Source organism: Odocoileus virginianus, unplaced genomic scaffold (assembly GCF_023699985.2).
Source record: "Odocoileus virginianus isolate 20LAN1187 ecotype Illinois unplaced genomic scaffold, Ovbor_1.2 Unplaced_Scaffold_14, whole genome shotgun sequence".
Lineage (NCBI taxonomy): Eukaryota > Metazoa > Chordata > Mammalia > Artiodactyla > Cervidae > Odocoileus > Odocoileus virginianus.
Window position 1 is genome coordinate 327,615 of NW_027224276.1, and position 144,179 is coordinate 471,793.

Sequence of the window (144,179 nt, forward strand, 5' to 3'; positions counted from 1 at the left end):
TAAAGGCAAACTATCATTCAAATATAAAGGTAAAATAATGCTACATTTTCAGATATGCCAAGATCACAAAATTTACCTTCTTAGGAAGTTACTTGAGAATGTCTTCCAAGAGAATATGTGATGTATCAGGCAGGATTGTTGAGTGCAAGTGACAGAAGCTGCCTCTAGTTAACTTAAGCAGAAGAGGGACTTATTGCTAGGTCATTTTTCTAGCTCACGGAAGTCTGGAGAATCAGGCAGGAGAAGCCATAGCTAAGGCCACACTGTGGGGACAACTGGATCCAAATGCTATGGGCACTGCAAGCCCCACTGCTCTGACCCCTGGACATCATCCTATCATCACATGCCACTGAAGACAAACTCTAATCATCTGTCTGCTCTCATTTATTTGTGGTCAACTTTAGGATTGTGTTAATCATGTTCTTCAGTCCATGGCATATTATTTTCTTCTTTTTTTTTTTTTCATGGCATATTATTTTCATCAGTCCATTCAAGGCCCCTCTTTTTCTTGATTTCATTGTAATATGATTTTTCCCTGTCAGTTCCCACCCCTGCCCCAACTCTCCTGCCCACCTCAGTGACTCTAGTATATGTCATGTATACACACTTCCAACTCATCTTCCATAGATCTACTTATATATATGCACATCCATGATATTATAGTGTTTTACATTTACACAAATGGTAAATTTGTGCTATAAACCTCATTCTCTTTTTTATCTTTTCCATTCAACACTAGGTTTTAGAGACCTATGTGGCTACATGTAAATTCAACTATTTTCTTTTCATTGTTTTATTTATTCCATCCTGTGAATACATCAGTTTGCTTATCCAGTCCCGTGGTGATGGTTACCTGGATTGCTTCCAATTCTTCACTATAATAAACAATGCTGGTTTCCTCAATAGCTCGGTGGTAGAGTCCTTCTGCAATGCAGGAGACGCAACAGACGCAGTTCGATCCCTGGGTTGGTAAGATCCTCTGGAGAAGGAAATGACAACCCACTCTAGTATTTTTGCCTGGGAAATCCCATGCACAGAGGAGCCTGGCAGACTACAGTCCATGGGTTGCAAGGAGTTGGATGTGACTGAGCGACTAAGCAAGCAAGCAAGCATAAACAATGCTGCAACAAACCACCTCAACTATACTTCCCTAATGACCTGTGTTAAGTATTCTCTGGAATGTATACCCAGGAGTGCAATTGCTGGGTTGTAGGGTATACATATACTCTACAGGAGGTACTGCCAAACTACTCTCTGGAATACCTGTACCACTTTATACTCCACACAGTTTTCTTTTCCTCTCATCATCAGGGCTTTGATGATATCTGACTTTCTCCATGTTGCCATTCTTGTAGTGATTTCTCAATGTTATTTTAATTTTCATTTCTCTATTTGCAGAGTTGAAAATCTCTTAATGTATTCAAGTTTCTCCTTGTGTTAATTCAAGTTTTTCCTTCTGTTAATTACTCTTCCTTTTCCCATTTTCCTCTTGGATTTACTATCTTCTTTTTCTAGTTATTAATCTTTTGTCAGTTTTACATACTACAAACATATTCTCCTAATATGTCATCCACTTGTTAATCTTATATATTCCTGTCTCCTTTGTGTTGTTCACACTGGATTCAAAGCTATGAATAGAGTATTTGGTCCTTGCCGCCTGGTGGGCAGGGAGAGGAAGTCTAAACACCTTTGGTTTCCATAGAGGAAGTGGGGGCCTGCCTCTCATTGAGACTCGCACGAAGAGGAATCCCTCCAAACAGGATGAAGATTTAAATACTAGGCAGCCAATAGAGTTCACTCCTTTGGTTATCCAACATACACCTTTCATTCCAGATTTACTCTAAAAATATGTTTTCACAATATACTGCCTCATATAACCAAAAAATGCACATTCCTTCTCTAAAGGGAGACAGCAACAATATAAGTTATAATGCTTTCATGTGCAAGCAATATAAAACCCAACTCAAACTGGCTTAAATAATAAATGCAATTTATTGGCTCACTTAACTGACAAGTCCACAGACAGGGAAGACTTCAGGCCCGGTATGATCAGGAATATGGATCCATTTCTCTGTAATTCTCTTGGCTCTGCCTTCTCCATTTGTCAGCGCCATTCTCAGGTAAGCCTTCCACATGCTCAAAAGATGGCTAACAGCAGCAATCAGACTACATACTTCTTTGTTCATATCCAAGGGAAGACAGCTATGTCTTCCCTCAAAATCTGAACAAAAGCTTCAGTGACTGGATCATCTCTGAACCAATCATCACTGTGGTAATGTGGGAGATTACTCAGATTGGTTTATACCATAAAGTTCTATACCTAGAGCTGGCAATGGGGTCAATTCCACTCAAATTGCACAGCTGTTAATACAATGGGCTAGGAGAGGAATGGATGGTGGAGAACAACTACAAAGGCCACTACAAAGGAGTAAACTAACAAAGAGGAAGATATAAGGTCCAGGAAAGATTGGGTCCAACCCAGAAGAGTAATGAAGGGACGTCCCAGGATGACAGTTGTGCTGCAGGCCTACAGAGCAACCAGTCCAAATTGGAGCAGGAAGACGGAGGGCTCCAGGAGGAAGGTATCTGGGGGAAAAAGGGGATTCAAATGATTTTATACTTTCCTTAAGAATTTGGAACAACTTAAGAAGGAGATAAAGTCAGACAACGCAAGGAAAAAAGAAAGGCAATTAGAAACCCCAGGGAAAAACAAAAACTGTATAAGAAAAGAAATGTAATCCTAGGACACTGGAGCATTAGGAACAACATTTACATAATCATAACAACATAAACACTTTATTGACTTTAAACTTTTAGAATGACCTGTTAGCAAAGTATGGATGATTTAATTTTTGTTATTGAACAGAATGTAAATATTATTAATCTTGTTAATATAAAAGTATAAACGAGAGAAGTTGAGAGATTGAAAGAGGGAGTATAAATCTATTATTTAAAGGTACAAAGGTAAGAAATAGAGGACATATAATTAATGACATGTCTATATATTAGGGGTATGGTAGGAGGGCAGTTGGTGGTATTAATAGCAGGAAGTAACAGATAATGTCTAAAAGTGGTAAGTTGATAAATAGAAAAAAATTGTATATTATTGAAAGATATGAAGATTATCAGAAAAGTAAAAAATAAACAGTTATAAGTAGACTAGTAGATTTCTAGGACAAGATGGCAGACTTACCACATGTTTATCTCCACTCCCACCTGAAACCTTGCTAAAATAATAGTAAAGGAGTAAAAAAAAAAAAGTATAAAAACACAATGATGAAGAGAATGTCCGTCAGGAGCAGGTCCATCAGCGAAAGAGATTCCAAATGTCTGGAAGATAGGAAGAAAATGGGGGATTGATGACTGATGAAGCATGGTGGAGGAAGCCACAGCCTGGAGTATGCATGGAGGTGATGCCACTGAGGAGGAGCTGATCTTTCTGTGCAGTAGCCTGGAGTGTCTTGGGTCTTAACAATGCCAGGTATGATATAGAGTACGAGTGAGATGTTGGTCTGAAAACAGGGTGATAAATTGGGAAGCTGTAATATTGAACTGTTAACCCACCCCTCTGTGTACAATTCACAGTAGCCAGGTGTCTACCCATTAGGCAAAACCAGACATTTCTTATCTAGGGCAATTGAACAAGCTCAGAGAAAGATCTTTGTGTTTTGGCACAGCATAGTAGTCAGCTATTTTCCAATCATTCTAAAGGTAAGCCACCAGTCACCTAGCCCTGTACCCCATACAGAGCTTTGAATCCAATTTTATTGCTGTGTTCTTAAATATGAGCAAACCACTATACATTACCAGGGATCTGAGAAAAGATTACAAATTGAAAGAGACCAAAATAAGCAAATGGGGGAAAAAACAAATCCCAAAGGAAATAAACATTTCAAAGAATACAATGAAATATAAAAACACCTCTAATTACTCCAAGAGAGATTCAAGATAATAGTACATCCATTAAACAAGTACAGGATGCTATAAGAAAAGATAACATGAATGGATATTTGGAAATTTTAAAATGTGATTGGCAGAGAAATGTAGGACTTTCCTGGTGGTCCAGTGGTTAAGAATCTGCCTGCCGATGCAGGGGACACAGGTTCCATCCCTGGTCCAGGAAGATCCCACATGCTGCGTGGCAACCAAGCCTATGTGCCAAAATTGCCAAGCCTGTGCTCTAGAGCCGATGAACCACAACTGCTGAACCCACGTGCCTAGAGAAGCCTGTGTATCGCAACTAGAGAGCAGCCCCCATTTACAACAACTAGAGGAAGCCCATGTGGGACAACAAAGACCCAGTGTAAAAAGGAAGAAGGGGAGAAAGAACAGACTTTTGGACTCTGTGGGAGAAGGCGAGGGTGGGATGTTTCAAGAGAACAGCATCGAAACATGTATATTATCTAGGGTGAAACAGATCACCAGCCGCAGGTTGGATGCATGAGACAAGTGCTTGGGCCTGGTGCACTGGGAAGACCCAGAGGGATCGGGTAGAGAGGGAGGTGGGAGGGGGGATCGGGATGGGGAATACATGTAAATCCATGGCTGATTCATGTCAATGTATGACAAAAACCACTACAATACTGTAAAGTAATTAGCCTCCAACTAAAAAAAAATAAATGAAAAAAAAAAGAAGAAAGGAAGTTAAGAAGAAGGGAAGAAAAGAAATACAAGAGAAGAGTTGGAAAATAAAGTTAAATCTTCTTCCAGAAAGTAAACAAAGGGAGACAGAAAACTAGGAAGGGGAAGGACAGAGGAAAGAAGTGTGACAGCAGTAGGGAGAACAGATAAAAATACAAAAGATAAATTCAGAAGGTCTAACATTCCACTTTAATGAGTTCCAGGAGAGAACAACAAAAACAGAAAAGAGGAATGTATCAAAGAATTTGATCAAAGAATATAAGAGAATTTCCCAGAATTAAAGAATTTCAAAATGAAGAGGCCCAACCAATGACCAATGCAATGAATGACAAATCCCAAAACTTAAACACATAATTAGGAAATTTTAAAATACCACAAATACAGTTTTCAAAAAGTTACTATTTAAAGAGTGAATGGAGTAGAAGTACTTTTCCCTATTCCTCTCCCCAAGTACAGCTAAAATCCTGGGACATTACATATAAACATAAGACTGAGAGGTGGAGAGAAAGCAAACCTGCTGAGGACCTCAGTAGCAGAGGAGTAATGCGGTGGTGATTTCTCTTGGTTTCCTTTTTACCTCACATATCCTAGACTTGGTGCTGGATAAGATGGTAATTAGATAATAACCATTTTACTCCAGCCAAACACCACAGGAAAAACTATAGTCCCACCAGCAAAGGCCAAGTGGGGAGCCTAGACTTCTACCTTTGCTGGCTATAAAGAGTAACTTTTCCCCTCCTCACTGGAGTAGTGTTTGGGAAGGCTGAGTGGGGAGCCAAACTCCCACCCTCATCTAAGAGTAATGAGGAAACCCTCCCTCTGGGGTATGAACAGACACTGAGTGGGGATACTGGACTTCCATGCCCATCTGATAGTAACAAGTCAGTGTCTCCTCTTTCACTGCTGGAAGTGTCTGAGGAGGCAAGGTAAAACAAGATATTTAAGTAATCCTCATATTTAAACAATACCCAAAATCCCCAGGTTTCAACAGAAAATCACTCATCATACCAAGAACCAAGAAAATCTCAATTTGAATGAGAAAAGACACTCAACAGACTCAACACCATGACAGAGATGTTAAAAATCATCTGACAAGGGGTTTTTTGTTTTTTTTTCTGACAAGGGTTTTTAAGGAGCCCCATCATAAAAATGCCTTAATGGACAATAAGGAATATGCTTAAAACAAGTGAAAAAATACAAATTGTCAGTAAAGAAATAGAAGATACAAAGAAGAATCAAATGGAAATTTTAGAACTGAAAAATACAATAACCCAAACAAAATGGATGGATGGCAAAAAAGGATGGGACAGAGGAGAGAATCAGCTAAAAGGAATATAGAACAGAAATTACCCATCTGGAAAAAGAGAGAAAATAGACTAGGAAAAACGTGAACAGAGCCTCAGGGACCTGTGACACTATAAGAAAAACTCTAACATTCACGTCTTTGAGGTCCCAGAAAGACAGAAGAAATGAGTTAATTCACATAAGAGCAATGAAACTTCAAAGTTCTGTGGGAAAATGGTGTTGAATCTCAAACTTTAGGGGACATCCCTGGTGATCCAGTGGTTAAGACTCTGCTTTCACTGCAGGGGGCATGGGTTCAATCCCTGGTCAGGGAGGTAATATCCTGCGAATGCCTCAAGGTACAGCCACAAAATCACAATCAATCAATCAAGCAAACAAAAAAAGCCCCAAAGAAATGAAACTTTGTATCCAAGCATAAGAATGGAATACAGTATCCAGGAAGTCTATCTCCTATACAACCTTTCTTAGAAGTTACTTGAGGATGTATACTATCAAAACAATGGAAAAAAACAGACACAACGAAAACCCTGGGAACCACCAGTAAATAGTCATATAGCTAAGGAAAACTGTGAAGTAAAGTTCCAAAATGATAGTCATGCATCAAGTCTGGAGAACAACTAGTCCAGATTTGAGAAAGGGATGCAGGGCTCCAAGAAGGTGGTCTTTTTTGTTTGAGGGGCAGTAGACTTGGTGTACCTAATGTAATAGAGATTTTTTGAAAAGAAAAAATGGAATATGCGAAAAAGTAAAATAGTGAAAGAGAAACAGAATTAGAAACTTCCAAAAAAACAAAAAACTGCTACAAGGAAAAATCATAAAAGTACATCGACTGGCTCTGCATGAACAATATTTACAGTCATGTTAATATTAACTGTTTATTGCTTTTAAACTTTTAGGATCAAACTATAAACACACACAGAAAAAGCCTTAATCATGATTACAGAAAAGAATTCCATGTTACCAACTTTGATATACAAAAGACTAGATGATAGAAGTTGAGAGGTTGAACAGTGGGGAAGAAGGCAAATAGGAAAGGTATTCTCATCTAACAAAGTTCTGGTTCAGAAAAGTGGTCTCTCGCTCATGGAACAAGGAATCAGTGCTGCTTATATTCAGAAAAGTTATCTAATAGAGAAACAAAATCATATTAAAAACAGGAAGGACAAGAGTTGAACTTGGTGTAAATTATCCAAATTCTCATCTGTCATAGCAGGACATAAGACACATCATATGGCATATTATTTAGAAGTGGGGATAACAATCAGAAGAAATAACTAAAAGTGGATGCTAACAAGATGGTAGATGTCCAACTCTTTGTGACCCCATGGACTATACAGTCCATGGAATTCTCCAGGCCAGAATACTGGAGTGGGTAGCCATTCCCTTCTCCAGGGGATCTTCCCAACCCAGGGATCAAACCCAGGTCTCCCACATTGCAGGTGGATTCTTTACCAGCTGAGCCACAAGGGAAGCCCAAGAATACTGGAGTGGGTAGCCTATCCCTTCTCCAGGGGATCTTCCTGACCCAGGAATCGAACTGGGATCTCCTGTATTGCAGGCAGATTCTTTACCAACTGAGCTATCATGCAGGGAAGCCCCTCAGAAAAGTTATCTAACAGAGAAACTAAATCATATTAGAAGCAGGAAGGACAAGAGTTGAACTTGGTGTAAATTATCTAAATCCTCATCTGTCATAGCAGGACATGAAAGACACATCATATGGATTATTATTTAGATATGGAAATAACAATCAGAAGAAATAAAAATGGATGCTAATAACAAGATGGCAGAGTAGGGATGGGGGCATGTGGGTCAGTACACTTTTTCGGTACTGATTTATTGATTTGTTTTCTGAACAATGTGTATGCATTACTTCTATTTTAAAATGAACATGTATTTAAAATTTTTAAAAAACAGAAAAAGGACATTCCTACCCACCACTTACTCCCTCTCCCCAAATCCCCTTGTTCTTGGCAGACCTAATGGCAACAGAATATAAAAATCTTTGAGAAACCTTGCAGTCTCCCTTCCTACCTCTCCCTTAAATGTAGTTTTACTGCAGTCAAACTGGAATATTTGTTAACCCAGACTTGCCATACTTGCTTGGAAAAAATATTACTCCTTATCTACATTAGTTGGAATCTTCCCTATTGTTCAAGGCTTAGTTCAAATTCCACCTCCTCCAAAGTCTTCCTTAGTCCACTGGCAGAACTTCCTCCCTTCTCAGTAACTCCCAAGTATTCATTCATGCCTCTAATTATGACACATGCATGTTCTTTAGTCAAATGTTATTTATGTCATTTCATGCCCCTAACCATCCTTCATACCAGCTATTAGAGTCATCTTCCTAAAATACCAATCTGTCACTTCCCTGCTTTAAACCCTTCTTCGGTTTCCTATTGCCCATAGAATAAAAGTTAAGTTTGATTGCCTGGCTTCCACTTCTTCCACTGCTCCCCTCAAAATCCATGTGCTTTCACACTATATCTTTCTTAGGCAGTTCTTCTGTTGGCAATATTCTTTCCTCCGTTTCTACATGGTAAACAGAAATTCTTTCCTTCAAGACTTCAAGTGCCCCCTTCTCTATTAAGGCTTTCCTGAAAACTCCCTCCATCCCACCCCACCCCAGGAAGAACCACCTAATGGTCATATTCTCTACTCTGCCTCATCTACACTTTTCAGTTCTTTTGTCACAGTTGGTGCACTTATCTGCTTAATTACCTGAGCCCCCAGGTAAACTGAATTCCTGGAGTTCAGGGAATATATCTTATCTCCAGAATCAAGCACAGGGCTTGACATGCTGCAGCTCAATATATGCTTGCTGAATGAATGGATGGCAAGGTGATGACCAAGTGAATACTGGAAAGAACAAATGAGCAAATGCTTATACTATTGCATGAATGATAATAAGTGAATGAATGAGTTACCCAGGAAGTAATGAATAAATGAATGACTGGATGAGAAAAAGAAGCCAATCAGTAAGTGAATGAAAAGTTCCTTGTGCCAGTGAGGGTGTGAGAGAATGAATTTCCACCTGTGCCTTGGTTCAAACCTACCTGTAAGATCTTCTGCCCTATTCTCCACCCATCTAAAGTGCACACCAGTGTTAACCTTTTTTAGATTATAAGGAACAGACACACTCAGCTTAGTGATGGAGATTTATTGAAGCATTCACAGGGAAATAAGGAAGACAAAAACAGCTACACAGGCAGCCTCACAGAACAGAAACTTGAAAATGGTTCATGATCCAAAGCAGCGCTAGAGCCTGGCTTATCTTTTCACCCCCTCAGCTGCAGGCATCTGTTGCTCCCTTCTCTAGTGCTTCTCAAAATGGTGACTCAACTTCTTTCTGGCAGTGTTTATACTCCTCCTACTGATACTGACTACCTTCTCTCTGCTCCCCTCCATGCCAGCCTGTGGCCTTCGGGGCACAGCTTCTGGGCCTCCTGGCTCCTGCAGTTTCCTGGCTTCTGGGGCTTCAGTTCCAATTAATCGGGGGCTTCTCTGTGCTGTAACTTCTGCTTGCCTGGTCTATCCTGCTGCCTCTGATTTTTGCTGCCTCACTGCCACACGGTTGCAGCTACCTTGAGGCTCTTGCAGTTTCCATTGCTTCTGCTGCCTCATGGATCTCGTCTGTTCAAGCTTTCTGTTGCTTCGTGGATCTCAGATTCAGGGTTTTGTCTCATTTCTGTTCCTCTAGGCTACTGCTACATTGTGGCTCCTATTGCTTCATGGCTTCTGTGTCCTTTTGGCCCATAGTCTTGTTGCTTCATGGCTTCTGCTACCTGTGGCCCCACATTCTCACATGCTTCATGGTTTTTGCAGCTTTCTCCTTGTTTTTGCTATTCAGTTTCTGACATCCCTCATCCACCACCACGTCTGCCTTGCTAAATTCTAATTGTTCACTTCTTCTGAATGCCTCACATTCGACCTCCCTGAAAAAGGATCTGGTTGTTTCATACATTTGTCATCTCATACAGGCCATGGCTAGGAGGTGGAGTTCTTACATCAGTCCACCTAATAGGCCATTGTCCAGCTTAGAGATTGGCTGTCCATGAGTAAGATACTATCCCAACTTTGTCATCTTTGGCCAGGATTGTGAGGTCACATGGTACAGAGCATGGCAACTCATGCTTAAGAAACCCCTTAAAAGGGACTGTGGGCATGGAAGGTCTGCTGAGGGCTTCCAAAAGGGAGCAGTGTAACTGGCAAGCTTCTTGTTCGCTTGTCCAGTACCAGTGACCTTCAAAGGCCAACCTTCTCCTTGGCCTTTTCTGCCTGATCTGATCTGCAATGGGAGAAATCAAGGCTCTAGGGGCAATGTGGAAAGGGAACTTACGTTCCAGTTCTGGCTCCTACATTTCCTAGTAGTGGGGCCTTAGGCAAGTTTCTTCCCCACTGAGAGCCTCAGGAGGGGACTGGACGAAGTCTGTAGGTTCCCTTACAGGTCTGGTGTTTGAGTATCTCCCTTTAGGTTACTGTATAAGGGATCTAAGTCTTGTCTGGGGAAGCCCTCAAAAACATCTGAGGTAGGAAAGAGGGAGTCAGAGTTCCACCTTGGAAGGGCACAGGAGGTGCTTAGCCAAGATTTATTGAACTCAATGAATGAATCAATGGCTGGGGAGGAGGGGGAGACCACACAGCACACATAGAATGTTTACTTAACTTGAGGAATTTCAATTGCTGAGGAAGCTGGAAGGAGTTCTGATTCAAATGAATAATGAAGGAGAATGACTGGGACAGAGTAGGAATCTTGGCTATTAACGAGTATTCATTCTATCCTCCCAGTCACACTTCACATCCAATAATCAGTCACCAAGATGAAGCACATCTCTTCCTTTAATGGCTCACACCTTATCATCTCCAATCTAGTCCCACTGTCCTTGCCCTAGTATTTTCAATAGTTCCCTAACTAATCTGTCTCCATTTTCTCCTTCACACATGTATTCATTCATTCAAAAACTATTTTTTGGATGCCTTTTTGGGGTCAGGCACTGTGCTTTTTGCTGGGGGTATACTAGTAGCAAGATAGCCACACACCCACCCCTGTGGGGCTTATAGCTTATTTGGAGAGAGAAAACAGGCAAATATAAAACAGTGTGAGAATTGAACTAAGGGAGCATATAGCTTGAGCATCTAACCTAATCTGCTTCCACACTGGCTAGCCAGAAAGGGGTTTGTTTCTTATCTAGTCTCCTCTGCTGTCTCCAACCCACAGTTCCCAAACCTGGCTGCACCCTAGACACCCTCACATTTATAAGCTCTCCAGATCCTGAGGCCCCCACCCAGTTATGGAAACTGAATTTTTAGGTGGGGGGGTGTCATCCAGGATGCACCCTGTGTTTCTGGTATACAGCCAGTTAGGGAACCAAAGTGTTCTGAGGTAAATCTGTTCTATAGCCAGGTTCTTACGACTCATTTCAAATCTGGTTCCTGACTACCTCTCCAGCTTCACTTCCTGCTACTTCCCCAGCCCAGGAAACCTTATGGCTCAGTATTTCTGAACTGGTGGGCTGTTACTTGACCGCAGGTCTTGTGCATACTGTTCCCACTATCTGGAAATCTCTTTCAACTCCTCAGCTGGCTAATTCCTACCAGTCCTTTGAGACTCAGCTCAGGTTTCACCTCCTAGACTAGAGGATGTCTTCCCTGAACCTCTACCTAAGCTAGATGCCCTTCCTTTATCCATGCTCCTGTCACAGTGCTAATCACATTGGTTTATAAATTGCCTCCCTAACTAGACACTGAGCTCCTCAAGGACAGGATAAAGATTTGATTCATGTTTGTGTCCCCAGACTAAGGCTACTAGGTCCAGAACATAAGGGAGTCAACCTAGTGTCCTTCAACTAGCCCTAGGGATTTCACTCAGGTCCAGCTGGCTCTTGGAAACACACCACAGTGTCCGCTCTCTCCTGGGCACAGCCTGCACTGAGTATGTGTTGTCTTGTGATGATAGGAGGCAGTGTGACACAAGAGAAAGCACTGGGCAAACAGAGAAGATCCTAGTTGAAGTCTAGGCTCTGTAACAGAACCACTGGGATCTCAAGACAAGTCATCTCACCTCTCTGAGCCTCAGGATTTAAATCCTTTGTAGCATTTGTGTTCCTATGTGCCAGGGCCTTAGCCTGAGGCAATTCATGTAATGCTTTCTACCTCGTGAGGTAGGGATTAGTTACCCAGATTATCATCCACACCTACTGAATTAGATTTCCAGGCGTGGGACCAGAGCAAGGAGCTCCACATCCTTTGGACATGGGAGTGCAGCAAGGAACTGCTGCTTTTCATTATAAGCCCTTCTGTATTATTTTATTTTCTAACTGGTGTATATATTGCTTTGATTCTTAAAAAGGAAAAAGAGGGAGTTCATTGGTGGCCTAGTGGTTAGGATTCTGGGCTTTCACTACCACAGCCCAGGTTCAATCCCTGGTTGGGGAACTGAGATCCTGCAAGCCACACAGTGCAGACAGAAAAAAAAAAAAAACAGGAAAAGAAAAAGCTTCACAGGTGATTCCAGTGAATAGCCAAGGTTGATAACCACCCTCACAATGGAGAAAACACAAGACTGAATTGGAGGGCCTGGGTTCAAACCTTCACTGCTACCTGGCAGCCGGGTTACTTCACCTTCCTGGGCCTCAGTCTCCTCATCTGTAAAGTGGGAAGAATAGCAATTACTACCTTTAAAAGCCTGTGATGACCTAGATGTCAGCCAAATAGCTACAGATATATTTCATCTTCCTTACATGGCTGCAAGGTAGGTGTACATTATCTCCTTTCCTTCGTGAGGAAACCGAGGCTCAGGGAGGTGAACTAACGGGCTCAAGTTTCTGCAGCTAGGATTTGAATCAGGGTGACTCCCAAATTGTGCTTTTCCACATACACCAGCATTTCCCAAATTATGGCACACACACCACAGGTGGTATGCGATTTCTTTGGTTGAGCACAGATAAATTTGTTTTGATAGTTGTCCCTTTTAATATGAATTAGAAAATTACATACTTAGCACATCAAACCCATTGTTTCACGGTTATCGCTACTTAGGATGAAACTAAAGTAGATAACAATATTAGACCTAAGACAATCTCAAGAAAAATACTGGGTAAATAGTACAGGAGGGCAATTTGGAAGTATCTATTAAAAACAAAAGCATAAATAGCCTACGACTCTGCAATTTAGTTTCTAGTAATCTACCCTAGGTAAGTTTTCACACACACACACACACACACACACACACGCTCCTGCTTAGCATCCTATAAAAGCAAAAACAGAAAACAGTCTATCACATGAGAAATGGGTAAATAAAATGTGGTAGAGTCACATAATGGCAATCTACCTAACAATTACAAAGGATGAACTGCTTCTACATTTAGCAACATGCATAGATCTCAAAAATATAGCTAAGCAAAGAAAGAAAACTGCAGAATGAGTCAATACATCATCTGCATTAAACACAATATAGTCAATTAATTCACATGTAAAAGTCTTAAAATTAAGATGGATGTACAACAGACATTACAGCAATTAAGAATGGGATGGGGGAATGGTAGTTGAATGACTACCATTATTTGCAACAATCTAATTTCTTAAAAAGAAAATTCATTCATTACTTGGGTAATTACAATTGATTAAACTTTTAAAAAACAAAAATGTAGTATACAGATCAGGACAAGGTGATGATGGTCTGACGATGTGAAGAAGCAAAGACTGATCTCATGGCAGCACACTGAGCTACCTCTGCAACTAACACAGTCATTTCCCAAAAGGAACATCACATGCATTCAGCCAGGATATGGCCCAGGCTACCTCTCCCCTACCTCCTCACAACCCAGGTTGAGATCTAGGCACTCAGTTATATGTGATTTAAGCTATAGGGTTCCTTAGGCCCTCCACTTACCAGGTAAACCCCATCAATGCCCTGGAACTTTTCCAATAACCAGAGCATTCAGCATCTCCCAAATCTGGAGGCTCCTTCTGTCCTTAACAATTGGGATCAGAAGCCCTCAGGCGTTAGGCATGTGAAGACTTGTATTCTGAGGTGTTGGCACCTACTGGGCTCTAAGCAAGGATAAGGCCTCCAGTGAGGAGTTTGACATCATTAAATCCTGTGAGGTAGGTAAATACTGTTAGCCCCATTTTATAAATGAGGAAACTGAGGCACAGAAAGGTCAAATGACTTGCCCAGCGTCAAACTAGAAAGTAATAAAAAATGGGACTAGAACTGTCCCCAGAGCCCAGGCTCTGCTCCTAGTACCCAACCAAATCCTACCAACTTAAGGTCCAGCTGAAAAGTGACCTCCGGAAAGCCTGGAGGTGATCGTCCTCTTTCAAATTCAAAGCACCTTTACCTGATTCAGCTAACCACGGGAACTCATGAATTAGCATCCTCCTAGTAGGAGAGTAGAGATCATGTCTGACTCAGTTCTGTATTCCTAGCATAGAGTCTGACAAAAAGGTTTTCAGTATGTGTCTGACGAACACACAAAATGAACAAAAACATGAATGAGGGCGGTTTCATGTAACTGCCTGAATCCTATGAGGTCCGGAATACTTCTGCCCAGCTCCGGGGTGCTGTCATACTAAGCTCTCTTGGAATCAAATTCATCCTAGGCTCCTTCTAAAATGGGTCTCTAATATCTATATTATTTTGCAAGCACACCCACATGCGCACATGTGGACACATATACACACGCATACATACCCACACACAAGCAAAATGCAAGGGGGCCCAAAGGACCCATGATTATGGATGATGGAAGAAGGTCTGGAAGGGAGGAAAGGGGGATGGACAGATGGCCCTGTTCAGCTCAGTTCAGCTCAGCTCAGCTCAGCACCTCCTTCCAGAGGCCAGGATGCTCCCTGAAGCTCAGGAATTTCTGCTCCAGAACTAACATCACCTCTGTTCCTCTTCGTGCTTGATAGCAGTGCCTAAATCCCATGATAATACCAAACAGGGACAGGAAGTAGGGGAAGGTTGGGCACCAGATATCCAGAGATTGGGAGAGGGGCAGCTTAAGGATCCAGACAGGGTAGGAAGGCAGAACTACTGCTACTGCTCATTGGGGTTGGGGTTGGCATCTGGGTACTTGGTGAGGTCGAAGGTCAGGACTTTGCTGATCACACAGTCCCCTTGCTGAAGGAGGAGGGAGAAAAAGAAAAATAAAATTGTAAGGAGAGAATTAAGAGGGTTCTAGTGCCCTAGGACTGGGGAGCTTCAGACCCTCCTCCCTACATACCTGCCCAAAGCCCAGGCTCTGGTTCTCTGGGTGTGAGAAGATTTGCTCAGTCCCATGTTCTTTCTCTACCTGCCTATTTCTGCACTTTTGTCATTTTCTCTCTCTGGGTGCCTCTGCCTTGCCTTTCTATCTGTCCCCAAATTCAACGGCCCTGCCCAGCTGGGCTGGTAAGCCTCTAGGACAGGGCTCCAACAAGGCTGTTCATGAACTGAGTCCCTATGCTCCCCCACCCCCCGTGCCCCTCCACTGCAGCCTTCCCTTCCTGCCCTGGGGTGTCAGGCAGGATGTAGGGGCTGGCTCCTGAGCCAGGCCCGCCCTACCTCAGGGTAGACTCCAATGAGGCTCTCAGCCTTGGTGTAGAACTCCTCCTTGAGAGAAATGACGATGGCCTGGAAGTTGCAAGTCGACTGCTCCTTGATGTAATTTGCCACCTGTGGGAGGGGCCGCCAAGCATTTAGTAGGGCTGAAGCCCTAACACTCCCTGGCTTATATCAGAACCAGAGGCAGGTGGGGTAGGGTAGGGGGTGGAGGGTTGGGGGAAGAGAGGCTGAGAGGAGGCTACTGACTAGTACAGTGTGGATGACCCTCGGCCCAGCCTCCCGGGCACAGAGAACAGGCGGCAGGAACGGCTAGGGCACACTCAGGAGTTGTTCCCTGAAACCCAGCCCCGACTTGGGGGCCTCTTTCCCGGGCCCCACTTTCCTTGTACCCACCTTGCCAATGTTGGTGTTATCCAGGGCAGCATCGATCTCATCCAGGACGAAGAAAGGGGCTGGCTTGTAGCTGGGAGGGAACCAGTAGGTAAGCTGATACTGATGGGAGCAGAGGCAGGGCATGACAGCCCTAGGGCCCATCACACAGGCCGGCACCCCCTTCCGTTTCTTCAGAGACTAAAAACCCCAGGTCTGAATGTTGCCTGAGTCCCTAAAGGCCAGTGCACCAACGGAACTCTTCTTTGCATCCATCTCTGTGCTCCAGGATCCCGCAGAACCAAAAGACATGGTCCTCCCTGGAGTGTCCAGGTTGGTTGAGGAGATAAAGCTGTCCTAGGCTCTGGTCACACTGACCAAGCTACCTGGAGGTCGACCCTCACCTACCCACTCACACCATGTCTCCCTGTCTCTGCACATGTTGTACCCTCTGCCTCGGAATGCCTACTGGTCTGCCTGGCTAACTTCTACTTATCCTTTGCATTTCCTGCTCAAGTGTCACCTGCCCTTGAAAGCCTTTCTTGGTCACCCATACCCTCCCAGATTGGGTTGGTGGCTCTCCTCTGTGCACCCAACAGCACACATGCTCACCCAGTTACAACATTTAGCTCACTGTCTATTTACACATCTGGCTTCCACTAGACCATGAGCTCCTCAAGGATAGAAACCATGTCTGACTCATCTGTGTCCCTAATCCCCCAACAAGGTCTGGTAAAGAGCAGCCATCAAGAAATGCTCACTGACTGACACTGTACAATCAAGCACAAAGTTGTAGGGGGGAGTCAGATTCAAGTATTATTGGCATTTAGGAAGGGGATATCAGGGTATGCCACAGTGGTTGAAGCAGGCTTCCTAGAAGAACAGAAGGAGGAGAATGCAATGTGAAGGGGTGGTAGGTGATGGCCAAGCTAGATTTGCATGAAAGGGCTTATGAGCCAGCAACCATGTGAGCAAAAGCTTGGAGGTGGGACTGAATACATGCAGGGGAGGGCATGGTGAATGGATGAGGGTGGATTGGGAAGATAAGTCCGGGAAACCAAGGACAGATATGCTGCAGCAGGTAGGGAAACAGATGCAATCCAGAGTCCACCAGATCATCTTCACTTCTGCAGATCTATGCATATCCTTGGACCCCAGAGCCTCCGGTGGCCTCAGCACAGTCTCCACCAACTGCCCTGCAGGGGGCACAGCCTTACCTGTGGATGGCAAAGAGCAAGGCCAGAGCTGCAACTGTTTTCTCCCCCCCTGACAAGTTGTCCATGGGTCGGAAGCGTTTGCCAGGAGCCACACAGTTGTAGTTTATGCCATCCAAGTAGGGCTCCTCAGGGTTCTCAGGGCCCAGGAACGCCTGGGGGAAAGGAGATGGGTCAGGTCGAGATTGGGATGAGAACAGGAAGCCTAGAGGGAAGGTCAAATGAGGATGGGTAGGGGTCAGTTGGGCAAGGGGCTCCAGCCTACCTGAGCACTGCTGTTACGGGACAGGGCCTTGTAGATCTCATCAATGTTGGTGGCCACCGATTCAAAACAGGCATTGAAGCGGTCAAAGCGTTCCTTCTTGATCTGTTCAAATGCCTGCTTGGCCTTCTTGGCTCGCTTTCGGGCCGCCTCAAATTCTACCACAAGGGTAAGACAGGTGACCCCTCAGTACCCAGGCTCTGCCAAGGCTGAGATCCACGCTCTGGCAAAAACAAGTGACTATACACAGAGCAGGGACATCCCACAGGGAGAGGAATGCCTGGGGAGGGGCCCAGGAAGATAACTCCACAATCACCTGTGTCCAGTGGGCTGATCACATGCTGTGTGACCTTAAGCAGGTCATTCATTCTCTAAACCTCAGCAGTTCTCTACTCGAAAACAGATGTGATAATCCCTACTACTTAGGGTTCTTAGGAGTTTTGAGTAAGAAAGCATGTAAAAACAGGAGCTGTTGTTATGTACAACAGGCCCCTGCCATACCTCCAGACTCCTGCCTTCATCTTAGGCCTGAGTAAAAGAAGAAACTTACCGTCTGAGGTCTCTTGGAACTTGTCTCGGACACTTTCCAGCTTTTCCATGGCCTTCATGTTGGGGGCAGCAATACGCTGGAGCACACTCTGCTGCTCATTCAGCTTCTGCTGCAGCGTGTTCATCTCCTGCTTGATCTCCTCCTCAGCCTGGGCATCCTGCAAAGCCCAGGCCCAGCAGCATTAAGAAGGGCCAGGCCCCACAGAGATACCTGATCCAGCGGGGGCCTGCTCCCATGCAGAAGGTCCATGCAGGTTCTTTTTCCCAACCCTGCTCCTCTCATCAGATCCTGAGCAAAGTAACCATTTCCCACTGTCCCTAGAAAGTACAGGCTCATGTCACTTTTCACATCTCTAGCCCTTCCCCTTTGGACTGCAAGGAGATCAAACCAGTCAATCCTAAAGAAAATCAACCCTGAATATTCACTGGAAAGACTGATGCTGAAGCTGAAGCTCCAATACTTTGGCCACCTGATGTGAAGAGCTGACTCACTGGAAAAAATCCTGATGCTGGGAAAGAGAGAAGGCAGGAGGAGAAGGGGATGACAGAGGACAAGATGGCATCACCAACTCAATGGACATGAGTTTGAACAAGCTCCAGGAGATGGTGAAGGACAAGGAAGCCTGGCGTGCTGCAATCCATAGGGTCGCAAAAGAGTCGGACACAACTGAGCATCTGAACAACAATAAAGCTCTTCCCCCAGGCCCTGTCAGCCTCTCCATCTCTCAGCTGATGGTGCCCCTCTCTGGCTCTCAGCCAAGGTCATGAGCAAGCACCATCTCAGGGTGACCTACAGGCTCCTACACAGGCTGGTCTGGACTCCATTTATAGCTCTACAATGAATAAGACAACGACATTTTCTGCTCAAATCACTACACCTGAGCAAATTCCACTTGAACTTGGTTTTAAGTCTTATGGATACTGCAATGCATATCTGGGCTTGTGCATTTCTGTCACTTTTAGTCAATAAATATTACTAAATGCTTTCCAACACCAGGCACTGGCCCCTCATATCCCATGAGACTGGGCTCCTGTACTTGTGTGTGTGTGTGTGTGTGTGTGTGTGTGTGTGTGTGTGCGCGCGCGCGCGCGCACGCACGTGCGCACATGCACTAGACAGAGGCAAGGCTGGAGGCACATGAAGCCCAATGATAAAAGTGTCTTTTATGCCTTCTAAGAAATTTGGGCTTTATCCCAAGGTAGGTGAGGTACCACTGAATAACTTCAAGCACAGGAAGGATATATACATACACACACACATACATACATATATACATATTTTAAGAAAAGCCTTTTTGAACACCCCTGTCTCTATATATTGTTATGGAGTGATTCATGGATTCAGTAGAAATAAAATATGAAAGGTACACAACAGAATGCTATCTTTTATCTAAGAGAGAGAATGTGAATATATTTGCATAAAAGTATGTTTGTATTTTAAAAATACAACAACAAAATGATAATCCAAAAACTGAAATGGTCACACATAGAGGGAGGTGAAGTTAGACAAGAAAAGAAGCTAAACTTCTCTTCACATACTTTGTATTATACTTCTGGTTTTAGAATAAAATGAAGAATTTACATAATTATAAAACAAAATTAAGCTGAATCAAAATGTGAAAGCCACTGGGTTAAAAAAGAAATGTTAGGGGAACAAGATATTCACAAGATGCCAAAAAGTCACCCTAAAGATTCCTTATTACTTACGATGGGAAAAGCGTATGCTTAGTATTGAGGGATCTGGCAATAGATACCTTAACTCAGGCTCAAACTTAGCATCATGCATAGTAGGACACTGACATGTGCCTCTGGAGAGATGCAATATAAAGTACACATCAGGGAATTTCCTGGTAGTCTGGTGATTAGGACTCAGCACTTTCACTGGCGTGGCCCAGGTTCAACCCCTGGTCAGGGAACTAAGATGCCGCAAATCACTCAGCACAGCCAGGGGCGGGGATGGGGCTGGAGGATGGTATGCAGTGAAATGTTCTTGCCAAAAAATTACTTAACCCAAACCTATCAAGCCTCCAAAATAGTTCAAACTTCCAATTTATAGGAAATACAAGGTTAGGAGGAACAAATTAAGCAGTCATGAAAAGGAACTAACATATTCATAATGTATACATAACATATCTTGTTCTTCAAGACAACATACAAACTGTTCAAAAGATCAATGTCATGAAAAAGAGTAGGGAGACTGCTCTGCATTAAAATAACTAAATAAATAAAAGAAACTAAAGAGAATAATCAAAAGCAATGCATGGGACTGACTGGAATATAGCTTAAAAAACTACTACAAAAGACACTAACAACTAGGGAAATTTTAATATGGGTGGAATATTAGATATAAAATTATTATTAATTTTCTTAGGTATAAAATTGAACTGTGGTTGTAGAGAAGAATCCCTTGTTCCATCATGCTGAAGAATTTAGAGTTGAAGCCTACAACTTCCCTCAAAAGGTTTAGCAAAACCAAAAAGTGTGCAGTGCAGAGGAAGGGAGGGAATGAAGAGAGATGAGAGAGAAAGCAAACTGGGAAAATGTTCATTAATCAATCTAAGGTGAAAAGGCATATGGGTGTTCAACCGTACTATTCTTTCAATTTTCTGTAGGTTTGACAAGATTCCAAATTAAATTTGGGGAAAAAAAGCAGAATGCTAAAAAGCAAAATCCTTTAAAAATTGAAAACTAAACAAAATAAATCTGACTATATACTAAGCTGGTTAAAATGCTCAGAAGATCCTTTCAAATCACTTTAAAACACAGGAACACAAAAAAAGCAAAAAACAGAAACACTGGAACACAACTGTCCATGCTCAGTAAGCCTTTAGCTTAAGGACCAAAAGAACATCAAGGAAATCTTAAACAGCACTCAGTAATTGAACTGTTACTAATAATATCTTGGTGTGATTTTCTATATATAGGATACACTAAAGTAAGTATACTAGATTTTTAGCAAGAATAATTGGATACTCAAACATAAAATCAATATTAAACTGTAAAAACTACAATTTCAATTGGAAGTGTCAATATGAACTCATGATAGATTTTTCCTTCAAAATAAAAAGTGTATTTTGTAGCCCAGTCTACTGAAAAGTTCTAGAAACACTGAGCAACCCAGCAGACATGAACATTCCAGTGTCCAGATGGTAGTCGCGAAATAATAGCATTCCTCACAAAAAGTCACTGTGTTTATTTAACTTATATACGGAGTACATCATGAGAAGCGATGGGCTGGATGAAGCACAAGCTGCAATCAAGACTGCCAGGAGAAATATCAATAACCTCAGATATGCAGATGACACCACCCTTATGGCAGAAAATGAAGAAGAACTGAAGAGCCTCTTGATGAAAGTGAAAGAAGAGAGTGAAAAAGTTGGCTTAAAGCTCAACATTCAGAAAACAAAGATCATGGCATCCGGTCCCATCACTTCATGGCAAATAGATGGAGAAACAGTGGCAGACTTAATTTTCTTGGGCTCCAAAATCACTGCAGATGGTGACTGCAGCCATGAAATTAAAAGACGCTTGCTCCTTGGAAGGAAAGTTATGACCAACTTAGACAGTGTATTAAAAAGCAGAGACATTACTTTGCCAACAAAGGTCCGTCTAGTCAAGGCTATGGTTTTTCCAGTAGTCATGTATGGATGTGAGAGTTGGACTATAAAGAAAGCTGAGCACCGAAGAATTGATGCTTTTGAACTATGATGTTGGAGAAGACTCTTGAGAGTCCCTTGGACTACAAGGAGATCCAACCAGTCCATCCTAAAGGAAATCAGTCCTGAATATTCATTGGAAGGACTGATGTTGAAGCTGAAACTCCAATACTTTGGCCACCTGATGTGAAGAACTGACTCATTGGAAAAGACCCTGATGCTGGGAAAGATGGAAAGCCGGAGGAAAAGGAGACGATAGAGGATGAGATGGTTGGATGGCATCACTAACTCAATGGACATGAGTTTGAGTAAACTCCAGGAGTTGGAGATGGACAGGGAGGCCTGGCGTGCTGCAATCCATGGGGTCGCAAACAGTTGGACACGACTGAGCGGCTGAACTGACAAAAAGAAGTCAGAGCTTCTCAGAGAAATGTCTAATTCCATATCTGGGGTGGAAAATGTAAAGGATGAGCCTGGATGGACACACCAGAAATCAAGGAAGATATCAAAGAGTACAAGAGTTGTGTCAAAATTATTCAGAAGCCAATTTGAATGAGTCCCCATGGGCCAAAAATGCCAACAACTTCATGCAACAAGAAGGATAATAATCCTAAGAGTGCAACACATCAAATGTTTAAATCTAAAAGTTCATAACAACATGAAAACAACTCAGTGGCCATATCTTGAGAATGCCAAAGAACCAACTCATTATAAACTGATAAAGAGAAAGAATCCAGCACATATATCCTGCCTTTCCTATACAAAATACCCCAGGGTAACCAAAAAATTGATGAGAGAAAATCTCTTTACAGTGTTCTAGCTAATAAAGAAATGATAGAATAAGATGACCATTTTGCAACTCTTGACAAATTATAAAATGGGTCTAGGCAATAATCATCATGGCTGCAAACTACACAAAAAGAGCCACTGACCAGATGTTATAAACCTCTTGATGGAAGTAACGACCTCATTTGAAGCAGTCTTGACCAAATAAACCCCAAAACTTGAATCTAATCAAACCTCTAGATTTGAGCTGACCAATATACTGGCTATAAGCCACACATCACTACTGAGCATGAAAAATGCAGCTAGTGTGACTGAGGAACTAAAATTTTTATTTTACTAAATGTTAGATAATTTAAATTTAAAAACTGATAATTCAGTTACTACGAAACTTCTAAGTATATTTGGAACAACTTGGGTATGTGGTTCTCCATTTTCAATTGTAAATTTTAGGATATCTAAATACAGATCAAGTATTTTTGAAGAAAACTTAGCATCCAAATGGAGATATGCTAGAAGTGTAAAACAGATAATGAATTTTGAAAACTCAGTACAGAGAGATGGTCAAATACCTCATCAATAAATTTTATAATGTTTACCACTGAAATATTAATTCTTCTGGATATACTGGGTTAAACAAAATATAGTATTAAAATTACTTTCACTTTTTAAAAGTTACACATGTGAGTCTGTAGTTAACAGCACTTATCATCAACCCACTTACAGGAACTATAGGGTCTAGCAGAACTCATTTTTTTTGCTTTGTTCTGGGGCAATATTTTAAAAACCACAGGACATAATCAACAGTATAGAACGTAGAAAATCCTTCAGGAGAAATAAACAAATTTCTTCAACAACAATAAACATTGTAGAGAAAAATAAAAATAGACAGGAGGAACTTTTGGATTAAGTGAGACATCAACCAATCACTAAATCAATTATCTGTTTCTTTCATTTTATTTGACTCTCAATTAAAACAAGCAAAGAGTGTGTGTGTATGTGTATAACAATCCGGGAAATGTGAATACTGATCATAATATTAAGGAATTGTATAATAATATATAACTCCAATGTTAAGTTACTGGGTTTTTAGTATGATAATTCTAAATATTTTAAATAATTTTCTCTTATAGAGATACATTCTGAAATATTTACAATACAAACGAAAAGACACAGTGTCCAGAATTTACTTTTAAATGTCCTGGGGGTGGGGAGGGCGGAGAGGATGGCGTGTGTGGGGGTGCACATGCAACAAGTTTGGCCATGAGTTGATAACTGCTGACACTGGTGATGGCCATGAGGCAGCACTGTACTATTTTACTTATGCATATGAAGTTTTCCGTAATAAAAATCTAAAAATAAGAACAGCAAAAATCAACGTGAAGTGGCTCCCAATGGCCAAGAATGGGATAATATGAGTATCAAAAAGAAAAATGACTCCAAATAGACTGAAAAATACCAAAATATGTTTAAACACTTAAGTTCATAAAAAATATAAATTAGAAACCTTACTGGTCACCTTTAAAGGTTATAAGGGCAACCAACTCTAAAAGCTGAGAAATAAAGGCAAAGAATTAAGTATTTATCCTACCTTCTCTGTACTAACTGTATTTCAAAAGAACTAAACAGTTGATGTGAGAAAGTTCTTTTTAGAAATCCAATTAATAAACATAGGAGGAATGAAAAAAATCAGAAAATTACCATTTTGCAGCCCTTAATAGATATAGGCAATGATCATTTGTTAATGACTGCTAAAACCTGCTGTGAAAGGCTGATAGGGAACTTGATAAAATCCCCTTATAAAATTGATGGGGCTAACAACACCTTAACCTGGTGATCATGATTGTTTTTCTTTTTTTAACTTTACATTATGTAAAACTTGAAACATTCACAAAAATGCAGATAATGATAAAATGAACCCCCACGTACCTATTATCAGCTTCAATAATTATCAACTCATGGCCAATACGCTGCCATCTACACCTAATTCCTTTCTATATTCAATTATTTTCAAGCAAATCTCAGACATTTCATCCATAAATAATTTCAGTATGTATTTATAAAATAGGGATTCTGAATCTCAGCACTAATATTTTGGGCCAGATGATCTGTTGTTGTGGGTAGTGTCCCTTGTGTACTGTAGGATGTTTAGCAGCATCCCTGGTGTCTATCCACTAGATACTGGCAGTAACCTCTGCCCTAGTTGTGACAAGTGGGTGTGAAAAAGAGTATCTCCAGACATTACCAAATCTACCCCTCCCATTGAGAACCACTGTTATAAAACTAAGAACGTTTTTACCACAATACCATTATCGCCTAGAAATATTAACAGCAATTCCTGAACATCCATCATAAACTATCTACAGTGTTCAAATCATCCTGATCATGCTATGTAAAAAAATTTTTTACAGGTTTTTCAAAGCAGGTTCCAAATAAGGTGCCCACATTACACTTGGTTGTATGTCTCTTAATTCTCACTTAATCTAGAAATTCCCCTGCCTCTCTTTTCTTTGCAATGGATTCAAGGGGGGGCTACAAATTTTAACTGGTTGATTTATCTCATAAGTCTATAAAAGTTCTCCCTTTCTGTTTATTTCTTTCTTCCCATTTATTTATGGAAGAGATCAGGCCTTTTGTCCTTTTGAGTTTCCCACAGTCTGGATTTAGTTAACTGTATCCCTGTACTTTATTTAACATGTTCCTCTGGCATCAGTGTTTCATATAATTAATTGGTGGATATAAAAGCTTAATATTTCATAGGTAATGTGTATTCATCAAATCTTATCACTACAGAGACAGAACTGATATTCAGTGTCTACTGATGTGATGCAAAAGGAAGTTTACAAGTACACAGCACCACCTATGATATATTCTTGCCAAAAATAAAAAATAAACCTGAATCCAATCAAACCATAGATTTACCAATCAGTTTATAGGGAACACAGGGATGGAAGAACATGTTACATAACACCATGGGACATAATCAGTCAAATTCACAGCACAGAAAATTGTACAAGACCAATGACCCACTTGGTTTTTTTGGGCTCCAAAATCACTGCAGATGGTGATTGCAGTCATGAAATTAAAAGACGCTTACTCCTTAGAAGTAAAGTTATGATCAACCTAGATAGCATATTAAAAAGCAGAGACATTACTTTGTCAACAAAGGTCTGTCTAGTCAAGGCTATGGTTTTTCCAGTGGTCATGTATGGATGTGAGAGTTGGACTATAAAGAAAGCTGAGCACTGAAGAATTGATGCTTTTGAACTATGGTGTTGGAGAAGACTCTTGAGAGTCCCTTGGACTGCAAGGAGATCCAACCAGTCCATCCTAAAGATCAGTCCTGAATATTCATTGGAAGGACTGATGTTGAAGCTGAAACTCTAATACTTTGACCACTTGATGCAAAGAGCTGACTCATTTGAAAAGACCCTGATGCTAGGAAAGATTGAGGGCAGGAGGAGAAGGGGATGACAGATGAGATAGTTGGATGGCATCACCAACTCAATGGACGTGGGTTTGGGTAGACTCTGGCAGTTGGTGGACAGGGAGGCCTGACGTGCTGCGGTTCATGGGATCACAAAGAGTCGGACAAGACTGAGAGACTGAACTGAACTGAATGACCCAGTTTCTATCATAAAGAGGAAGAAAAAAATAAAAAGGGACAAGAAAATGTTATAGACCATAAGAGACCAATTTTAACACATGGACCTCACTTGAATCCTGATTTAAAAACACTAACATTTTTAAAAAGTATATTTATGGGACATTCATGGAAATCTAAACATTTATTGACTATTAGGTGACATTGCAGAGTCAGTGTTAATTTTTTGGTATGATATTGTGGCTACATTTTAAAAAAAAGAATCCTGCCAGAGATATATACTGAGGTAATTATGAATGATACCTAGAATTTGATTTTAAATGTGCCAATAAGGAAGGGTATAAAAAACAGGATTAACCATATACTGCTAATTATTGAAGCTGAATGATTGGTACCTGGGGTTCATTATATCATTCTATTTCGGTATCTGTTTGAAAGTTTCCATAATAAAAAGTTTTTTTTTTTTTTAAATATCAAGTCCCCCTGGCTATAATGATAGCTTGGAAAGCATCAGAAACTATTCAGGGGGCTCCTGTAGTAGTCCATGTGAGAGGTGAAAGCAGCCTGCACTAGATTACAGTACAAACAGAGAAAAGTAGAATTCAGTAGACATTTGGAAGGTAGAATCGACAGGGCTTGCTAATTCATTATACATGCAAACTGAGAGAGAGAGTCAAGGACACTGAAGAGGCAGATTTGGGGAGGAAGGCTGGGGTTTGAGGTACCTGTGGGACCTAACATAGAGATAGCAGCTGAAGTCCTGGGAGAGGAGATATGAAGGATGAGAACCCCACATAAGGAAAGGATGCCTGGGACAGAGCCCTGAGGAACCTCCAGAGTTTATCTGTTCACTGTACAGGAGCTTGTTCTCCATGTATCTAGGCTGAGTTGTGTACACAGGTGGAAGGGGAAGACTGGTAACAGGCAGGGATGGGAGCAGCTGGGAGTGGGGGGTAGAAGATGTGCCTGTGTCTGTGTGTGCATATGAGGGGAGAACCTAAATCACAACTCCACCCCCCTTGCCAGTTTGCCCTTCTTTCCAGGCATGGTCTGTCTCCATAGGGCCCCCAGATGGGCTGACCCTTTCTCTGGACAGCTGGGAGGATGTCCCCACCCCCAAGGCTGAACCTCACCTTCAGATCCTCACACAGGTCACCGTAGTCAATCTCGATGAGAGCCTCTCGAGCATAGATATTGGAAGTCCGTTGGGAGCCACTCACTGAATCCTCCCCTTGGGAGCTACCCTGCAATAGTGAGAGGGAGAGTCAAATGCAGCTGACTGGCCATAAAAGTACTCCTCTACCGTGAGCTGGAGAGGGGGGCTTCTTGGCAGCCTCTGAGAAGCACCTTGATAGAAAGCACTTGTGGTAGAAGGAAAAGCAGCTTTGATGGCAGAAAGACCTGAGTTCAAAATTGGACTCTGCCACTGACTAATGGTGTGAACTTGGGCAAGACATGCTGTTGCTTAAATCCTCATTTAAACACACAAACCCTCATCTGTAACATGGGACCATGACTGCCTGGCAAGGCTGTGCTTAGGATTAGAAGTATGTATATCATGTGCTACCATGATGCCTGGCACACTGTCAGTGTTCAGAAGATTTTGCTGAATTAAATGGAAATACTATTTGGGAAGAAAGGAGGGAGAAAGACATGTGGGACTGAGATACATGTTCAGGTCAAAGACAAGATATCTGCAGACCTCTTCTCAGTTAACAGTCCTGTCCCCTTGCTATCAAGCCTCACTTCCAGTGGATAAAATGCCTTGGCTATTCTATTGGCTCGTGTCTTTCCCTTTCCCATAACTATGCTTCATCACCTTTGCATTGCTGCTGTCCCCTACCTAACCTTCTCCTGACCAACCTCTCTCACTGCTAAGTTACCATCCCTTAGGGCCCTCAACTTCCATCTTCTTTTGCTCTTGGGATGAGATGGTTAGATAGCATCACCAACTCAATAGACATGAATTTGAGCAAACTCTGGGAGATAGTGAAGGACAGGGAAGCCTGGCATGCTGCAGTCCATGGGGTCGCAAAGAGTCGGACATGACTGAATGACTGAACAACAACCAATATCCATAATCTGCTGAACTATCTTAGCTCAGGTCCCTGAGGTTAATGAATGATTTCCTCTTCTACTGGCTTACCTCCTTCTCCACTTACTGACAGATACCCTACCCCCAACAACTGCAAGGCTATTACCTTTCACCTCACCTGTCTTCACAGCCTCACCCTGCCTCAACTCCTCTGCATCCCTCCTTTTGTCACTCACCACCCTCACCCACCATCCTTCTCTCTCTCACCTGCCCTCCCTGGCCACCTTCATCCCCCATCCCTGGTTATGTTGTTCACAGCCCACACCCACCACCAGCCATGATACTCACCTCTTCCTGACTAATATCATCCATGGTGCCCTTAGACAGTGGCAACTTGATGTCCTGCATCTTGCAGGCCTGTAGCAAGTTGTGGCGGTCACTGCGCTTCTGTTCAAGCTTGGTCTCAATGGCTGTCACCTCCTTCTGTAAATGGGTCATTTCCCTAAGAAGATTCAGGGAGATAGGTGAGATCCAAATCCAGCAAGCTGCCCATACTATGTACTTTCGCCAAGCCCAGATCTGAACCCACTCACTTGTTGGCGCCCCCCAGTTTCTTACGAATCTCCTCCATCTCATGGTTCTTGTCATTCACCTCTGACTTCTTGGCCAGGTGCTGGTTCTTCAGGTCTTGTAGCTGCGCCATGGTCTCATCTATGATCTTCATATGTCTCTGCTCCTCCTGAGCCCAGCAGGGGGAACACAAGAAGTGAAGGCTTTCCCTCCATTCCCACTGGAATGGAATGGAATCTTCTCCCTCTGTGCCCACCCTTTCTACCAGGTAGTTTCTTGGAATCTATCTTCAATAAGCTCTGCTTTTACAAACCCCCATCACTCCTCTGGCTTTTTACCTTTTTCCAAATTATTTTGTTGATCTTCCCCCAACCCCAATATACAAACTGTCTGCTGTAGAAATGTTCAAAGTATAAAAAAGTATGAAATAGGAGGAAAAAAAGAAATTACTTGAATCCCACCAGGCAGAGGTAACCAATTAACATTTAGCCTATCACCTCCCAATATTACTTATGGATAAGTCTATATAGTTGAGACTAAATTATAATTAAAAGTCTGTATTCTGACTTAATGTTATTTAAGCATCTTTTTCACATCAACATTACTGTCACGAGCAACAACATCAATATTTTTAAAAAGCATAATACTGTATGTTTTCCATAAGTATACTTATAAGAGGACTTCCCTTGTGACTCAGCTGGTAAAGAATCTGCCTGCATTGCAGGAGACCTGGGTTCAATCCCTGGGTTGGGAAGGTTGCTGGAGAAGGGAAACCCACTCCAGTATTCTGGCCTGGAGAATTCCATGGACTGTATAGTCCATGGAGTCGCAAAGAGTCGGACATGACTGAGCGACTTTCACTTTCACTTTTCACACATATAAGAATGTAATTAATGCCTATAAAGTCTGGGAGAATACACTCTATATGGGACTGGCCCTAGGAAGAGTAAAAGGACTGGGATTGAGAGTGGTCAGTCAATGGGGATTATAATCTTAGTTATTATGTTCTGATTTTTTTTTTTAAGGAGAACGTTTTCATTTTGATCTGAAAGTCACAGAAGGGGATATATCTGTAACGCATAAGAAATAATATGCATACAGAGTGCAAATGCTAATACGGCAAATAATGATTGATGAATCTTGGTGACAGGTAGATGGGAGTTCTTAGTACTATTTTTGCAACTTCCTGCTAAATTTAAAATGATTTCAAAATAAAAAGTCAAAAAGAAATAAATGATTCTGAATCATCTACATGTCTACCTACTCCTGCCCCAGGATTTTACTACCCAATCTCTATTTGCATTGAAGATTGCAGTGACACCAAAGAAGACTACTTCAATCATCAGGGTTTAATGGAGAAAAACAAAAAACAAAACCATACAACCAATAACAAAGGCAGACATAAAAATCAAATGATATACTTAAGCCAAGTGAGAATCAAATCACCTCAGGTAGGGATGTTCCAAGTAACAAAAGCTTCACAGCAGTTTAGGGAATTCCCTGATGGTCCAATGGTTGACTCTACACCCCCAGGGCAGGGGGCCTGGGTTCGATTCCTGGTCAGGGAACTAGATCCCAAGTGCCACAACTAAAGATCCTGCATGCCCTAACTAAGACCTGTTGCAGCCAAAGAAATTTAAAAAAAATGTTCCACAGGAATTTAAAGAGAAGGGGTGTGGGTAAATGAGTCATCAAAGAACTGGTGGAACAGGCATGCTTGACTCAAAGAAACTGAGCCATGGCAGTCAGCACAGGCACACTGTGAAAAGGAATTCAGTATCAGCAAAACACCATCACCTGTTGCACTGAGTTAATGTGGTTAATTATAAAATTAATTTGGAAGTTTGTCCTGGCTTTTTGGTTAAGTGGTATGTTTGTTTTTAAGGATATTTTAAGCCAAAATAAATCTTTAAAAGAGGTCAGTATATTACTCAAATATGAAACTATTAAACTACACAAATACTTACATGAATGTAGCATAATTTGCTTCAATCCTAATTCCCAGGAGACACGGGACAGTTTCCTATATGGAACTATAAATATTTGTCACTAATTATCAACCTGTGTGCACAAAGCTATGCCAGCACTTTGGATCTCCTCAGGTATTAGTTAGGAGAAATGTATTCTGAAGACTCTCAATGGATGCTGCCACATGGCCTAAGAATGCTGGTCTTGTGCAACATGCTAGTATCCTTTTAAAAGAAAAAAAATCTTGGGTGATGTGATAAGAAACAAATTACACGTAATTATTGTTTTAATTTGCATTCCTTTGAGTTCTACTAAGGCTCAATTATGGATATGTGTTTATGGGTTATTTGAATTTCTCCTTGAACTGTTGATGCCACTCATTTTTCTCTCTATTTAGGTCTTGGTGTTTTTCTTATTTAGAGGACTTTATAAATTATGGATATTATCTCTTCTAATTTTTTCTCCTAGTTTTTAGTTTTTCATGTTCTCCTTTCTTACCTTCTTGAGCTTTTCGATCTCATTTTCATCTTTTTTCACTGTCTGCTCCCACATGTGTACTTTATCCTGGTCCTCCTTCAGTTGGTTCTTTTCAAAATCCAACTGGATACCCAAACGAGTCTTCTGATTCTCAAACTCCAAACTGTGGGGAGAAAGGAGAACTAGGCCTAGGGCACAGGGACTCAGTTACTGCTGAATATAAGTCACCACTGAGCTCATCCACAGATCCATATAAAACCGTCCCCTCAAGTTACAGAACTAAGTTCCCTGGCCTAGCTTTATAGGTATGGCACAAGGCAGAGGAGATTGGGCCAAACTCCATTAATCTTCTTTTAAACACTGGAGCCCTTCCCCGACAAGTTCCTAGAAGCAGATATAAAAAGGTCCACTTGAATCCACTAGCTATGTTAATTCCTATTTATTAAGCTTCTGTGTAGTTTACATACATTACCTCTAATCCTCTAACAAATAGCTCTACAAGGCATTATTATCCTCAATTTACAAAAAAAAAAAGAAACTTTCGCCAAGAGGTAAAAGACTTTGCCCAAGGCCATACAGCTAGCAAATGTGAAATCAGATCCCAGTCTAAACACCAAAACCTGGGATTCTTCTCCTATGGCATCCTTACAATATAATGTGGTAGGATAAGAGGACTGGTATCCCAACTCTGCCATTTACTGGTAGTGAATCTCAGACAAGTTAATTTTATCTCTTTACCTGTTTTCTCAACTGAAAAATGGAAATAACAATAGTACTTACCTCAGTCATTGGGAATTAATACATATAAAGTCTTTAGAACCTTGTCTGGTACAGTAAGTACTCAATAAATTATTAGTTATCATCACCATCTCTAGGTTGACTGACTGTATTCAGTTCATGGGGTTTGACTCTTTCCAACTCCCCAAACCCCTGCACATACCTCTGCCCCAAGATTCCAGAACTTCTATGGGGGCAGAGATTGGATAGTTTAAAAAAAAAAATGGAGAAAACAGATCCCTGGTAGTTCCCTCCTCACTAACTCTTTAGAAATTATAAAAGTATGCAACTAGCATACACAGATATTAGCAGGACAGGCAGGGCTAACTTCCAACTGCCCCTCCACCCAATATGGTGTGACAGATGTTGCCAGATGTCATGCTAGCAGCTTAAACCTATTAGTCACTATAATCCAAATAGAATGTAATTAACTCTATAATTTTGAGCTATGCAATTTTAAGTTCAATCTCTTAAGAATGACTCATAAAGCCTTCTGTGATCTGGCCCCTGCTGACCTTTCCAACACCCCCACCTTCCTCCTGACGCCATTTTTCTGCTCCAGACATTTAATACTTAGTTTACAGAAAAAGGCATGCTCTCTCACACCTCTGAGCATGCTGTTCTCACTGCTTGGAACTCCCTTCTGTGTACTGCCTGGCTGGCTAAATCACTCTACAGGTCTCCAGTTCATCACTCCTTGTTCTGTAAAACCTTTCCTGAGGATTGCGAACAGGTTCTTTGTTTCTATTATACTTTGTTGGGTTCCTCCCTTTTGGGTGCAGTTGAGTTAATCATACCCCAGAGTTCATATAACTTTTATGATCACTGTCTGTACAAGACCTTTCTCTTGTCTCCTTGGGTTCAATCAGATTTCTACTCCTATTATGTTCCCTACAAATACATACACCGAATGTATTTACAAATACATTTAAAAATACAAAATACATGTATTTACAAATACAAATGTATTTACAAATACAAATACAAAGCAAATACATTATATACAGATAGGTAGACATATACATATGTATATAACCTTAAAATGCATACTTGTAATATGTCACTTTTAAATTTACACAAAAGTACAGTGTCATAAATTTATCCTTGTTACTGCCTGTAAATCTAGTTGCTGTCTGAACAGAGTATTCCATAGTCTGTACAGTCATCACATTTAACTTGTATTTCCCTGCAGTGACAGCTGTCTACATTGCTATGAACGTCACACTATCACAAAGTACGCCAAGATGAACAACTCTGAATTTGTCTCTTTTTGAGACCCGGTGGCCAAAACTCTCTCTGGGATACAGACCCAAGGAGTGGCTTTGCTAAGTCAAAGGGCTCATGTAGACTTGTTTTCACCAAATGCTGCTAGGTTGTTTTAATTTGCATTTATTTGATTAGGAATCAGACTGAACATCAACTCACAGTTATTAGCCATTCGAGCTTCTCTTTCCATGAAATGCTATATATGACTATATCCTGTCCGTTCTTCTACTGCGTCTCTAGGTTTGTTTTTTTTCTTCCTGTTGATCTACAGTTCCTTGAACATTTTCCTCTGTACTTTCTATCTACCTAAAAGTACAGCATCATTCTGAAATTGCTAATCTACTTGTTTGTCTCCTCCACTACCCCAAAACTCCCTCAGGACAGGGACAGTCTCTGATTCAATTCTATATCCCTTGAGCCTGGCTTGGGGGTAGGAGACCAATGAACTGTTACAATATGGGTGATGGGCTGATTAAGCCCAGGATTCAAGGGGTGACCTCCTTCAGAGAGACTGTCGTGTTCATCTATCTTACCCTCATCTTCCCACTGTTTCCAATACCTAGCACAGGACAACTTGGCACAAGGTTGGTTGAACAAATGAATAATTAAACTGGGAAAGAAGAGAACTTGCTTTGTTCTTACTATTCTTCCAACCTAGAACTTTGGCCCTCCTCACACTCATCACCTATGAGGATAATGACAATAATAAAAGTATCTATTGGGAGTTCCCTGGGTGGTTCTAGTGGTTAGGCTTTCACTGCTGTGGCCTATTATCTGCTGCTCTTAGTAGGTGCTAAGTATCATGCTAAATACTTTATAAGGATTAAGCCCAACCTCTGAGTCATCTGACAATCTATGAGATAGGTATCATTATTATCCCATCTGACACATAAGGAAACTAGGGCTTAGAGAGGTAAAGGAACCTTGAAGCTAGGATTTTAATCCAGGTAAACCATGTTTAAAGCTGGCACTCTTAACCCCCATACTGTGACACATGCTTCCCTGATGTCCCTGTTCTTTAAAGGTGACTACAATAAATGTCCATCATTCTAAAAGCTGCTCCTTACCTTATGATGGCATTTGACTCCCCAGATGTCAGGCTAGGGGCTCAAGGATACCTCAATCTCCCCCTTCTACCCAGACTTCCACCTACCGCTTCTTGGCGATTTCATTCTGCCGCTTCACCTTCTCTTCCTCAAACTCCCGGATATTGCGCACACCAATCTCCCGACAAAACTCTTCAAATACCTCATCCTCTACCTAAGGAGAGAAGCAAGGGAGAGAAAAGGCCCTTTGGGTCAGAGTACTGCTTCCAATCCTAGTCCTGCCCGTACTGGGCAGGTCCATCCTCTACCAACCTGGTTCATCTTCTCCTTTAAGTCTTTCATTTCCCTCTCTCGGCTCTGGATGATCCTTTTGATATCATTGATTCGAGGCCCAAAGTTGGCTAGCTCACTCTCCAGCTTGGACTTTTCCTGTAAGAAACGGAGTTGAGAGGACAAAAGAGACCAGGATCCTTAGAGAAAAAAAGAGCCACCCTGTATGTACCAGTCCCATGGACAAAAAGGGCTAACTCTCCACACACAGAACCTGAGTTAGCACTGCTCCACTCAAGGCTGCATCATCTTTCACTTGAACCATCATATGGCTTCCTTCCCTGGCCTCCAGTCCGCCAGCTTCAATCCAAAAGACTGGGCACACAATAAACATCGTTATTTACAGGTCTACACTTCCCTCATCTATAACCCTTGGGGCCAGGTGTGTCCTGGAATTTAGACTTTTTGATTTTAGAAAAATGACATATATACTACATATTACATAACACCTCCAGAGTGGTCTGGAGAAGGACCTATAATCAAACACATTAATATAGCTAGAAAAGTACCTCCACTCACAGGGACTGAACTATCTGTAGCTCACTTTCAAAACTCAGAAGAAACTCAAATATTTGTTGAATGAATTAGGTTAATAGCACCTAACATTTACTGAACATTCACTTGGTACAAGCAATCAGTCTAAATACTTCACATGTATTAACTCATTCAATCTGTGCAAGGACCCTATAATTCTACAGATAATTTACAGATTAAGATGAAAAAATAGATACTGAGGTTTCTTTGTTTTTGTTTGGTATTTGTTTCATTCTGTTTTTTGAGTATCTGTAATACATGCATTCGAAAAAGACATTTCTGGAATATATTTTTCAAAAAACTCTTACAAACCAATATAAAAATGAGCAAAAGATTTGAACATTGAGAGGTTTAGTAACTTGCCTAATATCATAGAGCCAAGTCCTAAACCCCTGACTGTCTAACTCTATGCCTTCTATTCCTGATTTCCAGGAACAGACTGGGAGGAGAGACGGAAGAGGGACAACTTCCCCACCCCTAGAAAAGCCTAGACCAGGAATATGAGGATGGCCATTGGTGAACAGGGCTGAAGGTCAGGCCCCACCTGCAGATTAAGGGCCAGATGCCGTGTCTTGGTCTGTTCTAGGTCACTCTGTGAGTACTTGAGCCGCATCTGCAGTCCGTGGGCCTGAGACTGCACCTGACGTAGTTCTGCCTCTTTTCGCTTTGCCTTCATCTGCTCCTGAAGTGGACAAGAGGGAAAGGCTAAGTGGTAAGAAGGTGGCCGGCTGGCCTGGGCTTAGGACCCCCATTCCTAGGGACAGCCCTGCCTGTGGTTTACCTTCAGCTCTTCTGTCAACCGCTCCTTCTTCTCTTTCAACTTGTCTACTGCTTTCTCATCCCAGCGTCGGGCCTTGGCCTTCAGGTCACTGGCCCCGCCAGAGATCACCCCTGACTTCTGGAACAGGGTCCCATCCAGTGCCACTGTCTAAATACAGCAGGGAAAAGACAGGAGGGGGGAGAAGCTGAACAAAGGAATCGCCAATACTAAGCCTATCCAGTTACAATGTGGCAAAGGAATCCATACCTTGTGGCGCTGGTGGCCTCCAAAGGCTATGCGGCGGGCATCCTCCACATTGTCACAGACAAGGGCATTGCCACAAGCATACTGCAGGGCCTTTTTGATGTGAGGTGGCTCATAGCGAATCACATCAATCACCAGCTTTGCCCCCTTCAGCTCCCGGAGTTTCTCATCTGTAGGTTTTACCTGTGAGAAAAAGCTTAGTTAAGTGGCTGAACATGGAGGGCTAGGAGGAGCAGCCCTCTCACAATGCCTTGGCCCCATCACCACCAGCCTCACCTCCAGGTAATCAAGAGGTAAGAAAGTCTCAGGCTCCCCACGCTGCTCCTTGATATACTGAATGCAGTCCCGGCCTGTCTTCTCTGAGTCTACAATAATGGCATCCATGTTCTTGCCCAAAACCTTGGTTACTGCAATCTGATACTTCTTTTGTGTGGGCTGGCAGAGGTCAATGAGGCGGCCGTACTAAGGAAAGTCAGAAGAATGAAGCATGAAGTTTTTGAGAGCTGACTCAGGAACCCTAATTCCCAACTTAGAAGAGGGATGGCAGGTCAGAATCTCTATCAGGAGCACAGCCCCCAAACTATGGAAAAAAGGCCTACTCTGGCCACAAAGCAACAACTTCAGGCAGTCATGTCTGAATCCAGAATCATCTTTCTAAACCTCACTTTTACCATTTCACAGACCACTGCCACCACAGGCATTATGCAACTTAATTGGGTTCCACAAATAAAGTGCACAATAAATGCAATGCACTTGAATCATCCCACATTACATTTATTGTGCACTTTATTTCTATTATTATTACATCAGCTCCACCTCAGATCATCAGGCATTAGATCCCAGAGGCTGGGGACCCTTGAACTACAGAAATGATCAAGAAATATTTGTAGAACCCAATTAAGTTGAACCCAGGGATGGAATTACAGCAACAGAGGGATAATATTCAGGGAATCTGGGAACTCAGGATTTCGTTCAAGAGGCCAAGAGATCTGATAAAACCTAGTAAATGAGCCGACTGTTGTATGTCTAAGGAGCTCACACTGAAGCCTGCACAGAGCTATTGATACATCCTGGGAACTAATTCCTGCCCTGCAGCCTGTTCCCTTTCCCAAAGGCCTCTTCACTTTTTCCACCTCCCATAAAGGAGTGGACACAAGCAAGACAGAACTTTCAGAAAGATACAACTGGTGTGACGAAAAGAACACAAGGTTAAGAGTCAGAACAAGTTGGGTTTGAATTGCAGTTCTTATACATGTAAGCTATGCTGTTTTGAGCAAGTCATTTAACCTCTCTGACCTTCAGTTCTCCCCAGTTGTAAAAATGGGATTAGCAATCCTGTCCTCATGGGGCTGCTGGGAAAATTATCTGACAGTGAGTATGAAAGAAAGTGGTCAGGAAATGAGTTCCCTTTCCACTCTTACCACAGAACCAGGGTACAGGCGCTTGATGCTTTCCATAATTTCGGCCTTTCGCTGTTGGCGGCTGCTCTCCTGGCGGTCGATGCGGGCATCCCCCAGCTGCTCCATTACCTGGTTCAGCTCCTTATTAATCTCATCAATACGTCTCTTGGCCATCTCCACCTCCTCTGTCAGCTCCCCCTCTAGTTTCTTCTGTTCCTCTAGAGACTGCCTACAAAGTAAGGAAATACCAGGGTTATCCTGGCTGGCCAGAAAATATTCCTGGCCGAGAGGGACTATGAGGGTCCTTCCTGGGGAGGGGCAGGACAGGTAGGGTTCACAAGAACAGGCCTGGAGGTAAGAGGGAATGTTACAAAGCCACATACTTGCTGGTTGTGATGTATTCCTCTAGTTTCTCAATCCGTTTCTGATTCTCTTCAATCTCCCGCAGCTTTTGCTTGATCTTGGCCTGGGAGTGAAACAAAGACACTACATCACCATAGGCTGAGCAAGTTAAGGCCAAGACCATGGAGCCCTGGCTCATCCCCCATATGCCTACTCATCCTAAGAGCCTAACAATCACAGACAATCTGTCACTAGTATAAGAGGCCTATTAAAAATCAGATATACAGTGTTCAGTGTGCCTCTGCTAACTGACGGGGCCAGCATGGGCCCTATGAGACCCTCTCACAGGTGTTCTACCCAGCCTGGAACATCTTCCTCACCAATCAGGGAGGCTCAAACCAAGACAAAGTAAAGCTTTCTGGGCCTTTCTGCACTTCTGCTTTCTCATCTATAAAATGCAGGTAACCTTCACTTCATAGAATACACATTAAGTGCTTAACATGTATTAGCCACTAATTCTATGTGTGTGTGCACTCAATTGCTCAGTCATGTCCTACTCTTTGTGGCCCCATGGACTATAGCCTGCCAGGCTCCTCTGTCCATGGAATTTTCCAGGCAAGAATACTGGAGTGTGTTGCCATTTCCTACTCCAGAGGATCTTTCCAACCCAGGGATTGAACCCTTATATTCTGAACTGGCAGGTGGATTCTTTACTACTAGTACTACCTGGGAAGCCCCTAGCTATTAAATACTAATAAAATAGCTATTAATGCCTAATACCTTCTTTTAAACATTTAAAACTGCTTAGCACAATGCCTGGAACACTGTAGGCTCTTGGAATATTACAATAACTTTCCATCATTCCTATTATTTTACTATTATTGTTATTAGGAAGACAGTAAGTGAAGTATACTTGAAAGTGTGGGCTTCCAGGACTTACCTGGTGGTCCAGTGGCTAGGACTCTATCCTTCTACTGCAGGGGGCGCAGATTCAACCCCTGGTCAGAGAACTAAGATTCCACATGCCACAAGGTGCAGCCAAAAAAAACCAAAAAAGTGTGGGCTACACTGCCCAGTTCCATATCCCAGTTCCGCCAGTTAATAACCTTAGGCAGGGACCTCCCTGGTAATCCCGTGGTTGAGAATTCACCTGCCAATGCAGGGGAGAGAGGTTCAATCCCTGGTCCAGGAAGATCCCACATGCTGCAGAGCAACTAAGCCCATGTTCCACAACTATTGAGCCAGCATTCTGGAGCCCAGGAGAGCCACAACTATTGAAGCCCATGGGCCCTAGAGCCCATGTGCTGCAAAAAGAGAAGCCATTGCAATGAGAAGCCTGAGCACTGCAACTAGAGAAAGGCTGCAAGCAGCAGCTAAGAACCAGGACAGCCAAAAACAAAACAGACAAATAAATAAATCTTTTAAAAGATGACTGCATATATGTAAAAAACAGTGCCTAGCACACAGTAAGAGTTTGCCTTTTGTTGTTTAGTCGCTGTGTCCAACTCTTTTGAGATCCCATAGACTGTAGCCCGCCAGGCTCCTCTGTCCATGGAATTTCCCAGGCAAGAATACTAGAATGGGTTGCCATTTCCTTCTCCAGGGGATCTTCCTGACCCAGGGATCAAACCTGTGTCTCCTGCATTGGCAGGCAGATTCTTTACCACTGAGGCACCAGGGAAGCCCCATGCTAGATGTTAACTATGATCATTACTGTCAAGACTATCATTACTTCCATTTCTCTGGACCATCACCCCTAATCTTGTAAGGCATGCCCACCTCTGTCTCTACTTTCTTCCGTTCTTCCAGATCCAGCCGGTCCTGGTCGGCCTTCTGGTCTCGATTGAACTTCTCCAGCTCCTGGGCCAGGGTAGCTGCTCTCTTGCTGGCTTCTTCTTTCAACCGGTGATATTTCTTCACCTGTGTCAGGGACAGGGATGACCAAATCAGTCTTGACAGCCTAGCAATCTATTTGCCCATCCCTCCACCCCTCAGAGCTTACCTGATTCTCCTCCAAGGTCAAATCTCTGCCCTGACTCTGACTTTCCTCTTCCATCCGTTCCTCAAATTCCTGCCGAGCTTTCTCCACTGACAGCATCTCCTTTTCCAGCTCATCCATGTCACCTTTACGCTTCTTATAATGCTTCTGAGCATTCTGTAGTGACTTTTTGGCTGCTTCCAGCTTCTTGATTTTGTGGGAAGTATTTTCCTTGGCCTTGATGTACTGAGGCCGCTTCTGGTTCAGCTCTGAGTCCTTCTCCCTTTCACCAGAGGGGAGGGGGAACCAATTAGCTCAGTGGGAGAAGGGAGGGTTCCAAGGCTTTTTAATCCAAAGGGGGATTAGGCACTTCCCTTCCAAGCCTCAAGGAAGTGCCTAAAAGAACAGGGCCAATGCCCCACAGATCCTGTGATGGCTGCAGCCTGGCATTCCAGCCACTCTAGAAGGTAAAGCTACCACCCCTGCCTCAACCCTAGCCAGGCCAGACCTCTTGGTAACAACTCCCAAGAGTACCCTGTGTTCACGTAACTGTTCCCCATCTGATCTAACCTTTTCAAATTTCTGTTCTTTGACCTTCAAGCTCCACTTTTCCTCTTCTAGGAAGGGACTATCAGTCACGAGTGGCTTCCCATCACTTCTTCTTGGCAAAGCCACCACCCTTTTCAAGTTCTCCTCTTCTGAGTACCTATCTACATGGAGTCTGAGTACTTAAATACTCTATTTGTCTAACATGCAAGTCAAGAAATATGCCTAATTCTAGCCAAAGCCAAGTCAAGGGGAAGATGCTTTCCACAAGTCGCAGGCTCAGTCCCGCCACTTACTTGATCTCCTTCTCAATCTGCTGTTGTTCCCGCATCATTTTGCCCAGCTCCTTCTTCTTCTCCTTCAGCTCATCCTCTACCTTGTCCATCCGCTTCTTGTCCTTCTCTATCTCCTTGTTCTTAGAGGCCAGTTCTTTGTTGAGCTTCTCAATTTCCACTTCATTATGATAAAGTTTGAAAAGCTGCAACTGTACCTGAGCTCGCACCACCTCATCCTTCAGGCGCTGGTAGCGGTCAGCCTATGCAAATAGGGGTGTGGAGGCAGGGGTGCATCAGTGAGGCACTGGCTTCATCCTGGCCTCTCAGATCCCAGAGGCAACCTGGCCACCTACCTCTTCTTTTTCTTGTTTGGCCTCCTTGCGTTCAGCTGCAATGTTTTTTTTGCGATGGTAATTAAACTGTGTGTCCTCTTCAGCTTTTACCATTTCCTTTTTTCGCTTGTCATATTCCTGGGCCAGCTCCCCAGAGCGACTGATCTCTTCAAAAAGAGCTGTCCTCTCTTTGGGGTTCTTCATGGCAATAGATTCCACAGCACCCTAGTAAAGGTCAAAACACTCTCCCACTTAGATCCTACTCAGTTCAGTTCCCCTACCCACTCCATCATTCAGAAAATGTTCACTTATCCCTTCCCCACACTGGGTGCCACATTTCACCACTGAGCTTTGAGGACATCCCCTGTCTTTTAAGGTACATGGGGAACAGAAGAAATAGAAGCAGAGACAACACCATGTATTATGTGCAGTGACAGCAGGAGCACATAAAAAGAACTAAATGAAGCTTGAGGGTAGATGACCAGTAGGAGTATCTATGTGGGAAGGTTTCCCAAAGGTGACAACTGTGTCTGGAAGATGGGGAAAAAACTAAACAAAAAAGTAAGAGAGACGAGGTTATTCCACATAGAGGAAAATTAGCATTGCAACGTCTGCAGGCCAAAGAAAGCAGGCAAATTTGGGGAACTGTAAAAAGTTTAATGAGGCTGGAGTGCAGGGCTAGAAGAATATTGGCAGATGAGGGTAGTGAGGTGAGCAAGAGCCAAAGCAGGGCTGTTTCATGAATGACAGGAGTTGGATTTCATGCTAAGGCAACAGTTCTCAAATTTTAGTGTGCATCATAATAACCTGGAGCTCTTGGAAAACCACAAACTGCTGGGCCTCACCCCACAGTCTCTGCCCCTATCGGTCTGGGGTAGGGCCTGAGAATGTGCAATTCTAACATGTCCCCAGTTGATGCCAATCTGGCGACTACAATTTGAGAACTGCCATCAAACGGCAATGAGAAATCACTGAAATGTTTTAAGAGGAAGGAATATTTGTGCTCTCATAAGATGAATCTTAGGGGATGAACAGGAGGGGGTCAGACTGGAGTCAGGAAGCCCAGTGAGGAAGCTGCTACATTAGTTCAGAGAGAGGTGGTGAAGCCAGAGATGGAGCAAGTCCAGTGGGGATAGGAAAAAAAGTAGATAGCCAACAACTGTTAAAAGTGCCCACCTAAAGAGAAGCCACCACAATGAGAAGCCTGCACACCAGACAGGCACACACACACAGCAGGTCCAGCTTGCCCAACAAGGAAAAGCCCAAACAGCAACAATCATCCAACACAGTCAAAAAAAAAAAAGAAAAGGCCACCTGGAAGACGAGGAAGTTACGAGCTTTGATAAGAATGCCCAACTTCTCTAATTCCTCACTGTACTCATGTAGCTGGACCACTTTGTTGTTGATCTTGTACTCAGAGGAACCTCCTACAAGACAATGCATCAGTTAGCCAAGGGTCAGGCCTCCCTCGTACCCAACAAACTAGTCTAGCCACCCCAAGGAGAACCTTCTGGGCAGCCTCACCCACCTACAATGACACGGGCAAATGTGCGGTCCTCAGCACCCTCTTCAGAGTAAACCATGCTGACAAAGGCTCGGTTGGCTGCTGGTTTGCCCACAGGAGCTCCGTGGATCAGGTCCCTTAGGGTCTTTACCCGCAGGTTGCTGGTTTTCTCACCCAACACAAAGCTGATGGCATCCATGAGATTTGACTTACCTAAAGGAGGACATGACAAAGTAGAGGAGGGGAAATAAGGGGAGGGGAAAAGGAATAAAAGAAACACTGAGAACAGAATTGTCCTCTCTTAGACTGTCAGGAGAACAAAATACTGTTTTGCCCCTGTAAAGACTGGGCCTGACCAAAGCCCTGGCTCAAAGGTTTAGAAAAATAGCTCCTTTGAAGCTATTACTTACAATAGCCAAAAACTAGAGCCCCATTTAAGGAAATAATATATTCACAAAATAGATCATTCTACAAAATTTTTTTTGGCCTTACTGCAAGGCATGTAGGATCTTGGTTCCCCAACCAGGAATTGAACCCACATTCCCTGCATTGAAGTGCAGGGTCCTAACCACTGGACTGCCAGGGAAGTCCTCTACAACCTTTGATGACATGGGAAGATGCCCACAAACAGGAGAAACAAGCATGATAAAAAAACTCAACATAGTTTGATCTCAACCAAGTTTAAAAACAAACAAACAAACAAACAAACAAACAAACAAACAAAAAACCACAGGGGATGAGGGAAGGAGGAAAATGCAGAGCTGTTGTTTGACAAGTATAGTCCTTTGCAAGATGAAAAAGTTCAGAAGACTGGTTGCACAAAAATGAATATATTTAATACTAGTGAATTGCACACTCAGAAACGGTGAAGATGAAATTTTACGTTATGTGTATTTTAACATTTTTAAAAAGGCATGTCTTTATAGTGATACATGAAGTACACAGCATCACTATGAAATGTTTCCAAAAATATTCAACCTCAATCTAAACAGCCCTTTAGACCTACGCCCCCCAGTTTATAAGAAATAGATCATCTAGAGAAACATGGTACATGACAGCATGAGGAAACCTTAAGGCAAACACAGAATGTGGAATGTTCTACAAGACAACTCTTTTTAAAAAGTCAATGTCTTCTGGGGAGGACCATTCCAGAACATAAGGGATTACTCAGCCTCCCTGGTGGCAGAGTTAGTAAAGAATCTGTCTGCAATGCAGGAGACCCGGGTTTGATCCCTGGGTTGGGAAGATCCCCTGGAAAAGGGAATGGCAATCTACTCCAGTATTCTTGCCTGAAAAGTCCATGGACAGAGGAGCCTGGCGGACTACAGTCCATGGGGTCGCAAAGAGTCAGACAGGACTGAGCAACTAACATTTAGCTGACTTTCCTTTCCCTCACCTGGAAAATCTTAAAAAGATGACTCAATGGGTAAGCACATAGTTCTCTGTGGGAGTGGCAGCAGCACAGGTGTATCAGGCACAGGTTGTGATCCTGGCTCTGAGAATTAAGTGTGCAGGTGATCACAACCTGTTGTGCCTCAGTATTCTCATCTATAAAACAAAGATGACGGTACCTCCCTCCTAGGGTCACTGTGAGAATTTAAATGTAAAATGTCCCAAAAAGTAAAGTACTTGTCACATAGTGGGGGCTCAATAAATGGCAATCCTATCCTATCCAAACCAGGTCTGGACTCTTAGCTTGGTTTCCCTCATCACAGCAGGACTAGCAGAACATGCAGATGAGGAGTCAGTCTTTTAGGCAACCCATTTCCAACCTTTGGGCTTTTCCCATGCTCTCCAAGGATGACAAGAACATCACACAATCAAAGGCCTCCCTACCTGCAACCATTCAATATTGTAAACATTTTTATAACATGCATTATGATCTGAACAATGATAAAATGTTTCAAGGAATGTTCTTGGGGAACTCCACAGGCCAATGATGAAAATACCAAAATATATACCATGAATTCAAGAGAGAATAAAAGTTAACATGTACCAGGTGTCTAGAGCAGAAATTCACTGAAGGGAATCAAGGCAAGTCTTGTGAGTTGCACACTAAAGAACAGGTAAGGGAGGGCCAGTCAGACCAAGGGGTTTTTTGGGAACACTTGCGCATACAAATTTACCCATGTTGAAGGGACTGAATGCCAAGAGGTGCATCCCGGCTCTTTCCACAGAGACCACCACACCAAAACCCTAAGAAACTGCAACGGAACCCCAAGTATTAGCCATCCAAGAAGATGGGGGGAAGTGGAGTGGTTTTGCCTCTCCCCCCAGGGGACACCTGGTAATGTCTAGAGACATTTTTTTTTTTTTTTTCTAGAGACATTTTTGATTGTCACACCTGAGTCACGGGGGGTGGTGCTACTGTCACCTAGTGGGTAAAAGCTAAGGAAGCCACTAAATACCCTACAATGCACAGGATGGACTCCAGAGCAAAGAATTATCTCACTGGAAATGTCAATAGTGCTGCTATAGAGAAACCCTGCTTAATTGAGAGCGAAATCTAGGCAAGTCTCCAGGGAAGCTCATCAGTTAGAGCTACTTCAGCAAGGGCAGTCCCTCAGGCTAGGAAGTGATTTAGCTAGAACACCTCTGAGGTGAAGGAACACAGCAGGATTCCAAATAGATAGTTAATTTGGGCAGACAGAAGAATCCTTGGTGTATGATTTAGAGACAGGGAATTTAGATATGAAATAGAGATTTTACCTGACTACCCTTTCTTCCTTTTTCCTTCCCCCCCCCCAGTTTTAACAAGATATAACAGTTGAGCTATTTCAAATCCTAAAAGATGATGCTGTTAAAGTGTTGCACTCAATATGCCAGCAAATTTGGAAAACTCAGCAGTGGCCACAGGACTGGAAAAGGTCAGCTTTCATTCCAATCCCAAAGAAAGGCAATGCCAAAGAATGTTCAAACTACTGCACAATTGCACTCATTTCACATGCTAGCAAAGTAATGCTCAAAATTCTCCAAGCTAGGCTTCAACAGTACATGAACTGAGAACTTCCAGATGTTCAAGCTGGATTTAGAAAAGGCAGAAGAACCAGAGATCAAATTGCCAACATCTGTTGGATCATAGAAAAAGCAAGAGAATTCCAGAAAAATATCTACTTCTGCTTCATTGACTATGCCAAAGTCTTTGACTGTGTGAATCACAACAAACTGGAAAATTCTTCAAGAGATAGGAATACCAGACCACCTTAACTGCCTCCTGAGAAACCTGTATGCAGGTCAAGAAGCAACAGAACCGGACATGGAACAACGGACTGGTTCCAAATTGGGAAAGGAGTATGTCAAGGCTGTGTATTGTCACCATGCTTATTTAACTTATATGCAGAGTACATCATGCAAAACACCAGTCTGGATGAAGCACAAGCTAGAATCAAGACTGCTAGGAGACATATCAATAACCTTAGATACACAGATGACACCACCTTCATGGCAGAAAACAAAGAACTAAAGAGCCTCTTGATGAAAGTGAAAGAGGAGAGTGAAAAAGCTGGCTTAAAACTCAACATTCAAAAAACGAAGATCATGGCATCCGGTCCCATCACTTCATGGCAAATAGATGGGGAAACAATGGAAACAGTGACAGACTTTATTTTGGGGGGCTCCAAAATCACAGTAGTCAGTGTATGGATGTGAGAACTGGACCATAAAGAAAGCTGAGCACTGAAGAATTGATGCTTTTGAACTGTGGTGCTGGAGAAGACTCTTGAGAGTCCCTTGGACTGCAAGGAGATCAAACCAGTCAATCCTAAAGGAAATCAGTCCTGAATATTCATTGGAAGGACTGATGCTGAAGCTGAAACTCCAATACTTTGGCCACCTGATGCGAAGAACTGACTCACTGGAAAAGACCTTGATGCTGGGAAAGATTGAAGGCAGGAAAAGAGGACGACAGAGGATAAGATGGTTGGATGGCATCACCGACTTGACAGACATGAGTTTGAGCAAGTTCAGGGAGCTGGTGATGGACAGGTAAGCCTGGCATGCTACAGTCCATGGGGTTGCAGAGTCAACGACTGAGCGACTGAACTGAACTGAACTGACATACAACACTGTATTAGTTTCAGGTGTACAATATGATTTCGTATTTGTATATATTGAAAAATGGCTGCCCCAGTAAGTTAACATCCATCACCTCACAGTTAATATTTTTTGTGACTTTTTTAAGATCTACTCTTAGCAATTTTGAAATGTACAATACAGTAGTTAACTAAATGACCACTCTTCCTAAAGAGCCATTCGAGTCACTTATCATATCATCACTTTATTACATCAATCTAATTTCCTGCACAGCACTTATCACAGCCGAAAAATAACTTTACTTTCTCCTTTATTATCGTCTTTCCCCTAGAAATATAAGTTCTCTGAAAGCATGGCTTAGTCTATTCTCCGCTGTTTCCACAGCACCTTAATTGAATAAATCCTTATAAAGCAGTAAACATTCAATAAATTTGACAAGCTAAAAAGTTCTGACTTCCGACGGTTTCAGTGGTAGGAAAGGGGCGAATTCGAGGCATCCCCACTTCTCAGTTGAGGATGGGGCGGGGGGTTCAGACCCCAAGCACTACCGAGACTGGAGCACGGAGTTCGAAATTCAAAAGTGCCGCCTCCAGAGAAGAGTTTTCAAAACACGGAAGGGAAAAATTAAAAAAAGGAATTGGAGTGTCCCAGCGCCAGGCGGGAGGAGGCGCTGGGATGAAGCAGAAGTATACCATTTGGCCCAGAGGCCAGGAGCGGCCCCGCATCTTCCTGGTGGTACAAACAATGTGTGGGGGCCGGATGCAGGTGCGCCGGCAAGGAAATGCGTGGCCCACGACTGGAAGCCTGCTCCGGACGCGCCACTTCTGGAGGAAGGGGGCAGTGGGCGGGGTAACGTACAGCTCGGCCCGTACCACTCAGGTCGGGACGGAGGTCACGCAAAGAGAGGGCAACTGACACCTGGGGAAGAGGTTCGAATCAGAGCACCCGAGCGGGAAAAGCGGGCCCGGATCGAACCCCTTAGAAGGGCAAGGAACCTGCTAGGGTTCGCGACATTTCAGGTTGCAAAGGCTGGGTTGTACTACTCTGCTGCCGGATAGGGGGTCCAGGCTGGGACTTGCGCAGGGCCGCAGCCGGGCTTATCTCACCAGAGCCATTGGGTCCAATGATGGCGGTGAACCTCTGAAATGGTCCGATAATCTGCCGACCCTTGTACGATTTAAAGTTCTCGATCTCAATCAGCTTCAGGAACCCCATGACTGCGGCAGCGCCGCCGGCGCTAAGAAAGGCCGCGCCGTTCGCCCGCCAACTGGGATAGCCCGCGCGGGAAACACCGCAGTGCAGGCCGGGCGGACAGTAAACCTCGCGAGAACAAGTCCAGGCCTAACGGGATTTTCGACTTCCGGCGCGGGCGGGAACCAAGGGGCGGGGCATTCGGACTGATGTGGCGGTTTTGTGGATCGGTTGCCAAGGCGCGAGGATACGACTGGCGTTCTGGCCCCGCCCCCTTTGCTTGTTGCTTGGCAATGCAAACCGCCGCTACTGGCGACCTCGCAGTTGAGGAGGCAAGCAGTGCAGTGAGGTGTCTGCAGCTTTGGGGATCCCGGAAAGCTGGCTGACGAGGCCAACCCTTGCTGAGACAAGTCAGAAGTCACAGGAGGGTTCTGCCCTCCAGGGCAAGAGGAAGGTGGGAGCTCGGCTGCGGCTTTTGCCTGGCCGGCGGAAAGATTCAGACTAGGGTCGGGAATTGGAAAGACCCCAGGGAGGGGAGGAAGGAGGGGCCAGCAGGAGGATTCCGAGTTAGAGGAGCTCAAATCTTGCTGAGGGTAGAGTAGGTTGGAATTGGAGTGGGGTGGAGTTATACATGGGATAGGGTGTTAAGGGGGATGGGGTGTGAATGGAGACGAGGGAACTCTGGAACGACGGGGATGCGGGCTGGGGAAAACTGTGGCCAGAGGTACTACCCCTACCCCACTCCACCCCCGCCCCCCGCCTCCCTCCTTTTTCTCCAAGCAGAGTTCAGAGACTGCCGCTATAGTCTTGGACCTAACCTGGGAGCTTCACAGTTGGGACTCCTTGATGAGAAAGGTATTTTGTGTGAACCCCTGGGAGTCAGGGTCCCTAAGCCTGTGCTCTCCACCTCTTATCCTTCTTCCCTTCCCCCTCTTCATCTCTGTCTTTTCATGCCTCACTCCCATCCCATTCCCTTCTCTCCATTCCCCCCTCTGCCCAGTCCCTTGCTTCCCTTCCCTTTCTCTGCTCTGTCCTCCACCCTATCAACCGTCCTGTTGCCCTCCTTCCTCTTTTCCCCCTCTGCCCCTGACCTTTCTGTCCCTTTCCCCTGTTTTCCATCTTTTCTATCCCTCTGCTCCATCCCATCATACCCCATTACCTTATTACCTGCTCTTTACTAAGCCATGACGTTAGCAGTTCAAGAAGCTGTCTGTGTCATCTTCCCCTTCAGTTTGACCTTATATTGTGGTGACAGATGGAATATAAGCAAGCTGGCGTCAGTGCTTAGACTTAGACATGGAAAAGGTCTGGTGGCTGCTACAGCCATTCCTGTAACTATTTTTTAAACGATGTCTGGAGGCTGGGAAGAGTCTTAAGTCCAGAAAAGTGAGAAAGCCTGGCTGATGCAATCGAGTAAATGAAGTTCAGTTGGGAGATACTGGTGTGATCAGGCTGAGGGGATAAAATGACCAAAGGACAGCAATCTCATAATGGACAGGAACTAGAAATCCCATGAATGGAAGAGCCTGGCGGGCTACACCTTGGGGTGGCAAAACAGCCGGACAGATCCTAGCAACTAAACAACAACTTCCATTTAAGAAGATGAGATGTAGCTTTTTGGAGAGAAAATCAAATTGGATCCATACTTCTCACACCATATACAAAATGCAATTCCCAAATAGATTAAAAACTTAAATGAGAAAAGCAAAACTTTAGAAATTTTAGGATATATAGAAGAATATCTTTATCACCTCAGGGGATTTCTTAAATGATAAAAACTTCTGAACTTAAAGGAAAAGATTGGTAAATTTGACTGCATTCAAATTCCTCCAAATTATAACATAAAGTGATAAGATGATAAGTGCACACAAAAAGCTTCTAAAGTATCAATCTGGGTTCTGTGGAGGGTTTGCAGGTGTTCATTTTGTTGTACTTCATAACATATGTGTTAACCATTTTCCTTTGTATGTATCAGCATTAACATAAATTATTATAAAATAATAACAAAGTGAAAACACAAGGCACAAATTGAAGATGTTTGCCACAGGTAAGCTAAGAAATGATTGGTGTGCAGAATACATAAGAAAGTCCTAAAATTAATAAGAAAAGGACATTTTTTAATGAACAAAAGATATGAATGGGCACTTCACAGAAGAGAAAGAAAAAATGCCCAAAACACACATGAAAAGATGTTGCAACCTCATCAGCAATAAGGAAAATGCCAATTAAAATAGATAGTTATAACTTTATACCCACAAGTTGGCAAAAATTAAAAAGTCTGTAACATTAAGTGTTGCTGAGGATGTGGGGTAGCTAGAGTTTATATACACTATAGTGAAAGTATAAATTGGTACAGTCTTCTTGGAAAACGACATTATCTTGTAAAGTTTCAATAGGCTGATGCCCTATGATCCAGCACTTCCACTTCTAGGCATATGCTAGGGACACTTTTCCAGCTGTATATATGTCTCTCTTAATCTACAAGTTCCTCTTTTTTTTTTTTTTTTGGCAATTAACTAAACTGAATTGTTTGTGCTGCAGAGTCCTAGTCTCTCTTGAACCCACTTCAGTCAGGCCCCACCAAAAATGTTCTCATCAAGGTCAGAAGCAACCCTCCCCTTCAAATCAGTCAGTTCTCAGTCCTCATCTTATTTAACCCATCATCAGTTGCTCACTCTCTCCTCCCAAAAGCACTTTCTTCACTCAGCTTGTCAGACAGGGAACTCCAGTTTTTACATCTATTCCACCTGGTAGAGCCTGAAGCAACTGAGCAACTTTCACACTTCACATCACCTCACTGGCCACTCAGCCTCCAGTGCTGGCTCCTCCTCTCCCTATGTCCCCTGAGGCATTCTTATCCACCTAGAGTACCTTAGAGATCTCTTACTGCCTCATAGCTTTAAATTCCTTGTTATCAGTAAGGATGGGCTGAATTATGCTGAGGTTACAACCTCAAAATCTCAGCGGCTGTATGTGGAAGCTAATACATACAACAAACCAGTGAATATAATATAAAAGGAGCCGACTTACAACTAGTGGTTAACAGTGATGGGGAAGGGGTACTATAGGGGTAAGAGAGTGGGAGGTACAAACTATTGGGTGTAAGATAGGCTCAGCCATGTATTGTATATCAGGGGGAATAAAACCAATACTTTGTACTAACTGTAAATGGGAAGAAACCTTTAAAAACTATTAAGAAAAAAACCTAAGGACAACCAATCCAAACACAGTCAACTAGGCCTTCTCAAATAAAACAAGCACTTCATCTATAGCCAATCAAATAATTTCCTTGTTTTCCATCTCTTAAACATCTTTCCTTAAGCTCTTAACCACTTCTGGTTTGGCAGTGCCCAATGTTTTTTGCCCAAATAAACTCTTGAAAAATGTTTCTAAGTCTCAGCAGCTCATAAAGACAGGTTTCTCACTCCTGCTTCTTGTCCATTGTGGATTGGCTACATCTCTGCTCTGTCTTCACTCCAGGACCAAGGCTGAAGGGACAGCCCTCACCTGTGACATTGCTGGTCCCACAGCAGTAAAGAGAGAACATGGGTATCACTAATGGCTCTTAGTTCTGCCTAGGAATGGCACTGTCAATTCTCACATTCCAGAGGGCAAAGCAGATTATGTGACTAATTGTGAGGGCAATATGATAAGAATATAGAATCCTGTAAGGAGGAACAGCAAAAAAAAATTTTGGGGGGCCTTGTGAGATCTTAGTTCCCCACCAGGGATCAAACCTATGCCCCCTGCAGTGGAGTGCAGAGTCTTAACCACTGGACAGCAAGGGAATTCCCAATAGCATATCTTTTTGAAAAATAACAAAATTTTCCATACTATCTGTATCTATCAATGGGTGTTGACCTCTCAAACTCAACACTTCCAAAACCAATCTCCAGATTCTCATCCTATTCTATTCTCCCCACACAGACTATTTAGTTGATAGCAACGCATCTGACTGCCCCAGCCCAAATCCTTTAAGTCATTCTTAACACTGCTTCCTCACAGCACACCCAATCCCATCAGGAAGTCCTGTTGGCTCTGTCTTCAAAATATATCCAGAATCTGACCACTTCTCTCTACATCTGCTGCTACTAACCTGGCGTGATCATCATCTCTTGCCTGAACAATTGCAATAGCCTCCTGTCTGGTCTCCCTGCCTCTAGCTTCCTTTCCCATCCCCTCCAGTCTATTCTTAACACAGCAGCCAGAACAATCCTTTACAAATCAAAGACAGGACACATTACTCCCACTGCTCAAAATCCTCCAATGGCTGCCCATTTCTCTAAGTAGAAGCTGCAGCCTTTACAATGGTCTGTGAAGTCCTACATGCTCTGCATCTCCCCACCCAATCTAATGTTATTTCCCACTCCTCCATTCACACACTTGCCTCCCTGCTGTCCCTTTGAATGTGTGTGTGCCTCTTGTGTCCACCTTAAGGCCTCTGCACTTGTTCCCTCTGCCTGCAGTGCTCTCCTAGTTATCTGCATAGGAAACTCCCTCACCTTCTTCAAGTATTTCTTTCCGTTATGCCTCCCCTGACTTCCATATTTAAAATTGCAACACTCTCCCCATTTCCTTAGCACTTCCAATTCCCCTTATCCTACTCTATATTTTTCCCAAAGCACTGATCATCATCTTACAAACTATTTAATGTACTCTCTCTAGTCTTGTCTGTCCCCACTAGAAAGTAACTTTCACAAGGACTCAGATTTTTGTCACTTTTGCTCCTTGATGTCTCTCAAATGCTTAAGGGATTGTCTGTCAGTAGGCACTTCACGAATATTTGTTAATTGATAAATGAACATGGGTGAAAAAAGCAAGATGCAGAAGAATGCATACTATGTAATACTCCATCAAGTTTCAAGACAAAATGTTTTAAAATATTGTTCAGGGAATCATACACACACATAGGGTATATTAGTGCATATTACTAAGGGAACGGTGACATTTTGGATAGTGGTTATTCTTAGGGTAAGGATGAGGGAGAACAGACATAAGACACTTAAATAGTATTGATCATGTTCTATTTCTTAACTAGGGAGTTGGTTCATGGGTCTCTTTTATCATGCTTCCTAAGTTACATATGGCTTATATATAATTCCCCTGTGTGCATCAAATATTTTAGTTACAAAATGGTTAGACAGTGAACGAGCAAGGTTGGAACTAGCTGTAGGAGTTGATGAATGGTGCTTCAAAGGAATGCAGTGTACAAAGGCCCTGAGGTGGGAACGGTTGTAGTGTTGGAGGACTTGATAGGAAGCCAGCGTACCTGGAGAATAGTAAACAAGGAAGAGGGAGGCATGAGATGAACTGGAGAGGTGTGCAGGAACTGGATCTTGAAAGCCCACAGTAAGGGGTTTGGATCTAAGTGTGGTGGGAAGCCAGTGGAGGATTTTAAGCAGGTGCAAGACATGATCAGATTTATGTTAGCAAGAGATTTTGGCCGTGGCTTTGGGTGGGCTTCCCAAAATACAAAGGAATACAGGCAAATTTAAGCCTTTGACTAGAGCATAAGTAATAAAAATAAACGGGGAATGGTGGTTACTGAAACAGAAAAAACTAAATAGAGTGTAATGCAAAAGGGATGTTGTAAATCAGTTTGAGACTTGGAAAGGTGAGCAGGAATCAGATCATGAAGACTCATAAAATAAAAACATTGGGGAACTATTTGCTTTATGCCATGCGTGCATGCTCAGTCATGTTCAACTCATTGTAGCCCACCAGGCTCCTCCATCCATTGGATTCTCCAGGCAAGAATACTGGAGTGGGCTGCCATTTCCTCCTGCAGGGGATCTTCCCTCCTGCATCTCCTGCACTGGCAGGGGGATTCTTTACCACTGAGTCACCTGGGAAGCCCACTTGCTTTATAGATGCTTTCAAAGGTTTTAAGCTGAGGTGTGCCATAGTCAGATTTGCTTTCAGAAAAATCACTTTGGTAGCCAAGGCAGAGAAGCAGTAGAGAGCCTAACACTGGAACAAGGGAGCCCAGTGAGGTTCCTGGGAACATTATCTGGCACCAGCTTGTGAGGCCTGAATTAGGGTTGAGACAGCAGAGATAGAGAACACACATATGAAATATGTCAGGAAGTAAAATCAGTAGGAATCAATAGCTGGTAAGATACTGTGGGGAGAAAGGAATGGGCATGGGGGTATAGTCAAGTATGATGGTTATCACTGACTGGCCATCCAACTTGCCCTTGCTCCAGATGTATAATGTAGATCTGCCACCAGATCCCAAGGAGGTAGCAGCCATCGAAGCTAGAAGAAATCGAGAAAAGGAGCGACAGAGTCGATTCTTCAATGTACGGACCAGAGTCATGGGGGGTGAGTGGGCAGTGGGGACTTTCTCTGGACCAGGGGTCACCTCACTCTTATACCGGGAGAGGAACATAGCTATACCCATCACAGCCCCTCCCTGATTCAAGCAGACTGCAGGGTTATAAAGGAAGGAGGGAAAGGCACCCACCCCCACGTGTGGTGAGGGCCTGAGAAAGAGGCCGAGAGGTGCAGGGGAAGAGGAGCCAGTGACAGGTGACTCTTCTCCAGTCAACTCCGGGCCAAGTGGTCTGGTTTTCAAGAGACAAGTAAATGGAGCCAAAAGAAGTCTATAAAGAATATTTGGTATCGCATGCATATGCCAAAACTCTCTGGAAGGTTACATAAGACACTGGTAACTGATGGGAAGGACACTTACTCTTGACTAAACTGTATTCCCTTTTGCATTATTTTGAAATGTTTTAAATGAATTATAATCAAAATAAAGAGAAAATATCAATAGTTTAAGAAAAAAAATAGATTGCTGGGTGGGTGGATGAGTAGTGTGACTTGAGATCCAGTTGGCAAACGTTTCAAGGCCTGTTCTGTGCCAAGCACTGGGTTAGGCAATAGGGACACAAAGCTGAATAAGCCCAGTCTCTGCCCTTAGCAAGCTCACAGCCTAGGAGACAATCAATAGAGGCAAAGTTCAAGGTAATGTGGATAGTGGGTCTTACGTTCTATGGGAGTAGCACCTGTTGGAGGGATCAGGAAAGTCTCAGCTGGTCTTAAGGGATGAATAGGAGTTTGGGTAAGAAGGGGAGGAAAGAGTGTTCCAAGTGGAGGGAGCTGCTGGAGCAAAGGCTATCAGTATGAAACAGCGTAAGATATGTAGAGAACTGTAAGCAGAGCTCCTGAGGCTGGGAGAAGGGAAGAGGGTGAGAAAAGGCTGGAGGCAGAGGCTAGACCACTGAGGGACTTACAAACCATGGTGAGATGGTGGGACATTACCCAGTAGATACTGGGAATCCTATAGGAGGATTTTGAGGCAGGTAAGTTCTGAGCAGTCTGTGTTAGAGCATTCGAGGCCCACTGCTGGGCTTCTACCTTGATTTAGCCCATTTCTTTGGGATCAGGTGGATGTTGAAGCCCTGAACAACCAGGTGGAAGAACGAAAGCTTCAGGAGTCAACAGAACGGAGCAAGGAGGCAGCTTACGGTAAAAAGTCCAAGGCCAGAGGCCAGCCAAGGGGGAAAATCAAGGACCTGAGTGGGCTAAGGCAGGGCAGTTCTGCTCTGGAGTGCAGTCTGACGTCTGGGGGGTGTGGTAAGACAAACCAGACAGGCCTTTGGGAGCAGTGGCTGTGCTGACTAGACTGTCTCTCTTGTGGGGCCTTCTCCATGCCCCTACCCACCACCCCCAGGTACCAACCAGGTGCAATATGATCTGGTGGTTCAGATGCTAGAGAAGGAACAGGCAGAACGGACACGTCGGCTGGTCAAGAAATTCCATAACTTTAGAGCACAGAGGCAGCAACTCAATAACAAGCGTGAATTTGACTTCTGGGATTCAAACCAACTCTGGAGGGAGTTTCCAGCTTATGTTGGTGACAGTGTTCCCTACTATGGCCCAGTCAGCCTGCAGTGCTTCTCTGGGGAAGATCTGGAGAGGGCTGCATGTCTGAGAATGCAGCAGGAGCAGTTCCAATACAGCCTGGAGAGGCAGCTACAAGAGCAACAGCAAGCCAGTGTTGATGAGAACTGTGCAGGTAAGCAGCGAGGCCCTCCCGGCTGTGACCTGAGGCCTAGTGGGGAGCCATCCTAAGCTGAAGACCAGAACTGTGTGGGCAGGTCCAGTTTCACGTAAGGGCTGATGCTGAAAGGTTAGACTGAACAGGTCCCAACCTCCTTCATCAACTGACAGTGTAGCCATTGATCCCTGATCAGCCTGGCACTCCATTACCTGGAGACAGCAGAGTAAAGACAAACCTAATGGTCCTGCCACTTACTAGCTAGTTTGGGCAAATGAATCCTCCTCTCTGTGCTTCAGTTTGCTTATCTTTAAAATGAGGAAATTATCCATACCACACAGCTCATGTGAGAATGACATGAGACACTGTAAGTAAAGCACAAGCATAAGTACAATAGTAGCTACAATAACCAGTAGCTACTATTACTCTGACATCTGTGGCCATGTTCCCCTCTTCCATTAGAGTAAGGGCAAGGACCATCTCTTACCTACTCATACCACTCATCTTTAAAACCACCCCTGTTGTAGCACCCTGTTTTGTTATACCACTTACCATAGAGGTATTTGTGGAATGTCTTTCTTCCCCAAAATGTCAGCTCACTGAAGATGAACCATGTCTCTCGTTTCCACCTCTATATCCCAGTTACCTAGTACATTGCCTGCCAGTGTCAGGAGTTCAATAAAATCATCATTGAATGAAAAACTGAAGACCAAATTAACAAGACAGGTACCCTGCCCTCCAGGAACCCACACAACCAGGACTTCCAGAAAATCAGTTTAGACTAAAAGGAAAAAATACATGCACAAGTTATTTACCAGCAAATATCTATGCTTTAACACTGCATTAGGTACCATGACAGGTACTGTGATAGAAATATATACAGGACATCACTCAGTCGTGTCTGACTTTTTGCAACCCCATGGACTATACAGTCCATGGAATTCTCTAGGCCAGAATACTGGAGTGGGTAGCCTTTCCCTTCTCCAGGGGATCTTCCCAACCCAGGGATTGAACCCAGGTCTCCCACATTGCAGGCGGATTCTTTACCAGCTGAGCCACAAGGGAAGTCCAAGAATACTGGAGTGGGTAGCCTATCCCTTCTCCAGAGGATCTTCCCAACCCAGGAATTGAACCGGGGTCTCCTGCATTGCAGGCGGATTCTTTACCAACTGAGCTATGAGGGAAGTCCAGAGAACACAGAGCGAACATCAAGATGGGAGTGTCAGTTCTCACAGGGGAAGGGAGGGACAGTAGAGGGTTGGCACAGGCCAGCTGTCAGGAACCAAATTTTAGAAAGCCGGGTACAATTTTGGCAAGGCAGAGAGTGAGAATGAGAAAAGGTCATTCTAGGTAGAGTGGGTAGCAAGAGGAAGAGCTAACCTTTATTGAGTACTTACTATGTACCAGACACTGTGCCTAGCTTTCTACCATGTATTAACTCATTTCATCTTCAACAACCCTATAAGGCAAGTACTAGTAATATCCCTATTTTCTATGGAGGAAACTGAAAGAACTGAAGAACAGAGATCTTAAATAAGTTGCCCAAAGTCATACAGCTAGTAGGTCATGGAGGGGGGAAGTGAACTCAGGTGGCAGGTTGGCTCCAGAGCCCGCACTCGTGATTGCTACACCATACTTGCTCTGTCACCATGAGAAAATGGGGACTCAGGGGCCAAGGGATGTTTCAGAGAGGGAGTCGTCAATAATGTCAGATGCCCTCAGAGAAGTTCAGATAGGAAAAGAAACCTATCAGATTGAGAAACTAGGAGTATTTGGTGATTTTTGTCAAAGTAGCTGCAGTAGCACCAGGGGCCAGCTACCTAGTGACAGCAGGCAGGTGTACAAGAAGGTAGAGTTAGGCAACAGAACAGCAGAATGCTGGGGGAGAGTCTGTGTAGCGTCATGAAAGGAGCATGAGCTGATTCCTTGAGAGATCTGGATTCTAACTTACTAAGTGCTAGCTGTGTAACCTTAGGCATTTTACTTCACCTCTGGACCTCATCTGGAAACATGAGGTGACCTTTCCTCTTTGAGTTGCTGTGAAGACCGAAATGAAACCAGGCACCCCTATCCTCCGTTCCCCTGCCGTCCAGTCTCTGCGGTCTGTCCCTGTGCCTCTCCAGAGCCAAGCCTTCAGCCTGTGCTCTGGACCCCATTCCGCCTACCTCCCATGCAGGCCGTGCTCCCTCAGGTATGCCCTGGCCCTGAGGTTCTCAACACTTTCTACTGGCCATATTCTGTGAAGGCTGTAAACATGCTTATGTCTAACCCTTCTTTTTATTTTTTTATTTTTATTTTTTTCTTCCATTTATTTTTATTTGTTGGAGGCTAATTACTTTACAACATTGCAGTGGTTTTTGTCATACATTGAAATGAATTAGCCATGGATTTACATGTATTCCCCATCCTGGTCCCCCCTCCCACCTCCCTCTCCACCCCATCCCTCTGGGTCTTCCCAGTGCACCAGGCCTGAGCACTTGTCTCATGCATCCAACCTGGGCTGGTGATCTATTTCACCCTAGATATACATGTTTCGATGCTGTTCTCTTGAAACATCCCGCCCTCGCCTTCTCCCATAGAGTCCACAAGTCTGTTCTATACATCTGAGTCTCTTTTTTCTTTTTTTGCATATAAGGTTATCGTTACCATCTTTCTAAATTCCATATATATGTGTTAGTATACTGTAATGGTCTTTATCTTTCTGGCTTACTTCGCTCTGTATAATGGGTTCCAGTTTCACCCATCTCATTAGAACTGATTCAAATGAATTCTTTTTGATGGCTGAGTAATATTCCATGGTGTATATGTACCACAGCTTCCTCATCCATTCGTCTGCTGATGGGCATCTAGGTTGCTTCCATGACCTGGCTATTATAAACAGTGCTGCGATGAACATTGGGGTGCACGTGTCTCTTTCGGATCTGGTTTCCTCAGTGTGTATGCCTAGAAGTGGTATTGCTGGGTCACATGGCAGATCTATTTCCAGCTTTTTAAGGAATCTCCACACTGTTTTCCATAGTGGCTGTACTAATTTGCATTCCCACCAACAGTGTAAGAGGGTTCCCTTTTATCCACACCCTCTCCAGCATTTATTGCTTGTAGACTTTTGGATAGCAGCCATCCTGACTGGTGTATAATGGTACCTCATTGTGGTTTAAACCCTTCTTTTTAAAATTTTTATTTCTTTTTGGCTGTGCTGGGTCTTTGTTGCTGCGCAAGGACTTTTTCTTGTTGTGGAGCATGGGCTCTAGGGTGCATGGCTTCAGTAGTTGTGGCACATGGGCTTAGTTGCCCTGAGGCATGTGGAATCTTCCCAGACCAGGGATTGAACCCGTGTCCCCTGCATTGGCAGGATTCTTAACCACTGGACCACCAGGGAAGTCCCTGTATAACTCTCCTTAAGAATTAAACAAAAGCCTCTCTCCATTCTGATTCCTCTAGATACTATGAGCTAGCTCTTTTCCTTTACAGCCACACTTTTTGAAAAATCTGTCTCTACTTGCTGTCATTCCTTCCTAACTTTCCAGTCACACTTCAACTCCTGAGATCTCATTTCTCCCCACACACCTGCACTGACACTACTCTTAGAAAAATCATCAGTGTCCTTTGTGTTATCAGGTACAAGAGGCTCTGTTCAGTCTTTTCTCCTTTACTTGGACTTTCTTGCTACACTTGACTCTTACCATATCTTCCTTCTTAAGCCTCTCTTCCTTGGTTTCTGTGACAGCATATTCTGCTATAGCTCTCCGATCATTCCTCTTCCTTCTAGAGACTTTGTCCTTGGCACACTGCTGTCCTTACCCTGCATACTTGCCTCAGGTGCCCTCAACCCTCATTCTGGGTTCGGCTACCACATCACCATCTCTATGCTGAGGACTCTTTACCTGCACAGTCAGGTATCCAGGTGGCTGCTGACCACCTCCAATTCAGCTTCCTAAAGAGAATTCATCAGTGCTCCCAACCTGCTCTGCATTCTGTATCCTCTAGTTCCAGAGGTGGCCACATCATGCACGGAGTCATCCCAGCCAGGACCCTGGGAAGCATCCAAGTCTTTTGCTCTCCCTTACTCCCTAATCCAATCCATCAAATTCTGCTAATGAAACCTCCATATATTTCCCCTGCATCCTTTCCATCACTGACCTGGTTTCAGCCCTCTCAGCCGGCCTACTGCCATAGCCTCCAAGAGGGCTTCCCTACCTCCACTGTCTCCCACCAGCCTCACTGTCCTCTCTACTGGCACCAAAAAGAGCCTTCCAAAATGCAAATCTAACCATGTTACCCCCTTACTTAAAATCCTTCCATATTCGCCATCACCTTCAGGGTCAAGTTTCCAGTCCTTAGTCTGGCCCCTGTAGAGTTCCCTAGTCACTTGCATTTTATGCTGCAGCAAGAGCAGACTACTTGTAATTTAAGATACAGATCATGCTGTTTCTTCACTTCCTTATTTGATATTTACCAAGCATCCACTATGTACCAGGCTCTGACATAGGTGCTAGTGTATGGCAGTGGATAAAACAGACAAATGTCCCTGCTTTTACAAAGGTTACCTTGTAGTGAGGAGAGAGACAGGCAATAGACAAAAATAATTAAGTAAAATGTAAGGTATATTGGGTGGTGATAAATGCTGGGGAGAAAAACAAATCAGAGGAGGAGGATAAATTTTGGGGTCAGGCAGGTGGCAATTTTAGGTAGGAAAGACAGAAGGCCTCACTGAGGAGCAAAGTGAGCAAAGATCTGAAGGAAGCAAAAGAACATGAGACAAGAGCAACATTTATTACAAATCCCTAAGGCAGAATTGTCTGGCATGTTCTGGTAACAGCATGGAGACCACTGTAGCTGGACTGGAGCACTTTCAATACTTTTGCTCATGCTATGCCTGCAGCCTAGCCCTTAGTCTGAAGCTCAGAGATGAAATAATTTCCCCAGGTCACACAGCTCCGAAGCAACAGAGCTGGCATTGAGACCCAGGTCCATTGGAAGCATTTTTCAGTGAGGTACCTGAGAAATTCTTGTGGCTGTCACTTTTATTATCCCTAGCCCCAAAGAGCAGCTGCTTCCACACATCCCTGCAATGAGGACATTACCCCACTCCCAAACATACATACACATAGCTTGCACATACATAAACATACATTTACAAAGCTTGCTGAACAAATGGCTGAATGACAGTGCCCTGGCCATATTTCTTTGTGTAGACATGCTCAATGAGCAGCTACGCCTAGCTATGGACATGCGGGCCGCCCAACTGGCCAAGCTGGAGGAGTCCTGCCGCATAGCCATGATGGCTGCCAGGGCCAATGCCAACAAAGCCCAGGTATGTACAGCATAAGAGCCATCCAGGGCACCAGGCTCTCCCCAATCTACCGATCAAACCAGCCCTCTCATCCACCTGGGGACTTCCCCCTTCACCCTAGGGCCCTCTTAGGGCAGGAGGTCCCCTTCCCCACCTCCAGGCTCAGGATGACCTGAGAACAGAACACTGCCCTCCCTTTCCCAGTCTCTCAGTCTAAGGGCTTCCAGAGGGCAGAGGAGTTCCCTGCCCATTCCACTCCTTCCGCCACCTTAAGTCACTCAAAGGCCATGCAGTATCTCTTCCTTCTCTCCCTGAAATGGGGGAGAGTAGGGCCATGTCTCCCCCTCCCCCTGTGACTGAGAGCTCCCTGAGGTTGAGCATCCAAACGCTCACATTCGGGGACCCCACCAGGCAGCTGAGCTGGCTGAGCGGCAGCGCCGTGAGCATCAGCACCAACAGGAGGCGAAACTCGTGGAGGTCCAGAACCAGATCACAAGTGACCTACTGACTGAGAACCCACAGGTTGCCCAAAACCCCGTGGCTCCCCACAGGGTCCTGCCCTATTGCTGGAAGGGCATGACTCCAGAGCAGAGAGCCACCATCAGGAAAGCACAGGAGACACAACGCCATGAAAAGGAAGCAAAGCACCAAGCTGAACAAACACTGGATGCCAAATGGGAAAGCCAGGCCATAAACTTGGCCCAGGCAACAATGGAGCTAGAAGAACAGGAGAGGGAGCTGTGTGCTGAATTTCGGAGGGGACTGGGCTCCTTCAACCAGCAGCTGGCTAAGGAGCAAAAAGCCCAGTGAGTTCTAGGGGGTGGCAGCAAGGATGAATGCTAAGGGAGGGTAGGGAGGGATGGCAAGGACCAGGGAGAGAGGGAAAGCCCATTAGCTGAAGCCTCTGCATTTCTTTCACAGGCAGAATTATCTGAATTCAATAATCTATACCAATCAACCTACAGCCCAATATCATCTGCAATTTAACACCAACAGCCGCTGAGCTCAGGATCGTCCTCTCCCACCTCCACCATCAAGCTCACAGAAGCTAATAGAGAGAAAAATGCTGCAGACCCCACCCCCCCCAATCCATTTCCCAGTGGGAGAGAGCTGAGCTAGTACCCCACCTCTGACCCTGGGTAATAAAGTTGTTCATTAAAATCAAGGTTACATGTTGTAATAGGACACAAAAGGTGTAAGGTACTGCCATTCCCACCCCACCCATGGGTTCTGAGCATCCAACCCTGTCAGTCTTTACCCATTCACATTTATTCCCCATGCCAGCTCCCCCAGCACACAGTGCTGCTCACTCCTCTGTGAGAAACAGAGACTTTATTAGGCACACAGGGTGACTGATAGGCAGAGGTTACAAAGTGGCTACTGGGCTTCCTTCCAAGCTGGAGTAGAGCACTCCAGGAGGGGGAGGGACAGAGGAACCTTTGTTCTCTCTGCCTTCCCCCTTCAAGGCTGCATGCGGATGGCCCCATCCAGCCGGATGACTTCTCCATTGAGGAATGAGTTCTCGATGATGGCCTGTACCAGATGAGCATACTCAGCAGGGTCACCAAGTCGGCTGGGGAAGGGCACCTGGCTGGCCAGGAAGTTGCGCACTTTATCTGGGAGGGTGGCCAACAGCGGGGTGCCAAATAGGCCTAGATAAGACAGCCAGAATCAGAGACCCACCCTCACTTTCATATTTACCTGGTCCCTCCTCACCATAATTCTACTTGTGGTGCTTCCCTATGTCCAGAGATAGAAGGCTGCTGCTGTTTAGATGGTAGATACCTTCCCTGCTCAATTGCCCACAGATCCCACCCAATCCCAGGTGTGGCAGGGAGGGGATATGTCTACCTGGAGCAATGGTCATCACCCGGATACCCATGGGAGCCAGATCCCGAGCAATGGGCAGTGTCATCCCCACTATGCCCCCCTTGGAAGCAGAGTATGCAGCTTGTCCAACCTGGAGAGGGAGTGGAGGTCATAAGGGGCAGGGCCCCCAACAAGTCACCAAGGTACAAGCCTTGCCCCTACTCACACACCTGGCCCTCAAAGGCAGCTACGCTGGCCGTGTTGATGATGACCCCACGTTGGCCTCCCTGGTCTGGTTCATTCTGGCCCATCTCACCAGCCACCAGGCGGATCACATTGAAGGTGCCTATGAGATTCACCTGGAGGACCAGTAGAGAGGTGGTACAGGACTTGAAGCAGAGGTAGCCTTTTGTGGGTGTGGGGACACTCACAGTCAGATACTTCTTACTACTACCCCTGGAGAACCTCTAAGGCCTTACATTGGTAACTCGCTGAAAGTCCTCCAAGGTATGGGCCTGGCTCTTCTTTAAGTTATATGTCTTGCTGGCCACTGCAATGCCTGCACAGTTGACTGCCACATCCACGCGGCCAAACTTTTCTCTTGCTAGAGTCAGGGCTGCTTGCACATCCTTCTCTGAGGTCACCTTCAAAGGGAAAAGTGGAGAAGGTATTCATCTACCATCATACACATACCACTAAATCTTGCGGGGGGTGGGGGGCACAGGGCAAATCCAGTCTTTGAGTGACAACAGAATTGTGTAAGCAAGGGAGAGGCCAAGAGAAAGAAAACTCTAGAGACAGACAAAGGTGAAAATGTTAGGTATTATAGAGCAGTGTTTCAAAACATTTTTGAAATCTATACCCTCTTTTGAAAAACTTACATACCCCTGGAGATTCTCAATTGCTGTGGATCAGACAAGTTGTGAGAATTATTGATATGAAGATAAACTAGCTTTTTGGTACCCCTACTTGCTAATATGATTTCATCAAGCTTTACTTTCTGTAGTTTATTTTATGATAAGTTTTTTGACTTTGTAAATATTAAAATTACAGGGCACAATAACTCTACATATCTCCTTGAGGAGATTCTGATATGGCTAATCTGCAACCTCCCTCCCTGCCCTCCTCCCTGTTGTGAATCACAGCTTTAGCAATTCTTTATCCGGAGGCGTATGAAAACGGCTCAGACCAAAAGGGAAAAGGAGATGGGTCCATTGCCCACATAGACAGGCACCCTCATGAAAAGGAACCCCATGGGAGAGGTGAGATAACCCCACTTACGTCGGCTGGGGCAAAGGCGCAGCTCTTCCCTAGCTTCTTGGCCTGGACCTCCCCATCTGAGTTGGGCAGGTCCAAAAGTACAGCAGCGGCCCCCTGCCCCACCAGTCGCTCCGCTGTGGCCAAGCCTAGTCCTGAGGCTCCGCCGGTTATTAAGGCAACCAGACCCTGTGAAGAGGAGCTCGGTCAACAACTACACTGTGCGGACCACCCCCACCCATTCTCCATGCTTCTGCGAGGGAGGCTCCCGGTCACCGCCGTGACTTGACCCCCATCTTAACGATGGGACCCTCTGGGCGTCTCATCCCCAGACAGCCATCCAGTCACCCCACATGCACGTGCCCCGGAGAGTTGACCTTCACCTCCCGAGCCCCGCCGTCGCAATAACAGGCCTAGATAAGAGTGACGCTTTCTCCCAGCACCGATCTCTCCCCGCTGGTTCTACGGCTGCGCCGTCCCAGTGGGTGCAAAACGGCGAAAACCCGATTACCTTCACGCTCCGACTTGCAGCTGCCATCTTGCTCAGGCCTCTCTGCAGGCTGGACTGCCGCGCACTCACTGATTGGCCGGGGCGGAGCCGCGGGGCGGGGCCGGCGAGGCGGGCGGCCCGCCGCTCCGCCAAACAGGTGGGCGCCGTCCTCTCACGTCACCCGCCGCGGGGTCAAGGCCGGCCGGGGCAAGGTCCAGGGAGAGAGTGTTTACACCCAGGGAAAAACAACGAATAGCCGCGTCGCAACACTACCACACCCCCGGGCCTTTGGTCAGGCCTGCAGCTCTGCTGAGGGGAGGGGGACAGGAGATTGAAAATGTGTTCCTTACTCCTCGGAAAAAGCCTCCCTTCAAGTATAAACATATCAGAGAGACCTATATGCCAGTCTCTGTGCGGGGCACTAAGGATAATAGAGGAATAATAATCAGAGGAATAATAAAAGGTTCATGCCTTCCGAGAGGGAAGTTGGAAAGTTCAGTTGGAAAAAGAAATAATTTCAGTACAGACACAAAGGAAGGGACAAAGAACCAGATTCTAGAACCCAGGCATGGATATCCAAAGATGGTGATTGTGAGAGCCACATACAGAGAAATATGTTGAGGAAGAGACTGAGAAGAACAGAGATGACCGACAGGTTCTCAGAGATACAGATGTGGAAAGCCATAACAAGAGAAGCTAGAAAACGACATTCTGAGACAGCTGCTGAGAAACAAACCCAAAGAGGCATAAGCAGAGAAGCAAAAAACATCTTTGAGCCTTTGGTACTGTCTTCTATGTCTAACACCTATTTTAAACCCCAAAGCCCAGATCACACATTTCACATTGGACCTCAACCAGAGACTGTCATTTAAGACCCAGAATGCCCTAAAACATCTTTTCACCAGTATCCTAATTATAATTCTGAGCCTACCTTATCTGACTTCTTTATACACTTCTCCCCAAACCAAGGTCTTCAGACCATAACCTTAGTCTACATTTTCAGCCTCATTGAGCTGTGTATTTCCTTTATTTTAAGTATCTCCCTATCTGGGTTCCCACCCAGGAAGACTTCCTTCTGGGCCTCCTAAATGTTGACTTACTACCACACTCATGGTCACTACACCATATCCATGAAAGGATTTAGTACCAGACTCACAATCTTTCAGGCAACATGAAGCGCCCCCATCCCTCTGTGATAGCACTCTTAACGGAGCCAAATATGGTCCAACCACAGTGCCCTCTTTGTGTTCTTTCCTTTGTTTTTAATTTTTATTGAAGTATAGTCTATTTTCAATATTGTGTTAGTTGTGGGTGTACAGCAAAGTGAATCAGTTATATATAACATATATCCACTCTTTTTTAGATTCTTTTCCCATATAGGCCATTACAGAGTATTGAGTTTCCTGTGCTATACTATAGTTTCTTATTGGTTATCTATTTTATACATGTTGTTGTTTAGTCACTCGGTCTGTCCAACTCTTTTGCAACCCCATGGACTGGAGTCCACCAGTCTCCTCTGTCAGTGGGATTTCTCAGGCAAGAGTAACTGGAGTGGGTTGCCATTTCCTTCTCCCAGGATCTATGACCCAGGGATCGAACCCGCATCTCCTGTTCTTCACCATTGAGCCACTGGGGAAGCTATTTTATGTATAGTAGTTTGTATATATTAATCCCAACCTCCCAATTTATCCTCCCACCCCAGCTGTGTTCATCTTTGAATTAGCTATTCTCTATGCTTGAAATGCTCTCCTGATCTTTGCATGACTGTATTTGTTGCTGCTGTTGTTGCTGTTGTTTGGTCATTCAGAACTAAGCTTCAATGTCACCTCCTCTCCCTCACCTCTCAAGCTGTGAGTCACTTAATTGCTATTCCATTGTGTTGGAGGATGTCATCAAGAGTATATACCTCAGGTTGACCACAGAGCTGGGCCCAGGCATTGGGACACTCCATACCCCGCTTCTGTCCCTGCAATATGCTCACTGTTGCCACAGTTAGAGCTGTTTCAAGGACATAACCTTGAGAGAGTAAGGTGTTGTTGGGACCATCTGGACTGAATACCACCAAACTGAATCCTGTGAACACCTCTATATAAACTTTAAGATTCTGGCAGATAGGTGTGGAGATCTACTAGTCTTTTGGTCACCCAGAACAAACCTTAGAACTTCCCTTGCTCATTAAATCTGCCACCTTCCAATCTGGAATAGTCTGCCTCTTTCTTCAGTCTCTCCTTGCACTCCCTGTTCAGGGGCCAGTTTTTTTTTTTTTTTTTCATTTATTTTTATTAGTTGGAGGCTAATTACTTTACAATACTATAGTGGGTTTTGTCATACATTGACATGAATTAGCCATGGATTTACATGTATTCCCCATCCCGATCCCCCCTCCCACCTCCCTCTCCACCCGATCCCTTTGGCTCTTCCCAGTGCACCAGGTCCAAGCACTTGTCTCATGCATCCAACCTGGGCTGGTGATCTGTTTCACCCTAGATAATATACATGTTTCGATGCTGTTCTCTTGAAACATCCCACCCTTGCCTTCTCCCACAGAGTCCACAAGTCTGTTCTGTACATCTGTGTCTCTTTTTCTGTTTTGCATATAGGGTTATTGTTACCATCTTTCTAAATTCCATATATATGTGTTAGTATACTGTAATGGTCTTTTATCTTTCTGGCTTACTTCCCTCTGTACAATGGGCTCCAGTTTCATCCATCTCATTAGAACTGATTCAAATGAATTCTTTTTAATGGCTGAGTAATATTCCATGGTGTATATGTACCACGGCTTCCTTATCCATTCATCTGCTGATGGGCATCTAGGTTGCTTCCATGTCCTGGCTATTATAAACAGTGCTGCGATGAACACTGGGGTGCACATATCTCTTTCAGATCTGGTTTCCTCAGTGTGTATGCCCAGAAGTGGGATTGCTGGGTCATATGACAGTTCTATTTCCAGTTTTTAGAGCAATCTCCACACTGTTTTCCATAGCAGCTGTACTAGTTTGCATTCCCACCGACAGTGTAAGAGGGTTCCCTTTTATCCACACCCTCTCCAGCATTTATTGCTTGTAGACTTTTGGATAGCAGCCATCCTGACTGGCGTATAATGGTACCTCATTGTGGTTTTGATTTGCATTTCTCTGATAATGAGTGATGTTGAGCATCTTTTCATGTGTTTGCTAGCCATCTGTATGTCTTCCTTGGAGAAATGTCTGTTTAGTTCTTTGGCCCATTTTTTGATTGGGTCATTTATTTTTCTGGAGTTGAGCTGGAGGAGTTGCTTGTATATTTTTGGGATTAATCCTTTGTCTGTTGCTTCGTTTGCTATTATTTTCTCCCAATCTGAGGGCTGTCTTTTCACCTTGCTTATAGTTTTCTTTGTTGTGCAAAAGTTTTTAAGTTTCATTAGGTCCCATTTGTTTAATTTTTGCTTTTGTTTCTAATATTCTGGGATGTGGGTCATAGAGGATCCTGCTGTGATTTATGTCGGAGAGTGTTTTGCCTATGTTCTCCTCTAAGAGTTTTATAGTTTCTGGTCTTAGGTTTAGATCTTTAATCCATTTTGAGTTTATTTTTGTGTATGGTGTTAGAAAGTGTTCTAGTTTCATTCTTTTACAGGTGGTTGACCAGTTTTCCCAGCACCACTTGTTAAAGAGGTTGTCTTTTTTCCATTGTATATCCTTGCCTCCTTCGTCGAAGATAAGGTGACCATAGGTTCGTGGGTTTATCTCTGGGCTTTCTATTCTGTTCCATTGATCTATATTTCTGTCTTTCTGCCAGTACCATACTGTCTTGATGACTGTGGGTTTGTAGTATAGTCCGAAGTCAGGCAGGTTGATTCCTCCAGTTCCATTCTTCTTTCTCAAGATTACTTTGGTTATTCGAGGTTTTTTGTATTTCCATACAAATTGTGAAATTATTTGTTCTAGTTCTGTGAAAAATACCGTTGGTAGCTTGATAGGGATTGCATTGAATCTATAGATTGCTTTGGATAGTATAGTCATTTTGACAATATTGATTCTTCCAATCCATGAACACGGTATATTTCTCCATCTATTTGTGTCCTCTTTGATTTCTTTCATCAGTGATTTATAGTTTTCTATGAATAAGTCTTTTGTTTCTTTAGGTAGATATACTCCTAAGTATTTTATTCTTTTTGTTGCAATGGTGAATGGTATTGTTTCCTTAATTTCTCTTTCTGTTTTCTCATTGTTAGTGTATAAGAATGCAAGAGATTTCTGTGTGTTAATTTTATATCCTGCAACTTTACTATATTCGTTGATTAGCTCTAGTAATTTTCTGGTAGAGTCTTTAGGGTTTTCTATGTAGAGGATCATGTCATCTGCAAACAGAGAGAGTTTCACTTCTTCTTTTCCTATCTGGATTCCTTTTACTTCTTTTTCTGCCCTGATTGCTGTGGCCAACACTTCCAGAACTATGTTGAACAGTAGTGGTGAGAGTGGGCACTCTTGTCTTGTTCCTGATTTTAGGGGAAATGCTTTCAATTTTTCACCATTGAGGTTAATGCTTGCTGTGGGTTTGTCATATATAGCTGTTATTATGTTGAGGTATGTTCCTTCTATTCCTGCTTTCTGGAGAGTTTTAATCATAAATGGATGTTGAATTTTGTCAAAGGCTTTTTCTGCATCTATTGAGATAATCATATGGTTTTTATCTTTCAATTTGTTAATGTGGTGTATTACATTGATTGATTTGCGGATATTAAAGAATCCTTGCATTCCTGGGATAAAGCCCACTTGGTCATGATGTATGATTTTTTTAATATGTTATTGGATTCTGTTTGCTAGAATTTTGTTAAGGATTTTTGCATCTATGTTCATCAGTGATATTGGCCTGTAGTTTTCTTTTTTTGTGGCATCTTTGTCTGGTTTTGGAATTAGGGTGATGGTGGCCTCATAGAATGAGTTTGGAAGTTTACCTTCTTCTGCAATTTTCTGGAAGAGTTTGAATAAGATAGGTGTTAGCTCTTCTCTAAATTTTTGGTAGAATTCCACTGTGAAGCCATCTGGTCCTGGGCTTTTGTTTGCTGGAAGATTTCTGATTACAGTTTCAATTTCCTTGCTTGTGATGGGTTTGTTAAGATCTTCTATTTCTTCCTGGTTCAGTTTTGGAAAATTATACTTCTCTAAGAACTTGTCCATTTCTTCCAAGTTGTCCATTTTATTGGCATAGAGCTGCTGGTAGTAGTCTCTTATGATCCTTTGTATTTCAGTGTTGTCTGTCGTGATCTCTCCATTTTCATTTCTAATTTTGTTAATTTGGTTCTTCTCCCTTTGTTTCTTAATGAGTCTTGCTAATGGTTTGTCAATTTTGTTTATTTTTTCAAAAACCCAGCTTTTAGCTTTGTTGATTTTTGCTATGGTCTCTTTAGTTTCTTTTGCATTTATTTCTGCCCTAATTTTTAAGATTTTTTTCCTTCTACTAACCCTGGGGTTCTTCACTTCTTCCTTCTCTAGTTGCTTTAGGTGTAGAGTTAGGTTATTTATTTGACTTTTTTCTTGTTTCTTGAGGTAGGCCTGTAATGCTATGAATCTTCCCCTTAGCACTGCTTTTACAGTGTCCCATAGGTTTTGGGTTGTTGTGTTTTCATTTTCATTCATTTCTATGCATATTTTGATTTCTTCTATGATTTGTTGGTTATTCAGAAGCGTGTTGTTTAGCCTCCATATGTTTGAATTTTTAATAATTTTTTTCCTGTAATTGAGATCTAATCTTACTGCACTGTGGTCAGAAAAGATGACTGGAATGATTTCAATTTTTTTGAATTTACCAAGACTAGATTTATGGCTCAGGATGTGATCTATTCTGGAGAAGGTTCCGTGTGCACTTGAGAAAAAGGTGAAGTTGATTGTTTTGGGGTGAAACGTCCTATAGATGTCAATAAGGTCTAGCTGGTCCATTGTGTCCTTTAAAGTTTGTGTTTCCTTGTTAATTTTCTGTTTAGTTGATCTATCCATAGTTGTGAGTGGGGTATTAAAGTCTCCCACTATTATTGTGTTACTATTAATTTCCTCTTTCATACTCGTTAGCGTTTGCCTTACATATTGCAGTGCTCCTATGTTGGGTGCATATATATTTATAATTGTTATATCTTCTTCTTGGATTGATCCTTTGATCATTATGTAGTGTCCTTCTTTGTCTCTTTTCACAGCCTTTATTTGAAAGTCTATTTTATCTGATATGAGTATTGCGACTCCTGCTTTCTTTTGATCTCCATTTGCATGAAATATTTTTTTCCAGCCCTTCACTTTTAGTCTGTATGTGTCCCTTGTTTTGAGGTGGGTCTCTTGTAGACAGCATATATAGGGGTCTTGCTTTTGTATCCATTCAGCCAGCCTTTGTCTTTTGGTTGGGGCATTCAACCCATTTACGTTTCAGGTAATTATTGATAGGTATGGTCTCGTTGCCATTTACTTTGTTGTTTGGGGTTCACGTTTATACAACCTTTCTGTGTTTCCTGTCTAGAGAAGATCCTTTAGTATTTGTTGAAGAGCTGGTTTGGTGGTGCTGAATTCTCTCAGCTTTTGCTTGTCTGTAAAGTTTTTGAGTTCTCCTTCATATCTGAATGAGATCCTTGCTGGGTACAGTAATCTAGGTTGTAGGTTATTCTCTTCCATTACTCTAAGTATGTCCTGCCATTCCCTTCTGGCCTGAAGGGTTTCCATTGATAGATCAGCTGTTATCCTTATGGGAATCCCTTTGTGTGTTATTTGTTGTTTCTCCCTTGCTGCTTTTAAAATTTGTTCTTTGTGTTTGATCTTTGTTAATTTGATTAATATGTGTCTTGGGGTGTTTCGCCTTGGGTTTATCCTGTTTGGGACTCTCTGGGTTTCTTGGACTTGGGTGGCTATTACCTTCCCCATTTTAGGGAAGTTTTCAGCTATTATCTCCTCGAGTAACTTCTCATGGCCTTTCTTTTTGTCTTCTTCTTCTGGGACTCCTATGATTCGAATGTTGGGGTGTTTCACATTGTCCCAGAGGTCCCTGAGGTTGTCCTCATTTCTTTTGATTCTTTTTTCTTTTTTCCTCTCTGCTTCATTTATTTCCACCATTTTATCTTCTACCTCACTTATCCTATCTTCTGTCTCTGTTATTCTACCCATGGTTTCCTCCAGGGTGTTTTTGATCTCATTTATTGCATTATTCAGTTTTAATTGACACTTTTTTATTACTTCTAGGTCCTTGTTAAACATTTCTTGCATCTTCTCAATCTTTGTCTCCAGGCTATTTATCTGTAACTCCATTTTGTTTTCAAGATTTTGGATCATTTTTATTATCATTATTCTAAATTCTTTTTCAGGTAGATTCCCTATCTCCTCCTCTTTTGTTTGACTTGGTGGGCATTTTTCATGTTCCTTTACCTGTTGGGTATTTCTCTGCCTTTTCATCTTGTTTAGATTGCTGTGTCTGGAGTGGTCTTTCTGTATTCTGGTGGTCTGTGGTTCCTTTTTATTGTGGAGGTTTCACCCAGTGGGTGGGGTTGGACAATTGGTTTGTCAAGGTTTCCTGGTTAGGGAAGCTTTTGTCAGTGTTCTGGTGCGTGGAATTGGATTTCTTCTCTCTGGAGTGCAATGGAGTGTCCAGTAATGAGTTTTGCGATGGGTCTATGTGTTAGGTGTGACTTTGGGCAGCCTGTATGTTGACACTCAGGTCTATGTTCCTGCGTTGCTAAAGAATTTGTGTGGTATGTCTTGTTCTGGAGCTTATTGGCTCTTGGGTGGTGGTTGGTTTTGGTGTAGGTATGGAGGCTTTTGGATGGTCTCTTATTCCTTAATTTTCCGTGTAGTCAGGAGTTTTCTGGTTTTCTCAGGTTTTGGGCTTAAGTCTCCTGCCTCTGGATTTAAGTTTTATTCTTCCAATAGTCTTAAAACTTCTCCAACTATACAGCACTGATAATAAAACTTCTAGGTTAATGGTGAAAAGATTCTCCACCGTGAGAGAAAACCAGAGAGGTTCACAGAGTTACATGAAGAATATGAGAGGGAGGAAGGAGATAGAGGTGAGCAGGAGGAGAAAAAGGGGGACTCAAGAGGAGAGAGACAGATCTACACAGTTATCTGTTCCCAAAGTGTTCTCCGTAGCCCAGACACCCACAAAGATTCACAGAATTGGATTGGGAAGAGAAGGGGAAAGGAGGAAATAGAGGTGTTCTGAGGTAGAAAACAGAGAGTCAAAAGTGGGAGAGAGTAATCAACACACTCCTGAATAGAAATGGGAACTGAATATTGGATTCTTAAATGTCCAAAATTTATATCACATACTGAAAAACAAAGATTAAAAATCTAGCGTAGAGGTTAGACTCTTTGAAATACAATATTTAAAAACAAAAACACACACAAAAAATTTAGAAATATATATGAAGTTCGGTTTAAAAATAGGGCTTCTCTCTCTCTCTCTTTTTTTATTTTGCAAGGTTATAGTGAAATGAAAATGAAAATTAAGGAATAATAGAGGAGTATTAGAGGACTTTAAAAGGAAATAGGAGAGAAAAACAAGAAAAAGATTTTGTTTTTCCCTAATTAAAAAAATCGTAAAAATATATGAAAATGAAAGTTGAGGAGTAATGGGGGAGTAATAGGGAATTTTAAAAGAAAATAAAAGAGAAAAAATTTAAAAAAAGGAAAGAAAAAAAATTTTTTTTTATTTAAAAAAAATATACATATATATCTAGGAATTTCTCTGGAGCTGTTGCGGTCAGTGTAGGTTCAGTTCAATTTCAGATAGCTCCTCTTTCCAGCTTACACTTCTCGATATCTATAGGCCCCTTCCGGTGTAGTCAGTGTTACCTTCAGGGATTTTAATCTGTTGCACCAGTCCTTTCTGAAGCGGTTCCCTTTGTTTATTTGGCTTCTGTTTGCCGTCTCTTCAGTGTCTAATTTCCGCCCTGACACAGGCGGGCGGAGGTGATCTCTCATTTAGGTTCGCTAGTTCAGTTCAGTGCTGCTACGGGGAGGGCGGGGCGCTGCAGACAGATACCGCCCTGTGTGGCTAGCACTCGCAGTGTTCCGGCCACACTGGGTTTGCCCCGCTCACGGGTGTCTGTGCTTTCCCCGTCTACACTGCTCAGGCTCCCGGCTGCTCTATATGGAGCGGGCCCTGCGTTGAGTGCGGTTCCAGTTTTCGGGTACTCCACAAAAGCGCAGATTTGGTTGCACCTGCGTTTTGTGCCTTCCCCGGCCTGAGCGGCTCTGGCAGCCAGGGGCTTGGGCGCACTCTCCCCGGGTACGGCGCGCCTTTTCCCTCCGCGGCCCCAGCGCGCGCAGGTCGGGTGCCTGTGGCTTGTGTTTGTTCTCAGGAGCCCGGCGGCGGATGTCAACCATCCAGAATCTCAGGAAGTCTTTAGATAGACACCGGAGGCCTGTTTGCAGTGTGGGAGGGGGTGGCTTCTCTGGGGCTGAGTTTGCCCCTTTCCCCTCCCCCCTGCCTCCTACCTCCAGCGGGGATGGGCCGGCTCTTCTCTGGAGTTTCTCAGTCCCTTTGTTTTGCGAACGGCCGGCAGTGTGTTCGGGCTGGTTAATTTTCTCCCTTGCTATCCCACAGTTTAAAAGAGCTCCCTCCGATTGCTCTCAGGGCCTTCGGGCCCAGTCCTTACCCTAAGCAATGCCGCCCGCTCCTCTCCGTTCCGCCCCCACTTGTTGGTGGCGGGTGCGGGCGTCTGGGGTACTTTTCTGCTGGGAGTTGCTTTTAGGCACGTAATCTGTGGGCCTTATTTAATTTTTCCTCCCAGTTAGGTTGCCCTCCGAGATTTGAAAACTTCCCCCAGACCCGCCAGTGCGAGGGTTTCCTGGTGATTGGAAACTTCCTCTATTAAGACTCCCTTCCCGGGACGGGTCTCCGTCCCTAGCTCTTTTGTCTCCCTTTTTATCTTTTATATTTTGTCCTACCTCCCTTCGAAGACAATGGGATTGCTTTTCTGGGCGCCTGATGTCCTCTGCTAGCGATCAGAAGTTGTTTTGTGAAATTTGCTCAGCATTCAATTGTTCTTTCGATGAATTTGTAGGGGAGAAAGTGGTCTCCCCGTCCTATTCCTCCGCCATCTTGGCTCCTCTACGCAGGGGCCAGTTTTTGAATCAACACATTGCATGTTTGAATTCAGTACTTACAGGTCCACCGTCTTTTTCCAAACTTGGGGCCAGATATGTTTTGCAATTAGAAATTTTTTCAATTCTGAAGACACATACCCTATATTACATACTTCTATATACTGCATATACTCTATACATAACTACTGAGAAAAGTCTAGGGTGTCACTTATAATTAAACATTAATAGTTCTAGAGCAAAAATAGGAAAATTTACACTGAGTGAATCAAGACAACAAATAGCATTATGCTATTTCAGGTCCTGTTTTGTCACCTAACGAGTTTGGGCTCCCAAGTATGAAAAAACAGCCTGATACTTCCCAGAACTTTTGGCATTGTGGAATTGTGCCTTAAGGATTTTGAGTCTTGTCTAACCTGCCCTTGTTTGTGTGAGTGTTTGTGTGTTCTCCGTGTGCTGGAAGGTAAACCCCATGGCAGCAGGGTCTTGTCCTTTACCTCTTGGCTACCTCATGCTAAGAACACTGCCTGACATGTACTACACACTCAATACGAATTAAGGAATAAATCAGCCAGTCTTGGGAGAATTTGCAGGCCCAGCTGCATGATTCTTTCATGAAGAATTATGCTCAGCTCCAAGGACCTCCTTTCTACTTTAACCACCTCTGTCTAAACCACACTGTTAACCTTGTCATGTCCTGGAATGATTCCCGCACGTCTACAAACCACCGCCTCTGACTCTGACCATGTTCTCCCAGTCACCTCAGGTCTTCTCTCCACCACTTTTATATCCGTGAACCCTGTTGATCTGTGGGCCTTTCTATTTTCTCCAGCCCAGCAGCTTCTTCCTACTTTTCTTCTGGACAGTGTAGACCCTCTCTCATTCCTCCTCTCTCTTTACCCATTCCCACCAGTGTCCTCAACCCATTTATCCCTTGGCATCCTACCAATTCAACTCCTTGAATTTTCAGCACAGACTCTGATACCAGAGGTCTGGGTTTGAATCTCAGCTTCATCATTTGCTAGCTGGATGACCTTGGGAAAGCTACTTGAATATGCTTCTTTATCCTCTTCCATAAAATGGATATAATCAAAGTACCTCCTTTGTAGGGTTGTTAGCAATATGGTGCCATTTCTCGGATTTAACCTGGCTGAAACAACCTTGGCTCAGCCCCCACGAGGCGGAGCCCAAGCACAGCAGAAGCCCAACTCAGCGAAAGCTCCCGCGGTGGAAGCTGAACATGAAGAAAACCCAGTGCAGTGGAAGTGACAAGAAGCCCAGCGTGCTGGAAACTGGGACAGCAAAAACAAACTCAGCAGAAAGCTCACGTGGCTCAGTCTCAGATTCCAGAAGACCTCCGGTTAAGGTAGGAGGTCCTTGCTCCTATGGCTGGAAGGACATATGGCTAACAAAATCTTAATTCCTTTACAATCTCTCGTTTCTTGTTTCCTCGACACCCGCCCCCCTCACCCCCACAAACAGGCGTGCGGCAGTAGATGCAACTGAGGGACTCTGGCAAGAGCTACTCTACTCCCCAGTGTGTCCCAAAGTTTGCACCATCTGCTGTGCCCTAGTAGCTGTTGCCCAAGTGGGTGAGGGTTCTTCTGTCCTTAATCTCCTTTGTGCCAAGGATCAGGCCAATGAAAACTGTGAGCACAGGTCAGGTATTTAGCAGATTTTCTGGCAGGTTATGAAGGGGATTCCTTGGCACATTTTTCCCACTGCTTTTTCCTCCCATCCTTCAGCTCCTCTCTCCATCTATGCCACTGCTTACAAAGTATTGGGCAGGTCATCATCTTTCCATTTCTGAAAGTTGTGCTTGAAACTGTTTACCTAAGATTGGGACTCAAACCCACGTGGCAGGGACTCTGTGCTATGCTTAGTCACTCAGTCATATCCAACTGGGACTTGAGCCTGGCCAAAACCCCATGGTGCCTGGTTTCAGGACCTAATGAAGCTCAGGTTCTTGATGTCTCATTGAAAAAAAAAATTCAGTGAGAGACACAGTGATAGGTAAGAGGTAGATTTGTTTGGATTCAGAGAGAAGCACACTCCAAGAGTGTGGGCCATCACAGAGGGCAAGTGCAGTGGCCATGGAATGTGGTGTGGTTAATTTTCTTGAGCTGGGTCCTGGCACCTCTGGGTGTGTCATTTAGCTTGCAGATTGAGGATCAAGGTTTAGTTGAATTTGACTTGTCATCTTGGACCCATTTGATTTTAATCAGTTTATGTTATGCCCTTGGGCTATGTCATTCTTTCAAAAGTTGTGCCCTGCCCCCTTCCCTCCTGTTTCATGCTCTTTTCCTGCCCATGTGGGCCCACAATGTTGCCTCTACAATCTTCTGGAGGGACAACCAGAAAATAGCTGGCCCTTGAGAAGAAATACTGTATAATATCCAATCTCTCTAGATATTCAGGCCTTCATCTTCCATGTTTCCTACAACATGTGCAACAACAGCATCTCTCAGTGAACCCGCTAGGGTGGGTGACAGGCACACAATGCCTGCTAGAAGTCCATCTGTTGGTGGCATCCCTTCAAGGGCAATTGGGCTTCCAGGGATAATGTTTGCCACTTTGGGAGTTAGCCCTGCAGGCTGTTTGGGCCCAAACCCTTACCACCTTCTCCTAAAGTTACAAACATACCCCTGGATCAAATCTCCACTCCACTTTTATGGAACATCTGGTCTGTTGCCTCTTATCAATTTGTTCTTAAGCCACTTACTAACTCCTACAACCAGGACCCTGCCCCCTTGTAGGCAACATCACTCCACCCCACTTATTATTAAAATACTCTAATGCCCTAACAGGACCAGATAACCCACTCCTTTGTCATTACTTCTGTTATTACCTAAAGTGGGTCTATGACAATGAAATGTTTACCATTGGAAACACCCTAAACTGCTCTTATGGAGGACTAGGGGAGGAAATCAGTGACTTACATTCCCTCAGAGCAATAAGAGGATAAGGCTTATGGCTGTTTCACCAGGTTCCCAGTCTCAGGGCACAGGCTTGGATTGCTTTACATCATGATATCTATTCCCATCCACAGTGGACAAACCAGCAATGAGTTAAGATTACAACCCTTAACAAGCCCCTTAATCCTACCCAGCACTGGTCATGCTGGAGACCTTGGGGATGCCCAACTCCAGTCTGGGGGTCCCAGGAGGTTGACCTGCCTTGACCTGCCTAGGGATCTGGTCCTCAGAAGGTTGTCATGCCTCAACCTGCTCAGGGATCTGCCAGTCCAGGGGTCCCAGGAGGTCGACATGCCTTGACCTGCCCAGGGACCCAATTCTCGGGAGGTTGACATGCCTCGACCTGCCTGGGGATTCAATCTCCAGGAGGCTGTCATGCCTCAGCCTGCCTGGGGATCTGCACCCTGACCCGGGGACGCCTGGCTCTCAGGTTGCAACAGTACTGGGTAGGATAAGCTTCAGAAAGACAAATATTTTCCCACCAGTTTCTGGTGGTCCCTGAGTGTCCTACTCCCTTATTGGGAAGAGATCTTTCCCTGCCTTCAAAATCTTGCAGCTATTGCAGTCCTGATAGAAGATGCTTTAAAACTCTCTCTTGGGGGCAAACTATTTTTACCAGCCACCAAGTGAAACAACTCCTGAATGGGAGAGGCCATTTATGGATGTCTGATCAAAGGATCCTCAGATATCAAGTAGTGCTGATGGAAAATCCAGGCCTGACTATATCCCCTTGTGAGGTTCTTAACCCAGCTACCCTCCTGCCTACCCCTGAGGGCTCTCTCCCCTTTCACTCTTGCCTAGAAACCTTGGACCACTGGACAAAACCCCGAGAGGGATTGTCAGAAGATCCTCTGACCAATCCTGAGGAAATCTGGTACACTGATGGAAGCAGCTTTGTCTTGGATGGAAAAAGAAGAGCCAGATATGCAGTAGTCTCCAATTTTGAGACCATAGAGGCTAAACCTTTGCCACCAGGTACTTCAGCCCAATTAGCTGAGCTCATAGCCCTGACTTGAGCTTAGAGCTGGGAAAAGGAAAAAGAGTAGCCATTTACACTGACTCCAAGTATGCCTTTCTGGTGCTACATGCACATGCTGCTATTTGGAAAGAAAGAGGCCACTTGACCACCTGAGGGTCCCCAATCAAATATGGTGATCAAATCCTTAGGCTCTTGGAGGCAGTCCATCTGCCCGCTGAGGTTTCAGTCTCCCACTGTAAAGGACACCAAAAAGGGAGCACAGAAGTGGCATGAGGGAACCAAGCAGCTGATCAGGCAGCTAAGAGAGCAGCATTACAGAACAATGACCTAATAGGGGTTGCCACCTTAGTTCCACAGACTAATTTGCCAGAAACTCCTTCATATACTGAAGGTGAGACTCTTAAAGCTAAGAGTGAGGCGGCTTTCAAGAAGATCATATGGGGTGGTTCCAAAAGGAGGGACTCCTTTTTCTGCCTGGGAACCTCCAATGGAAGTTGGTTAACTCCTTACATGCCACCACTCATTTAGGGGAGAAGGCCCTCCAAAGATTACTAGAAAGGTCCTTCAGAGGAACAGGCCTCCAAATGACTATAAGGCAAGTGGTCTCCTCTTGTCCCACTTGCCAATTAAACAACCCCCAAGGAGCTCAAAGACCCCAGCTGGCCCAGCCTGTCCAATGGCATGGGACCTACCCAGGAGAGGACTGGCAGATGGACTTCACACAGATGCCAGTTTCTCAAGGGTATAAATACCTATTAGTCATGATAGATACATTCACAGGATGGATTAAAGGCTTTCCTACCCAGACTGAGAAGGCTGAGGAGGTGGTAAAAAAAAAAAAAAAAACTGCTCCATGAAATCATTCTGAGATTTGGTCTGCCCAGGTCATTACAAAGTGACAATGGGACATCATTTACTTCTAAGGTCACCCAAGGGGTCTCTAAAGCATTGGGCATTACTTATTATCTCCATTGTGCCTGGAGGCCTCAGTCTTCAGGAAAAGTAGAAAGAGCCAACCAATTCTTAAAATCAGTGATAAAAAAGATAACCCAGGAGACCTCCCTGGGATGGAAGGAGGCTTTACCAATAGCTCTCCTCTGCACCCATATTGCCCCTAAGGAACAGGTTGGTCTTAGTCCTTATGAGATGCTATATGGGAGACCTTTTGTTTATGTCAATGACCTCTTCCTAGATCCAGAGGCTCAGACCCTCTGGTCTTATACCATGGCCATTGGGCAATTCCAACAAGATATATGCTTGTGGGGTGTCAACCAGGACCCAAAAGATTCTAAAGAGCCACCACTATATGCTCCAGGGACTCAAGTCCTAATTAAAGTCTGGAAAGATGGGTCCCCAAAGGCTCAACTCCAGCCCACATGGAAGGGCCCCTACCCTGTAATACTTTCTACCCCCACAGCAGTCAAGGTACCAGGACACAACTCCTGGATTCACTACTCACGAGTCAAGCCATGGAAGAAAACAGAAGAGGACACTCAATACACCTGTGAGCCCCTGGGAGATCTCAGATACCTATTCAGGACTACAAATGAGTGCCATTCTAATGAACACCCCCAAAATTAAGTTTCTGGGGATAAGATTTCTCAGGATAGCTCTAAAGAGCCAACACAGCTTGGCAGGGGTTGTACTCCAAAATAGACAGGAGATAGATCTCCTGATCCCTGAACAAGGAGGGACTTGAGCCATCTTGAATGAGATGTTGTTTCTGGGTAAATACCACCAGCTAAGTTACAGAATGCATTTGAATGCAGAGTTCCAAAGAATAGCAAGGAGAGATAAGAAAGCCTTCCTCAGTGATCAGTACAAAGAAATAGAGGAAAACAACAGAATGGGAAAGACTAGAGATCTCTTCAAGAAAATTAGAGATACCAAGGGAATATTTCATGCAAAGATGGGCTCAATAAAGGGACAGAAATGGTATGGACCTAACAGAAGCAGAAGATATTAAGAAGAGGTGACAAGAATACACAGAAGAACTATACAAAAAAGATCTTCATGACCCAGATAATCACGATGGTGTGATCACTCACCTAGAGCCAGACATCCTGGAATGTGAAGTCAAGTGGGCCTTAGAAAGCATCACTATGAACAAAGCTAGTGGATGTGATGGAATTCCAGTTGAGCTATTTCAAATCCTGAAAGATGATGCTGTGAAAGTGCTGCACTCAATATGCCAGCAAATTTGGAAAACTCAGCAGTGGCCACAGGACTGGGAAAGGTCAGTTTTCATTCTAATCCCAAAGAAAGGCAATGCCAAAGAATGTTCAAACTATTGCACAATTGCACTCATCTCACACGCTAGTAAAGTAATGCTCAAAATTCTCCAAGCCAGGCTTCAGCAATACATGAACCGTGAACTTCCAGATGTTCAAGCTGGTTTTAGAAAAGGCAGAGGAACCAGAGATCAAATTGCCAATATCTGCTGGATCATCAAAAAAGCAAGAGAGTTCCAGAAAAACATCTATTTCTGCTTTATTGACTATGCCAAAGCCTTCGACTGTGTGGATCACAATAAACTGTGGAAAATTCTGAAAGAGATGGGAATACCAGACCACCTGACCTGCCTCTTGAGAAATATTCATGCAGGTCAGGAAGCAACAGTTAGAACTGGACATGGAACAACAGACTAGTTCCAAATAGGAAAAGGAGTAAGTCAAGGCTGTATATTGTCACCCTGCTTGTTTAACTTATATGCAGAGTACATCATGAGAAACGCTGGGCTGGAAGAAGCACAAGCTGGAATCAAGATTGCCGGGAGAAATATCAATCACCTCAGATATGCAGATGACACCACCCTTATGGCAGAAAGTGAAGAGGAACTAAAAAGCCTCTTGATGAAAGTGAAAGAAGAGAGTGAAAAAGTTGGCTTAAAGCTTAACATTCAGAAAACTAAGATCATGGCATCCAAGCCCCATCACTTCATGGCAAATAGATGGGGAAACAGTGGAAACAGTGTCAGACTTTATTTTGGGGGGCTCCAAAATCACTGCAGATGGTGATTGCAGCCATGAAATTAAAAGACACTTACTCCTTGGAAGGAAAGTTATGATCAACCTAGATAGCATATTAAAAAGCAGAGATATTACTTTGCCAACAAAGGTCCATTTAGTCAAGGCTATGGTTTTTCCAGTGGTCATGTATGGATGTGAGAGTTGGACTGTGAAGAAAGCTGAGCGCCAAAAAATTGATGTTTTTGAACTGTGGTGTTGGAGAAGACTCTTGAGAGTCCCTTGGACTGCAAGGAGATCCAACCAGTCCATCCTAAAGGAGATCAATCCTGGGTGTTCATTGGAAGGACTGATGCTGAAGCTGAAACTCCAGTACTTTGGCCACCTCATGCAAAGAGTTGACTCATTGGAAAAGACCCTGATGCTGGGAGGGATTGGGGGCAGGAGGAGAAGGGGATGAACAGGATGAGATGGCTGGATGGCATCACCGACTCGATGGACATGAGTTTGAGTGGACTCCGGGAGTTGGTGATGAACAGGGAGGCCTGGTGTGCTGCAATTCATGGGGTCACAAAGAGTCAGACACGACTGAGCGACTGAACTGAAGTTACAGAAAGTCTCACAGTCCTCAAGAAAAACATTCAGATCCTACAGGATCTCAAAGAATGAGCTGGAGAGTTCTCAGGGTGGCTACAATCTCTCTTTGGGGGATCCTTCTCCTGGCGAGGGGAATTTGGAGTTGGCTAATGCCCCTACTAATCCTTGTTATCACCATATTGATGCTGCTTATGATTGCTCCATGTATTATCAATTGTCTAACCCATTTTGTCTCTGCCCAGGTCAACAAGCTACAACATGCAGTGCCAGTTCAACAAGGATATATAAAACTACAGCCGACCATGGAAAATATCACTCACCCTTAGATGGACACTGCTATAAGGACTCTGAGGCTTGAGACTAGCAAGAGGGGGAGGCCCAATGCCCCTCGCTGTCCCAGTTCAGCAGGAAGTAGCCAGAGAGACCTTGATGCCCCTATTCCCAAAGAATTGGGCCTCCCATCTCTTGAGGGGGGAATGTTAGGTAGTTAGAATAGGAAAAAGGAGTCCAAAATGGCAGTGGCTAAAAGACAAAGAAAGGAAAAAGCCTGTGAAAATAGAACAAAGGAAGGTCTGAGGACCAGAGTGAGAACCTCAGGTGAAACAAACAGCCCTCCTGGCTAGCCCAGTTTACATAGGGCAGGCTCAGGGGGAGGAGAAAAAACATATAAAAAGAGGAGCCAAAATTGAGCTGGGGCTTCTCTTCTCTTTGTGTCTTTTGGGTCAGCCTGCCCTCATGCCTCAAGGATGTATTTTCCTTTGCTTGCCAAATAAAACTGAGCTGTAACACTGATCTGTCCATCACTTCAAATTTTTGCTGTGGTGAGACAGAACCGAGGAAATTACACACTCCCCTGACAGTAACAAATAATATTAGTGTAAAAAGAAGTGGAAGTGTTACTTGCTCAGTCGTTTCCAACTCGGTGACTCCATGGGCTGTAACCCATCAGGCTCCCCTGTCTATGGGATTCTCCAGGCAAGAATACTGGAGTGGGTAGCTGTTCCCTCTCTAGGGGAGGCTCACAACCCAGGGGTTGAACCTGGGTCTTCTGCACTGCAGGCAGATTCTTTACCATTGGAGTCACCAGGGAAACCACAGTATTAGTGTAAGTATGTCCCCAATACTGTCTGGGAGATATTTATACCAAAATTTATTTGTTGTCTATCTGAAATTCAAATTTCATTACTGAGCATCTTTTATCTTACCTGGTAGCACTACTGTGGGGAGTTATAAAGTCACATGTTATTGCTGAAAAGTAGTGTTGTACAGGCTGAAGTCAGATAATCATAATGCAGCAACTTATGGAGAGGCCTAGAAGTGAGAGAGAACCAGTCAAAGGGTTTAAAGCAAGGAGGGGGTAACATTAAAATTTTAGCTTTAGAAAGAGGTTCCTTCTGGCTTCTTGGAGGCTTCTTTTAAGAGAAACAACAGGGAGATCTCACTAGTTATAATAGTACAGACAAGAGATTTTGGGTTGTGATAGGAGGAAGATATAGAGGATGTGCCAGATTTAAGGAGGATGTAAGCATTAGATCATCATGATTTGGCAGCTAGTTAGATGGAATGAAGAGGACATCATTCCCAGGGTCCAGTTTTGGTGTCTGGGAAGATGGTATTGCTACCAACTGAGATAGAACAGATGTTGGAGGCAATGATTAAGTTTAGTTTAGGATATGTGTTGGAGGTGCCTAAGGTACATCTGGTATAGGGGGACAGAAAATGACTGGCTGTCTCATTCTGAAATTCAGTGGAAAAAATGAGCCTAGAGAGTAGAAAGTCCTCAGCACAGAGGCACTACTGAAACCAGGAGATAGATGAGCTCCCCAGAAAAGGAACTCAGGGAGAAGGCCAAGAAGAAACAGAGAAGCAGGGGGAACCAGGAAAAAGAGGTGTCATGAAAGCTAAGGGGTAGTTTCTAGGAGGGAGAGTTGGTCAACCATGTCAAGTGCAGTCAGAAAGTTCTGATTACACAAAGGTTGAACAATGGCCATTGATTTGGGCAAAGGTAAAGTCATCATGACCTTAGGCTGGCATCACACAGGCTCATTTAGACATCAGTTCAATTTATACAAATGATAAACACTTGGTTAGCATGCGTCCTCAGCATGCTCTCAGATGTTCACTGCAGTCATTCTCACAACCCACACACCCTTTCAGAATTTAAACCATTCATTTCAATTTTGCCCCAACTCACTCAAATTATATATGCACATGTTCAGTTGCTCTCCACACTCATCTGCTGGGGTCCTTTATATTTGTCAATGTCATTTCAGAGTCAGAGCTAGTGCCTTTGCCGGGATATCCGCAGGCACCCATAAGGGTTAAATGGGTTATCCTGTGGTTTTTATCTCCCAGGAGTAAAGAAAAACATTTGCTCTTCTCTCACCTCCTGGTAGAGCTAACCCTAACCTTAATTCTGGGTAATGCTGGATGTTGCTGGTTCTGGTGTCCCTGACATGCCTCTCGGCTCACCTCTGGCTCTCATGCACCCTAACTGATAAGTATCTATCGTGTGCAAAAGTTGAGTTCACTCTGTTCCCTATTTTTTAATTATCTTGAGACAGAGGTTCAAACAACAAAGAGAGGAGATGCTCAATGGCACAATTCCCCAAGAAAGTGGGAGAGGTTGAGACCAAGAGCCCAGTGGGAAGGGCAAGCCCCAGATAGGAATTCTCTTCTCTTCTCTGAGACCCAAGGAAAGAGAGTAGGGGAAGAGACAAGGTTGGAGGTGACAAGAGAGGAAGTATTCAGCTAATGGCTCCATTTAAACGCAGTAGTTCTTAATGCAGGGTCCAGGATCCTTTCAGAGTCTGTAGAGAGAATTTAAGGAGCACACTGATTTGGGGGGGGGTTGCATCTTTATTTTCACTAACAGATATATAGCATGTTATTATACGAAATGTGGGTAACAAACTACAGTAGTATTAGCAGTACCTGTGGCTTTGTAACCAATAGAAATCAGATTTTCATAGCATATCATAGTTGTTTCAGGTCTCTCAAATTACATCACTATTTTGAAATTATGTTAGTCACTAAACCTGTTAATAGAGTTTGGTATTTAATATATTAATAAAGAAGTACTTATATAACTATGTTACAGATATCTTTCTTATTTTAGTATTTGTATTTCTTTTGTAATCTTTATTTATCTTATGCATGCATTATTCTGGGAAGGGTGTCTTTAGACTTAACCAGATTGCTAGAAGTGTCCTTAGCATAAAAAAAGGCTAAGAGACACTACTCTGAAGAGTAACAGTAGCTAATATTTATATTAGTTCAGTTCAGTCGCTCAGTCATGTCCGACTCTTTGTGACCCCATGAATTGCAGCACGCCAGGCCTCCCTGTCCATCACCAACTCCCAGAGTTTACTCAAACTCATGTCCATCAAGTCGGTGATGCCATCCAGCCATCTCATCCTCTGTTGTCCCCTTCTCCTCCTGCCCCCAATCCCTCCCAGCATCAGGGTCTTTTCCAATGAGTCAACTCTTTGCATGAGGTGGCCAAAGTATTGGAGTTTCAGCTTCAGCATCAGTCCTTCCAATGAACACCCAGGATTGATCTCCTTTAGGATGGACTGGTTGGATCTCCTTGCAGTCCAAGGGACTCTCAAGAGTCTTCTCCAACACCACAGTTCAAAAGCATCAATTTTTTGGTGCTCAGCTTTCTTCACAGTCCAACTCTCACATCCATACATGACCACTGGAAAAACCATAGCCTTGACTAAATGGACCTTTGTTGGCAAAGTAATATCTCTGCTTTTTAATATGCTATCTAGGTTGATCATAACTTTCCTTCCAAGGAGTAAGTATCTTTTAATTTCATGGCTGCAAACACCATCTGCAGTGATTTTAGAGCCCAGAAAAATAAAGCCAGCCACTGTTTCCACTGTTTCCCCATCTATTTGCCATGAAGTGATGGGGCTGGATGCCATGATCTTAGTTTTCTGAATGTTAAGCTTTTTTTTTTTTTATGTTCTTGATTCATCTTTTTTTTTTTTTTATTAGTTGGAGGCTAATTACTTTACAATATTGTAGTGGGTTTTGTCATACATTGACATGAATCAGCCTGAATGTTAAGCTTTAAGCCAACTTTTTCACTCTCCTCTTTCACTTTCATCAAGAGGCTCTTTAGTTCTTCTTCACTTTCTGCCATAACGATTGTGTCATCTGAATATCTGAGGTTATTGATATTTCTCCAGCAATCTTGATTCTAGCTTGTGCTTCTTCCAGCCCATAGCTCTTCCCAAAGGCCAGGTACAGTTTTAAGTATATATTTCTTTTCCTTATGTAGTTGTTAACTCATTTATTCCTGTTAGGTAGTTAGAATAGGAAAAATGAGTCCAGAATGGCAGTGGCTAAAAGACAGAAAGAAAGGGAAAAGCCTGTGAAAATAGAACAAAGGAAGGTCTGAGGACTGGAGTGAGAACCTCAGGTAAAACAAACAGCCCTCCTGGCTAGCCCAATTTACATAGGGCAGGCTCAGGGGGAGGAGAAAAAAACATATAAAAAGAGGAGCCAAAATTGAGCTGGGGGCTTCTCTTCTCTTCATGTCTTTTGGGTTGGCCCACCCTCATGCCTCGAGGATGTATTTTCCTTTGCTTGCCAAATAAAACTGAGCTGTAACACTGGTCCATCCATCGCTTCAAATTTTTGCTGTGGTGAGACAGAACTGAGGAAATTACACACTCCCCCAACATCACTAATGAAAATTATTTGTTATTTAACTGAAATTCATACCGGAGTGGGGCTCTCTATTTTTTTATTTTCTAAATATGGCAACCCTACCACACAGATAACCCCCTGGATGGTGAGATATTCCTCCTCAGGCTCCCATGGCTCTCTATGCCCACCTCTGCACCAATACCTACCCTGATCCCTGAGAGTTCAGGGCTGTATTCTGATCTCTGTATCCTTCATTTGCCATTCAGGGCCTGGCAAAGAACACAGTTTGTTGAGTGAATGAATGCATATGTGTGGCATCCCAATAAACCTGCATCATTCGGTGGAATCAATGTCTTGTGATTAGTACACTGCCTCAGTTCCACTTGTATCCACCTTGTCTTCACATGATTGACACATCGACCCAGCAGGCAAGCTGGTAAGAAAGCAGGAAAGTGAGCAGGCAAGCTTGAAGGCTGAGAACAAGGAGCCAGCTGGCGCCAAAGAAGCTGGGAGTGACAGCTGCCGCCCTCAGGGGGCAGGAGCCTGGGAGGAGGAAGGTAATGCGGGTGGAAGCATTCTTCTCCCTTGGGGCTCCTCATCACCCCTCCTCCAGGAGGTGCAAAGCACCCCCGCCCTGCGCCTGGCCAGAGGCCAACCAAGGGCTGGCTCTCTCGGGGCCTCCCAGCTCTCCAGCCCTGGACCTAGACTAGTTTCTCCCAACGATTCTGGTGGAGAATTCTCCAATAATTCTCCAAGAGTTCTAGTGGTTTAGTCACCAAGTCTTGTCTGACTCTTGTGACCCCATGGACTGTAGCCCGCCAGGCTCCTCTGTCCATGGGATTTTCCAGGCAAGAATACTGGGAGTGGGTTGCCATTTCCTTCTCCAGGGGATCTTCCCAACCCAGGAATCGATCCCAGATCTCAATACCTACTGAGCTATGAGGGAAGTCCCGGCCCTCAAATCCCCTCTGTGCCTGCCCGGGTTGAGTTAGGAAAGACTGAACAGAACAAAGGGTGCGAGGGAGATGAGTCAGCCCAGGCGAGGCAGAAGTGCCAGTGAAACTCCTGCCAGTGTGGCTGGGCAACACCCAGAAGTGGGGGGCCTGCAGAGCAGAGGTTCCTATTCCAAGAGTGAGGATTTAGAGGCACTGTCTGTGATAAGTCTTGATCATGCACCCACTGAAGGGGTGGCTGTGTGATCTGGGTCGAGTCGTCTTCCTCTTCTGGCCTCAGTTTCCTCCTCAGTGAAGTGGGTCGAATACTCACTCTATCCTAGTACATCATATCTAGTATAAAAGGTGTTTGGTCAGTAGTACCTCTCACGCGTAGTGCTTGTGCCCTCCACCCTAGGCCATTTGCACCATGTGAAACTGTCCTATTGGCGGGGATGTGGGACACAGTGAGGAGACCTTGATCACAGGGAGCCCATCACAGGGAGCCCAAAGATGGCTCAGGCCCTCGAAGAGACTGGCAAAGGGGCTCAGAAGGAGGGAACCCAAAAAGTCCAGCGAAGGGGCTCAGCAGGGGGCGAGTTCCCCTTTTATTTCTGCCACTCCCAGGTGAGGAAGAAGAATCGCCTGCTCTGGAACCAAGGACTAGACGGTGATATACAGGCTGCACCCATTCTAAGCAAGTCAACAGATTAAATATGCTTTTTATTAACTCGGTCTTCTTTTTTTAGAGGGGTTGCTAGCTAAACAGAAGGATTCACACTAAGATTCCGATACGCGGCTGTCCTACAGTCCTGACCGAGTGTAGGAAGATAAGACTCAGGGAGAAGGAGGGAAGCAGGGGCCCGGAGATGAACAGGTCTGGCTTTGCCAATACCCACCCACTCAGCCCATCTTCTCTTCCGGAGCGGTTTGCCGCATCTGCGCATGCTCCTTCCGCCCCTACCAGGCCCTCCAAGCGGTCGCGCTGTGCTCTGTGGAGGCGGGGTGCGCGCATGCGCGTCCTGCTCTCCCTGTTTTGCCAGTGGGGTGAGGGAGTCAGTTGTGGAGCCGGCCAGTGCGATTGAGGAGAGGACTGTGGCCCGACCCATAGGAAGTGACTGTTAAGGGATGTGGACAAAGCGGGCGGCCTACGACAGCAACAGGTCACAGAGAGAAGAGGAGGGGTGCGCCCCCTCCCGGGGCAGCTTAGGCAGGCGCAGAGTCCTCGAGGGTAGACAAGCGCTTGTGGGTTCTCCTTTCTTCCGGACTGCAGTTTGTGGTGCCCGCGGGAGGCAGAAAAGCAGAGAACGGAACGGGGTGGGTGTGTTAGCCCCGGAGTAAACCCCTCGATCCGTCCTCACATCTCCAAGGCCTAGAGAGGACTCAATCTTAGGTCCATTGGACCCCATATCATCCCCCCTCCCCCCCGAAGAAAAGCTAAATTTGCACAGTAATCGCGCCAGACCCCACCCTCAGTCTTTCAGACAGTTACAAAGGGCTCACCCACACTCCAGGGGACTCTGAGTCGAAAAGGGGGTCCGTGGAGCAGGGTGGGACCACAGCAATTGAAAAAATTGCTCTGGAGCCCTCTCTGGCCTGGGAAAACCGCTGCTTCCACAGATAAGCCGAAGTGAAGAGGGGAGCAGGCGCGGGGCGCAGAAGAGTGACTTCAGACTACAGAACAGGTAGTGAAGACTGAATGAGGTACAAATTGGCCCAGTGAAGACGGAATTAGGTGCTAATCGGCCCAATCTGAGACTGGGTTAATAACTGACTTCTGACCTCCAGGCCCCTGTAAGGACAGTGAAGGGAGACTTTGACTGCTCCAGCCACAGGTGTGACGTCACAGAGGCACTGGGGCTCTTGAAGCTTGATGCTTCTTCTGAATGAAGACGGTCCAATCATATTATGTAACATGTATATATGAGGTGCTGTTTTGAGTATATTTACTTTGTTAGGCCTCAGGGCAACCCTATGAGGTAGGGATTACAATCACCCTCAGTTTACAGATAAGAATGTGAGTGCTTCTCTAGTAAGGAGTAAAGCAGGACTTCACATTCAAGGCAGTCTGGCTCCAGAGTCTGCACTCCTCTAAGAGCACAACCTACAGGCTTTGGGTAAGAGACCAGATAAGGGAGACCCACTAAAAAGTCAGACTTGTAACTTATTTCCTGAGCACCTACTCTCATGGTGCTGTGTCTCTCATACACTATTTCAGTCTTCCCAATAATCCTGTGCAGAAGGAATTGCTTGGATACAGAGACAAAGAGATGTTCCATATGCTGCCCCAGATTACACAGATAGTAGTTGAACCAAGTTGATGAAGCAACTTGACTCACATAACAAGTTAACCAAGACAAATGACGAGACTAAAATTTAGGCCTTTTATCTCCCAATCTTGGGGTCTGTATGGTCAAGGACCACTCAAGATGGCTGTTCTCTTGCTCTCTGTACATCCCCTGCTGACCAGTGCCTGCTTCACCTATACCCTACTCACATGACTGACCTTCCCACATACTTGCCCCAGGCCCCAGCTACTGACGAATGTTCTTATCAGTGGGGCAGTGAGGGGCGTGCTCCTCTGCTAGTTTCTGGTAACCAATGAGCCAACCTGACGTCAATTCCCCCATAACTGGCAGTCTCCCCTTCCCCAGAGCGAAGACTGCAGCCATGTCCTGCCCGCCATCCGCAACGTACGGTGAGGTGTCGCTCCAGGACCTTGCTTCAGACATGTAAGATCCCCCATCCAGTAAACCACTAATGTCTCTATCTTGAGCTCTGGGCTTTTTCTTCGGTCTTGAAGCTGGGCATGCACAGGCCTTGTAGGCCTGTGGGGTAGCAGCCCAACAGGGTCTTTTTACTACATGCATTTTTAAAAAACATTTTTATTTTATCTACTTATGGCCGTGCTGGGTCTTTGTTGCTATGCGCTTTCTCTAGTTGTGTCGAGCGGGGGCTACTCGCTAGCTGCCGTGCGCGGACTTCTCATTGCAGTGGCTCCTCTTGTTGTGGCTTGTGGGCTCTAGAATGCACAGGCTCAGTAGTTGAGGTGCACGGGATTATTTGCCCCATGGCATGTGGAATCTTCTCAGAACAGATTGAACCTGTATCCCTGCATTGGCAGGCAGATTCTTAACCACAGGACCACCAGGGAAGTCGCCTACTATATGCATTTTAACAAACATTTATTTGTTCATTCAGCAAATGTTTGTTGTGCCAGTCATTCTTGGAGGCACTTAGGATTCAGCAGTGAACAAAATAAACACGGTTCCTTCCCTCTAAGGGAGGGTGAAGGTAGAGAGTGTAAAATATCAACAAAGCTAGACTTTAAAGCTAGACAACAAAGCTAGACAGAGGATGAGATGGTTGGATGGCATCACCGACTTGATGGACATGAGTTTGAGCAAGCTCCGGAAGTTGGTGATGGACAGGGAAGCTTGGCATGCTGCAGTCCATGGGATTGCAAAGAGTCGGACATGATTGAGCAACTGAACTGAACTGAGACTCTAAAGCAGTGAAAACAGATTTTGTTCAGTAAATATTGACAGTAGGGGAAAAAGCTGGGCTCCATTCTGATTTGTGCAGGTGTTTTAAAGGGAGAATGAGAGAGGGAGAGGAGGAACAAGCAGGGGCTCAAGTAGAGTGAGGGAAGTGAAAAATTTTAAAAAGACGGTTGGTCAGTGTAAGAGCGATTATGTTACTTAAAAACTGGGTTTGTTTCCTGGTGGGTGTCAAGCCAAAAGATATAACCAAGGCAAAGAGCGGGAGAAGGAAGGATTTATTATTACTTGAAGCAAGTAAGAACAGTGGGGATTTTTCCTAAAGCAGTGTCTCCCTGAACAGCAAAATTGGGGAAGTTTTAAGCTAAGGATACATGAATATTCTATTAGGAGATTGCATGGTGTATATATATCCATGGCAGGGTTGGGGTGGGGGGAACTTGAGCAGTGGAAAATTCAGCATAGAACTGGAGCAAAGGTTGTCAGAGTCCAAGCTATAGTTGAAGCCATGACGATCAAGAAAGGTCAATATCATCATCCCTTAGGTTCCAGTTGATCTGGTAGTTGAGTGCTGGAGGTAGGTTTAAATTCTGCAAAACAGCTCAAGAAAGTGCTTCAGGCTAATCTTTACCTTTGAAACAGAACTGAGAGCCTTTACAGCTGATTCATTATCTTTGCTATTATTACTTCTCTTGTCTGACAACAGTTGTTTGTTCTTTTGTTTCCTTAAGAAATGTGTTCAAGGGCAATCATTGTGACCAGGCTTACATCATGAAATGGCTTAGGCCTAAAATGGCTTCTCTCTTTCTTTTTAAAATTGAAGTATAGTTGATTTACAATGTTGTATTAGTTTCTGGTGTACAGCAAAGTGATTCAGTTATTTTTATATATATATATATATATATGGCATATTCTTTTCTATTATGGTTTACTACAGGATATTGAATATAGTTCCCTGTGCCATACAGTAGGACCTTGTTGTTTATCCATCCTATGTATAATAGTTTGCTTTCGCTAATCCCAAACTCCTAGTCCTTCTTTCCCCTACCTCTCCCCCGTTTGGCAACCATAAGTCTGTTTTCTAAGTCTGTGAGTCTGTTTCTGTTTTGTAGATAAGTTCATTTGTGTCATATTTTAGATTCCACATATAAGTGATATCACATGGTATTTGTCTTTCTCTTTCTCTCTCTCTCTTTTTTTTTTTTTTGGCATGCCTTGCGGCTTTTGGGATCTTTGTTCCCAGACCAAGGAACCAGTCTCCAGTGGTGAATGTGCTGAGACCTAACCACTGGTCCAGCAGAGAATTCCCTTCTTTCTCTTTCTTGATATACTTCACTTAATATGGTAATCTCTAGGTCCATCCATATTGCTGCAAATGGCATTATTTCATTCTTTTTTATGGCTGAGTAATATTCCATTGTATATATATATACCACATCTTTATCCATTCATCTGTTGATGGACATTTAGGTTGCTTTCATGTCTTGGCTATTGTAAATAGTGCTGCTGTTTCTCTGAATATATGTCTGGGAGTGGAATTACTGGATCATATAACAACTCTTTTTAGTTTTTTGACTGAAAGCAGATTTATTCAGGGAGATACATACTCTATTGACAGAGTAGGCCATTTGAGAAGGTGAGAGACCTTTTTAGTTTTTTAAGAAAGCTCCATACTATTTTCCATAGTGGCTGCACCAATTTACATTCCCACCAACAGTGTAGGAGAGTTCCCTTTTCTCCACACCCTTTCCAGCATTTGTTATTTGTAGACTTTTTAATGATGGCCATTCTGACTGGTGTGATAAAATGGCTTCTCTTATGTCAAAAAGCTGTATCTGGTTCTTTTCTTCTGGGGATGCCCCCTACCCTATTGGCTTACAATTAGGCCAGCTGTGTCTGTTAGCTGGCAATTATTAAAGTTAGTATTATTCTATCCTCTCATAGTTACTGGGAAGGAAACGGAGACCCTATCCTTCCTTGATGATTATATTTCAAAGGACTGGCTCTCAGGACCTTGAGAAAGATGTTTCTGAGTCCTAGGAGATATATATGTGTGTGTGTGTGTGTGTGTGTATATATATGTATGTATATGTATATATATGGGCTTCAGTGGTAAAGAACCTGCCTGCCAATGCAGGAGACATAAGAGACTCAGGTTCGATCCCTGGGTCAGGAAGATTCCCCTGGAGGAGGGCATGGCAACCCACTCCAGTATTCTTGTCTGGAGAATCCCATGGACAGAGGAACTTGGCAGGCTACAGTCCATAGGGTCACAAAGAGTACATCTCAAAGAGACAGAGGAATTCACAATTGTAAGCCCTTTTTAGTAAGTGCTGTAAGAAAGAGAGATCAACGGCCTGTCATCAGGTGTTGGCTAGAACAAATGGTAGCTTGTTTTGACAACCCTGAACTTTTTCAGACAGGAACTTGAAAGGAGGCTATGTCATCCAGGCACCCAGCCTTAGGCTGTTAGAAGTCAGGCTAAAATTTGGGCAAGTCCCTTAGTACAGGGTTTGGATGGGAGGGGTGGTGATGTTTGAATGGAGTGTTCCCTGCGGAGAGATTTCACAGTTCTCTAGGGAGGTGGAATCAACAATAAACTTGTAAATAAGACTTTCAGAGGGTAGTGAGGGTACTGAAGGCCTGGGAAACTTGGAGAAAGGATTGGCTGTATTGATGAACTGAAAACCCTGATCTGCAAAGGTTTGGGAAGTAAAGAAAAGTGGGAGGGGCAAAGCAGGGAGAGCAAGTGAAAAGCCCTGAGGCAGGACCAGGCTCCTCTCAGCCAGGGCCAGAGTAAAGGCCAGTGTCTTGGGAATGCAGATAACATGCAGTGAAAGCAGTGATTGAAAGCAGGGGAGGGTGGGACAATTGAAGTCTGAGATCTTGGGGATAGTCAAGGGCCAAATCACAAGTACTTATTTTATGTATCAGCAGTACTGCCCTACAAAGTCATGCAAGTTTTCCCTGTACAGAGGACATCTTGTGCTGAGGGAGTGAGGATGATCATTTTTTTTAACTGTCTCATTTTATTTATTTTAAAATTTTATTGAAGTGTAGTTGATTTACAATATTGTATTTAGTTCCTGCTGTACAGCAAAGTGACTCGGTTATATGTATATAGTCTTTTCATACTCTTCCATTATGGTTTATCACTGGATATTAAATATCATCCTATATAGTAGGACCTTGTTTTTTATCCATCCTATGTATAATAGTTTGCATCCCATTCCTTCCTTCCCCTACCCACCTTCCCCTTGGCAACCACAAATCTGCTTTCTATGTCTGTGAGTCTGTTTTTGTTTCATAGATATGTTGATTTGTATCATCATTTTAGATTCCACATATAAGTGATATCATATGGTATTTGTCTTTCTCTTTCTGACTTACTTCACTTAGTATGATAATCTCTAGGTCCATCCATGTTGCTGCAAATGGCATGATTTCATTCTTTTTATGGCTGAGTAATATTCCAGTGTGTGTGTGTGTGTGTGTGTGTGTGTGTACTGTTTTCCATTGTGGCTGCACCAATTTACATTCCTACCAACAGTGTAAGAGGGCTTCCTTCTCCTACACCCTCTCCAGCATTTGTTATTTGTAGACATTTTAATGATGGCCATTCTGACTGGTGTGAGATGGTACCTCATTGTAGTTTTGATTTGCATTTCTCTAATAATTAGTGATATTGAACATCTTTTCATGTGCCTAAAAAGCAGAGACATTACCGACAAAGGTCCATATAGTCAAAGCTATGGTTTTTCCAGTAGTCATGTATGCATGTGAGAGTTAGACTGTAAAGAAAGCTGAGCAACCAAAAAATTGATGCTTTTGAATTGAGTGTTGGAGAAGACTCTTGAGAGCCCCTTGGACAGCAAGGAGATCAAATCAGTCAATCCTAAAGGAAATCAGTTCTGAATATTCATTGGAAAGACTGATGCTGAAGCTGAAGCTCCAATACTTTGGCTACCTGATGTGAAGAACTGACTCATTGGAAAAGATCCTGATGCTGGGGAAAATTGAAGGCAGGAGGAGAAGGGGACGACAGAGGATGAGATGGTTGGTTCAATGGACATGAATTTGAGCAGGCCCCAAGAGTTGGTGATAGACAGTGAAGCTTGGTGTGCTGCCGTCCATGGGGTCTCAAAGAGTCGGACACGACTGAGTGGCTTAACTGAACTGAATTGGCCATATCTGTGTCTTCTTTGGAGAAATGTCTATTTAGGTCTTCTGCCCATTTTTTGACTGGGTTGTTTGTTTTTTGTGTGTGTGTTATTGAATTGTAGGGGCTCTTTGTGTATTTTGGAAATTAAGCCCTTGTCAGTCGCATCATTTGCAAATATTTTCTCCCAGTTCATAGTTGTCTTTTTGTTTTGTTTATGGTTTTCTTTGCTGTGCAAAAGCTTATAAGTTTGATTAGGTCTCATTTGTTTATTTTTGCTTTTATTTCTATTGCCTTGGGAGACTGACCTAAGAAAACATTGGTACAATTTATGTCAGAGAATGTTTTGCCTATGTTCTCTTCTAGGAGTTTTATGGTGTCATGTCTTATATTTAAGTCTTTAAGCCATTTTGAGTTTATTTTTGTGTATAATGTGAGGGTGTGTTCTAACTTCATTGATTTACATGCCCAACTTCCCAACACCACTTGCTGAAGAGATGGTCTTCTCAGGATGAGGGATCTTAAAGTCAACCGTTTCTATGTTCACCTAGCTGTGCTGTGGATCTTGGTGCAAGGCTGTGCCAGCCAGGAGAGAGGGGGGCTTTTTCTTTGCTTTTTTGCCTTGCAGAATGTGGGATCTTAGTTCCCCCACCAGGGATTGAACCCTAGCCCCCTGCACTGGAAGCATGGAGTCTTAACCACAGGGACCACCAGGGAAGTTCCAGGGCCTTTTTCTAAAATCCACAGGCTAGCCACACTGAACCCAGAGGAGCTGCCTCTGCCCAGGAGGGCGCCTGTGTCTGAATCGAATGAAAGTGCTACACAGGCGAACTGTAGCTTGTTTGCCAGGCCCGTATTTTCCAAGTAGCCGATCAGTTCTGAGGTTGTTGAAAAAGCTGAGAAACTGTCTTGAAAAGCATTATAGGGACTTCCTTGGTGGTCCAGTGGCACTCCCATTGCAAGGGGCCTGGATTCCATCCCTGGTCAGGGAACTAGATCCCACATGCCACAACTAAGAGCTCACATGCCACAACTAAAGATCCTGCATTAAAAAAATAATGAGGATCTATGTGCTGCGACTAAGACCTGGCACAGCCAAATAAATAAATACATAATTAAACAAAAAGAGCACCATGAACTGTGACTTTGTTACCTTATTACAGAGCCCCTAGTGGCTGCACAGTGGAATTGTTCAACCCCTCTACAAGAAACTGCAGCGGCAACTGAACATGGGAGAGGATGTTAGTTGGGTACCCACTGACACCTGAGAATGACTTCATCCAAGTGAAGGAACCCCTATTCCCTCTCCCCCTTCAGGCTCTTCCTGGGTCTCTCCCATTCCTTTTGTTTTCTTCAAGGGAACACACTGAGCATTCATTACTTGGTGGAGTGCGTGCAGAAATGTCCTCAACAACATGTCCAAAATCAGGTAGAGGAAACAGACAACTTTTTAAAAAAATTATTGTTATTGATTTATACATCTGTATCTTAACAAAAGGGATTTGAAGCAGCTGTCAATTCCAAGATATATCATTTCCTGACACTATACCAGGGCAGACAATAAAATTAAGCTAGGACAAGATGATGATAAAAATCCCTTTGATTTATTTTGCTTTAAAAGTGTTTGTATCTTGGAACTTCCCTGGTGGTCCAGTAGTTAAGAATCTCATCTTGCAGTGCAGGGAACACAGATTCTATCCCTGGTTCGAGAACCAAGATCGCACATGGTGTGGGACAACTAAGCCCATGTGCCACAAGTACTGAGCCTGCACTCTACAGCCTAAGAGCTGCAACTACTGAAGCCCATGTACCCCTAGAGCCTGTACTCTGCAACAAGAGAAGCCATTGCAATGAGAAGCCCACAACTAGAGAGTAGCCCCTGCTCGCTGCAACTAGAGAAAGCCCATGCACAGCAACAAAGAGCCCATGCACTGCAAGGAGGACTTAGTGCAGCCAAAAAAAGTTTATGTCTTTCTCTTGTATATTTTATCATCTTCTTTTCTTTTTTTTCTTTATTTTTTTATTTCATCTTCTTTTCAAGTGTACAGAAAAGTAGAGAATAATATAAAACACCGCTAGTTTTATCAAACCTTCACATTTTGTCATAGTGCTGACAAAATGCTTCACATTTTGTCAAACCTTCAAATTTGGCTTTTAATTTATTTTATGATTTTGGCCACACTGTGCAGCTTGTGCGATCTGTTTCTCGACCAGGAATTGAATCCAGACCATGGCAGTGAAAGCACGAATCCTAAACCCTGAACCACCAGGAATCTCCCCAGGTTGTGTGTGTGTGTGTGTGTGTGTGTATTTGGCTCCACTGGGTCTTCATTGTGGTGCTCCAGCTCTTCATTGTGGTAGGAGGGCTTTCTCTAGTTGTAGGTGGGTTTAGTTGCCCTGTGGCATGTGGGATCTTAGTTCCCCAACTAGGGATTGAACCCATGCCCCCCTGCAGTGAAAGCACAGAGTCCTAACCACTGGATTGCCAGGGAATTCCTGATATGGTCTTGTATTACATGAGTGGTATTAACACCATATGGCCCTTAATGCTGGTTGTGCATCTCTAGATACTCCCTCGGAGAAGGCAATAGCACCCTACTCCAGTACTCTTGCCTGGAAAATCCCATGGATGGAGGAGCCTGGTAGGCTGCAGTCCATGGGGTCGCTAAGAGTCAGACATGACTGAGCGACTTCACTTTCACTTTTCACTTTCATGCACTGGAGAAGGAAATGGCAACCCACTCCAGTGTTCTTGCCTGGAGAATCCCAGGGACAGGGGAGCCTGGTGGGCTGCCGTCTATGGGGTCGCACAGAGTCGGACACGACTGAAGTGATTTAGCAGCAGCAGCAGCAGCAGATACTCCCTACATCTCCACAGTGCTCTCCAGCACCCAAAGAACTTTCGGGTCTGTTATTTCCTGTGCTCCTCACACAAGCCTCTTAAGAAGGCAGAACAAGTAGCATGATCTCCCATTCAACTCAAGAGGAAACAAACATCCAGAATGAAGGGCTAAGACCACAAAGGGGCAGAGACCCAGGCTTAATGCAGGCTTTCCCAGCTCAGTGTTGTTTCCACTACTCAGTTTCCATTGAGGTCATATCAAGGCAATATATGTGAACGACTGGAGAACAAGCCAGTGGGAGTGAGAGAAGAGGAGCATGGAGACAGGGTATGAAGAAAGGGTAGAGTCGGGAGGAAAAAATAAGAGCAGAGCCAGTGGCAGGATTTGTATGGTTTTAAATCTACCAGTGATTGTCAAGCTTGACAGCTGTTTGGGATCACCTGGGTATCCTGAGGCCCACCTGAGGCCCACCCCCAGAGATTCTAAAGTAACTGACCTGCCAGGGCTCCTGAGCAGCAGGATGTTGAAAAGCTCCCCAGCTGATTTTTGAATATATAGCCTAGGTGAGGACCATTGACTAAGCAGAGCTATTTGTCAGGCAGTGAATTGGTTGAGGGGGCGGTACTCAAAGGCTGGCTTGTTAACCTTAATAAGATCTTAGACCTCAAAGCCTGGCTTGTAAATAAGGTATTAAGATCTTAGCCCTAGATCTAAGGGCTATGGACAAAAGTGGGCTAAAATGAAAGGTGATAATCCAGTTTCCTCAGTGCTGTTCATACTAACCTTAAACGATTTTGTTCAGTTATCAGGGCTTTAACTTGAAGGGGAGACTAGCAATTTTCAGAATGAATACCAGTAAACCCCAACAGAGCAATAGAATTTGTCATACATTCTCTAAGTACTTCCTTTGTGCAGGTTCTGTGCTATAGGGAAGTTAGATGGAAAAATCACAATCCTTGCCCTCCAGAAGCTCAGATTAATTGGCAAACCAGACAAATATATGACAACACCATGTGCTAAGTGTTAGAAATAAGTCCAAAGTGCGAGGGAATAGAGGGCAGAGAATACCTAACTCTACCTCAGGGGGACTAGTAGAGGGGCTCAGAGTAGGCGTCACAGGAGTGCTATATGAGCTGGGCCTTGAAGGATGAGTAGTAGTTGGTTAAGGGTATGGTTGAGGCTGGGGGTATGGAAGAGCATGTGCAGCAACTCAGGCATAAGTGTGGCTGCAGAAGAACAAGTAGTTTGGAATGATACAAGGACAGGGACTTGTGGTGGAGAAGAACTTTACCCTGTAGGCAGCAGGGAATCATCAAAGAGAGGAGTGTGTGAAAAACAGCAAGGTCCTTATGGAGGACAGGGCATCTAAACTAGGTCTTGGAAGATGAGTAGAAATTCAACAAGCATGGATGTGGGATGGAGAAGGCTTCCCAAATCAGAGTGGGAGTGGGAGGGGGAATAATGTGGGCAAAAGTGCAGAGGCAGGAATGAGCCTGACATGTGTGAGGTGCATTGAGGGAATCAATAATCTGGTAGGCATGATCAAAATCATCTGGGGTGCTGTTTAAAAATGTCAGTGCCTGGGCTGCACTAACCCCCTTCCCTAGAGACTCTGATTTATATGGTCTCGGGAGTGGGGTCAGGCCTCAGTATTTTTAAAAAAAAAAAGTCTCCCAGGTGATCCTAATTTATAGCTGGGCTTGAAAGCCACAGCTGTAAGGAAGTTGTTGAGGACCTGGATGAGAAGGTAGGCTAGAGCCAGGTAAATTATGATGATAACTGAGCTAAGATTTATTGAATGTTAACTATGTGCCAGACACTCCATTAATCCATTTAATCCTCATAACCCTATGAGGATAGGTACTGTTATCATGTGTTGAGGTGAAGAAACAGTAATTTGACCAAAGTCTTATACCAAAGTGTCAGGAAATCTGGGTTCAAAGCATTTCCTAGAATTCTTTGTATTCCAGGCCAAAGAACTTGGGTTTTCTTCAGTAACCATCTTTGTTAGTTTACTGTGTATCTGTCCAGAATATTTTTATGCATGTACAAGCAATTATGACTAGATATCACCCCCCTTTCTTATACAAAATGTAGCATACTAACTAGATACACTGTTTTGCATCTTGCTTTATTAACCATATATCCTGGAAATCTTTACAAATCAATACATAGAGAACTTCCTCATTTTTTTTATACTTCCTGAGCTTTCGTTTGTGTGTATGTATCATAGTGTATTTATTCTTGGGTTGTCTTCAGTTTCTAATTATGAAAATACTGTAATGAATAATCATATATGCATTGTTTTGCACATTCCCAGAAATGTAATTACTGGGTCAAGGGGTATATGTGCATTTGTAATTTCAATGAATACTGCCAAATTGTTCTCCATAGGTCTTATATTATTTTGCATTCCTACCTGCAGTACATGACAGTATGTAGGCGCATTTTTTTCATGAAGTTTTACTAATCATTTCAAAGGTCAGTAGAATTGAAAATTTTCTAGCAGGACTGATCAAGAGGGAAAAAAGTGAAAATTCAAATTACTAACACCAGGAATAAAAATTAGGACATCACTACATATCCTACAGATATATGAAGGATAATAAGTAAATATAATAAACAAGTTGAACAATTTGATATCTTAGATAAAATGGGCAAGTTCTCTGAAAATAAAATGACTAAGAATGACATTAGAAGAAATAGATACTCTTAATTGTTCTATAACTGTTAAAGAAATTGGATTCAACAACATTCCCCTACAAAAAACTCCAGGCCCAGATGACTTCACCAGTGAATGCTATCTAACCTCTAAGGAGGAAATATCAATTCCACATGCTTATTTACAGAAAATAGAGAGTGAGGGGATATTTCTTATCTCATTTAATTCAGCTTACCATGATCAAAACTTGACTGTCTATATCTTCTCGTGTTCATTTGGAGAGCTTTGTTTCTCAAGGAATTTGCATATTTTCATCTAAATTGTGAAATTTATTTGCATAAAAGTGTTCATAGCTCTGTTTTTTGTTCTTTAAATTTTTTAATTGATGGAAAATTGCTTTACAATGTTGTGTTGGTTTCTGCTGTACAACAACACAAATCAGTCATAATTATATACAGATCCCTTCCCTCTTGATCCTCCTCCCCTCCCCCAATCCCATCCCTCTAAGTCATCACAGAGTGCCAGGACAGGCTCCCTGTGTTATATAGCAACTTACTACTCACTGTTTTACACATGATAGTGTATATATGTCAATGCTACTTTCTCAATTTGTCCCACCCTCACCTTCCCCCACTGTGTCCACAAGTCTGTTCTCTACTAGGTTCATCAGTACCATTTTTCTATATATCAGTGCCATTTTCCACATATATCATTAATATACAATACTTTTTTTTTTCTCTTTCTGACTTACTTCACTCTGTATAAGAGACTCTAGGTTCATCTACCTCACTAGAACTGACTTAAATTCATTCTTTTTTTATGGCTGAGTTATATTCTGCTGTATATATAAACCACCTTTCTTTATCCATTCATCTGTTGATAGACATCTAGGTTGCTTCCATGTCCTGGCTATTGTAAATAGTGCTGCAATGAACATTGGGGTACATGTGTCTTTTAGAATTATGGTTTTCTCAGGGTATATGCCCAGTAGTGGGATTGCTGGGTCATATGGTAGATTTATTCCTAGTTTTTTAAGGAATCTCCATACTGTTTTCCATAATGGCTGTATCAGTTTACATTCCCACCAACAGTGCAGGAGGGCATTGTTGTTCAGTCCCTCAGTCATGTCTGACTGTTGTGACCCCACGGACTGTAGCATGCTAGGCTTCCCTGTCCTTCACAATCTCCCAGAGTTTGCTCAAACTCATGTCTATTGAGTCAGTGATGCCATCCAACCATCTCATCTTCTGTCACCCCCTTCTCCTCCTGCCCTCAGTCTTTCCCAGCATCAAAGTCTTTTCCAGTGAGTCAGCTCTTCGCATCAGGTGGCCAAAGTATTGGAGTTTCAGCTTCAACATCAGTCCCTCCAATGAACACCCAGGACTGATCTCCTTTAGGATGGACTGGTTTGATCTCCTTGCAGTCCAAGGGACTCTCAAGAGTCTTCTCCAACACCACAGTTCAAAAGCATCAATTCTTTGGTGCTCAGCTTTCTTTATGGTCCAACTCTCACATCCATACATGACTACTGGAAAAACCATAGCTTTGACTGTACAGACCTTTGTTGGCAAAGTGATGTCTTTGCTTTTTAATATGCTGTCTAGGTTTCGTCATAGTTTTTCTTCCAAGGAGCAAGCATCTTTTAATTTCATGGCTGCAGTCACCATCCACAGTGATTTTGGAGCCCAAGAAAATAAAGTCTATCACTGTTTCCATTTTTCCCCCATCTATTTGCCATAAAGTGATGAGACTGGATGCCATGATCTTAGTTTTCTGAATGCTGAGCTTTAAGCCAACTTTTTCACTCTCCTCTTTCATTTTCATCAAGAGGCTTTTTAGTTCCTCTTCACTTTCTGCCATAAGGGTGGTGTCATCTGAATATCTGAGGTTATTGATATTTCTCCTGGCAGTCTTGATTCCAGCTTGTGCTTCATCCAGCCTGGTGTTTCTCATGATGTACTCTGCATAGAAATTAAATAAGCAGGATGACAATATACAGCTTTGACGTACTCCTTTCCCAATTTGGACCTTTCTGTTGTTCAACAACTAGTCTGTTGTTCCATGTCCAGTTCTAATTGTTGCTTCTTGACCTGCATACAGGTTTCTCAGGAGGCAAATAAGGTGGTCTGGTATTCCCATCTCTTTAAGAATTTTCTGCAGTTTGTTGTAATCTGTATAATCATGTAGTCAAAGGCTTTAGCATTGTCAGTGAAGTAGAAGTAGATGTTTTTCTGGAATTCCCTTGCTTTTTCTATAAGCCAACAGATGTTGGCAATTCCCCCGTTTTAATACTTGCAATGCCTACAAGACCTGTAGTGATATCCTTGTTTAAAAAAAATTTATCTTGGGACTTCCTTGGTGGTTCAGTGGTTAAGACTTTGCCTTCCAATGCAGGGGGTGTGGGTTCAATCCCTGGTTGGAGAGCTAAGATCCTATGTGCCTTGTAGCCAAAAGACCAAATCATAAAAAGTAGAAACAATATTGAAATACATTCAATAAAGACTTTAAAAATGGTTCATATAAAAAATATATATATCTTAGGACTTCCCTGGTGGTCCAGTGGTTAAGAATCTGCCTTCCAATGCAGGGGACATGGGTTTGATCCCTGGTCCAGGAAGATTTCACATGCCAGGGAGCAACTAAGCCCATGCACCACAACCACTGAGCCCATGTACAGAACTACTGAAGCCCATGCACCTAGAGCCTGTGCTCCACAAGAGAAGCCACCATGATAAGAAGCCCACGCACTGCAATGAAGAGTAGCTCCCGCTCGCCACAACTAGAGAAAGTTTGAGGGCAGCAACAAAGACCCAGCATGGCCAAAATTAAAAGTATATGAATAAATAAATAAATAAAAATTTAAAAAAATCCAAAGCAACAGCAAAAAAGATAAAAAAGGAAGTACAGAAAGCAATACATAGGAAACAAATATATAAAAAATATTTATTAATAACCAAGACTTGGTTGTTAGAAAACTTATTTAAAAATTGATAAACACCTAGAAAAACTAATCAAGAATGAAGAGAGAATATACTAATAACAAATATCAGGAATAAAAAGGACATCACTACATGGGACCGCCTGGCAGTCCAACAGTTAAGATTACATGCTTCCAGTGCAGGGGCATGAGTTTGATCCCTCGGTAGGGAACTGAGATCCTGCATGCCTTGTGGTATGGCCAAAAATAATAATAATAGATAGACAATGTTTTTTAAGATTTAAGTTTTTAAATGTTTTTAAATTTTTTATTAATTTATTTTTGGCTGCACTGGGTCTTCATTGCTGTGTGTGGACTTTCTCTAGCTGTGGCAAGCAGGGGCTATTGACCGGGGATCAAACCCATGTCCCCGGCATTGGCAGACCGATTCTTATTCATTGTGCCATCAGGGAAGTCCTGCCTTGGGTTTTATTTATTCCTCATTTTCTAGTTCCTTAAGATGAAATCTGAGGTTATTTAACTTCAAGGTTTTTTTTCCCCTACATATGCACCCAGGCTTATAAAAGTACAGCTTTGGCTATAGCTTTGGTTTTATGTGGGTCTTCCCTCGTGGCCCAGAGGTTAAAGTCTTTGCCTGCAATGTGGGAGACCTTGGTTCGATCCCTGGGTCAGGGAAGATCCCCTGGAGAAAGAAATGGCAACCCACACCAGTATTCTTGTCTGGAGAATCCCATGGATGGAGGAGCCTGGTGGGAGTCCATGGGGTCATGGGGAGTCCATGGGGTCGCAAAGGGTCGGACAGGACTGAGCGACTTCACTTTCACTCTTCACTTTCATGCTCATTATCATTCAGTTTTCTAATTTCTAACTTGATTTCTACATTGACCCATCTGTTATTTAGTGATATACTACTTAATTTCCCAGAAGTTCTGATGTTTGTCATCATATTGTTAGTTATGATATCATGTATTTCCTTTTTTATATGTATTTCATTTAAAAAATAATTTTATTTATTTTTGGACGTGGTGGGCTTTCATTTCTGTGCTGGCTTTTCTCTAGTTGCAGTGAGCAGGGGCTACTCTCTAGTTGTGGTGCACAGGCTTCTCATTGTGGTGGCTTCTCTTGCTGAGCACAGGCTCTAGGGTGTATGGGCTCAGTAGTTGCAGCTCCCGGGCTCTAGAGCACAGGCTCAATTGGCTCCGTGGCATGTGGGATCTTCCTGGATCAGGGATCAAACCCATGTCTCCTGCATTGGCAGGCAGATTCTTTACCACTGAGTCACCAGGGAAGTCCCTATTTGTTTCTTTATTTGGCTGGGCCAAGTCTTCATTGTGGCATGTGGGGTTTTTTAGTTGTGGCATGTGAACTCTTATTTTTTTTTAATTGTTAACTTGCACAAAGTTTATTTTGTATACATTTCTTATTTCCTCTGGCCTTGTCTTAACCTTCAATGGCATGCGAACTCTTAATTGTGGCAGGTGGGATCTTTAGTTGCTGCATGTGAGATCTAGTTCCCTGACCAGGGGTCAAACCTGGGCCCTCTGCATTGGGAGCACAGAGTCATAACCACTGGACCACTAGGGAAGTCCCCATACCACATATTTCTACTATTATGGGACGATATGCTCTGAGATAGTTCAGCACTTTGAAATTTATTAAGCTTACTCTAAAACTCTGGATGTGGTTAATTTTGATAAATGTTCTATATGCATTTCAAAAAATTTATCCTGCTGTTATTGGCTGTAATGTCCTGTATATGTCAGTTATTAATAATTGTTCAGATCTTTTATATCCTTCCAGACTCATGTGGTAGAACTGGAGATGTTTGGGTCTAAGTTCTTATTTTTTATATCAAAGTATATTTGATGCACAATATTATTTATATAAGTTTCAGGTGTACAACATAGTTATTCAAAAATTTTAAAGATTTTATTCCATTTATAGTTATAATAAAAAATTGGCTATATTCTCTGTGCTATACAATGTATCCTTGTAGCTTATTTATTTTATACATAGTAGTTTGTACCTCTTAATCCCCTACCCCTATCTTGTTCCCCCTCTCTCCCCCACTGGTAACCACTAGTTTGTTCTCTATATCTGTGAGTCTGTTTCTTTTTTGTTATATTCACTAGTTTGTTTTATTTTTTAGATTCCACATATAAGTGATATCATAACAGTATTTGTCTTTCTCTGTCTGATTTTATTTCACTTAGCATAATACCCTCCAAGTCCATTCATGTTGTTGCAAATGGCAGAATTTCATTATTTCTTATGATCAAGTAGTATATATATGCATCACATCTTTATCCATTCATCTGTTGATGGACACTTAGATTGCTTCCATATCTTGGCTATTGTAAATAATGCTGCTATGAACATTGGGGTGCATGTATCTTTTCAAATTAGTGTTTTCTTTTTCTTTTTCAGATATATACTCAGGAGTGGAGTTGCTGGGTCATGTGATAATTCTTTTTTTTTTTTTTTGACTGTGCTGGGTCTTCGTTGCTGCACTCGAGCTTTCTCTAGTTGTGGCGGATAGGGGCTGCTCTCTAAGTTTCAGAGCGAGGGCTTCTTATTGTGGTGGTTTCTCGTGTTATATAGATTAGGAATCTGGAATTCAGTAGTTGCAGCTCATGAGTTCTAGAGTGTGGGCTCAATAGTTGTGGCACAGGGACTTAGTTGCTCCACAGCATGTGGAATCTTCCTAGACCAGAGCTCAAACTGGTGTCCCCTGCATTGCAAGGTGAATTTGTAACCATTAGACCACCAGGGAAGCCTATTTTTGTTTTTTTGAGACACCTCCATACTGTTTTCCCTAGTGGCTGCACCAATTTATATTCCCACCAACAGTATACAAGGTTTCCTTTTTTCTCTACATCCTAAGCAAAATTTGTTATTTATAGACTTTTTCAGTGATAGCCATTCTGACAGGTGTGAGGTGAAATCTTATTTTGATTTTGATTTGCATTTCTCTGATTAACGATGTTGAGAATCTTTTCATGTTTTGGAATGCACTCTTACTTCCAGAGTACCTGATACTATTGATTTCAGAGTCATTTGGGGATTCCACTTTTAATATCATGCTGATTTTTATCCTCCCAACTGCTAGTATATGATTTTGATTTCTCTGTTCTGCTGTTACCACTCATCCACATGCCTCCTACACCAAAATACATTCCAGAATTTTCTTCTCCAATTCTTGTCCTCATGGGTTGATGTCTTTTATTTTGGAGGCACAATTTGAAGAATTACTTAAATTTGGAATAGGTGATATGCATTTACTTAAAAAATGAAGATTAACAGATGTGCGATGAAAAGCTTCCTGCCATCGCTGTCCATCTACTCAGTATCCACCCTCCCCCACACTGTTGTTGTTCAGTCACTAAGTCATGTCTGACTCTTTGCAACCCCAAGGACTGCTAACATTCTTCTTTTTTTTTTTTTTTTTTGGTCATGAGGCTTATGGAATCTTAGTTCTTTCACCAGGAATTGAACCCCGGGCCATCAGCAATGAGAGTTTGAGTTCTAACCACTGGACTGCCAGAGAATCCCCTAAAATTATTCTTTATTAATAATATTCTAGTGTTTTCATTCTCTTCCCCCAACTCAACTCTCTGTATCTCATAGAGATTTTTAAAAACTTATTAATAGAACTTGTCATCCATACACAAAAATAAAGAATAATTCTGAAAGGAGGAACAGTTAGAGTCTTATGAACTGTCAAAACAACCACACTGGAAATACTGGGAACAGAATCCAATGTGAGCAGGAAGAACATAGAGTTAAAGGAAAAAGAAGGTCCAGATAAAAGTGAGAGTAGGATAGAAACCCCAAGATCTCAGAGACCAAGTTCCCACAGTTTTGAGCTCTTTACAAAAACAGAAGAGGGAGCTATAAAGCCATGACGTTAAAAAAGCAATCCTGAACCGTGCTTTCTTTCTAGACATTCAAGAAAATTGATTTTATATAAAAGAAGGAAAGTCAAATCTCATATAACATTATTACAAGAAAAAAGAGGATAAGGAGCAGAATAACATTCCAATGGATAATAAGAAAATGTTAGAAAGACAAAAAAAAAAAAAAAACAATGAAACTTCTATCCTAGTATTTCCAAATGAACTAAGAGATTAATAAATGATATAAGATATGAAAGAGCAGCTTAATATGTTGTTGGATTCTATTTGCTAGAATTTTGTTAAGGATTTTTACACCTATGTTCATCAGTGATATTGGCCTGTAGTTTTCTTTTTTTGTGGCATCTTTGTCTGGTTTTGGAATTAGGGTGATGGTGGCCTCATAGAATGAGTTTACAAGTTTACCTTCTGCAATTTTCTGGAAGAGTTTGAGTAAGATAGGTGTTAGCTCTTCTCTAAATTTTTGGTAGAATTCAGCTGTGAAGCCATCTGGTCCTGGGCTTTTGTTTCCTGGAAGATTTCTGATTACAGTTTCGATTTCCTTGCTTGTGATGGGTCTGTTAAGATCTTCTATTTCTTCCTGGTTCAGTTTTGAAAAGTTATACTTTCCTAAGAATTTGTCCATTTCTTCCAAGTTGTCCATTTTATTGGCATAGAGCTGCTGGTAGTAGTCTCTTATGATCCTTTGTATTTCAGTGTTGTCTGTCGTGATCTCTCCATTTTCATTTCTAATTTTGTTAATTTGGTTCTTCTCCTTTGTTTCTTAATGAATCTTGCTAACAGTTTGTCAATTTTGTTTATTTTTTCAAATCCAAAAGTCTACAAGCAATAAATGCTGGAGAGGGTGTGGAGAAAAGGGAACCCTCTTACACTGTTGGTGGGAATGCAAACTGATACAGCCGCTATGGAGAACAGTATGGAGATTTCTTAAAATACTGGAAATAGAACTGTCATATGACCCAGCAATCCCACTTCTGGGCATACTCACTGAGGAAACCAGATCTGAAAGAGACATGTGCACCCCAATGTTCATCGCAGCACTGTTTATCATAGCCAGGCCATGGAAGCAACCTAGATGCCCATCAGCAGACGAATGGATAAGGAACCTGTGGTACATATACACCATAGAATATTACTCAGCCTTTAAAAAGAATTCATTTGAATCAGTTCTAATGAGATGGATGAAACTGGAGCCCATTATACAGAATGAAGTAAGCCAGAAAGATAAAGACCAATACAGTATACTAACGCATATATATGGAATTTAGAAAGATGGTAATGATAACCCTATATGCAAAACAGAAAAAGAGACTCAGATGTATAGAACAGACTTTTGGACTCTGTGGGAGAAGGCGAGGGTGGGATGTTTCAAGAGAACAGCATCAAAACATGTATATTATCTAGGGTGAAACAGATCACCAGCCCAGGCTGGATGCATGAGACAAGTGCTTGGGCCTGGTGCACTGGGAAGACCCAGAGGGATGGGGTGGAGAGGGAGGTGGGAGGGGGGATCGGGATGGGGAATACATGTAAATCCATGGCTGATTCATGTCAATGTATGACAAAACCCACTACAATATTGTAAAGTAATTAGCCTCCGACTAATAAAAATAAATGAAAAAAAAAAAAAGAAAGAGCAGCTTAAATCAGAATGAGAAAAATCCAAAAATGAAGTAATAGAATTAAAGAATTAGAAATGACTAAAACTCATTTCAGAAACCAAGACTGAGCATAGAAGGACTGAGCAAAGGAGGAGCATAATAAACACAACAGATAATGGCTTAAGAAAAAGAGATGAAAAGGAGGAAAGCTTTTAAGATAAAAAATAAATGAAAAGAGGGGCTTCCCTAGTGGCTCAGTGGTAAAGTATCTACCTAGACAGGAGACACAGGTTCAATCCCTGATCCTGAAAGATCCCACATGCTGTGGAGCAACTAAGCCCAGTGCACCACAGCTATTGAGCCTGTACTCTAGAGCCCAGGAGCCACAACTACTGAGCCCATGTGCTGTTACTATTGAAGCCCTCATGCCCTAGAGCCTGTACTCTGCAACAAAAGAAGCCACCCAGTGAGAAGCCTGCACACTACAACTAGAGAGTAGGACCCGCTCTCTGCAACTAGAGAGTAGGCTCCCGCTCTCTGCAACTAGAGAAAGCCCACACAGCAGTGAAGACCCAGCACAGCCAAAAATAAATAAATAAAATAGTTTAAAAAGAGAGAGAGAGAGAGAGAGAGAGAGAGAGAGAGAGAGAGAGAGAGAGAGAGAGAGAGAGAAAACGTTCATAAAAAGAAATGAAAAGACTTCTGGTTTCAACTTGGACATGTAAGGAACTGAAGAAAAGTAACTCCTCTCCTTAAAACAAGAAAGAAGTTGGACAGAGAGCAAATTAACAATAGCATGAACTCATCAGAGAACTGAGATCATAGGACAGATGGTCATCCTGAAATCTGGGGGAAAAAAAACTAGTGCCTGCAGGGAGCGCAGGACCAGAGCATTTGCTCACCTGGGGCAGAAGCCACCGGATGCTATATGAGCTGAGAGGAACGTTAACTAGAAATTTTGACAGATTGCTGGAGGCTGAGTGCAGGCTAGAGAGAGAGTGTGAAGCTTCTGGGGGCTGCAGGGCAGGTTTTTACTCCAGGAACCCCACCAAGCTCTCACAGTAAGGATATGGGAGAATCTGGAGAAAGTTCCCTCTCTGGCCCCATGGCGGGAGTGAGGAGACCGCAGCCACAACACCAGACTACCTACACTGTCACCTTTTCTGCAGGGGGCAGAGTAATGCTTCTAGGCTGGCTGAGGGACAGTGTCCCAGGTGTGAGATATCTTAGTTCTTTGGGGATCTGTATCCTAGGGTGCGGAGTCCATGAACTATTTGGGACTCTGCTTCCCAGTATGTGAAGACTTTGAGTACTTTGGTCTATGTTTCCAGGGTGTGTGCATGCTTAGTCACTCAGTCATGTCTGACTCTGTGACCCCATGGACTGTAGCCCACCAGGCTCCTCTGTCCATGGGATTCTCCAGGCAAGAATATTGGAGTGGGTTGCCATTCCCTTCTCCAGGGGATCTTCCTGACCCAGAGATAGAACCCAGGTCTCCTGCATTGCAGGCAGATTCTTTACCACTGAGCCACCAGGGGAGCACATTTGGGGGTTTCTGACCCACAGTCTGAGGTTCTAAGATGTTTGGGAGTCTGTGTCACATGGATGTGAGGTCACTGAGATAATTGTGTTTCTTTGTTTCAGGCTGTGACTTCCTTTGGCTGTTTGGGGGTCCATATGTGATAATGTGTGGTCTCTAAGCTGTATCTTGCGCTGTGAGGCTTCTGAATCCTTTGGGGTTCTACTTCTCAACGTGTACCTCTCACACTTCTGAGCACGTGCAAGTCTGTGAGCTGATTTGTATTTGACTATGGCATGAGTTCTCTGAAATCTTTGTGGGTTCATTACCATGGCTGTGAGGTGTTTGATATTTTGAGAGTTGGCATCTCTGACTATTAACATCTCTGAATTTTTGAGGTTTTCTCCTTAAATTTGAGGCCACATTGCTGTTCCAAGGTATGTTTAGCCATGTGCCAGATTTCTGAGGTGATTTAGCAGCTGTCTGAAATGTGAGATCAATAAGCTTTCTTAAAAAGATTTTTTTTGAATGTAACATTTTTCTTTCCTTTTTTTTTTTTTTTGGTTGTGCTGGCTCTTGGTTGCAGCACTCAGGATCTTTAGTTGCAGCATGTGGATCTAGCTCCCTGACCAGTGATCAAACCCAGGCCCCCTGCACTGGGAGCATGGAGTGTTAGCCACTGGACAACCACGGAAATCCCATCAGTAAACTTTTTAATGTCTCTTTGCAGTATGTTAAATGTACAAGTAATTTTGGGAATCTTGTCTTCCAAGTTATGTAATCTCAAAGGCTGATGGGGACATTTTATCATATGGTGATACTAGGTGCTTAGGGGTTCTGTGTCCCAGATGTGAGGTGTCTGAGCTGCTTGAGAGTCTTTTTCTATGTCATGATATCTTTATAGTTTAGTATGTTGAGTCTCCATCCGTAGTGTGGGGTATCTGAGTTACTTGAGTCTTTGTTCCACAGAATGAAATCTCAGCTCTTCTGGGTCCCATGGTGTGAGGTCTCTGGGCTTTTGGGAGATCTATGTCTGAAGTATGAGGTTTCTAAGCTGTCTTGTGTCCTATTTTCTATTTTTTTTTCTTGGCCATGCTGTGTGGCACATGAGATCTTAGTTCCATGACAAGGGATCAAACCCATGCCCCTGTGGTAGAATAATGCGATCTTAACCCCTCTTCCACCAGGTGTCCTGTTTTCTAGGTCGTGAATTCTTTTAAGCTGATTTGCCCACTTTCTACCTAAGTTTGAGGCCTCTGAGCCCTTTGTGATTTTGCTGTCCAGGGTATGGGGACTGTCAACCTTTGTGAGACTTTTCCCTAATGGTGAGGTTTTGATATTCTGTGGGTCTGTATCCCTGAGTATGGAGGCTTTGGCATTTTAAGGTTTGCATTGCTGGTTCCTGTTTAGATGTATGTTTCAGAGCCCTGAGCTGAGGTAATTTAGTTTCCGTGTCCAGAATGTGAGGTTACTCAGCTGTCTGGGTTTCTGTTCAAGATAATAGCAGCCAAGCAATTTGTGGGTAGATATCCTTGGATGTGTAGCATCTACAGTTGTTTGGGGGATTTTTTTTGTAGAATGAGCTGTCTCTCCTTTGTTTGGGATCTGTTTGTAGGATGTGCTGTCTCTGAACTCTTTCTAGGGCTGTGTCTCTGGGTGTTAAGTTCTCTATGATGCTTTTGTGGATATGGATCATGTATTGAAGATCTTTGAGCTGATTTAAGTTTTCTGTCTTAGGATCTGATGTTTGCATTCTTTCAGGGTTTCTGTGTCCCAAGGTATAAGGTTACAAATCTTTTTCGGATTCTGTGTCCATGGTATGAGATGTGTAGCCTTCTGGGGGTCCGTGCCTGCCACATGTGGCCTATGAGCTTTTGGAGGATTTGTGATTAAGGATGTATAGTTTCTAAGGTGTTTGGGATCTGGTGTGGGATACCTCTGAGTTCTTTGAGGGTTTGTGTCTGATGTGTGAGGTGTCAGACATGATTGGGGTCTCTGAGGTTTGAGCAGGTCCATGCCAGGGTTGGAGGCCTCAGAACTTTTGGGGGGTATGTGTCTAATGCATGAGGTATCTAAGTTGTTTGCTGGTCTGTTCTGGAGGATGAGGTCTGTGTTATTGGTGGTCTGTGCCTCAGGTTGTAAAATGTCTATACTCTTGGAGGGCCTTTATCCCAGGGTGTGAGGTACCTGGGGGATTGCAGGGTTATGAATTTGGGGGTTCAGTCCATGTGGGAGATAGCTGAGATTTTCATGGATCTTTGGCAGGATTTGAAGTCATAATGATTTGGGGGGGGATGTTTTCATGGTGACTTGTCTCTGATATGCCTTGGTGTCTATATTCATGGGTTCAAAGTCTTTAAGATGTTTTAGTGTCTGTTTTTAAGGTATGATGATTGCTGACAGAAGTCTGTATAGTCAAAGCTATGGTTTTTCCAGTAGTCATGTATGGATGTGAGAGTTGGACCATAAAGAAAGCTGAGCACCAAAGAATTGATGCTTTTGAATTGTGGTATTGGAAAAGACTCTTGAGAGTCCCTTGGACTGCAAAGAGGTCAAACCAGTCAATCCTAAATGAAATCAGTCCTGAATATTCATTGGAAGGACTGATGCTGAAGATCCAATGTTTTGGCCACATGATGCGAAGAGCCAACTCATTAGAAAAGACCCAGCTGCTGGGAAGATTGAAGGCAGGAGGAGAAGGGGACAACAGAGGATGAGATGGTTGGATGGCATCACTGACTCAATGGACATGAATTTGAGCAAGCTCTGGGAGATGGTGAAGGACAGGGAAACCTGGCATGCTGCAGTCCATGGGGTCACAAAGTCAGACACAACTGAATGATTGAACAACAGCAACAAACGACTGGTTGGGGTACTAGAGAGAATGAGCTGAAGCAATGGGAAGAAATTCTCTGAGAGTGGGGTACATGAACTTAATATTGTACATGTTCCACTTCGGGTAATGATGTTAAGGTTATTTCCGTGGGAGTGAGTGAGGAACTGGGTAGATCACTGGAGGAGTGGAGGTCAAGGAAGGGAGGGCAGGTCTCTGTACAGAGGTGGAAGGGTCATTTAAACAGAAATCAAATCAGCAAGATTCAAAGGAGGGTTGGTATTGGAGACAGGGATAGCAATCTAGGAGAAAAAGAGAAGTGAAAGGCAAAGGAGAAAAGGAAAGATATACCCATCTGAATGCAGAGTTCCAAAGAATAGCAAGGAGAGATAAGAAAGCCTTCCTCAGTGATCAATGCAAAGAAATAGAGGAAAACAATAGAATGGGAAAGACTAGAGATCTCTTCAAGAAAATTACAGATACTAAGGGAACATTTCATGCAAAGATGGGCACAATAAAGGACAGAAATGGTATGCACCTAACAGAAGCAGAGAAGATATTAAGAAGAGGTGGCAAGAATACACAGAAGAACTATAAAAAAAGATCTTAATGACCCAGATAACCACGATGGTGTGATCACTCACCTAGAGCCAGACATCCTGGAGTGTGAAGTCAAGTGGGCCTTAGGAAGCATTACTATGAACAAAGCTAGTGGAGGTGATGAAATTCCAGCTGAGCTATTTCAAGTCCTAAAAGATGATGCTGTGAAAGTGCTGCAGTCAATATGCCAGCAAATTTGGAAAACTCAGCAGTGGCCACAGGACTGGAAAAGGTCAGTTTTCATTCCAATCCCAAAGAAAGGCAATGCCAAAGAATGTTCAAACTACCACACAATTGTACTCATCTCACACACTAGCAAAGTAATGCTCAAAATTCTCCAAGCCAGGCTTCAACAGTATGTGAACCGTGAACTTCCAGATGTTCAAGCTGGATTTAGAAAAGGCAGAGGAGCCAGATCAAATTGCCAACATCCACTGGATCATAGAAAAAGCAAGAGAATTCCAGAGAAACATCTACTTCTGCTTCATTGACTATGCAAAACCTTTGACTGTATGATCACAACAAACTGTGGAAAATTCTTAAAGAGATGGGAATACCAGACTACCTTACCTTCTCCTGAGAAATCTGTATGCAGGTCAAGAAGCAACAGTTAGAAATGGACATGGAACAACAGACTGGTTCCAAATTGGGAAAGGAGTACGTCAAGGCTGCATATTGTCACCCTGCTTATTTGACTTACATGCAGAGTACATCATGTGAAATGCCAGGTTGGATGAAGCACAAGTTGGAATCAAGATTGCTGGGAGAAATATAAAAAAACACAGATATGCAGATGATACCACCATTATGGCAGAAAGCTAAGAGGAACTAAAGAGTTGATGAAAGTGAAAGAGGAGAGTGAAAAAGCTGGCTTAAAACTCAGCATTCAAAAAACAAAGATCATGGCATCCGGTCCCATCACTTCATGTCAAATAGATTGGGAAACAGTGGAAACAGTGAGAGACTATTTTTTTTTTTGGGCCTCCAAAATCACTGCAGATGAAATTAAAAGATGTTTGGTTCTTAGAAAGAAAGCTATGACAAACCTAGACAGCATATTAAAAAGCAGAGACATTACTTTGCCGACAAAGGTCCATCTAGTCAAAGCTATTTTTTTTTCCCAGTAGTCATGTATGGATGTGAGAGTTGGACCATAAAAGAAGCTGAATGTTGAAGAATTGATGCTTTTGAGCTGTGGTGTTGGAGAAGACTCTTGAGAGTCCTTTGGACTGCAAGATCAAACCAGTCAATCTTAAAGGAAATCAATCCTGAATATTCATTGGAAGGACTGATGCTGAAGCTGAAACTCCAATACTTTGGCCACCTGATGCAAAGAACTGACTCATTGGAAAAGACCCTGATGCTGGGAAAGGATTGAAGGTGGGAGGAGAAGGGGATGACAGAGGATGAGATGGTTGGATGGCATCACTGACTCGATGGACATGAGTTGTGAGCAAGCTCTGGGAGTTGGTGATGGACAGGGAAGCCTGGCATGCTGCAGTCTATGGGGTTGCAAAGAGTCAGACACAATTGACCAACTGAATTGAACTGATAGACTTTAAGGAATTATTCAATAATGTTTTTAAACTGAGGGACTTTAGGATAAGGGAGGGAGAATTGAAAGTAATCTCTGTGTAACATGAATTTTAAAAACAGCTCATATTGAACAAGGAATGATGGACTGTCATCACTTGCATACCCCTAAATGAAATAGTGGACCCAGGCAGTGGCTATCTAGGGCCACAAAGTCACGAGACCCAGATGTACATGCTTTCTGATGGAAGACCTCATAGCACCACGTAGGAAGGATTCTTGCCCCCAAACTGAGTGTGTAGCAGGTCAACTTATAGATCCAACTACCAGTTTATAGATAACCAGGCATCAGAGGAACATGTCAAACAGGACCGTAGGAAGCAATCAGCCTATAATCCAGGCTTCCTTCAGGTCTCTGATTGAATGTCACTTCCTCAGTGAGGTCTGCCCTGACCATCTCATATAAAATAGCAAGACCTCCTTGTCTCAGTCACCCAACACTCCCTCTCCCATTGCTCTGATTTGCACTCAGTATCATCATCTGAGTTTCTTATTTTTATTCAGTTCAGTTCAGTTGCTCACTCGTGTCCGACTCTTTGCAACCCCATAGACTGCAACATGCCAGGCTTCCCTGTCCATCACCAACTCCCAGAGCTTGCTCAAACTCATGTCCATCGAGTCAGCAATGCCATCCAACCATCTCATCCTCTGTCGTCCCCTTCTCCTGCCTTCAGTCTTTCCCAGCATCAGGGTCTTTTCCAATGAGTCAGTTCTTCGCATCAGGTAGCCAAAGTATTGGAGTTTCAGCTTCAGCATCAGTCCTTCCAATGAATATTCAGGACTGATTTCCTTTAGGATGGACTGGTTTGATCTCCTTGCAGTCCAAGGGACTCTCAAGAGTCTTCTCCAACACCACAGTTCAAAAGCATCAATTCTTTGGTGCTCAGCTTTCTTTATGGTCCAACTCTCACATCCATACATGACTACTGGAAAAACCATAGCTTTGACTACATGGACCTTTGTTGACAAAGTAATGTCTCTGCTTTTTAATATGCTGTCTAGGTTTGTCATAGCTTTTCTTTCAAGGAGCAAGGGTCTTTTAATTTCATGGCTGCAGTCACCATCTGCAGTGATTTTGGAGCCCAAGAAAATAGTCTGTCACTGTTTCCATTGTTTCCCCATCTATTTTCCATGAAGTGATGGGACTGGATCTTTGTTTTTTGTTTTTTGGGTTTTTTTGGATCTTTGTTTTTTGAATGTTGAGTTTTAAGCCATCTTTTTCACTCTCCTCTTTTACTTTCATCAAGAGGCTCTTTAGTTCCTCTTCACTTTCTGCCATAAGGGTGGTATCATCTGTGTATCTGAGGTTTTTCATATTTCTCCCAGCAATCTTGACTCCAGCTTGTGCTTCATCCAGCCCAGCATTTCACATGATGTACTCTGCATATAAGTTAAATAAGCAGGGTGACAATATACAGGCTTGACGTATTCCTTTCCCAATTTGGAACCAGTCTGTTGTTCCATGTCCTGTCCTAACTGTTGCTTCTTGACCTGCATACAGATTTCTCAGGAGCAGGTAAGGTGGTCTGGTATTCCCATCTCTTTAAGAATTTTCCACAGTTTGTTGTAATCCACACAGTCAAAGGCTTTAGCATAGTCAATGAAACAGAAGTAGATGTTTTCTGGAATTCTCTTGCTTTTTCTTATTTTTTAAAAAATTAATTAATATATTTTAATTGGATGCTAATTTCTTTAATATTGTAGTGGTTTTTGCCATACATTGACATGAATCAGCCATGGGTGTACATGTGTCCCCCATCCTGAACCCCCCTCCCACCTCCCTCCCCATCCCATCCCTCAGGGTTGTCCCAGTGCACCAGCTTTGAGTGCCCTGTTTCATGCATTGAACTTGGACTGGTGATCTATTTCACATATGGTAATATACATGTTTCAATGCTATTCTCTCAAATCATCCCACCCTTGCCTTCTCCCACAGAGTCCAAAAGTCTGTTCTTTACATCTGTGTCTCTTTTGCTGTCTCACATATAGGGTCATTGTTACCATCTTTCTAAATTCCATATATATGCATTAGTATACTGTATTGGTGTTTTTCTTTCTGACTTACTTCACTTTGTATAATAGGCTCCAGTTTCATCCACCTCATTAGAACTGATTCAAATGTGTTCTTTTTAATAGCTGAGTAATATTCCATTGTGTATATGTACTACAGCTTTCTTATCCATTCATCTGCCAATGGACATCTAGGTTGCTTCCACATCCTAGCTATTGTAAACAGTGCTGTGATGAACATTGGAGTACATGTGTCTCTTTCAATTCTGGTTTTCTTGGTGTGTATGCCCAGCAGTGGGATTGCTGGATCGTATGGCAGTTCTACTTCCAGTTTTTTAAGGAATCTCCACACTGTTCTCCATAGTGGCTGTACTAGTTTGCATTCCCACCAACAGTGTAAGAGGGTTCCCTTTTCTCCGCACCCTCTCCAGCATTTGTTGTTTGTAGACTTTTTGATAGCCATTCTGATGGCATGAGATGGTACCTCATTGTGGTTTTGATTTGCATTTCTCTGATAATGAGTGATGTTGAGCATCTTTTCATGTGTTTGTTAGCCATCTGTATGTCTTCTCTGGAGAAATGTCTGTTTAGTTCTTTGGCCCATTTTTTGATTGGGTCGTTTATTTTTCTGAATTGAGCTGCATGAGCTGCTTGTATATTTTTGAGATTAATTCTTTGTCAGTTGCTTCATTTGCTATTATTTTCTCCTATTCTGAAGGCTGTCTTTTCACCTTGCTTATAGTTTTCTTTGTTGTGCAAAAGCTTTTAAGTTTAATTAGGTCCCATTTCTTTATTTTTGCTTTTATTTCCATTACTGTGGGAGGTGGGTCATAGAGGATCCTGCTGTGATTTATGTCAGAGAGTGTTTTGCCTATGTTTTCCTCTAGGAGTTTTATAGTTTCTGGTCTTATATTTAGATCTTTAATCCATTTTGAGTTTATTTTTGTGTATGGTGTTAGATAGTGTCCCAGTTTCATTCTTTTACAAGTGGTTGACCAGTTTTCCCAGCACCACTTGTTGTCTTTTCTCCATTGTATATTTTTGCCTCCTTTGTCAAAGATAAGGTGTCCATAGGTGTGTGGATTTATCTCTGGGCTTTCTGTTTTGTTCCATTGATCTATATTTTTGTCTTTGTGCCAGTACCATACTGTCTTGATGACTGTAGCTTTGTAGTATAGTCTGAAGTCAGGCAGGTTGATTCCTCCAGTTCCATTCTTCTTTCTCAAGATTGCTTTGGCTATTCGAGGTTTTTTTTTTTTTCCATAAAAATTGTGAAATTATTTGTTCTGGTTCTCTGAAAAAATACTATTGGTAGCTTGATAGGGATTGCGTTGAATCTATAGATTGCTTTGGGTATTATGCTCATTTTCACTATATTGATTTTTCTGATCCATGAACATGGTATATTTCTCCATCTATTTGTGTCTTCTTTGATTTCTTTCATGAGTGTTTATAGATTTGTGGCCCAGGATGTGATCTATTCTGGAGAATGTTCCATGTGCACTTTTGGAATTCTCTTACTTTTTCTATGATCCAATGGATGTTGGCAATTTGATCTGGTTCCTCTGCCTCTTCTAAGTCCATATTGAACATCTGGGAGTTCACAATTCACGTACTGTTGAAGCTTGGCTTGGAGAAATTTGATCATTACTTTGCTAGTGTGTGAGATGAGTGCAATTATGTGGTAGTTTGAACATTCTTTGATATTGCCTTTCTTTGGGATTGGAATGAAAACTGACCTTTTCCAGTCCTGTGGTCACTGCTGACCAAATTTGCTGGTATATTGACTGCAGCACTTTCACAGCATCATCTTTTAGGACTTGAAATAGCTCAGCTGGAATTCCATCACTTTCACTAGCTTTGTTTGTAGTGATGCTTCTTAAGGCCCACTTGACTTCACACTCCAGGATGTCTGGCTCTAGGTGAGTGATCACACCATCATGGTTATCTGGGTCATGAAGATCTTTTCTGTATAGTTCTTCTGTGTATTCTTGCCACCTCTTCTTAATATCTTCTGCTTCTGTTAGGTCCATACTGTTTCTGTCCTTTACTGTGCCCATCTTTGCATGAAATGTTTCCTTGGTAATCTAATTTTCTTGAGGAGATCTCTAGTCTTTTCCATTCTATTGTTTTCCTCTGTTTCTTTGCATTGATCACTGAGGAAGGCTTTCTTATCTCTCCTTGCTATTCTTTGGAACTCTGCATTCAGATGGGTATATCTTTCCTTTTCTCCTTTGCCTTTCACTTCTCTTCTTTTCTCAGCTATTTGTAAGGCCTCCTCAGACAACCATTTTGCCTTTTTGCATTTCTTTTTCTTGGGGATGGTCTTGATCACTGCCTCCTGTACAAGTGTCATGAACCTCTGTCCATAGTTTTTCAGGCACTCTGTCTATCAGATCTAATCCCTTGAATCTATTTGTCACTTCCACTGTATAATTGTAAGGGATTTGATTTAGGTCATACCTGAATGGTCTAGTGGTTTTTCCCTACATTCTTCAATTTAAGTCTGAATTTTATAATAAGGAGTTCATGATCTGTGCCACAGTTAGCACCTGTTTTTTTTTTTCCTGCCTCTGTAGATGTTCTCCATCTTTGGCTGAAAAGAATGTAATCAGTCTGATTTCAGTATTGACCATTTGGTGATGTCCATGTGTAGTCTTCTCTTGTGTTGTTGGAAGAGGGTGTTTGCTATGACCAGTGCATTCTCTTGGCAAAACTCTGTTAGCCTTTGCCCTGCTTCATTTTGTACTCCAAGGCTAAACTTGCCTGTTACTCCAGGTATCTCTTGACTTCCTACTTTTGCATTCCAGTCCCCTATGATGAAAAGGACATCTTTTTTTGGTGTTAGTTCTAGAAGGTCTTGTAGGTCTTCATAGAACTGTTCAGCTTCTTCAGCATTAGTGGTTGGGGCATAGACTTGGATTACTGTGATACTGAATGGTTTGCCTTGGAAACGAACAGAGATCATTCTGTCATTTTTGAGATTGCACCCAGGTACTGCATTTCAGACTCTTTTGTTGACTGTGAGGGCTACTCCATTTTTTCTAAGGGATTCTTGCCTACAGTAGTAGATACAATGGTCCCCGGAATTAAATTTGCCCATTCCAGTCCATTTTAGTTCACTGATTCCTAAAATGTTGATGTTCCCTCTTGCCATCTCCTGTTCGACCCCTTCTTATTTACTTTGATTCATGGACCTAACATTTCAGGTTCTTACACAGTATTGTTCTTTATAGCATCAGACTTTACTTCCAGCACTAGTCACATCCATAGCTGGGCATTGTTTTCACTTTGGTTCTGTCTCCTCATTCTTTTTGGAGTTATTTTTTCACTCTTCTCCAGTGACATACTGGAGACCTACTGACCTGTCTTTCGGTATCAAGTCTTTTTGCCTTTTCATTCTGTTCATGGGGTTCTCAAGGCAAGAATACTGAAGTGGTTTGCCATTCCCTTCTCCAGTGGACCACGTTTTGTCAGAACTCTCCACCATGACCCATCCATCTTGGGTGACCCTACGTGGCATGGCTCACAGTTTCATTGAGTTAGACAAGGCTGTGGTATATGTGATCAGTTTTTATTCACATAGCATAATGTTTTCAAAATTCATCAACACTATAATATATATCATATAGCATGATTTCATAACTTTTTATGACCAAGTAATAGTCTGTAGTAGGTATATACTGCGTTTTGTTTATCCATTCATCTGCTGATGATTATATGGGCTATTTCCATATTTTGACTACTGTGAATAATAATGTTGTTAACACACATGCATATGTATTTGTTGAGTACCAGTTTTCAGTTCTTTTGGGTGTTTACCTAGGAGTGGAATTGCTGGATTAGGTGGTAATTCTTGTTTTTTGAGGTGGGAGGGGCTGTGCTATGTGGCATGTGGGATCTTAGTTCCCCAGTGAGGGATCAAATCTGTGTTCTGTGCCTTGGGAGCATGGAATCTTAATCACTGGCCTTCCAGGGAAGTCCCTGGATCAGATGATAATTCTGTTTAACTTTTTATTTGTTTAGGTTTTTGAGGACCTGCCAAACTGTTTCCACTGTTTTGAACCATTTTATAGTTCTGCCAGCTGTGTATGTGAAAGTCGCTCAGTTGTGTCCGACTTCGTTGCGACCACATGGAGTTAACTGCAATCCCATACAGTTCATGGACTTCGCTGGGCCAGAATACTGGAGTGGGTAGCCATTCCCTTCTCCAGGGGATCTTCCCAACCCAGGGATTGAACCCAGGCCTCCCATATTGCAGGTGGATTCTTTACCAACTGAGCCACCAGGGAAGCCTAGCAGTGTACGAGGGTTCCAGTTTCTCCACATCCTCACCAACACTTACTTTCTGTTGTTTGTTTGTTTGTTTTTTAAATATAGCATTTAATTATAGCATAATTCCCATTGGGAATGGTACTTCATTGTGGGTTTGATTTGCATTTTCCTAATTATGAATGATGTTGAGCATCATTTCATGTGCTTTCTAGCCATTTGAATCTCTTCTTCAGAGAAATGTCTGTTCAAGTCCTTTGCCCATTTTAAAAATCATACTTTTTGTTTTTGCTGAGTTGTAAGACTTTTTAAAAATATATTCTGGATGCTAGACCCTTATCAGACACATGATTTGCAAACACTTTCTCCTATTCCAAAGGTTGTCTTTTTGCTTTCCTGATAATGTTCTTTGGTGCATAAAATTTTTTGTTATCGATGAAGTCCAATTCATCTATTTTTTCTTTTGTTGTGTGTACTTTTGGTGTTATACCTAAGAATCCATTTTCTGTTTTTAAAACTTTATTTTATTGAAGTATAGTTAATTTACAGTGTGTTTAATTTCTGCTGTACAACAAAATGATTCAGATATACATATACATATATTTGTTTGTTTTTTGTTTTGGCCACACAACATGGCTTGCAGTACCTTCCTCAACCAGAGATTGAACCTGTGCCATGGCAGCGAAAGTCATGTCTGATTCTTTTGCAACCCCATGGACTGTAGCCCATGAGGCTCCTCTGTCCATGGGATTTTCCCAGGCAAGAATACTGGAGTGGGTTGCCATTTCCCCCTCCAGGGGATCTTCCTGATCCAGGGATTGAACCCATGTTGCCTGCACTGCAGGCAGATTCTTTACTGCCAAGCCACCAGGGAAGCCCTAGGCCACTAGGGAGCTCTCTATGCATTCTTTTCATATTCTTTTCCATTATGATTTATCACAGGATATTGGATAGTAGGATCTTGTTTTTTATCTATTCTCTATATAACAGTTTGTATCTGCTAATCCCAAACTTCCAACCCATCCCTCCCCCATCCCCTCTCCCCAAACCCCTCTCCCCCTTGGCAACCACAAGTCTGTTCTCTCTGTGAGTCTGTTTCTGTTTGTGTATATGTTGATTAGTATCATATTTTAGATTCCACATATAAGTGATATCATATGGTATTTGTCTTTCTCTTTCTGACTTACTTCACTTACTGTGATAATCTCTAGGTCCATCCATGTTGTTGCAAATGGCATTATTTCATTATTTTTTGTGCCTAAGTAGTATTCCACTGTATATATGGACTTCATTTTCTAAGAATCCATTTTTTAAAAATTTAAATTAATTTCTTTAGGCTGTGCTGGGTCTTCGTTGCTGCACTGACTTTTCTCTAGTTGCAGCAAGTAGGAGCTACTCTCTATTGCAGTGCACGGGCTTCTCATTTTGGTGGTTTCTCTTGTAGCAGAGCATGAACTCTAGGGCACGTGGACTCAATAGTTGTGGTTCGAGGGCTTCAGAGTGCAGGCTCAATAGTTGTGGAGCATGGGCTTAGGTGGGCTTCCCTGGTGGCTCAGATGGGAAAGAATCTGCCCACAGTGCAGGGAGACCAGGGTTTGATCCCTGGGTCGGGAAGATCCCCTGGAGGAGGAAATGACAACCCACTCCAGTGTTCTTGCTTGGGAAATCCCATGGACAGAGGAGCCTGACACACACACACACACACACACACACACACATTGGCTTAGTTGCTCCATGACATGTGGGATCTTCCCAGACCGGGGATCAAACCCATATGCCTCCTGCATTGGCAGGCGGTTTCTTTACTACTGAGCCACCAGGGAAGCCCTAAGAATCCAATTTTAAACCTAAGGTCATGAAGATTTACTAGAGCCTCTTAGGGTGGGGCTCATCTCATGGCTCTTGATATGTTGATATCTACTCCTCATGGTCACTTTCTAACCCAACTCTACCCCCTATCCTGGGTCTCAGTGGAAGAGGCTACTTTGCCACCCAGGATCCTCCCCTTGATGATCAATTGCTAAGTGACCAAGGTAACCCATGCCTAGGGATTCCCCCCTCAGGATTTTGCTTCATTATCATTCATGCTGCTGCCTCTGGCTTTTGAACAACTGCAGTGAATTGACCTAGACTTGATTGAAGGTGTTTTTCTGATACCACGCAGAACTAGTGTGTGTGTGCTAAGTTGCTTCTTTAAATGCAAATTATTTCCAAATCATCAAGAATTCAACACGTTGATTTTTCAGCAAATTAGCTTTCATCATTTGAGTTTTAGGAGATTTGATGGTTTGGTGAGTTGGCCAGCTAGTCTGTTGGTTTATGTGTGTGTGTGTATAAAGACATTTCTTTTTTAAGGAACTGGGTCATGCCATTATAGATGCTGGGCTTCTGAGAACTCTGAAAACCTCTGAGTTTCTGCCACTTTCAGGGCCCAGGGGTGGTGGGAGAGGCAGAGGAACCCTCCCTAGAGGGACTGGGCCTGACTGGGCAGGCAGAGGCTCCTCTTAGCTCAGCAGCGCCTCCTTGCTGCTGATCAGTGCAGGCACTCTTAGGGCCACAACCCTATCCAGCTCCTGGGTGTAAGGTCCCTAGGAGCCAAGGGTGGTTGCAGGGAGTATGCCCAGTGTGGGAACTGTTGGGTGTAGGGCTAGGTCAACACCCCTGACCTGACAGGTACTGTGACTTCACCTTCGACTCGGTCCTCCCTGCCCTCCTTCAGGGCCATGAGCAGTGAGGCTAAGAGCCAAGGGTGGGGGAATCTGACATCTCACACTGAGAGATCTTTTAATTCAACCAATCAATTCCTTACTGAGCACCTGCACTATCCTAGGTGCTGGGGACACTGTGGTGAACAGAACAGATAGAAACCCCTGCTCCCCAGGATGCTGTCATTCTGGCAGGGACAGCAAACAGTGAACAAAGGATGTCAGAGGGATTAATGCCCTAAAGAAAATAAAGCAGGGAGGTGAAGTAGAACGGCCTGAGGTAGTGATCACTTACCAGTGGTGATCAGAGAAGGCCTCTCTGAGGTGAAACATGAACTGAAACCAGAACAATGATCTGAAGGAGCTAGCTATGCATCGGTCTGGGGGATGGGTGTTCCAGGCAGAGGACAGCAGAATGGTCCTGAGTTGGGAATAAGCTTGGCTAGTGACAAGGATGCAATAAGGGCAGAGATGCTTCCGGCTTGGGTTTTTCCAGTACACACTCCATCTTGGCTCAGTGTGGTAACACAGGGGAGAAGGAGGAAGGGGACAGGAGGGAGGAGAGAGGCTCTCTTGGAGTGGGGCTGGTGAAGGTGGTAGTGGGAAGATAAGCACAGGAGGTAGGTGTGGATACCTGGCATTTGGGTGACTCTGCTGGGAGTGGGGCCAGCATAGAGTTTATCCTTGAGGACTCAGTAAGTCAGGATTAGAATGGGGAGGGTGGAGGGGGATAGGAAGTATGGGGCACTTCTGGACTGTTTGGAGGGCCCCGGGAGCCACCTTACCTCCCTCCCTCCTTCATTCATTCTCTCCCTTCCTGGGGGAAGCTCTACATCTGGGGAGAGCCCTGGATACAGGTGGCAGGTTCTTCCCAACCAGTGATCACCTAACTCTTGCAGTTCATGCCTGAGCTGTAAGATGGTGGGCTTGATCTGTAGGATTGAAGATTCTAGATCAGAGTCATCTTGCTGTCTCTCTCTTTTAGTCAGAGGTACAGACACAGCCCCCTAAGTGACCCAGAGACACCCATGTACAGTGACCATGGGTTATTCACACAGCCACAGCATGCAAACCCAGACACAGGCACAGAGACTCTGACATACACAATAGGAAACTATGTAATAGCAAACAGAGACACCCAGTATTGTGACCATCAGTCACTCACAAAGGAACATAAATCCCATAGATACCCACATGCCATGTGGAGACACACAGCTCATGCGCACAGGTATGAGCAGAGCCTATGTAGGCTAACACACAGCAATGCCTAACCAGAGCTATACAGACACAATCACACAGGTACATAAACAAGAAAAGGTGCTGAGAAGCAAAGGGGCATGCAGACTGGGGTCACACACACCCAGAAGCAGCCATAGAAATTCTCCTGAAACACACTGTCAGACATAGGCACATGGAAGGGAATATGTTTGTCACATCTGGTGATGGTGATATCCAGTATGGTCTTTTTGGGATGTGGCAATCATTAGTGATCACTGCCTGGATCTATATTTTCCTTAGGAGGTAGGCTATAGTGAAAAAAATAAGTAAAAAAGTCACAATCAAACATAATTATGGACCATAGCTTTTAAGCTGGGTAAAGAGGGAAGTGAGGACATGAGAGAGGTCTGAAACAGTGAAAATGTAGTGGGGTCAGTAAATTCTGAGTCCTAATAAGGTTGAAGGATGTGATGGTTAATTTTATGTGTCAACTTGACTGGGCCATGGGGTGCTTCCTATTCCTATGACCATGTGCTCTGCTGGCCTAGAGGCCTTAGTTCTAAAAGGAGGAATGCTTCCATCAGGAGATGCAACAATAATTCCACTGAAATGAAAGTTAAGATCTACTGCCCTACTGCTTTGATCTTTTTGTGCCTCTGAATCAATGGTAAAGAAGGGAGTTACTAGGGTGACTGATTCTGACTACCAAGGAGAAATTGGACCACTACTCCACAATGGAAGTGAGGGAAACATCTGGAATACAGGTGATCTCTTAGTAATACAAGTAATATAGGTAATCATCCGATGATTAAGGACAAAATGGAAAAATTACAACAACCCAATTCAGGCAGGGCTATTAATGGCCCAGATCCTTCAAGAATAAAGGTAAAAACCACAACCAGCTGATGTTCTTGCTGAAAGCAAAGGGAATATGGAATGGGTTGTGGAGGAAGGTGGTTATGAATACCAACTACAAGCACGTGACCAGTTACAGAAACAATGATTATAATTGTGAATACTTCCTCTTTATTTTGTACTATACTGAATTTTTGTGCCCCTCAGAATTCATATGTTGCAACCCTAATCCCCAATGTGTTGGACTTTGGTGGGTTTTTTTTTTTCCATTTATTTTTATTAGTTGGAGGCTAATTACTTTACATCATTGCAGTGGTTTTTGTCATACATTGAAATGAATTAGCCATGGATTTACATGTATTCCCCATCCCGTTCCCCCCTCCCACCTCCCTCTCCACCCGATCCCTCTGGGTCTTCCCAGTGCACCAGGCCCGAGCACTTGTCTCATGCACCCAACCTGGGCTGGTGATCTGTTTCACCCTAGATAATATACATGTTTCGATGCTGTTCTCTTGAAACATCCCACCCTCGCCTTCTCCCAGAGTCCACAAGTCTGTTCTATACATCTGAGTCTCTTTTTCTGTTTTGCATATAGGGTTATAGTTACCATCTTTCTAAATTCCATATATATGTGTTAGTATACTGTAATGGTCTTTATCTTTCTGGCTTACTTCGCTCTGTATAATGGGCTCCAGTTTCATCCATCTCATTAGAACTGATTCAAATGAATTCTTTATAATGGCTGAGTAATATTTCATGGTGTATATGTACCACAGCTTCCTCATCCATTCGTCTGCTGATGGGCATCTAGGTTGCTTCCATGTCCTGGCTATTATAAACAGTGCTGTGATGAACATTGGGGTGCACGTGTCTCTTTCAGATCTGGTTTCCTCGGTGTGTATGCCCAGAAGTGGGATTGCTGGGTCATATGGCAGATCTATTTCCAGCTTTTTAAGAAATCTCCACACTGTTTTCCATAGTGGCTGTACTAATTTGCATTCTGGTGGGTTTTTAAAAAACTTTTATTTTCTTTATTAAAAAATTTTTATTTTATATTGGAGTATATAGCTGATTAACAATGTTGCATTAGTTGTTGGAAGAAGAGGTGGTGGTCAAAGAGGGAGAACCTTGAAATTGAGGTTGTAGAGAGGTTGCAGTTAATGTTACTGATATAGGTTAGGGTATAATGATGGGAGTGGGTGGCTAAAGGAGGATGAGCACAATATTAATGGAGAAGAAATGCTCATGGAACGGAGAGACTAGAGGTTTGGAATGTGTATTTTGTGTTTTTTTTAAATTTAAATACTTATTTATCTATTTTGGCTGCACTGGGTCTTAGTTTCAGCACGTGGGCTCTTCGTTGAGGCATGTGGGCTCTCTACTTGTGGCATATGGGCTCCAGAGCCCACAGGCTCAGTAGTTGGGGTGTGTGAGCTTAGTTTCTCCATGGCATGTGAAGTCTTGCCATGGATTGAACCCACATCTTCCACATTGCAAAGCAGATTGTTAGCCACTGGACCCCCAGGGAAGTGCCTGGAATGTGTTTTGAATCCACCATCTTTCAGATTTTTAAATCACCAAGGTTCTAAACAAGAGGAATTGGAGAGGGTGACAGTGAGCCAGGGAAAATAATCCTCAAAACCTAAAGAGGAATGATGAGGGGTGTGGCAGATGACTGTAACAAAGATGCAGAGAAGTCCATGTAGACTGATGCTTCTGCCTCAGAGGAGCTGGAGGGCTTCCTGAGTAGGGATAGAACATGATCTGGGGGCTGCACATGAAGTGCAAGGACATCTATGCCTCCTAAATCACTGGTCTGAGAGCTGTGGGAGTAAATTCACTGCTCAAGAGTGCTTCACTACTGTCCAGGAAGATTCGTGTTTCCACTGGAGCAAGAAGGCAAATTCAACCTTCAGGGAAGAGGTTGAGGGTGGAGGGATTCTGCTGATGACTAAGTGTGAGTTCTAGAAGGCAACTTCTCACAAGATGGGTCAGAAAAGAGAGTTTGGGGACTTCTGTCTCCAGCCATGATGTACTCCATCCAGGGACTAGAATTACCTTCTTGCCTTAACTAAAAAACCAGATAAAATACATGGAACAATGGTTTATAGATATTAGACAACAGGAAACATGAGACCATGTTTCCTCAGAGAAAGCAAACAAATGAATGAACCATGATTACCTGGAGAGAATTTCCATGTTCAGTGCAAGCATGTGTGTGCAGGGGTGAGTGGGGCAGGGGGAGGACTCAAAAATAGCCAGGTGGTTTCCCTGAATTTAGAAGACACAGTTAAGAGTTTGTGGCAGTCACAGCAGCTCGAGTTCTCAGAACAGGCAGAGTGCTATGGAGGAAAGAGCTGCGCACAGAGAAAAAGCTGTGGAGATCTACAGAAGGTTCCCTTCAAGTCTTCAACCAAGTACCAATCAGCTTACATATATGTGATGAAACTTCCTGAGGCCAGAGAAAGGCCACTGAAAAGGATCAGGAGGAGCAATTGTCAGAGACAGGAATAGTTCATCTCCAGACCAGCTTAAGTGGAAGAACCTCCTAGTATGTGAGGCATTGAATAGAGAACTCAGGAAGGTATTGCCTTGGTACTAAAGTGGTAGTGGTGGTTTAGTCGCTAAGTTGTGTCCAACTCTTGTGATCCCATGGACTATAGCCTGCCAGGCTCCTCTGTCCATGGGATTCTCCAGGCAAGAATACTGGAGTGGGTTGCCATTTCCTTCTCCAAGGAATCTTCCCAACCCAGGAATCAAACCTGGGTCTCCTGCATTGCAGGCAGATTCTTTACCAACTAAGCTACGAGGGAAGTAGCTATCAATCAAATTAGCCCTGGACTAAAGGCTATTCAGGTCCTGCCTAAAAAAAAACTTAAAAGAAAGCCTTAAAAGGATCAAACTGATAAACTGTATCCTAGAACAAAGCCCAATCCCGCCCCCCAATTTTTTTAAGTACCAAAAAAAAAAAAAAGCACTCACATTTTACTCATTATAAAATTTACAATGTCTGGCATCCAATAAAGCAGAGAAGCAGGAAAGTACAACCCATAATAAAGGGGAAAAGAATCCAAAGAAAATGACCCAGATGATAGAACCAATAGACAAAGAACATTAAAACAGCTATTACAATCATAATCCATACGTTCAAGAAGGTAGAGGAGAGCATAAGCAGGGCTGAAATAGAGCACCCAAGGAAGACCCTACCCCACCCCCTGCTCCCCTCAAACTCAGAGCTGAGATCCAGTCCCTATTGGAGAGAATATGATTGTGGTTCTCTGACTGGTGGGACTTGCTAGAAATCTGCTTTCTGGAACTTGGCAGAAATCTACCCTCTAGGGTGCCAAAGAAGGCTGTTCATGGGGAAAGTGTGTCATTCCAGGCACTCTGCTACAAAGCTCCCTGAGGGAGGGTGCGGGGTGGGAGGCGGTGCGGGGAGTTGCTGGCCACTGGGCACTGCTGGTTGTCAAGTGTGTTTGTTGCAAGAACTAGAGATGCTGTGTGAGTGTTTCACAAGCAGAAGCAAACAAGCAGAAGCAAACTGCTACAGGACTGGCTGATGGGGGATTCCAGGGAGGATCAGCTGGCCTCTGTGCTGGTGGCCACCATGCACGGCAGGAGCCAGGCACTGGAGGGTGTGTGGGTGCTTCATGCCCCTAGTGCTGGAGAAAAGTGTGTATGCTGCAGGACCCTGCAGAGTGGACACCCCAGAGCTAGTAAGCAGAAACCATTTTCTTCCTTGTAGTGTCTCTCTAGCTCTACTGGCTAAAATTCAGGGCTGGCTGGCAAAGGAAAAAAATATTTAAATGGACCAGATCCATTTGTGCAGAGCAGGCAAGTATAGAGAGTGGATTTGAAGCCAAGAGGAAAGAAACAGTACGTGGCACAGTCCACCCGTTTGACTACTCAGCTTCTGTGTGCACCCTTTTGAATCCTTAAATTCTTGCACAGCAAAACAGGAGCCTGGTGGGCTGCTGTCTATGGGGTCGCACAGAGTCGGACACAACTGAAGCGACTTAGCAGCAACAAGATATAGCTGTCTCGTAAGAGAGAAAGTTATGACTCTGTCCCCCAAGTGAGGAGACATACAGACCCAAAGCCATTGTATCCATTGCTGGCTGTTAACTATTCCTCAAATTTAATCATAGTCCCATTGATACTCCATTATCTAAAGACTAAATTAGAAAATTAACTTCTAACAACTATTGGTACATAAAATAAAAATCAGGAGAAAGAAAAAGAAAGTGGCTAGCACATACAAATAAATAAAACAAGCAAAAAGAAAATAGGCAAAGCTACAGTAATACTTATTTCTGTGTTTGATCATGAGGCTGAAGTCACCGTCAATGGCTTCCTTCTTCCACTACCCATTTTGTATTTCCCCTGCCTTCTTCCAGAACCTCAGATGCTTTTTCACCTGATGGCGTGGCTCAAACTTTCATTCCCAAGTCTTCAATCATCCCGCCAGTTTTTGGTTGCTGTAGTTCTCTATTATTTTTTACTATTGGGCATATAAGTACTAAGAGGCACCCCAGATAATCCTCTGGGTTGCAGACATAGTCCTTATTGCCTTTGTTGTATAGCAGCAACCTGATTTCCCCTTGGTAATGAAGATCAACCATTCCAGCCAGTGAATTAACTCTATGTCTCCCCCCTCCCACACTTTTTTTTTGGCCTATAGTTTCATCGCCATAGAGCCTAAAATATCTCACTTTCCCATGCAAAGGACCCATTGATGTACCCCCTGGTAGGGGCATCTTCCACTGGCAGAGAAGACTCATCAGAATTTAGAGCATCCCCAGGTTCAATAGAGTCTTCCCATATGTACCCATTCCATCTTAGAGGATCCTATTCCTTCCTTATCAATGCCCTTAGTTTCATAGTAGACACCCTGTGAGGCTAGGAGTTCAACTTGCATTGTAATTCAGCCAATCACAGGATGAGATTCTGTGTCTGATTTTTCAGCAGGAGATGACTGATGTTCCAGCTCAAAGATAGTCAATCAGGCAGTGAGGAATTAATTGTCCATCACTAGCCTTTTTATTCTATTCTAGATTTCAGTTGATTGGATGAGGCCCAGTCACATTGGGCTTTACTCAGTCTACCAATTCAAATGTTAATCTCATCCAGAAACACTCTCAAAGGCATACCCAGAATAATATTTAACCAAATATCTGGGCACTCCATGGCCCAGTCAAGTTGACACATAAACATCAGAGGGACTTATATATCCAAACGAGCAAAACTCAGAGTTGCCAAGATGGGAAACAAAAATTCTGCAAGTGAGTTATTAGGTGTAATAATTAGAGGGACCACTCCTAATTCTACCCCTTGATTTCAGGATCATTTATACTGGCTGGTGGGAGACAGCACCATATAATGATCTCTGATTCAGAGTATATACTGCATCCTATGAAACAGAATCCCATCCTTTTAAGGTGTTATTTCACACCTAGCATCATAATTGAGTCTTCAAAACCATTTCATCTCTCAATTAGGCCAGCTGCTTCTAGATGATATGGTAATACCAGTCAATTTCATAGGCATGAACATTTTGTTACATATTCTTTGTTGTGAGATGAGTTTCTGGACCAGATGCATGGCTGTGCAGACGAGTCCATAGATGGTGGTGCTGACACAAACCTTATGAGTGGGGAAAGGAAAACTATATCTAGACAATGAGTCTAGTGCTGTGAAGATGAATCTCTGGGGACAGAGATGATGGAAGAAGTCTCTTCTTTCTCCATGATGAAAGAAGTCCAAGATAATTAACCTGCCACCAGGTGGCTGGTTGGTCCCCACACAGAATAGCATCATACTGGGGATTCAAACTTTGGTCTCCATTGATGGCAGATTAGTCATTCTGCAGTAGCATTAACCACACCACCCTCAGTAATGCAAAGACCATATTGTTGAGCCTGGGCAGTTCTATCACTGCCACTTCATTCATGGGCTTCTATGGACTGAATTGTGTTCCTCAAAATTCATGTTGAGGACTTACCTGGTGGTCCAGTGGTTAAAAATCCACCTGCCAATGTAGGAGAGACATAAGAGGTCAGAGTTTGATCCTTGAGTTGGGAAGATCCCCTGGAAGAGGGCATGGGAACCCACTCTAGTATTCTTGTCTGGAGAATCTTGAGAATAGAGGAGCCTGGTGGGCTACAGTCCATGGGGTCAAAAGAGCTGGACATGATTGAAGCAACTTAGCATGCACCCACAGGGCCATTAATCTGTGCATTCCCCCAGGGATGAGTTATCACTTCTGGTTTACTAATTTTGAAGGGAGTGGAGATTCACTTCCCTTTAGCCCTTCTTACAGTAATGCTTTCATTATTATCAACAAGTTGATGTGGGGATTATGCCAGTTTCTAAGTATGTATACCCCAGGGATAAGCTCCAAAGTCTCATCTAAATATCATCTAATTCAGATATGGATGAGACTCAAGGTACAATTCATCTTGAGGAAAATTACTCTCCAGCTATGAACCCAACAAGTTTTGTGCTTCCAAAATGTGCTGTTAGAACAGGCAGAGGGTAGACATTCCCATTCCAAAATGGAGAAATAAGAGAGAAGAAAAGAATGACAAGGGCCTGGGCAAATCCAAACTCCAAGGGGCCAATTCCATTAGACCTTAAGACCTGAGAATAATGCTCTTTGGCCAGATGCTCTGCTCTGTAGGCCCACTGGGGTGGAGGTCCATCTTCTAGATACAGTGGGGTGAAGCACAATGGTGTGGCTTTGCTGGGTTGGGCCCTCAAGGCTTTGGGCAGCCAGCTCCCAGGCCTTTCTCCACCAGGCCCCCATGGCTCTTGCATCTGGAGTCCTGAGCCTGCAGCTCTGCCAGGAGGCCCAATCCTTTGAAATCTAGGTGGAGGTACCATATTTCCTTTGTTCTTGTGGATGTAGCCCATACTACCGCAGGGTGCTGGAGCTGCACCTGGGAGAGACCAATGCTGAGTGAGGTAGCAGAACTCACCACCATATGAGGTAGTGCCCATCAATGTGCTAGTGGCTCCTCCTTTGAAGTTACTCTGCCCCCAGGGCCTTTGTGCTCTGGGCCTGTGATCAGAGGGGCAGTCCTGATGATCTCTGGATTGCCTTCAGGGTTATTTTCCCCTTACAGTCATTCCTGGCCCACAGAAGGGAGCAACCACAGAGCTTTCCAAGGGTGCAGGTACACATCTCACTAAAGGGTTTCTTAATGTCTTGGTGAAGTTAGTGTATTCTGAGTCTTGTCATGGAACATAGTTGGGGATTGCATGCAAGTCTTACATGATAAATCCTGTCCAACATTCCTATTGCTCTAAGCCTTTGGATTCCTGCCTCCATATCATGCCAGGACACCTCTAACATCTCAGCCTCTTTAATGGTAAGCCACAATTGAGTCTCAGTTTCAGTCAACCAACCAAGAAAGCACTTAGAGCGTGTGCTGACACATTAAATCCAGAGTCTCAAGTAAGCGTACCCATATCAATGAATTCTGCCTAATCTAGAGTTATATTTTGCCCTCCTTCATCTAACACCCATAGAATCCTCTTCTGCACATATTCCCCAGGTTTCTGCCACTATATATTAGCAAACCCTTGCAATTATTTTGGTGTATAAGTGATTTCCAACTTGGTCATAGTGTGCACTTGTTCCTCATGCTTAGATTTGACCTCAGTTATGGGTCTGTCAGTGTAGGGGGTGGTTGTGGTGGGTCTTGAGAATGAGCATCTCTTTTCAAGGCACCTGGACCAGTTGAGTTTATCACAGCATTTTCAAAGAGAGAAAGGTTAGTTTCGGACACTGAAAGGCAAGCTACTTCCATTAGTAAGGAAGGCTCAGAATGACTTGGTAGCTCAAGACTGTGAGTTTCATCTGGGGCCAAGCAGATGTTCCCATTCCAAGTTTCAGGATCCCATTCTTTACCAGTCAATACCATAACTTTCACATGAGAAATTTGTCAAGACTGTGAATTCAACTGACATTGTAATTCAACAATTTATACAATTAAACATGTGTTAAATGTTTAACAATATTAGCCCTGTTGCTAGCATCAGGAAAGCTCTCTGGTTCTTAGGTTGTGACTTGAACTGAGAAATGAATGGACCCAAGCTTGTTATATGGCTTCCTGACAGCTCAGTGGTAAAGGATCTGCCTGCAATGCAGGGGACATGGGTTCGATCCCTGGGTTGAGAAGATCCCTTGGAGGAGGAAATGGCAACCTACTCTAGTATTCTTGCCTGGGAAATCCCATGGACAGAGGAGCCTGGCGGGCTACAGTCCATGGGATTGCAAAGAGTCAGACACAATGACTAAACCACTCACCATACACACACACACACACACACACACACACACACACACACACACACACATGTATACACATATACATACACACTTTTCCATTATGGTTTGTCACAGAATATTGAATATAGTTCCCCTGTGCTATACAGAATTACCTTGTTATTTGTGTGTGTGTGTGTACTAAGTCTCTTCAGTCGTGTCCAACTCTTGCAACCCTATGGACTGATCCAGCCAAGCTTCTCTGTCCATGGGATTCTCCAGGCAAGGATACTGGAGTGGGTTGCCCTCCTCCAGGGGATCTTCCCAACCCAGGGATTGAACCCACATCTCCTGCAGCTCCTGCATTGCAGGTGGATTCTTTACCACTGAGCCACCAGGGAAGCCCTACCTTGTTGCTTATTCATCCTATATGTAATAGTTTGCCTCTGCTAATCCCAAACTCCCATTCCTTCCCTCCCCTACCCATCTTCCCCTTCACAGCCACAAATCTGTTCTCTATATCTGTGAGTCTGTCTTTGTTTCATAGATATGTTGATTTGTATTGTATCTTAGATTCCACATATAAGTGATATCATATAGTATTTGTCTTTCTCTTCTGACTTACTTCACTTAGTATGGTAATCTCTAGGTCCATCCATGTTGCTGTAAATGGCATTATTTCATTCTTCTGATGGCTTAATAGTGTTCCACTGTGTGTGTGTGTGTGTGTGTGTTGTTGCCCACTTGCTAAATCATTTCTGACTCTTTGCAACCCCATGGATTGTAGCATGCCAGTCTCCTCTGCCTCCACTATCTCCCAGAGTTTGTTTGAATTCATGTCCATTGAGTTGATGATGCTGTCTAACCATCTCATTCTCTGCTGCCCCTTTCTCCTTTTGCCTTCAGTCTTTCCCAGCATCAGGGTCTTTTCCAGTGAGTTGGCTCTTTGCATCAGATGGCCAAAGTACTGGAGCTTCAACTTCAGCATCAGTCCTTCCAATGAATATTCAGGACTGATTTCCTTTAGGATTGATTGGTTTGATCTTCTTGCAGTCCAAGGGACTCTCAAGAGTCTTCTCCAACACCACAGTTCAAAAGCATCAATTCTTCAGCACTCAGCCTTCTTTATGGTCCAACTCTCACATCCATACATGACTACTGGAAAAACCATAGCTTTGACTAGACAGACCTTTGTTGGCAAAGTGATGTCTCTGCTTTTTAATACACTGTCTAGGTTTGTCATAGCTTTTCTTCCAAGGAGCAAGTGTCTTTTAATTTCATGGCTGCAGTCACCATCTGCAGTGATTTTGGAGCCCAAGAAAATAAAGTCTCTCACTGTTTCCACTTTTTCCATGTCTATTTGCCATGAAGTGATGGGACCAGATACCATGATCTTAGTTTTTTGAATGCTGAATTTTAAGCCAGCTTTTTCACTCTCCTCTTTCACCTTCATCAAGAGGCTCTTTAGTTTCTCTTCACTTTCTGCCATTAGAGTGGTATCATCTGCATATCTGAGGTTATTGATATTTCTCCTGGCAATCTTGATTCCAGCTTGTGCTTCATCCAGCCTGACATTTCACATGATGTACTCTGCATATAAGTTAAATAAGCAGGGTGACAATATACAGCCTTAATGTACTCCTTTCCCAATTTTGAACCAGTTCATTGTTTCATGTCTGGTTTTAACTGTTGCTTTTTGACCTGCACAGGTTTCTCAGGAGGCAGGTAAGGTGGTCTGGTATTCCCATCTCTTGAAGAATTTTCCACAGTTTGTTGTGATCCACATAGTCAAAGGCTTTAGCATAGTCAATGAAGCAGAAGTAGATGTTTTTCTGGAATTCCCTTGCTTTTTCTAGTAACTAGTTTCATGTTTAATTAAATAACTGAGAGAAAGTTTATGTACATCAGGGGCTGGGAATCTTGGAGGCTGTATTAGAGTTCTGCCTACCACAAGGAGGGCATACTTCCTGACATATTCTATGAGTTCAGTATTTACCCTGAATGAAAAAAAAAAACGTGAAAATGTCAGTCAGTCTGTTGTGTCCGAGTCTTTGTGACCCTTTGGACTGTAGCCCACCAGGCTCCTCTGTCCATGGGAGTTCCCAGGCAAGAATACTGGAGTGGGTTGCCATGCCCTCCTCCAGGGGATCTTCCCAACCCAGGGATCAAACCCAGGTCTCCCTCATTGCAGGCAGATTCTTTACCATCTGAACCACCAGGGAAGTCTGGTATTACTCTAATCTTATATCAAAACCAGACAAAGAAATCCCTGGAAGTTATTTTATGGATACCAACAAACTGATTCTAAAATGTAAAATGGAGAGGCAAAAGATCTAGTATAGCCCAGTCAGTATTGATAGAGAAGAACAGATTTGGAGTACTGATATTACCTGATTTTAAGACTTACTATGAAACTTAGTATTTAAGACAGTGTGGTACTGGCAAAAGAATAGACAAATAGATCAGTGGAACAGAATAGAGAGCCCAGAAATAGACCCACATATATGTGGTCAAATGATCTTTGACAAAGGAGCAAAGGTAATAACAATGGGACAGAGATAGTCTTTTCAACAGGCTGTTGACACCTGTTAGGATGGCTATTTTCAAAAACAACAACAAGGACAACAAAAGTGTTGGTGAGAATAGGGAGAAATTATAACCCTTGCACACTGTTGGTGGGGATGCAAAATAGTATAACTACTATGGAAAAACAGTATGGTAGGTTCTCAAAAATTAAAAATAGAACTATCATAGGATCCAAGAGTCCCACCTCTGGTTATTTATCCAAAAGAATTGAAAACAGTATCTCAAAGAGATATGAACACTCCTATGTTGATTGTAGCACTATTCACAATAACCAAGATGTCTAAACAACCTAAATGTCCATTGACAGGTGAATGGATGAAGAAACATGGTATATACATACAGTGGAATACTGTTCAGCCTATAAAAATAAGAAAATTGCACTATGCAACAACAGGGATGAACTCTGAGGACATTATGCTAAGTGAAATATGCCAGTCACAGTAGGAAAAATACTGCATGAATCTACTCATATGAGGTATCTTAAGTAGTCAAATTCATAGAGTCAAAGAATGGAATGGTGGTTGTCAAGGGCTGGGGCGAGAGGGAAATGGGGAGTTACTAATCAATGGGCGTAAAGTCTCAGTCAAGCAAGATGAATAATCTTTAGAGAGCTACTGTGCAACATTGTATCTATATAGTCAGCAATAATAATAATTTGTACACTTAAAAATTTAACAGAGTAGATCTTAAGTTCAAGAGTTCTTATCACAATAAAATAAATGGTACTGAAACAACTGGATATCCACATGCCAAAAAAAGCAATCTAGACACAGAACTTATACCCTTCACAAAAATTAACTCAGATGCAATGAAAATGCAAAATTATAGAACTCCTAGTGTTGCAGAATCCAGTAATCGAGAAACCAAGCACCACACTTGGAGAGTTGGAGAACTCAGGTTTATTACGCCGGCGGGCCCAGAGGAGTTAACACTCCAAGCTCTGAGCCCCAAACAAAAGGGGTTACAGAGTTTTTATAGACAGACTATAGTGGGCAACACTAGCTGCTAATAGGCTGGTTTAAACTAAGGGGTTTCGCGTGCGTGTGGGAACAGCAGTCAAGATAGGGAGGGGGATGCCTGACCTTTACACGGACAGGCATGATTAAGCAGGTTTGCAGGGGCTGGGCAGTTTGCAAAGAACAGGACAAGGGTGAGTGAGATAAGCTCCAGTTCCTAGTATTGTGAGTCCCCACTTTCTGAGACCTATGTGATCCAGACATTGCAAGGAGCAAGCTTGAGTTACAGAGGCAGAAGGAGCAGGAGGTGATGTAAAATTTTAACGTTTCCTCTTCACTAGAAGATATTATAGGAGAAAAATGTAGACGACCTTGTGTTTGGTGATGACTTTTTAACTACAACACCAAATACATGATCAATGTAAGAAAGAATTGATAAGCTGAACTTCTTTGAAATTAAAAAGTTCTGCTCTGTGAAAGACAGTGAGGAAAATGAAAAGACCAGTCACAAACTGGGAGAAAATATTTGAAAAAGAGATATTTGGTAAAGGAATATTATCCAAAATATGCAAAAAATTTATGTCTTTGCATACAAAATACAAAAAGACAACTTATGTCCATACAAAAACCTGCATGTGGATGTGTATAACTGCCTTTTTCATAATTACCAAAACTTGGAAGCAACCAATATGTCCTTCAGTGGGTGAAGGGATCTATAAACTCTGGTACATTCAGACAGTGAAATACTATTAAGTGCTAAATAGAAATGAGCTATCAAGCCATGGAAAAACAGGGAGGAACCTTAAATGTATATACTAAGTTAAAGAAGCTGATCTGAATAGGTATGATTTCAAATACGTGACATTCTGGAAAAGGCAAAACTCTGGAGACAGTAAAAAGATAGTGGTTGCCAGGGCCTAGGGGGAAGGGGTGAGGGATAAATAGACAGAGTACAGAGAATTTTTAGAGAAGCAAAATTACTTTGTATGATATTGTAATGGATGCATATTACAGAGTGTACAATACCAAGAGTGAACTCTAATGTAAACTATGGACTCTGGGTGATAATGATGTGCTAATGTAGTGGTGCAGGATGTTGTTAATGGGGGAGACTATGCACGTGTGGGGGGCAGGGGATATATGGAAAATCTCTGTACTTTTCTCTCAGTTTTGCTATAAATCTAAAATTGCTCTAAAAATAAAGTCTATTAAAAAAGAAAACTACAGGTCAAATATCCCTCATAAACATAGATACACAAATGAATGAATAAAAAGATGCTTTCTCTCTCTCTCTATATATATATATATACATATATTATATATATACACACACACAATAAAATACTACTCAGCCTTAAAAAAGAATAAAATCTTGCCATTTGTGACAGCATGAATGAGGGCATTAAGCTAAGTGAAATAAGTCAGATGGAGAAAGACATTTGTATGATTTCATGTGTGGAAATATGAAATCATATTCACTCATATGTGGAATATTTTAAAAAACAAACAAGCAAAACAAAAACAAACTAGGTATAGAGTACAGATTGGTAGTTATCAGAGGGGAACAGGTATGGGGATAGGGAGAAATGGGTAATGGGCATCAATGCTATGGTGCTGGATAGAAACTAGACTTTTGGTTGTGAGCATGCTCTAGGGAACAGAAGTCTAATTATAATGTTGTGCACATGAAAATTATATAATGTTGCAAATCAATGTTATTTCAAAAAAAGAGGAGTAGACAGTTATGGGGATCCTTTCACGATGTATATAGATATAAAATCATGTTGTAAGACTTTATTTATTTATTTATTTATTTATTTTTTAAATTAACTTCTCTTTTAATGTTAATAGGCTCCATACTGATAATGTAGTTCTAAAGAACTTATTCTCAAATTCTATTAAGTTTAGAGGTAAAAATGGCTTAGAACATAAAAGTTTACAAGAATAAATGAAAGTATGAAATGAGTCACCCTGCGTAGAGATGCTCAATACTGATATTTGGACACATGACCAGCTCTGTTAATATCTGTCTAATTCACTGATTCAGCTATGCTACAAAAACCTTAATAACCAACTGAATCTCTTTCTTGCAAATAGGACAAGAAGCCCCAGCCTTCTTTAGTCTTCTAGCACAATGAAAACAAGTGACAAGATGGCCTGTCCTCCCGTGAATGATGTTTCCGTCTCGTGGTCTTTTCTCACACAGACTACATGGCTTCAAAAGATTCTGGCAATCCTCCATGTTTTCTGTATCTTTCCTCTGTTCAAAAAGGTTATCTGACTGTTCTACCATGCTTGATATGGTCTCTTGGCTTTCAGAACTATGAGCCAAATCCAAGAATTCCACTGAGTTGCAAGGATCAAAATGTTGAGAGTTTTCTTCCTTATTGTATATATCTTTAGGTCTAACAACTGGAGCTGATACAGTTCTTCTGCAGTCAGGGACATCAATTCCTTCACTTTCTTGCTTTTCAGGTATGGCAGTGATATCAGATGTGGAGAGAGAATGGGTTAACTTGGAATAATCTGTGTACCAATCCTTCCTCAAGGCCCAGCAACGAAAACAGTACCTCTTGCTTGGAGAGTTAAATTTCTTGCACTCAGTACACTGCCACTCATCCTCAGAGGTAACTTCTGTGTCGCTATCATCACTTATGGATTCAGGGTCCTCCAGGTCATCATTTTTTCCCATGTCAACCACCTTTTTGTCTCTCACTTTCCCTACTTCTTCACTTGTTTGTTCAGGATCAGCAGCTTCAACTTTTATCCCAACACCGAATTGCTCTGACACTGATTCATTCAAAAACCACAAGTCATCTGTGGTGTCTGAAACGATGGCAGTACCTATATCCTGATTTGTCTGTAAATCAGTTGAACCATTACTTCTAGGTGTATAGTTATTTCTCAAGTTTCCCAAAAACCACCAAGGCAAGCCAGCTACATCCCACTCCTCAAACCCGAGGTCCAGTCTTGATGTCTCTTCTTGAGTTAAATTTGCTACCAAGTCTTCATCTGCTCTAGAATTTCTGCACTTATACTGTGAGGTAGGCAGTGTGGGAATATTGCCTTCTTCAGTTCTCTTCCTGGAACTGGGGCTTTCCTCTACACTTTGCTGTAGTAGCAGTAGCTAGTGTGACAAGATTCTTTCTTAGCATATCATAGAGAGGGCTTGGATCTTTCACAGAGAAGCTCTGACGACCCAGTAGTTCTCCCAAAAGATCTCCACCACAATATACCATATGCTGCTCCTGCTGATCATAAAGCTGCTTCACCATTATATACTGGCCTAGATAATGCATAACCTCTTTAACAGTGAACATTTCACCTTGTGCACCTGCTGCTTGCAAAATCTTCAAAAGAGGCAGTTTTGGTCGTACCTGATTGGTTTGTTCTGGAGAGATCCTGCAAGCACTGTCAGATGCTGAACGCTGGGCAGAGGTGGAAAATGATGTCATTTTGGCAGTGAAGTGATGTGAAGTCCGACCTCACGGCCGTTCCATGAGTCGCTTTCCGCCGAGCCCGGGGGTGAGGGGGCGTCACTCAACTGTCCCTAAGGTCTTAGCAGCATTTTGAAACGGCGAGTAGTGTAAGACTTTAAATACATGACAGTTTTGTCAATTATACCTCAATAAAGCTGGGAAAAAACCCACATATAGATGAGTTTTTAACAAAATTCTACCAAATCAAATCCAACACAATATATGAAAAGAATGATACATAATGACCAAGTGGGTTTTAATCCCAGGAATGTAAGGTTGGTTTAGCACTTGAAAACCAACCAGTGTAATTCATCATATTAATGAATTAATAAAGGAAAACCATGTGATCAGCTCAACTGATGCCAGTGAAGTGTTTGATAAAATCCAACATCCATTTCTGATAAAAAAAAGAGACAAAAAGGAATGTCTTAGAAATTTAGGAATTTGGGGGCTTCTTTAACCTGATAAAGGGCACTTACATAAAAACTACAACTAATTTCATTTTTTTTTTTTTGGCTATGCCATGTGGCTTGCAGGATCTTAGTTCCCAGACCAGGGATTGAACCTGGAGCTATGCTGAATCCTAACTGCTGGACCACCAGGGAACTCCCTCATCCTTTCTTTTTAAATTGATATATACTTGATTTACAATGTTGTGTTAATTTCTGCTGTATAGCAAAGTGATTCAGTTATATATATATATATATTTATATATATTCTTTTAAAATATGATTTTCCATTATAGCTTATCACAGAATATTGAATATAGTTCCCTGTGCTATGTAGTAGGACCTTGTTGTTTATCCATTCTGTATATACTGGTTTGCATCTGCTAACCCCAAACTCCAACTCCATCCCTCCTTGATCCCCTCTTCCCCTTGGCAATCACAAGTCTGTTCTCTATGTCTGTGAGTCTGTTTCTGTTTTGTAGATATGTTCATTTGTGTCATATTTTAGTTTCCACATATAAGTGATATCATATGGAAGGGATGCTTTCAATGTTTCCCTCCTTCCTTCCCTTCTTCCCTCCTTCCCTCCCTGATGTCTGCTTACCTGGGGCTATGTCTCTGGTTGAGTTCATGGAGCCGAGTCCTCAGGCTGCTCTCCCACCAGATGCTAGGCTGTTTGTTTTATTTTAATTTTATACTGTATTGGAGTACATAGTTGATTAACAATGTTATGTTAGTTTCAGGTGTACAGCAAAGTGAATCAGTTATACTTATATATGTATGTGTTCTTTTTCAAATTCTTTTCTCATTTAGGTTATTACAGAATATTGAGCAGAGTTCCTTGTGCTATACAGTAGGTCCTTGTTGGTTCACTGAGGGATCTTAATTCCCTGACCAAGGACTGAACCCCAGCCCCTGGCAGTGAAGCACCAAGTCATAACCACTGGACCACCAGGGAATTCCCTAGGCTGTTTATTTTTAATTGTAAAAATACATGCTCACAATAAAAACAGTGAAAATGCTGCCACTGCCCCACCGATACCACCACCACCACCACATTAATAAAGATACAGATAGGGAATTTCCTGGCAGTCCATTGGTTAGGACCCCGAGTTTTCACTGCAAGGACCCAGGTTCAATCCCCAGTCAAGAACTAAGATCCCACAAGCTGCAAGCTGCACAGCCAAAAAAAAAGAAAAATTAGTTACAGTACAGATAAAAACTTCAAGCATCAATGTGACACTCTGGCTCCCCCTCAGGCCCCCAGTCCCCTAGCCCCTCCCTTAACAACACCTTATATCTTGCCCCCATGCATACATAAGCCTATTAAGGACTCTTTCCAGTGTCCTACCTGGAAGAAGGCAGCAGCAGCCTTTTGGGGCTTTCCTGGACTCCACGCTGGCCCTTCCCACCCACTCTCCAACGAGCCACTGAAGAGGTCTCACATCACATATTCTCTGCACAGTACCCTTTGGTAGTTCCAGCTTTACTCAGAGTAAAAGATCCAGATCTGGCCCCTGTCTGCCTTCCTGATCTCAGTTCCTACCATGCTTTCCATCACTCATCTCCCTAGAGTCACACTGGCGTTCCCTCAGCCTGAAATACTTCCTTTTCCTGTTTTATTAAATTATATTG

General features: G+C 43.1%; 4 protein-coding genes across 9 annotated transcripts; 1 reads left to right on the forward strand and 3 right to left on the reverse strand.

The window, feature by feature from the left end:
• Positions 1 to 1,973: 1,973 nt before the first annotated feature.
• Positions 1,974 to 47,675, reverse strand: SMC1A (structural maintenance of chromosomes 1A). 4 transcript variants are annotated; one of them, XM_020877646.2, is made up of 26 exons: positions 47,476 to 47,675; positions 42,362 to 42,550; positions 42,148 to 42,260; positions 40,855 to 41,058; positions 40,523 to 40,761; positions 39,705 to 39,963; positions 39,482 to 39,622; positions 37,744 to 37,826; positions 37,382 to 37,589; positions 36,237 to 36,422; positions 35,964 to 36,143; positions 35,718 to 35,864; positions 35,481 to 35,618; positions 34,385 to 34,501; positions 34,180 to 34,286; positions 31,005 to 31,146; positions 28,562 to 28,707; positions 28,317 to 28,470; positions 27,067 to 27,177; positions 17,892 to 18,048; positions 17,345 to 17,499; positions 17,083 to 17,234; positions 15,890 to 15,959; positions 15,497 to 15,607; positions 3,194 to 3,330; positions 2,497 to 2,586 (listed from the first exon to the last, which is right to left on the reverse strand). In XM_020877646.2, coding segments are annotated over exons 1-26 (3,756 nt in total). In that variant the 5' UTR covers positions 47,585 to 47,675; the 3' UTR covers positions 2,497 to 2,585. The 4 variants fall into 4 exon arrangements, with proteins under 4 accessions (XP_070318892.1, XP_020733305.1, XP_070318893.1 ...); XM_020877647.2 differs by lacking the exons at positions 2,497 to 2,586; positions 3,194 to 3,330 and adding an exon at positions 9,092 to 15,073; XM_070462792.1 differs by lacking the exons at positions 42,148 to 42,260; positions 42,362 to 42,550 and having other exon boundaries at positions 47,476 to 47,569.
• A 25-nt stretch (positions 47,676 to 47,700) lies between these two features.
• On the forward strand, positions 47,701 to 62,023 carry RIBC1 (RIB43A domain with coiled-coils 1). Of its 3 annotated transcripts, XM_020877657.2 has the most exons (8): positions 47,701 to 48,014; positions 48,344 to 48,415; positions 53,767 to 53,862; positions 54,952 to 55,033; positions 55,239 to 55,583; positions 60,761 to 60,879; positions 61,270 to 61,664; positions 61,780 to 62,023. In XM_020877657.2, exons 2-8 carry the CDS (start codon positions 48,407 to 48,409, stop codon positions 61,859 to 61,861), a joined length of 1,128 nt encoding a protein of 375 aa, XP_020733316.2. In that variant the 5' UTR covers positions 47,701 to 48,014; positions 48,344 to 48,406; the 3' UTR covers positions 61,862 to 62,023. The 3 variants fall into 3 exon arrangements, with proteins under 3 accessions (XP_020733316.2, XP_020733317.2, XP_070318894.1); XM_020877658.2 differs by lacking the exons at positions 47,701 to 48,014; positions 48,344 to 48,415 and having other exon boundaries at positions 53,773 to 53,884; XM_070462793.1 differs by lacking the exons at positions 47,701 to 48,014; positions 48,344 to 48,415; positions 53,767 to 53,862 and adding an exon at positions 53,892 to 54,867.
• A 150-nt stretch (positions 62,024 to 62,173) lies between these two features.
• On the reverse strand, positions 62,174 to 64,541 carry HSD17B10 (hydroxysteroid 17-beta dehydrogenase 10). Its single transcript, XM_020877661.2, has 6 exons — positions 64,436 to 64,541; positions 63,949 to 64,113; positions 63,147 to 63,311; positions 62,898 to 63,026; positions 62,710 to 62,818; positions 62,174 to 62,510 (listed from the first exon to the last, which is right to left on the reverse strand). The coding sequence occupies exons 1-6, from the start codon at positions 64,460 to 64,462 to the stop codon at positions 62,320 to 62,322; spliced, it is 786 nt and encodes a 261-aa protein (XP_020733320.1). The 5' UTR covers positions 64,463 to 64,541; the 3' UTR covers positions 62,174 to 62,319.
• A 76,051-nt stretch (positions 64,542 to 140,592) lies between these two features.
• Positions 140,593 to 142,197, reverse strand: LOC110127440 (protein Mdm4-like). Its single transcript, XM_070462797.1, is given in 2 exon segments — positions 140,593 to 141,735; positions 141,737 to 142,197. Coding segments are annotated over 2 exon segments (1,407 nt in total). The 5' UTR covers positions 142,072 to 142,197; the 3' UTR covers positions 140,593 to 140,663.
• Positions 142,198 to 144,179: the final 1,982 nt, after the last annotated feature.

What these genes read in the sequence shown, in the direction of transcription:
- SMC1A (XM_020877646.2), bottom strand. Translation starts at nt 47,584, where the DNA reads ATGGGGTTCCTGAAGCTGATTGAGATCGAGAACTTTAAATCGTACAAG. An exon ending in CCAAACAAGAAAAAGAAGAG is followed by an intron (nt 40,762 to 40,854) that starts GTAGGTGGCCAG and finishes CTATTTGCATAG; the next exon opens with GCTGACCGCTACCAGCGCCT. An exon ending in TACCTCTTGATTACCTGGAG is followed by an intron (nt 36,144 to 36,236) that starts GTGAGGCTGGTG and finishes TTTTTCTCACAG; the next exon opens with GTAAAACCTACAGATGAGAA.
- RIBC1 (XM_020877657.2), top strand. An exon ending in TGTTGATGAGAACTGTGCAG is followed by an intron (nt 55,584 to 60,760) that starts GTAAGCAGCGAG and finishes TTCTTTGTGTAG; the next exon opens with ACATGCTCAATGAGCAGCTA. An exon ending in GCTAAGGAGCAAAAAGCCCA is followed by an intron (nt 61,665 to 61,779) that starts GTGAGTTCTAGG and finishes TTTCTTTCACAG; the next exon opens with GCAGAATTATCTGAATTCAA.
- HSD17B10 (XM_020877661.2), bottom strand. Translation starts at nt 64,462, where the DNA reads ATGGCAGCTGCAAGTCGGAGCGTGAAG. An exon ending in GCGCCTTTGCCCCAGCCGAC is followed by an intron (nt 63,312 to 63,948) that starts GTAAGTGGGGTT and finishes TTCCCTTTGAAG; the next exon opens with GTGACCTCAGAGAAGGATGT. An exon ending in GGTGATGACCATTGCTCCAG is followed by an intron (nt 62,511 to 62,709) that starts GTAGACATATCC and finishes TGTCTTATCTAG; the next exon opens with GCCTATTTGGCACCCCGCTG.